We start from the raw sequence: 144,179 nt of genomic DNA on the forward strand, positions 1-144,179 counted from the left end.
AGTGTTGTGGGTTATGAGGGGATTGGAGGGAGTGTAGATGGGAGAGAGGGAGAGCACTTAAATATCATTGCCCCATTCCTTCCCCACAAAGAGGAAATTTGGATTTCTGGATTTAGAATTCAGCCATACCCTTTACACACCTTTGAGATTAAGGCCCTCTCAAGGAGCATCACTATTGTACCTTCATCAAAAGAAACAGTACGATATGATACTCACCAGTGAGCCTTCTCAGGCATAGCCCCCATGCACTGGAATTTATTTATTCTTTATTCTATGCATTTGTATCCCACATTTCCCCACCAATTGGTAGGTTCAATGTGGCTTACATGAATCTGGAGTAGATTGGTTACAATTTGTATAGAGCAAGGTTACAATTTATATGGAAAAATAAGAGTCTGTTGTAGATTTGTTGCAGTATGTATAGAACTAGGTTACAATTTAGGAAGATCAAAGACATTAACAGATGTCTTGATTATGACAGGTTTTATGTGTATACTAGTAAAAAAGGCCCGTTTCTGTATGTATTGAAACGGGCGCTAGCAAGATTATATTCAAATGTTGATTGTTGTTAAGCAAATAGTGCATTGAAAAGTGCAGTAATGAGAAGGAATAATTGTGAAGGGTGTATAACGAGGAAGATGGTCCATGAGTTTCTTCTATTTTTGTTTTTTCCCCTTTTTAAAATTGTAAATCACTTGTTGCCCTGTCCTATCCCCATGTGCACCAACCCTCTCCCCATGTTCACCAATTGTTTTTTTTTTTTTTGTGGTAACTTTGGAGGTAGGCTGTGGTCCACGTCAGTGGTTTTCGGGAGGGCTACTCCATACTTGAGCGCGATGCCCTGCACAGTGGTAATTTTGGAGGGACGCTGTGTTCCGCGTCAGTGGTAGTAAAAAAAGTGCCGTTTCTGTAAGAAATGAAACGGGAGCTAGCAAGGTTGTTCCTTGGAGTGTGTATGTTTGAGAGAGTGTGTGTGAGAGTGTGTGTTTGTTACAGAGAGACAGACTGTGTGCGAGAGTGTGTGTGGGAATGAGTGTGTGCCAGGGTGGCCCCCCTCCCCCAGGGTGCCCCCATTCCTCCCTGCCTGCCAGTGGCCCCCCTCCCTCTCTCCCTGCCAGGTGTGAGTGTGTGTTTGTGACAGAGTGTGCGAGCGTGTCTGTGAGAGTGTGTGTGTGGAAATGAGAGTGTGTGTGAGAATGAAAGTGTGCCAGGGTGGCCCCCCTCCCTCCCTGCCAGGTGCGAGTGTGTGTTTGTGACAGAGTGTGAGATTGTGTGCAAGTGTCTCTGTGAGAGAGAGTGTGAGTGTGTGGGGATGAGAGTGTGTGTGAGAATGAGAGTGTGTGCCAGGGTGGCCCCCCCTCCCTCAGGGTGCCCTCCCTTCCTCCCTCCCTGCCAATGTTCGACTGTGTGTTTGTGACAGAGAGAGAGAGACTGTGTGCAAGTGTGTCTGTGAGAGAGTGTGTGTGTGGGAATGAGAGTGTGAGTGAGAATGAGAGTGTGTGCCAGGGTGGCACCCTCCCCCAGGGTGCCCCCATTCCCTCCCTCCCTCCCTCTCTCCCTGCCAGGTGCAAGTGTGTGTTTGTGACAGAGAGAGAGAGACTGTGTGCGAGAGTATGTGTGGGAATGAGTGTGTGTGAGAATGAGAGTGTGTGCCAGGGTGGCCCCCCTCCCCCAGGGTGCCCCCCTCCCTCTCTCCCTGCCAGGTGCAAGTGTGTGTTTGTGACAGAGAGTGTGTGCGAGCGTGTCTGTGAGAGAGTGTGTGTGTGGGAATGAGAGTGTGTATGAGAATGAAAGTGTGTGCCAGGGTGCCCCCCTCCCCCAGGGTGTCCTCCCCTTCCTTCCCTCCCTCTCTCCCTGCCAGGTGCAAGTGTGTGTTTGTGACAGAGAGTGAGATTGTGTGCAAGAGTCTCTGTGAGAGAGAGAGAGAGAGAGAGAGAGAGAGAGAGAGAGAGTGTGTTGGAATGAGAGTGTGTGTGAGAATGAGAGTGTGAGCCAGGGTGGCCCCCCTCCCTCAGGGTGCCCTCCCTTCCTCCCTCCCTCCCTGCCAATGTTCGACTGTGTGTTTGTGACAGTGTGCGAGTGTGTCTGTGAGAGAGAGTGTGTGTGTGGGAATGAGAGTGTGTGTGAGAATGAGAGTGTGTGCCAGGGTGGCCCCCCTCCCTCCCTCCCTCTCTCCCTGCCAGGTGCGAGTGTGTGTTTGTGACAGAGTGTGTGTGAGTGTGTCTGTGAGAGAGAGAGTGTGTGTGAGAATGAGTATGTGCGCCAAGGTGGCCCCCCTCCCCCAGGGTGCCCTCCCTCCCTGCCAATGTGCAAGTGTGCGTTTGTGACAGAGAGTGAGACTGTGTGCGAGTGTGTCTGTGAGAGAGTGTGTGTGTGTGTGGGAATGAGAGTGTGAGAATGAGAGTGTGTGCCAGGGGGCCCCCCTCCCCCAGGGTCACCCTTCCCTCCCTCCCTCCAAGTTCCCTGGAACTTCCCCCCCCCCCCCTCCCTCCTGGTTCTAGGGTACCCTCTCTCTCCTTCCCTTCCTCTTAGTTCCAGGGTCGTCGTCCCCCCCCCCCCTCCCAGTTCCATCACTTCCCTCCCTCCCTCCCTCCCTCCTTCGTGATACCTTTTTTGATGAGCCAATGTAGTTTTTGTTGTTTCTGTTCAGTGACAGCTTGTTTCTGCTACACACCCACCTCCTCCTCCTCCGGCTCTCCCTGGCACTTGATCCGCGTTCGTCCCTACTCCTCCCCCTGCCTGCTAGCAGGCGCATGCGCCTCAACGCCGTTACCAGCGACGGAGGGAGAGCGGGCGGGCATTCTCTGACACTCCGCTAAAGCCCTTCTCCCAGCTCAGCGCAGAATGACTGCCAAAAGCCTCCTCTGCTCGCTCCCCGGGTGTGCGGTTTGAAGGTTTGCAGCGCGTGGAGCTCTGACAGGTAGTGCACGGGACAGCTGAGGGGCGTGCGCTGTATGTCTCTCTGTCTCATGCACTGTACTTGTGGTCCAATAGGTCGGCGGCCGTTGGTTTCTTCCTTTATTCTCCCCTGCACAGCAGTAACTTTGGAGGGAGGCTGTGGTCCGCGTCTGTGGTGGAGGGCGGGCGTTGAGCACGTCAGCAGTCGCGTGCCTTTTCTCTTGTTTTGTTTTTTTTGTTGCTGTCAAATTTGCGCGTGCCGGTTTCGGGGGGGGGGGGGTGGAATCAGCTGTGAGGGCTTATTTTTCACCGGGTGCGCGTCATATTGTCAACGGTGACGTCAGTCTGACTTCCGAGCCTAGCTCACCAACTCTGAAGGAGCCACAGTCCCAGGCAGCCAGATTAGAATGTTGGAGGTGTTTTTTATTATATAGGATATTTGTATCAGGTGAGCACATTAAGTGTTTGGGTTGAATAGGGCGAAGGAGGCTTAGTTCAGGTTCTGGACAATGTCATATTCTTGTGATGTTATTCGTTAACCTGGTTGGTTAAATTGGTTCAGTGGGGAGGAACTTTCCAAAAAAGTGGGCCTTCAGATGTTTTCAGAAGATTAGATACTTGTCCTCGAGTTTTAGGGCTTTCGGTAGTGTGTTTCAGAGCTTAGTGCAAACGTAGGAGAAGCTGGAGGCATATGTTGATTTGTATTTTAGGCCTTTACATCTAGGGAAGTGGAGGGTTATGTGTCACGGTTGTGCCCGTTTCATGCTCTCATTCATCTCGCCACCTGGTGGTCAGACCTGGTGGCTGCGATGGACTGTTTGCTGTTTCCCATGTTCCAGAAGTCAGGCTGGTCCGGATCTTCCAGCCTTCCAGACTGTCTTGGGACTTTTGGAACTTAGCAGCGCCCTTACCTGGTGAACTCCCTTGTTGGTTGCCTTTATGAACCACCTGGATACTTTCCACCTTGCCTTGGCAACAGAGGTAATCTGATGAGCTTCTCGTCGGTGAGAGTTGTGTCGTGTTCTCGAGGACTTTGGCATTCTGTCAGGCTTCTTCCCCGGGAACCCTGCGTACGTGAGTCCTTGGACCACGGCTGAGGAGCGACAGTGGCAGGCAAGATCACCTTCGGAGCAGAGAAGAGACAAGGCTGGACTGGAACCCTGGACTGGAGTCCTGCACTGGAACACTCGTGACTGGAACGCACCGGACCGGAACACACTGGAGTAGGCTTCACCTACGCTTAGCTGCCTTTCCCCGAGGGTTGAGCCCTCAGGTTCGAGCAGCCGGTAGGGCTTACAAGAAAACCAGAACTGGAACCAGCAACAGGAACAACCGGAGTCAGGATCCAGCGGTGCTCCCAGGTACCTAGGCTAAAGCAAGGCAGACAGGCAGGGAAGAGGACACAGGAGCTACATACAAGCTAAGCTCAAGAGAATGGGAATGACAGCTACGCTTGCCAGAGGAAGGGTTAGACTGGAGCTACAGTAGCTAACAGATAGAAAGGAGAGAAATGGCTGCAGCATTAACCGCTGACCAACCTCAGACAGGGGGCAGCACCACTGCACAGGGATAACAGAAAGGCTAGAAGCCCACAGAGAATAATAAACACAGAAAGGCTGAAAGCCCACAGAGCAATAAACACAGAAGGGCCAGAAGGCCCACAGAGCAATAAACACAGAAGGGCCAGAAGGCAAGGCCCACTTGTAACTCGCAAAGCAGAAGGGCTGGAAGCCCACAAGAAAAGACAAGGAAAGCTAACTGTGCAAACAGCACACTAACCTCGGGACCTAAGGCACTGCGGAGGCATTAGCAATGCAAAGGCAAAGGCTGCAGTCTCTAAGTGATTAATAAAGCCCTTCAACACCAGAGACCACTACTACTATTACTACTACTACTATTTAGCATTTCTATAGCGCTACAAGGCGTACGCAGCTGCAGCAATCTCTAAATAACTACGGAGGCTGTTCAGGCACAAACCACAGAGCAGGCAGAAAGCACAGTGAAACACAGAGAGGCTTCCCACACCCAGGTGTAGTGTAGTGAAGCAATTAGAGTCATGCTGGAAGCAGCCAGCACACACAGAGAGAGAGAGAGAGAGAGAGAGAGAGCTAACCCAGGCAACACCCACAGGTGCAGTATAGTGAGGCAATTAGTGTCATGCTGCTGGATGTAGCCAGCACAGAGAGCCAGAGCTAGCTCAGAAAGGACAGACAGAAGAAACAGGAGCCAGCTAGGAAGCTGACCCCCAGGAACAAGGTAAGTCTGACTGAGGGTGGTCACGGCCACAGATGTGACAGTTGTTGCAGTGCTTCCTGCTCTCCTTATCCTGTGGTGGACCGGCCCAGCTTGTTTCCCTGGTTTACTTCCCTGTTCGCTGCCTGCTCTGACTTCTGCTGGTATCCTGATTACTCTCTGCTCGCTGCCTGCCCTGACTTCTGCTGGTATCCTGACAACTCTCTGCTCGCTGCCTGCCCTGACTGCTGCTGGTATCCTGATTACTTCTCCGGCTTGCTGCCTGCCTAAGACTCTGTTTGGGTTCCTGGAAGCCTCTACTGTGTCTTGCCCTGCCTATTCCAGCGTGCTCTACTTCAGCTGCAGCTTCAGTCCGGCTGCTCCAGTCCTGGTTGTATCAGACTGTCTGTGTTCTGCCTTGTCTCTTGTTTTGGGGAGGGGGGGGGGTTCTCCTGCCATTGCCGCTCCTCGGCAGCGGCCCAAGGGCTCACGTGTCCTCACTAACATGACATTATGTAAGATCTTGCTGATTTATTTGTGTTCTGGCTTGGTAGGTCTATTAGATTGGTCATGTAACCCAGTGATAGGCCGAAAATTATTCTGTAGGCCAAAGAGCATATCCTGAAGGATATGCATGCCTTGATTGGTAGCCAGTGTAACTTTTGGTGGGGCTTAGTGATTTCAAACTGAGAATTTCTGAAAATGAGTCTAGCTGCTGTATTTTGTGCTGTTTGTAATTTCTTAAGGATTTGGTCTTTGCATCCTGCGTAAAATCCATTGTAATAATCCACATGAGCCAGAACCTTGGTTTGGCTCGTGTTGCGGAATACATCTCTTGGGAAATATTGTTTTATGCATTTGAGTTTCCACATTGTGTGGAATATTTTCTTTGTAGTGGCCTTAGCTTGGTTTTCGAGTGATAAGTCACAATCTATGGTTTTCAGGTTTTCTGAGATTAGGAGAGATGAATCCAAGGCATTGATAGTTATGAAGTGTATGGAGATGAGAGTATGGTTTTTTTCCTGTTTAGTTCCAGCATGAAGGCTGATGCCCAGGATTCCATGGTGTTCATGCTGTTTGCAATTTTGGAGGAGCTACTTCCAACTCACAACTACCTCTACTTCATGAAGCAGGTGAAAGCCTGGCTCTTCCCCCCCAGCTTTTAATACCTAGCATGACTGACTATACACCACTCTGCACCTGGACTAGCTTGCTACACACACTGTAACTTTGACCAGTTCCTTAACTGTACAAAGAACTTGCCTTGAATTGAGCCACCCATCTATTTATCCCAATTGACTCTCTACCACCCATCTTGTCCCTATATATATATATATATATATCTGCACTTGGCCCCTCGGCTACATGGTAAGCTGTATTGTAGAACATCATTAGCATCATATCTGTTATTTGAATGTTCTAATACGTGCTTATTACATGTTTCATTAGTATTATGCTGACATATTATTATATCTCTGTTATCTGAATTTCAGTGCTGTTAAATGTGTATATTTTTTATACTGTTTCATGGTAGTCCTATTGTTGCAGGAATTGAGATAGGAATTTGTGATACTTCAGGAGTCAGACAGCACACACCAGTATGAGAGAGAAATCTTCTTTATTTGCCAGCAAACAAAGCAGGACATCAGTTCTAGCTCTCTTCTCTTCTCTTAGCTCTTTGTGTCTTTCTCTCAGCTCTCTGTGTCTTTCTCTCAGCTGCTTCTCTTCTTATGCTGTCTTCTCCTTCTTCTGTCTGTTCCTTCTGTCCTTCTCTTTCTTCTGAGCTCCTTCTGACGTAAACTGCTTCTGCTCCCACTTAAATAGGGTCCTAAGCCCTCCTCCTAGCCTAGCCCCCTTTACTCCCAATTGGTTAAGAAATTGATTGGCTACCTTGCCTCAACCAATCATTACTTTTGAAATATCAGTTACATAGGTTCCAGACATCCTAAACTGACCTGTGACCTGGGGCCCCTCATGCCAGACATTTGGTCTCCAGTCTCTTACATTTCTCATTATGATTGATGTCTCATCTATAGCTTAAACTGGATTCCCTTAGAGACTAAGAGGCCCCATCTAACATTGGTTATTCTCATATTCCTAATCAGCTTCATACTACCTACTAACTAAACTCTGGCATTCATTAAAGAGGTCAAAAGTCAGTCTTACTTAATAGCATACATATCAGGCTATTACTTCCAGGAGGCCAGTCCTACACTTAGCTATAATTAATCAAGGAGAAGAGAGCTGACTAGCCCTGACCTCGTTCACCTTTCAGCTTCCTTCACAAAACTAGCTAAGACCACAGAAAACTCAAAACATATGTTGGCCTCTCCACAACAGACAAAGAGTAACATTAGATTTAAAAAGGTATTCTACATTTAACTACACAGAGTAAACATATTCTAAAATAAGCATTCTTATAAGACATATCTAAACATCAGGAATATCTAGAATTATTTAGAATCTAACTATTTCCTTATAACAAAATCTACATATCAAGAACTTCTGAAATAGTATTTCAGCCTTTTAAACTTCAGCATGTCTGGCTCATTCCTTTGTTCATTCATAATAGTTTACAGCTGTGCCAGCATTTAGCAATCCATCCCTCACAAGGGTCTTTCTGACCTTTCTGACCCAGCCCGGCAAGACTTTCAAATAATATGAACCATCTGGCATACCTTCACTTCAGTTGCAAAGTAAAAAGTTAGAATTCTAACTTCAAGCTTTTAACAGAATTAACCCTTCATATGATTTCTTATATATATATAATTATTCTTTGCTCATGGCTGCCTCACTATTAGGTTTTAATTTGCCATTCTCAAGTTTACCTCATTTATTGTATTTTTGTTTATATTTGATCATTTTTACTATTGTTATGCTACTAAAAAAACTGTAAGCTTTATGTTAATCTGTACCTGCTGTACACTGCCTTGGGTGAATCTCTTCATTATGGCAGTTAAATCCCAATAAATAAATAAAAAAATACCTCTTTTTCTAGTCATAGCTCAAGGCAAGTTATATTCAGTCCCCCCCTCCCCCAAAGAGGCTGAAGAGAACAGGCAGTGTAAGCCAATCTGCTCCATCCCTCCCCCCCCTCCCCCCTCCCCCCAATCAGAGGACAACCAGCTGATTCTGGCCCAGAGCGGAGCCCTGTGCCTCCCTAGCCAAGGAAGGAGAGGAGAAGAGTTGCAGAACAGGATAAGCTTCCAGGCAGGGGGAATTAATGATGAGCTGGTGGGGAGGTCAAGGGAGAACTCAAGGACCATGAGGAATTGGTGATGAGATTCAAGGTGTACAGAAGGGATGAGATCAACATGGAGAAATAATGAGGGAGCCTGGGTCATGCAGAATGATAAATAGCTTGGATCTTGGCCATACAAATGACTCAAAGATTAAGCAGGCAGTCTATTGCTACAGGTACAAAATAAGTACCTATATCCTATATAATAAAAAGCACCTCCAACATTCTGAAGCTGACTCTGTGGCACTGTGCATCTCTCTCTCTTACACTGTCTGTAAAACACAGTGTCACTCTCAGTCTCTCACATGGGCAACTGTATGTTGCATTCTCACGAGTAAGGAGCTCTTCTGACGTGATTGTTAAACTGATTGAAGGGCCTGAACAAGGAAAACTTTACCACATTGTAACACAGTTTACACAAAAAATATTGTACATAAAGAAATCTTACAAATGTAAACAACAATTATATTCAGAATACAACCATGGAAACATTAATGGCAGGAACTCATTACATTGCTAGCGCCCGTTTCATTGCGTTAAGAAACGGGCCTTTTTTTACTAGTATAATATGTAAACCGCTTTGATTGTAACTAAAGAAAGGTGGTATATATGAAATCCTATCCCTGTCCCCCTTAAACATGCTATGAAAGGGAATAGAAAGCCAGTGGAAGCTCCACAATACAGGTGTTATCTGTGCATGGTATTTGGCTCTTGAGATGACCTGAGCTGCCACAGTTTGACCTAATATGAGATGGGATTTCCTCTCCCCCTGCACTGGGAAGGTACGTTCCTTTCCCCTGTCAGAATATCTTGTTATTTGAGATAGTTACATGCTGTCAATCTGTATTACACCTTTGTTGCTGGCATTTGTGTTTGCCTGGAAAATAAATGTTCTATTAGATAGAAAGGGTTAGATTTAGGTAAAAAGTAACAGCTTTTCACATGTGACAGAGGGATAGAAACAACTTTATTTCAGCCACCTACACATTCTCAATCAAAGGTATAAAAAAACATGACAACACAAGGCATCACAGTTATCATAATAAAGAATAAATATGTATGTAATATGGAGAGAAAGCTGTTATTGTGCAAATGGTGTACATTCTCGGTACTTCACAATATTTCACAGCAATGTTCTTCAACTACTGAAGACCAGTGTATGCATTTGTATAGTCACTGTGACAATTTAAAACAGTCAACTGCTTAGATGTGCCTCCTAGACTGGGTTGGGAAACACTTTCAACAGACATGAGGTAGAGCTAGTTTTTTACCCTCCCCCCCCCCCCCCCCCCCCCCCCCCCCACAATAATCCACATTGTCCTTTGTAATGCTTAGAACAGGGCTTCCCAACTCTACTCTGGGGACCCCACAGCCAGACAACTTTGCAGATTACCCACAAATTGATCCCTTACGTATTCAGTCTAGATATCCTGAAAACTCAGCTGGCCTTAGGATCCCTAATACATGTTTGGGAAGCTCTGGCTTAGAACCTACCATATTAGTGTAAAAAAAAAAAAGTGAGGCCATGAGCAGGGTCAGGTTCATTGCTAATGATAGCCATGCACCATGCAGATCCAGGGTCTGGATGTCTAGCACCATAAGCTTTGCCATCAAACTCCATCCCCTCCCTCCCAATCTGCACTTGTATATTTGCATTTCCAATCTCTCCAAGCAATGCAGAGACTAAAGATTTCCAACCCTGTAAAGAAAATCAGGACCGACTCAGCCATCCCCAGCGCTCAGAGCCTCCAAGTATCCAATTTGGTGACCAGTGGCTAGTGCCGCTCTAAAGTTATAGGATCTTAACGCCCAGCTGTTTTGAGGTTCTGTAACCTTGCCTTTGATGCACAGATAAAGCCAGTCCCAGAATACCACTGCCAGGGCAATTAAAGATAAAACAAAACCAACAAACAAAAAGGGAAGACCCAATGACTTAGAAGGTAATAGAGAGGAGTGAAATAGGACGTGTAGTTTCCATCATCCCTGGAAAGATGGGATTTTCAACGTCATCTGATGGCTGCAGCCTCTCCCAGACCATGCTGCACTGCAGCCCATAAGGATCAGAGCTGGAACACTAGAAGCATTGTGTGTTTGGTGCCTCTTTTTTTTTTTTACAGGCCTGCTTTGATATCCCTGAGTGACTCAGAGAGGTTTTAATGTAGTTATCTTCAACATTTGGGGAACCACCCTTGCCTCATTCACATCCATTCCAGGCTGTTCCCTTGCCTCATTCACATCCATTCTAGGCCTATTCCTGTCAACAGATGGTTCTTGTATGGGCTACATTGATCGGACCACCCAGACTTCTTAAAGCTGTCCTGGAAATTTCACTGCTAGTCAGATTTTCAGAATATCCACAATTGATGAGCATGAGAAATTTGGCATACATTAAAAATATGGTATATGGAAATTTCTCTCATGCATTTATTTACTAGGAGTAGCCTGCAACACCAACTGACCGCAGAGCATCCAGGATAACTTTGCAAAACCCTGCTTTAGACAGAGTACAGGACAGTCTCAAATATTTGTGCACTGGGTTGGAAGCTTCCTACCCCCATTGCTCCAAGTTGCTTCTACCCTGCAAGAAGTTATCTTCTCTCTTACCCAACACTACAGAGCTTCAGAAGCAGTACCTATTAACATGCTGCTGGGGCAATTAGCTCCAATTTTACCCTACAGTGAGGGCCAGGAAATGCCTAACTCAGACCTTCACCTTTGATCAGGGGTTCTCAACCCAACCCTCAGGACTCACCTAGGCAATCAGATTTTCAGGATCTCCACAAAGAATAAGCATAGAATAGAAATAGTGCATGCAAATTTATCTCATGCATATTTACTGTAGAGATCCTGAGAACCTAACTGACTAGGTGCATCTCAAAGTCTAGGTTGAGAACCCCTACCTTACCACCCCGTTTACTAATGCCAACACAGCCCATTACCGTGCGGGTTAGTAAACAAGGGGGTTAAGCATTAGGCTGGACAAGACCAGTTTAAAAAAATGTTTAAAAAAAAATGCAGTGCTTAACAGCCCTTTGCCAGTCTGTCTTTCTTCTCCAAGCCATATCACCGCTCCCTCCAATGACACCAAACTCTTACTTTAGCAAATCATTTGAATAATGTATACTCATATTGTTTTACAGTTTTGAAATATATGTAGTGCAATTGCTGTAGTTTTACTGGTTCTAGATAAACAGAGTATGACAGATAAACTAATCTGCCCAATTTCATTCCTACTACCTGACTATTCCTTCACACTCCTTTTCCCCAACCATTAAAAATCCTCTGTGCTTATCCCAGACTTTATTGAGTACTGTTACTTACTTTTTTTTTTTTTTTTTTTCTTAGTGGAGGTGGTGGAGAAGAGGCTTATACTTTTAAATTGCTAACAAGAAAAATAGTAATGTATTTTTAAATGATCTGGAAATGGAAAAGAGAAGTGAGGTAATGAAAGATGCAGATGACACAAAGCTATTCAAAGCTGTTTAAATCACATGCAGGCTGTGAGACATTGCAAGAAGACCTTAGGAAATTGGAAGATAGGATATTCAAGTGGCAGGTAAAATTTAATGTAGACAAGTACAAAGTGATGCACATTGGGAAGAATAATCCAAATCATAGCTATTTGATGCTAAGTTAGGTGTCACCACCCAAGAAAAAGATCTAGGTGTCGTTATGGACAATATATTGAAACTTGCTCAGCGTGCAGTGGCAGCAGCCAAAAAAGCAAATGGAATGTTAGGAACTATTAAGAAAGGCACAGAAAATAAAGCAAAGAAATTTATAATGCTTCTTTACTGCTCCATGGTGAGACCTCGCCTTGAGTATTAGATGCAATTCTGGTCACCACATCTCAAAAGATATAGCAGAATTTTAAAGAGATACAAAGAAGGCCAACCAAAATGATTAAGAAGATGGAACTCCTCTCATTTGAGGAAAACCTTAAGAGGTTAGGGCTCTCCAGTTTGGAGAAGAGAAAGCTGAGGGGAGATACGATACAGATTTACAAAATCCTGAGTGGAGTAGAAAGGCTAAACGTCAATTGATTGTTTACTCTTTCAAAAAGTACAAAACTAGGGGACACTACATGGTAATACTTTTAAAACAAATAGAGGAAAATACTTTTTCAATCAGTGAATAGTTAAAGCTCTGGAACTTATCTGGGTTAACATATCTGGGTTTTAAAAAGGTTTAGACAAGTGTGGAGGAAAAGTCCATAAACTGCTATTAAGGTAGACATGGGGAAAGCCACTACTTATCCCTGGGTTCAGTAATCTGGAGTCTTGCTACTGAGGCCCCACTTGGAGTATTGTGTTCAGTTTTGGAGGCCATATCTTGCTAAGGATGTAAAAAGACTGGAAGTGATGCAAAGAAAAGCTATAAAAATGGTGTGGCATTTGCGTTGCAAACCGTATGAGGAGAGACTTGCCGACCTGAACATGTATACCTTGGAGGAAAGGAGAAACAGGGGTGACATGATACAGACGTTCAAATATTTGAAAGGTATTAATCCCGCTAACAAACCTTTTCCGGAGACGGGAAGGCAGTAGAACTAGAGGACATGAATTGAGGCTGAAGGGGGGCAGACTCAGGAGTAATATCAGGAAGTATTTTTTTCATGGAAAGGGTGGTAGATACATTGAGTGCCCTCCCATGGGAGATGATGGAGATGAAAACGATAATAGAATTCAAACATGCGTGGGATAAACACAAAGGAATCCTGATTAGAAGGAATGGATCCACGGAATCTTAGCAGAGATTGGGTGGCAACGCCGGTAATTGGGAAGCTAAACCAGTGTTGGGCAGACTTTTACGGTCTACATCCTGATCGTAACTGAATAGATATGGATGGGCTGGAGTGTAAATTTTAAGGGGCTTCGACATTAACTTCAGAACTTTTAGTACAAGAACAGTTGCTGGGCAGACTTTTACGGTCTGTGCCCTGAGAATAGCAAGGTCAAGTCAAACTCATATATAAAATTAGCTTTATCTTGTTTGGCAGACTAGATGGACTATTCAGATCTTTATCTGCTGTCATTTACTAGGTTACTATCTAGAAATCTGCCAGGTACTGTTGACCTGGATTGGCCGCTGTTGGAAGCAGGATACTGGCCTACATAGACCTTTGGTCTGACCCACTATAGCAATTCCTATGTTCTTTATCCTCAGTCCCCTACCACTGAGGATCCTCTGATTATCCTAGACTTTACCCCCACTCCTCCACTACTGAGGCTCCTCTGTACTTATACTAGGTTTTTTTGAATATTGTTACTGACTTTTTTCTCCACCACCTCCACTGGAAAAAAAAAGGAGGCTTTGGTCATTGTGGTAACTTTTAAATTGCCAACATGTAAGACGGAAAAAAGGAACTTGTAAGGTTTTAAAAGCTCATGTGCCTTACCAACAGCACAGGGGACAGTACCCAGTAATGAATCACAGGATTTTGGCTCTCACCTTCTTTCTTCTTTGAGGCAATCATAATTCTCCCTTCCCCTCCCCCCCCCCCCCCCCCCCCCCCCACAAAAAATTTCCTTGGCTCGTATTCCAGTCCATACTGGCTCAACAAAACGTTACAAGATCAGAACACATGCTTGTTAGCATTGTATGGAACCAGGGCTTGCCCCACGAACCATGGCTCCTGACAAACCATTCAGCTTGATGGTCTGTGTTCTGGCATCATGAAACACTGGGAGCATCCATACAGATATGGCGATATGAGGCAGAAGGGGTGTTGCAATGCAGCAACAGCACAGTAGTCTTACAGAAGAAGCTGAGAAATAGTTCATTACTTCCCCTTCAGCCCCAGCACCTCCTCCGGCCATAGTGGATTCTGTAGGAGGTCCAAGCAGAAGTCAGGGCAGCGTGGGACACAGATCATCTCATGCTCCCTCAGAACCTTGGTCAGCTGCTTCAGCTCCTGCTGCAGGGCATGGATCTCCTTCCGCAAGGTGTCATTCTCCCTTTCCAGCTGCTCGTGTTCCTGGACAAAAAAGAAAAAAAAAATCTTTGAAAATCTGCCTTGAGAAAAAAGAAACAGGGATGGAATAAGCCGTCCTGGCAGAGCTGCTGACCCAGTAAATCACAGCAAGAATAAGCTGAGCCAGTCTTGGCATTGCTCCCAGTGTATCTGTAGTGTCTCTGGAAAAAGAAGGACCTTAAAGTCCTCTACATGTATTTATTTATTTGCATTTATAGCCCACCTATACCCAAGTAGACTATAATAAAAAAACATTTATAAAGGCAGTTGCAAACAATAAACACAACAAAAACACACACCTCTACTGAACCAAATATGCTGTGCTATCCTTCGTTATCCTAATATCCAAATTACTAAAACATTAGGAAAAGCACATTAAAAAAATATTTCTTAAACTGTAACAAATTCACACACAAGCGCAAATATCTAGGCAACCGATTCCACATCAGTGGACCAGCCACTGAAAACATAGCCGCCTTTGTATCTGAACACAACACCGAGACTAACGGTTACTTTGCAGTTGATTCACTGCAAAATCCGAGGTAAATAATAAGGAATAGTCTGATGTATAAGTGTCAAAACCTTGTACTGAATACTATATTTCATTGGCAACCAATGCAGCTGTTTCAAGATTGGTGTAATATGTACAAACTTAACACCCCATATTCATCCTGGGCTTAATGGACCTTCAGTCTGTCCCAGTATGGCAACGCTTATGTTCTTATCATAGCTGCTGGATTTTGAATAACCTGCAAAGCCTAACAACAGGCGGTCACAGTGACCAAATACAATACATTATAATTGTCTACCTGACCAGACCCTGAAGACTCAAAACCAGCAGGTGACCCCTGCACAAACCCTGAGGGGGGCCTAAAATCCCAGTTTTGGTTTGCTTAGTAACGAGAATCAAGTACACAGGAGATGTATGGGGTGCTTCTATTGCTGAAGTGTTCTTCTAAGGTTGGATTTCTTTATGGAAATCAGGTGAGAAGAAAAAAAAGTGACAGTCATATGTATCTTCACTAACCCGTCTGTTGCTCCACGTACAAAATAAGTACAGGCATATAATATTTTATTTATTTATTTTATTGCATTTGTATCCCACATTTTCCCACCTCTTTGCAGACTCAATGTGGCTTACAATAGATCATGAGTAGTGGCAACATTTATGAAAGTATACATTTAGCTTACAGGAGGGTCTTGCTAACATGATAATGAAAAAAAACATACTAGTAACAAACACATATCGCAAGGCATATGTAAAAGGATATGTAAACTGCTTTGATTGTAACCACAGAAAGGCTGTATATCAAATCCCATCTTCTTTCCCTATATGAAAGAGTGATGTGGTAGCTGTGTTAGTCCACTTTTAAAGGTTATAAATAGAAATAAAACGAAATACAGAAAAGAAAATAAGATGATACCTTTTTTATTGGACTTACAATACATTTTTTGATTAGCTTTCAAAGGTAACCCTTCTTCTTCAGCTCATATGAACGGAAAAAGAAGGGTTACCTTTGAAAGCTAATCAAAAAATGTATTGTTAGACCAATAAAAAAGGTATCATCTTATTTTCTTTTCAGTTTTGTTTTGCTATATGAAAGGCAACTTGCATATGAAGGGAAAAGAGATGAACAGCCTCATGAGGGCGCTATAAGATAAGAGATGGGACAGTCAACAGAAAAAATCCATCACATGTCTGACACCAGACTTGCAGAGAACAGATCCCCTCTTCAATAGGTGCTCATGTCTTTGAAAAAGCTACCAAAGACAGCAGAAGAATCAGATTTTAAACCTTCTCTGGGGCAGGCAAAGCCCTACTGTAACACATCCTGAGCACAGGTTTGGAGAGGCAAGTAATTAAATCCAAAACCCAAATCCAACCTGTTCCTTACAGTCTAGGGCCAACAGGATGAACTGGTTGAAAATCCTCCTGCAATTTCTCTCTCTACTGGTCTATGCTCAATTATAATAACATGAAGAGAGTACAGCTGGTGAAAAATATGGCTGTAAAGCTTATTTCATATGCCAAGCATTTCAATCATGTGACTCCATTATTAATGAAAGAACACTGGTTGCCAGAGTCAAATATCAGAATCTTCTTTTGACAGTTCGCACTCTGCTCAGGACTGCCACTCTATCTGCACAATCTGATCATATCTTATATTCCTGCTGGCCCTCTCTGATCCCAAGCAAGTGTTTCTAACTCCAACCGGAGCTTGAGTGTACTTTACAATCAGCAATTTATGCCTGGCCCCTTTGCTGTAAAATAGTCTGTCTCGGCAGATTTGTCTGTTATCTTTATGGCTAAGCTTAAAACAGCATTGAAGACAATTTTCTATGCCCAGGCATTTGAAGCTTGTTAAGGAACTGTAGTTCCAGGGCTAGGGAGGGAGGGCAGGAAGGTAAAATTATGTATCATACCTGATAATTTTCTTTCCATTAATCATAGCTGATCAATCCATAGACTGGTGGGTTGTGTCCATCTACCAGCAGGTGGAGATAGAGAGCAATCCTTTTGCCTCCCTATATGTGGTCATGTGCTACCGGAAACTCCTCAGTATGTCGATATCAAAGCTCCATCCGCAGGACTCAGCACTTAGAGAATTACACCCACAAAGGGACACTCTGCCCAGCTCACCACCACCGAAACGGGGGAGGGGAATTAACCCAGCTCATCCCCACACAAGTGGGGGAGGGGAATCCGTCCAGCTCATCCCCGCGGAGTGGGGGAGGGACACCACCCCGCCGATGCGGGGGGATCTGGCTTATCCTGCAACCGCAACCGCGGGAGGAGCTGACTGACCCTAACACCGCCGAAGCGGGAGGGGTACAAAGCTGCCCTACAGCCGCACGAAGCGGGAGGGAGCGCCGGCAGAATTTAGGTCTCAATCCAGCCCCGTAAAACGGAGGGGAGAGGAATGCAGCAGCTCACTGTAACACAAAATCGTCTCAACTCCTGAAGAATCCAATTGAAAAAACTTGAACACTAAGTCCTCCTGAACAGGAACTGAAGACTAAACTTGAACCTGAAATGCAACCAGAATATAAACAGTACAGATATCTGGGAGGGGCTATGGATTGATCAGCTATGATTAACAGAAAGAAAATGATCAGGTATGATACATAATTTTACCTTCCATATCATCATGCTGATCAATCCATAGACTGGTGGGATGTACCGACGCAGTACTCATCCAGGGCGGGACATAGAAATCCCTGACCGCAACACTGAAGCTCCAAACCGGGCCTCCGCCCGAGCAGCCACAGTCAAGCGGTAATGCCTAGAGAAGGTATGAGCTGATGCCCAAGTTGCCGCCTTGCAAATCTCTTCCAAGGAGACGGACCTGGCCTCCGCCATCGAGGCCGCCTGAGCTCTAGTGGAGTGAGCCTTCAGCCGGATAGGCGGCACCTTCCCTGCGGCCACATAAGCCGCTGCAATGGCTTCCTTGACCCATCTTGCCACTGTAGGCTTAGCAGCCTGCAGACCCTTACGAGGACCTGCAAACAGGACAAACAGATGATCCGACTTCCGGAAATCATTGGTCACTTCCAAGTATCTGATAATGACTCGTCTCACATCTAGATATTTAAGAGCAGAGTACTCCTCTGGGTAGTCCTCCCTACGAAAGGATGGGAGACAGAGCTGCTGATTCACATGGAAGCGAGAAACAATCTTGGGCAGGAAGGAAGGCACTGTGCGAATAGACACTCCTGCCTCAGTGAACTGCAGAAAAGGCTCTCGACATGATAGGGCCTGGAGCTCGGAAACTCTTCTGGCTGAAGTGATAGCCACCAAAAAGACTGCTTTCAACGTCAGGTCTTTCAGAGATGCCCTCGACAAGGGTTCAAAAAGCGGCTTCTGCAAGGCTCTTAGCACCAGGTTGAGATTCCACGCAGGCACCACTGAGTGCAGAGGAGGGCGCAGGTGATTAACTCCCCTGAGAAAACGCACCACATCTGGCTGCGAAGCCAGGGAAGCACCCTTCAGGTGGCCCCTGAAGCAAGCCAGAGCCGCTACCTGGACTTTAAGGGAACTGAGCGACAGGCCTTTCTCCAGACCTTCTTGCAGGAACGCCAACACTGAAGAAATTGGAGCAGTGAAGGGAGAAAGTGAGCCTGCTTCACACCACGCTGCAAAGATACGCCAAACCCTGGCGTAAGCAGTAGAAGTAGAGCGCTTCCTCGCTCTCAGCATAGTGGCGATGACCTTGTCTGAGAAGCCCTTCTTCCTTAGACGCTGCCGCTCAATAGCCAGGCCGTAAGACCAAAGGGGGAGGGATCCTCCATCACCACGGGACCCTGATGCAACAGGCCCTGCTCCACAGGCAGCCGCAGAGGGTCGTCCACTGAGAGCCTGATCAAGTCCGCATACTAGGGACATCTGGGCCAGTCCGGACCCACCAGGATTATCCGGCCCGGATGCTTTGCCACCCGGTCTAATACCCTGCCCAACATGGGCCAGGGCGGGAACACATAGAGAAGCTCCTGTGTCGGCCACTGTTGGAGAAGAGCATCTACTCCCAGAGATCGAGGGTCCCGTCCTCTGCTGAAAAAGCGCGGCACTTGGCAATTGGCCGATGACGCCATCAGATCTAGGCTCGGCTGGCCCCAGCGCTTCGTGATGTCCAAGAACGCCTGAGCCGATAACTGCCACTCTCCAGGATCCAAGGTATGGCGACTGAGAAAGTCCTCCTTGACATTCATGACTCCGGCAATGTGGGCCGCTGACAGCTGTTCCAGGTTCGCTTCCGCCCACTGGCATAGATTCATGGCCTCCTTGGCTAGAGGGGCGCTCTTGGTACCTCCCTGGCGGTTGACATAGGCCACAGCCGTGGCATTGTCCGACAGGACCCGTACTGGCTTCAACGCCAGTACCGGGAGGAACTCCAAAAGCGCCAACCAAATGGCTCTGAGTTCCAGGAGGTTGATAGACCACTTTGCCTCTGCAGGAGACCAGAGCCCCTGCGCTGTCCTTCCCAAGCAGTGGGCTCCCCAGCCCGTCAAAGAGGCGTCCGTCGTGACGACAATCCACTCCGGGGTCACAAGAGGCATTCCTGCAGACAACTTGTCTGTCTTCAGCCACCAGCTCAGCGCCTTGCGCACTGCTGGGTCCAAGGGAAGGCGCACAGCATAATCCTCCGACACTGGAGTCCAGCGCTGCAGCAGAGAGTGTTGTAGTGGTCTCATATGAGCCCTGGCCCAGGGCACTACTTCCATCGTGGCCATCATAGAGCCCAACAGCTGCACATAGTCCCAAGCCCGAAGAGGAGAGGCTACTAGGAACTGGTCCACCTGAGCCTGAAGCTTGACAATCCGATTGTCTGGCAGGAACACTCTGCCCACTTGGGTGTCGAAACAGACTCCCAGATACTCCAGGGACTGAGTCAGGCGCAGCTGGCTTTTCTCCCAGTTGATGATCCACCCCAGGGAGCTCAAAAGAGCAATCACCCGGTCCACAGCTTTGCCGCACTCTGCATAAGAGGGGGCTCGGATCAACCAGTCGTCCAGATAAGGATGGACTTGTACTCCTTCCTTTCGCAGGAAGGCCGCGATGACCACCATTACTTTGGAGAAGGTCCGCGGAGCAGTAGCCAACCCGAATGGGAGGGCTCTGAACTGGAAGTGTCGGCCCAAGACTGCAAAACGCAGAAAGCGTTGATGAGGAGGCCAGATGGGAATATGCAAATACGCTTCCTTGATGTCCAAGGATGCCAGGAACTCCCCTGCCTTCACTGCCGCTATAACAGAGCGGAGAGTCTCCATGCGAAAGTGCCGAACTTTCAAGGTCCGATTGACCCCTTTGAGGTCGAGGATAGGCCGAACAGAACCTCCTTTCTTTGGTACCACAAAGTAAATGGAGTAACGTCCCTTGCCAAGCTGATTTTCTGGCACCAGAACGACCGCACCCAAGCGGATCAGATTGTCCAGAGTCTGCTGCACTGCCACAGCTTTGACCGGAGACTTGCAGGGAGAGAGTACAAACCCGTCTCTTAAGGGTCGGCAGAACTCTAGCTTGTAGCCGTCTCTGATGACTTCCAGCACCCAAGCGTCTGAAGTTACCCTGGTCCACTCGCCCAGAAACGAGGACAGGCGTCCTCCAATCTGCACTGGGCCATGGACCAGGGCCCCGTCATTGGGTACGAGACCCTGGGGGAGGACCGGAGGGCGCACCTCCGGGACGGCGGTCTCTGCGAAAGGAATGCTGCTTGGGGGAGAAGTTCCTTTTGAAGGAAGAGGGGGCAAAGGAACCCGACTTGCCCGGGCGGTACCGACGGGCTTCCTGAAACCGTCCTCTGGAGCTACCGGGACGAGCACTGGCCCGAGCCCTGACCTCTGGTAACCTCTTGCCCTTAGACGTGCCGAGATCGGTCACAATTTTGTCCAGCTCGACCCCAAAGAGCAGCTTGCCTTTAAAAAGCAACTTAGCCAGGCGGGACTTAGAGGCGTGGTCAGCAGACCAATGCTTCAGCCAAAGCCACCGCCGCGCAGAGACTGTCTGAGCCATACCTTTAGCCGAGGCTCTCAAGACATCATACAGCAAGACTGCCAAATAAGCCAAGCCCGATTCCAGGGCCGGCCAATCAGCCCTCAAAGAAGGATCCGAGGGGGAAGCCCGCTGCACAATCGTCAGGCACGCCCTGGCCACATAGGAGCCGCAAACTGAGGCCTGCAAACTTAAAGCAGCCGCCTCGAAGGACGACCTTAAGGCCGCCTCCAATCTTCTGTCTTGGGCATCCTTTAGGGCCGTGCCACCTTCCACCGGCAATGCCGTTTTCTTAGTCACCGCAGTGATTAAAGAATCCACGGTAGGCCAAAGAAAGGCCTCCCGTTCACTTTCAGGCAGAGGATAGAGGCGGGACATAGCCCTAGCCACTTTGAGGCTCGCTTCCGGGACATCCCATTGAGCCGAAATCAAGGTGTGCATGGCATCATGCATGTGGAAGGTTCTAGGCGGGCGCTTCATCCCCAGCATAATGGCGGAGCCAACAGGGGCTGAGGGAGAGACGTCCTCCGGAGAGGAAATCTTCAAAATGCTCATGGCCTGCACTAACAGGTTGGGCAAGTCCTCTGAGCGAAAAATCCGCACTGCAGAGGGGTCATCCGCTCCATCCGAGCGGGAATCCGTCTCCTCCAAGGAATCCCCAAAGGACCGTTGGGAGAACCCAGATACGCTGCCCTCATCTACATCAGAGGAGACAGAGTCCTCTAAGGCCTGGAAATCCACCTGAGGGCGTTTACTTCCGGGGGCCTCAACCCCTTTATCGGACAAGGGACCCGGGGCAGCGTTTTGCATAAGGAAGGCCTGATGCAGCAGCAAAATGAACTCGGGGGAGAAACCCCCCAGACTGTGCACTTCAGCAGCCTGGGCACAGCCCTAGACGCACCCTCAACCGGCGCTCGCAAGAGCGGGGGAGAAACATGCTGCGCATCCAAAATGGCGTCCGGCGCAACACTCCGCGAAGGAGCCGCGCGGGAAGAACGGCGCTTAACTTTGGCCGCTTTTTTGCCGTCGCCCAAATCAAGAGCGGCCATAGAATTAACGTCTCCCACCTCAAGGGCGGCCCAAGAAGAAGCCGTCCGAGCAGAGTGGCCGGCCAAGATGGCGGAGGCGAACAGCGGGGGATGGGCATTTATGGCGGGAAAACCCGCCGCACCGGAGGAAGAACCGGGACACTGACCGGCCTCCAAACTGACACCCAACAAGGGCGAATCAGACTTTAAGACCCCCGCATCCCCGCTAGAAGCGCACACACTGTCCGGGGAGCGATTCTTTGCGCCCTCGCCCTCCGACGCCATAGGCCACATGGAGACCGATCGAGGAACCCCCTGCCTGCTACAAAAAGGTAAAAATTACCTGCTTCTCGCTCCGAGCTGTAACGAACTGGTGTCTCAGTGAGTAGCTGCAATAAACGTTGAAATAAACGTTGAAATAAACGCCCTTAAGGACGTCCAAAATTTTTTTTTTTTTTTTAACGGAGCCAGCGGGAGGGGGGAGAAAAGGAGGGACCTGGCACCACCAGGTTTGCACTTGCTCAAGAAGAGCCCTCAACCCCAGGTACTCAACAAAACCTAAAAATTAGGCTTGGAGACCTAGCCAGAGCTGCTGCTGTGTGTGACCACCACCTGCTGAGATAGAGAACATACTGAGGAGTTTCCGGCAGCACATGACCACATATAGGGAGGCAAAAGTTTGCTCTCTATCTCCACCTGCTGGTAGATGGACACAACCCACCAGTCTATGGATTGATCAGCATGATGATATGGAAGTAAGTGGATCAGGAGGATGCTGCCTTTTTTCTTACTTTTAAGCTTTCATAAGAAGTAGGATACTGGGCTAGATGGACCCAGTATGGCTACATACTGGGTCCATCTAGCCCAGTATCCTGCTTCCATTCCAGGTCACAAGCACCTGGCAGAAACCCAATTAGTAGCAACATTCCATGCTACCAATCCCTGGGCAAGAATGGCTTCCCCATGTCTGTCTCAATAGCAGACTATGGACATTTCCTCCAGGAACCTGTCCAAACCTTTTTTTAAACTCAGATACGCTAACGTCATCCTCCAGCAGTGAGTTCCAGAGCTTAACTATTCTTTGAGTGAAAATTTTTTTTTCCGATTTCTTTTAAAGGTATCCTATATAATAATTCTCACCACCAACGTTCTAATGTCTTGCCTGTGTCCGTGGCTCCTTCGGCGTTGCTGAGCTAGGCTCTGTAGCCAGGCTGATGTCACTCACAGCTGATCCCCCACACACACACTGCCACGTGCAAATCTGGCATCAAACAACACAGCAAAAAAAAAAAACAGCCTCGTTCCCTTCAGCTATCGTGCTTCCCGTCAGAGCTGCACGCGCTACAAAACGGAGAACCGGCTTTAGTGCACTGTCGCAGACCGCCCGCTCGCTCTCCCTCCCTCCGTCCACAACTTGGCGACCGGCTGAAGCACAGCACAAGTAACGGACAGGGAGGGGGAGTAGGGAAACTCACGGAGCAAGTGGCAGGGAGCGGCGGCGGAGAAGGAGGAGGTGGGTGTGAAGGAGAAAAAAGCTGTCAGTGAACAGATATACAGTGTGCACCCCTCAGCTGTCCCGCGCCCAAACTGTCAGAGTTTTGCGCGCTACAAAACGGAGACCCAGAGAGCAGGACGAGCATTTTGGCAGCCCTTCCCCGCTGAGCTAGAAGAAAGGCTTCAGTGGACTGTCGGAGACCGCCCGCCCGCTCTCCCTCCGTACACAACTCAGCGACCGGCAGAAGCACAGCACAGGTAACGGGCAGGCAGGGGGATCTTGCATACAAACACACTACAAAAAAAAAACAAACATACACAATATCTCTGCCATACACACACTCTGACATACTCACACTCTCTCTGTGTCAGACACACACACTCTCTAACATACACACTATCTCTCTCTCTCTCACAGACGCTGTAGGTTAATCACTTTCTCTATAACATACACACTATCTCTCTCTGACACAGACACTGTAGGGGGCCTGCACCATGGATGGAAAGGGGGGCCTGCACTTCGAACGAAAGGGGAGGGGGGCCCTGCACCACAGACGGAAGGAGAGGGACGGAAGGAGGGGGTCATGGAACTTGGAGCCACACACACACACACAGTCAGACACACACACACACTCTCTCTCTCTCTCTCTCTCTGTAACATACACACTATCTCTCTCTCTCACAGACAATGTAGGTTAATCACTTTCTCTCTAACATACACACTATCTCTCTCTGTCACAGACACTGTAGGGGGCCTGCACCACGGACGGTAATGGAAAGGGACTGCACTTCGGACGGAAGGGGGGGGGGCGGGGGGCCTGCACCTTGGACGGAAGGGGGGGGGGGAGGAAAGGACGAGGTCATAAAAAATTGAAAATATAAGAAATATAATTTACAAGTTCTCACTAAACTGTTTGGTTAACAACAATCAACATTTGAATATAACCTTGCTAGCGCCCCTTTCGTTTCTTACAGAAACAGGCCTTTTTTACTAGTATCTCTATAATACGCCTCATTGTGTATTTCGGTTTTCAGAAGTCATTTGACAAAGTACCTCGTGAATGACTCCGGAGGAAATTAGAAAGTCACTAGATAGGAGGCATTGTCCTATTGTGGATTAAGAACTGGTTAAAAGATAGAAAACAGAGAGCAGGGTTAAATGGTCAGTATTCTCAATGGAGAAAGGTAGATAGTGGTGCTCCCTAGAGTCTGTGCTGGATCTGTTGCCTTTTAACATATAAATGATCTAGAAACAGGAATAACGAGTGAAGTTATTTACGCACACGATGTCACGATCTACATCCCATTCAAACATGACATAACAGAAATCACAAATGAAATCAAACACAGCCTCCAATTAATTAATTCATGAGCGGATGCATTCCAACTAAAGTTCAATGCAGAAAAAAACACAATGTCTCATCCTCTCCTCACAATATAACACGAACCACCACTATAAACACCCCAGACTACACCCTTCCGGTTTCGGACAACCTGAAAATTCTTGGAGTTACAATAGACCGAAATCTCACACTAGAAAACCATGCGAAAAACACAACAAAGAAAATGTTCCACTCAATGTGGAAACTCAAAAGAGTAAAACCTTTCTTCCCAAGGGAAATATTCCGCAGCCTGGTGCAATCAATGGTGTTAAGCCATCTAGATTACTGCAATGCCATCTATGCCGGATGCAAAGAACAAATCATTAAGAAACTCCAAACTACCCAAAACACAGCAGCCAGACTCATATTTGGAAAAACGAAATACGAAAGTGCCAAACCCCTAAGAGAAAAACTACATTGGCTCCCACTAAAAGAACGAATTGCGTTCAAAATCTGCACCCTAGTCCATAATATCGTTCATGGTGAAGCCCCGATCTATACGTCAGATCTCATAGACCTGCCAGCCCGGAACACAAAAAGGTCAGCACGCATGTTTTTGAATCTTCACTACCCCAGTTGCAAAGGACTTAAATACAAGTCAACATATACGTCCAGTTTCTCCTACATAAGCACGCAACTATGGAACGCCCTACCAAATGTTATAAAAATAAATGTACAACCTAGCAATCTTCCGAAAACTACTGAAAACCAACCTGATCAAAAAAAGCATACCACAATGATCCATCCTAAATAATAGAAAATGAAACTCCACCAAAACTAGACAAATCCGAACTCTCTACACCTGACTGCTTCATTTACGCAGCCACTAAGGAACGTTATGCACTACTCACTACCAATCTACTTCACATGCAGAATATGAACTTTCTATATTTGATTGTCTAACTTACTCTACAATCTACTCTATCATTTATGAACTTTAATGCAAAACTACTTTGTAATTTACCAATCATTTATGAACTCTAATGCAATATCACTTTGTATTTCTCAATTCGGCAACGGTGATCGTCACTCCGGCACAATGTAAGCCACACTGAGCCTGCAAACAGGTGGGAAAATGTGGGATACAAATGCAACAAATAATAATAATAATTTCATTGAGTCCCCCTGGACTTTGTACTTTCTGAAAGAGTAAAAAATTGATTCACTGTTACCTGTTCTACTCCACTCATGATTTTGTAGACCTCAATCATACCTCCTCCCCCCACCCCCAGCCGTCTCTTTTCCAAGCTGAAGAGCCCTAACATCTTTCCTCATGTGAGAGGAGTTCCATCCCCTTTGGTTGCTCTTCTTTGAACCTTTTCTAATTCTACTATATTTTTGCTGAGATACGGCGACCAGAACTCAAGATGAGGTTGCACCATGGAGTAATACTTTATTTGTTACATTTGTATCCCACATTTTCCCACCTATTTGTAGGCTCAATGTGGCTTACATAGTACCAGACAGGCGTTTGCAGACTCCGGTGAGAACAAATACAAAGTGATGTTGTGGTAAGATAAAGTTAATGTGGCACAGCCACATTTGGGAATCGTAGAACGGAAGGGTTGCGTTATGTCCATTACGTGCTTTAGTTTGGTTGTGTTGCAGAGATCAGGCATTTAAGTTGGATCGGTAGGGTATGCCTTTTTAAACAGGTTAGTTTTTAGTGATTTCCGGAAGTTTAGGTGGTCATACGTCGTTTTCAAGGCTTTTGGTAATGCTTTCCACAGTTGTGTGCTTATGTAGTAAAAACTAGATGCTTAAGTAGATTTGTATTTATGTCCTTTGCAGCTTAGGTAGTGCAGATTTAGATTCAGAGACATTATAATATTCTTGGTCTTATTTTGCATCCCTTTCCTAATAATTCCTAGCATCCTGGTTGCTTTTATGGCTACCGCCGTACACTGAACTGAAGACTTCCTTGACATTGAGCCTCTTGCTGTGTAACTAATATTCTTTTATTTTCCAAATTATTGATTAAACTGTAAGCTGATTTGACACTTTACAAAAGGCCACTACAGAAAGTTTATTATAAAGGGATTGTTGTTAGCATTGTTTAAACATGCAGGAAAGGCTCCTGCCTGCTTCAACCACGCTGAACTGGCCTTCTGCCGACATTCAGTGGAACTAAATGAAGTGCTCTGAATATTGTTTCTGACCACATCGGCACAATTCAGGCAATGCGCAGATGCTCCAGGAGCGGAGTCAGGGTGGAGTAGGAAGTTTTGCGAGTACTGGTAATAGTCAATGACATTGACAGTGATACCTAACTGGGCAGATAGGATCACACAGAAAGCCCTGCGTACATGTAGTAGCGCTATAGAAATGATAAGTAGTAGTAGTAGTAGTAATAGTAGAAAGCAGTCCTATCTTTGTCTGGTTAGGCATGCAAGTACCCACACTGAATACTATCTGGCACCCGCACACACCACCTTGAGTGAATTCCTTCAAAAATGAGGTAATAAAGCCTAATAAATAAAATAAATAAAAAATAAGTGCTAGGTCTGCAAAAGACCTAGATATTCACAGCTACTTCCTGGACATGGCCTAACACTGAATATCTGGGTAAGATTCAGCCCTTAGGGATCAGCACCTTTAAATTCACTGATCATCACAGGCTGAATATCAGAGGGCAACAAAGGAGGAAAGACTGCCTGGGATCTAAGCTAGAGAGCTGCATGGAAATGGGTTTCGTGGGAATCCCGCGGTTCCCGTAGGACTCCAGCGGGGATACCCTCCAGGTCCACAGGACTCTCACGGGGATGGAGGCAGGTCCTGTGGGGTTCCTGGGGAAGTGTAGTGACAGGCCTGCCTACCTATCCCTTCCTTGTGCCATGGCAATTATAACAGCACTAAAATAAATTAATGGATATGGTTGATAGCACTGAGATCCCCATAAGCACTGAGAGAGGAAGTTATCAACATGGGCTTCTGTTGAGTTATTTCAGTACAGGAGATGGGCGGGGATGGAGGAGATTCTATTGGGAATTGATGGGGATGGGTTAGATTTCAGCAGGGATGGGTGAAATTTCTGTCCCTGTGCAACTCTCTAATCTAAGTCATAAATCTTTTACTGTGTGGCCAAGGGGATGGGATTTGATATATTGCCTTTCTGTGGTTAAAATCAAAGCACTTTAAAGATTATACACAGATACTTATTTTGTACCTTGGGGCAATGGCTTAAGTGACTTGCCCAGAGTCATAAATTGCTGCAGTGGGAATCGATCCCTTCCACCTGGTTCTCAGGCTGCTGCACTAACCACTAGGCTACTCCTCCACTCCAATTCCTAAAAGTCAGGCAATAGAGCCATGTGCTTATGGCTGAGTACACGGCCTCTAACCTGAATGCAACATGAAAGTTTTGTTCTCCAGGGCAGAAAACTAAAAAGAGCACACACCACTGCAGCAGCATGTAGCCACTGGCTGCTGAAAAGCAAAAAAAGGTCTCCCTTCCTGTCAGTGCATGAGTAGTGATTGGCTCACACACTGACAGGAAGGAAGACAGTTCTTTTTTTTTTTTTTTTTTTTAAAGCCCACTGCCACATGAGGGGTCACCTCCACTCCCCAAAAAATCCCCTGATTCTCTCCCATCCCCATAAGAAAACACCCAATCCTCTGTTTACCCCACCACAGAAACTCCCCCCCCCCCCCCGACCCCTCAAAAATAAATCCCTGGTATTATAGAGGGCACCACCCATCCCTCTGATCTACTTCCTCCCCCCTGTGATCCAGCTCTTCAGACACCTGGGTACCTTGAAAAAGAGACAGAAGCGATGCCCACTCACTCCTGCTTCCACGCCAAATGATGGCACTTGACTCAGTGCAGGGTGACTCAGTGCAGGGTGAGTCTGCCAAACAAGGGACTGCCAGGGATTTATTCTTGGAGTGTTGAAGAGATCATGAGAATGGGAGCGTCATTTCATGGGGTCAGGAGTCCAGGGAAAGTTTGAGCAAAACAAAGCATTAAATCCTCATAGAAGGTACTGCAGAAGATCAAGTTAACCCTTCTACACCTCCTCTGAGTTGGCATTAAAGCTCCTGCCTTCACCTCAGCCTTGCATGCATTTCTCTGTATTAGGCTAAATAGCTAATTGCTTCATTAATATTCTTTATTTAATATGCTGGCCACTGGTATCCTACAAGCATTTTCCCATAGAGTTATCTTTTCTGAGACATACCGCTCTGCATCGCGTACTCATAACATTCTGTAGAAAAGTCATGCTAATGCTGCACTGTCTTCAGATGTTTTCTGAATCAGCCCTGTGTGTGACCATGGGGTAAGTCGCTATTTCCCAGTATCTCTGCTCCTTTCCCAGAACTGCTGCACAGTGGAAGCCACATGATGACAAACCTTCCTCCCACTTCACTGTCCACTGGACATCCCCCTCCCCCCCTCTGTCTCCTCAGGCATGATTAAGCTATGGTAACCACAGAAAGAGCTTCCTGTTGTCTTTGTTTGACAAAGTGAAGTTCATCTATAGTGTCAACCCTGTCACACAGGATAGGCTATGATGGAAAATACCTATGTTGATAGAATGAAGAAAGAAAAAAAAAAAGCCCTATCCACTCTCCTGAGAGCTCAGAGAACGGATTTATCTGCACCACAGAACATCATGGAAATGCTAAAGATTACGAAATGTAAACAGTTTCTTCTGTGAAGCTGCCCATCTTTGTGATTCACTGTTCTCAGCTCAGATCAGTTGAACTCCAGAAAAAAAGAACACACAGATTCAAAGAAAAACCTAACTCTCCACATGCTCTCTTTGGCTAAGCATCCTGTCAGAACTTGTTAAATGCAATCTACAAACAAAAATAAGTGTATCCAAACAATAGATTCAAAAGTGAGAGTTGGACCATCAAAAAACAGGCCATCACAAATCACATAAGCATTGCCATACTGGGACAGACTGAAGGTCCATCAAGCCCAGTATCCTGTTTCCAACAGTAGCCAATCTAGGTCAGAAATACCTGGCAGATCCCAGAACAGTAAAACAGATTTTATGCTGTATATTCTAGAAATAAGAAGGCTTTTCCCAAGTCCATTTTAATAATGGCTAATGGACTTTTCTTTTAGAAAATTATCCAAACCTTTTTTAAACCCTGCTGTTTTTACCACATTCTCTGGCAACAAATTCCAGAGTTTAATTACATGTTCAGTGAATAAATATCTTATCTGGTTTGTTTTAAATTTACTAGTAGCTTCATTGCGTGCCCCCTAGTCCTTGGACAAGTCATTTAACCCTCCATTGCCCCACGTATGAAAACTTAGATTGTGAGCCCTCTAGGGACAGAGACAGTACCTGCATATAATGTGTACAGTGCTGCGTACATCTAGTAGTGCTAAAGAAATGATTAGTTGTAATAGTAGGAATGTGATTATCTGGGCGAGGGCCTTTTTGCATTTAGCTAGCGTTTGGGGTCACCATGACCAGTCCCAGCATGGCCTATTAGCGTAGGCTGATTCAGTACTGGACTCTTATCAGTGCTTTTGGTGGGTGGGAGTGGCTCAACTATGACGAAGCCTTCCAGGACAAAATGGAGGAGAATCTCCATAGAAGTTGGGGAACATAGGATATCAAATCTGTGGCTTACCCATATGGCGCCGAAACTGGGGGGGGGGGGGGGGGGGGGGTAGGGTAGGGTAGCAGTGTAGTTGGCGCAGGTAGAGCATCTACAGGAATGCCTATGAGTAATCAGTCAATTTGGATTGAAGGATTGGGAACTGGGACAAGTGGGCCAGCAGACAGAGGGTCAGATGTCTGTTGGAGGTTTAATAAATCCGTGTGCCCTTTCCCTGATTTTAAGTTCAGACACGCCTGCTCTCAATGTGGGCAAGGGCACACAGCTGTAAAGTGTCTGAGAAAAAGTACAGGGGGTGATCCTGCCTGGTTAAATGAGGCTGAATAAATATCTACTGATTCATAATCTCTCTCACCCACCAGGCAGATCGGTTAATGATGGTATCCTGCCAGAGTTGTGTACAGTACAATATACTTCTTTCGATGAAGCCCTACTGATTATATGCTCATCTGGTAGGGAAGCCCTCATGGCTAAAGTGGACATTAAACTTTTGAACTGGTTTTTCCTGTACAAAAGTTTAGTGCTCTCAAACAGAAGTGAAATTTCTAGCATTTAGCTGAAAACAAAGCTATTTACAAAGGAATGATGCTAAATAAACATGCGGTAAAGTACAGCTTACTGACCCTCTGAATTCATTTGTGCCAACCTATGCTTTAAAAAAGTTCTCTGTTATTCTTAATTATAAATGCTGAAACAATAACAATTCTTTACCAATTGACACAGCTGCAACTGCCTACATCTATCTAAAATGAAATATATCCCTAGTTACAGTGCTTTAGAGCTATGAAAGCAAACAAACATTTAAAGAGACAAGGATCTAAAGAAGCCTCCTGTGACCATGAGAAGGAGGAATTCTCTTTAGTAGCCTTGTGCCATTTTTTTTTTATAAAGGACTGTAGCTTTAGTAATCAGAGGATTCTGAGCACAAACCATTTGTAAACAAGAGGCAGGCATAGTGAGTATCAAAGGAAAAATTCAAAGAATGTGAACTAAGATTTGAAAGAGAACTCAAATAAGATAAGAAAAGGACCTTGAAGCAATGTTCCGTTTATTGCCAGTTTATCCTGAGTCTTTCCTAGTGCTAGGGTTTAGCTTTGAAGGAGAGTACTATTTCGACCAGTACCTGCTGATGGGCCATGCGATCTCTTATTTTGAAATTGTATTTCTTTTGCTCATTAGGTAACAGCGCAGAAGGTGGGCCTTGACGGTATATGCATTATTTGGATGATTTTCTTTTTGTGGGCCCAGCAAGGGGACAATTATTCTAGCTTAATGGGTGCTGTTATGAATGTGGCCCAGTCTTTTGGAATCCCACTGGCTGTTAAGACAGAAGGGCCAGTATCAGTGGAGGAGTGGCCTAGTGGTTAGGGTGGTGGACTTTGGTCCTGAGGAACTGAGTTTGATTCCCGGCACAGTCAGCTCCTTGTGACTCTGGGCAAGTCACTTAACCCTCCATTGCCTGCCGCATTGAGCCTGCCATGAGTGGGAAAGCGCGGGGTACAAATGTAACACACAAAAAAAACCTTTTTAGGCATCAGATACCTTACATATGGTCACCAGGTTGCCTAAAGATAAAACAGTACAACTGGGTATGCTGATTCTGCAAGTACTGGCTGTCAAGAAATCAACATTGCGTAATGTTCAATCCCTCTTAGGTAGCCTGATTTTTGCCTATAGGGTTATTCCTATGGGTAGGGCCTTCTCCACACGTTTGGCAGCGACTACTGCAGGAATCAAGAAACCACATCATTTTGTGCTTGTGTCAGAAGGGATTTAAGGGTTTGGCTGTGTTTTCTCCACAATTTTAAGAACACAGTGGCCATCCAGAGTGAAGATATCTAATGCTGAGCTAGAATTGTTCTCAGATGCTGCAAGGGGTTTAGGGTCAGGGATCATGGTGTGTGGCACAGTGGCCAGAAACGTGGATTGAATAGGGCTTGAAAACATCACCTTTTTAGAAACTTTTCCCTTATGTGGTGGCATGTGAGATCTGGCCCAACTGGTTGAGGGATAAGAAAATAATCTTCTGGTGTGACAACAAAGGAGTGGTTGAGGTGGTGAATAAGAAGGCCGCTACGTGCTTGAAAGTCAATTCTGTTTATACAGGTGAGATGTGCCGGGAGCTGATAACTCGCTAGCTGGTGCCTCATCTCCTTTACAATTCGACCGATTCCGGGCACTGGCACCAAACGCTACAGCAGAAGGAACTCAGATACCAAACATATCTAGAACCTTGGCCAGATATGATAAAGTCAATGTTGCTGAATTCTGTGGTACATATGACTTGGACTGCTTACTTATCCGATTATTCAATGATGGCAGCATTTTTGCAGCGTAAGGGTTGGTCAGGGGACGGAGTTGGGGGTAGGCTTATGGCGGAATGTGTACTGTTTGGCAAGAACAGGGATAGTCTAAGGCTCTAAGAGAGTAGTGATGAGGCAGATAATGGGATTCACATTTTTCAGTAAGGCCAAAGGATGGGGGAATCCTGTGGTGGGCTTCTTGGTCTACAGGAAGGATGTGTAGGATTCACGATGCCCAATTACTCATGTCATGCTGATCTCCTTACTTCCGGCATTACCACGTCTGGTGTACTCAGACTACAAGTCTTCATTATTTAGTGTAACTTTTTCTTTGGCCTTTTTTGGGGCCCTGAGAGTGGGCAAGTTAGTGGCACAATTGAAGGGCACTGAAGAGAGTAGGGGCCTAAAGTTGGAGCATGTTATGTTGCAAGGTGACACTTTGAGCGTGCACATAGCAAGATCTAAAATGGACCAAAGAGAACAAGGTCAGACAGTGGTTTTAAAATGCAGTAGGCATTGTTACGTGCCTGGTATCACATGTGACACGCTATTTGGAAGTCCGTCCTCCAGCTGGATCCATGTTTTTAGTTCATGTGGATGGCTCGGTCCAAACCAGGTACTAATTTGCAGCGGTGTTGAGGAAAACCCTAGTCGTTATTGGTGAGACGAGTAACTCTTTTGGTACGCACTCTTTTTGCATTGGAATGGCAACCACTGCTGATGCCGTGGGACTAGGTGAGGAGGCTATTAAGCATATTGGGCGGTGGCCATCGAGAGTTTTCTGAGTTTACATGCGTCAGGACCAGAATCTATTTTTTTTTTTCGCTCCACCTACCCAGAGCTACCAGGTACTTCTTAGCCAGGATCAGGTGACCCTCAGGGGGAGGAATGCTGGCTTCGGCCTAACCCCTGGTAAGCCTTTTCTTGGTTGAGAGGTGCCCAGCTCTCCCACCGGTTGCCTTCTCAGGTGCCGTGGAGGCAGCTCATCTGCATATCCTCGGAGCCTTCGCCGGAGTGACTCCCAGGTCCGTTCCGATCCACTCGGGGCCTCTGCTCAAGGTGCCAAAGCTTTCCTTCTAATAAGTTCTGGGAGAAGAGGATATTTCTCTGGTAAGTGAACAAATTTTGCTTGTGCTTTCGGAACTTGAAGATTGGGGTTTAAAGGAGGAACTGTAAGTTAGTGATAGGCTGATATCCTTAATACTTTAGCAAGTTTTAAATTACGGAAAAACTCAAAAAACACTAAGATGGAGTCAGCAGTCCAGCAGCGAGAGGGGTGCTATCCAGTCTTTTGCATTGAGTGTCACATGTATGATTATCTCCCAATTGGTGAGGTGTCATATGTGTGTGCCCGATGCAAAGAGCTCCTAGCTCTCAGAGAACGTGTCCGTTCTCTAGAGGCTAGAGTAGCAGACTTGATGGAGCTGAGGGAGACAGAGAGGTACATAGAGGAGACCTACAGGGATGTTGTAGAGAAGTCCCACCTCCAGTCAGGTAGCCCCTGTGCTACCTTGGAGGAGGGAGGTCTCCTAGAAGGAGAGCATCACCCTGGTGAAGTAGGAAGTACTCCTGTAGCCAGGACCTGCCCACCAGGGGATGTATTATCCTTTCGCACCGAGGATATATCTCCAAATGTTGCCCGGGAAGAAAAGGTTAGGACAGCTGTTGTACTTGGTGATTCGATCATTAGGCATATAGATAGCTGGGTGGCTGGTGGACGTGAGGATCGCCTGGTGACTTGCCTGCCTGGTGCGAAGGTGGCGGACCTCACGCGTCACCTAGATAGGATTTTATATAGTGCTGGGGAGGAGACGGCTGTCTTGGTACATGTGGGTACTAATGACATAGGAAAATGTGGGAGAGAGGTTCTGGAAGCAAAATTTAGGCTCTTAGGTAGAAAGCTGAAATCCAGATCCTCCAGGGTAGCATTTTCTGAAATGCTACCTGTGCCACGCGCAGGGCCCAAGAGACAGGCAGAGCTCCAGAGTCTCAATGCGTGGATGAGACGATGGTGCAGGGAGGAGGGCTTTAGATTTGTTAGGAACTGGGCAACATTCTGGGGAAGGGGGAGCCTATTCCGAAAGGATGGGCTCCATCTTAACCAGAGTGGGACCAGGCTGCTGGCATCGGCGTTTAAGAAGGAGATAGAGCAGCTTTTAAACTAGAAATGGGGGGAAGGCCGACAGTCGCTCAAAAGAGCATGGTTCGGGATAAGGTATCTTTCAAAGATATCACCATAACAGGGAAGATAGAGTATCCTGATAGTGAGGTTGCAAAAGAGATTGTAGTAGATCGGGTATCTTTAAATAACAATAAAAATCAGACAAAAGATTGCCAATTAATACTGTCAAGTACTAAGCATGATGTACTTAGGAACAACAAACATAGTTTGAAATGTCTATATGCGAATGCCAGGAACCTAAGAAATAAGATGGGGGAGTTGGAATATATTGCACTAAATGAAAAATTAGATATAATAGGCATCTCTGAGACCTGGTGGAAGGAGGATAACCAGTGGGACACTGTCATACCGGGGTACAAATTATATCGTAGTGATAGGGTGAATCGGATTGGTGGAGGGGTAGCATTGTATATTAACGAGAGCCTTGAATCAAATAGATTGAAAATTCTGCAGGAAACAAAACACTCCTTGGAATCACTGTGGATTGAAATTCCATGTGCAAAGGGGAAAAGGATAGTGATAGGAGTGTACTACCGTCCGCCTGGCCAGGACGAACAGATGGATGCGGAAATGTTAAAGGAAATCAGGGACGCAAACAAACTGGGCAACACAATAATAATGGGGATTTCAATTACCCGCATATAGACTGGGTTAATGTAACATCTGTACACGCAAGGGACATAGGATTTCTTGATGAAATCAAGGACAGCTTCATGGAACAGCTAGTTCAGGAGCCGACAAGAGAAGGAAAAATACTAGACTTAGTCCTTAGTGGTGCTCATGATCTAGTGCAGGGGGTAACGATACGAGGGCCGCTTGATAACAGTGATCATAATATGATCGGTTTTGATATTGGCATTGAAGGAAGTGAAACTAGGAAATCAAGTACGCTAGCGTTTAACTATAGAAAAGGTGATTACGACAAAATGAGAAAAATGGTGAAAAAAAGACTGAAAGGAGCAGCTCGCAGAGTAAAAAACTTGCATCAGGCGTGGATGCTGTTTAAAAACACCATCCTGGAGGTTCAGGACAAATATATTCCACGTATTAGAAAAAAGGGAAAAAAGACTAAACGTCAGCCGGCGTGGCTAAACAGTAAGATAAAGGAAATCATTAGAGCCAAAAAACAATCCTTCAGAAAGTGGAGAAGAGAACCAACTGAAAGTAACAGGATAGATCATAAGGAATGCCAAGCCAAATGCAAAGCGGAGATAAGGAGGGCAAAAAAGGACTTTGAGAAGAAATTAGCGTTGGAAGCAAAAATACATAGTAAAAAATTTTTTAGATACATTAAAAGCAGGAAACCGGCCAAAGAGTCGGTTGGGCCGCTGGACGAAAATGGTGTTAAAGGGGCGATCAAGGAGGACAAAGCCGTAGCGGAGAAATTAAATGAATTCTTTGCTTCGGTCTTCACCGAGGAGGATTTGGGGGGGGACACCGGTGCCGGAAAGAATATTTGAAGCGGGGGAGTCGGAGAAACTAAACAAATTCTCTGTAACCTTGGAGGATGTAATGGGTCAGTTCAGCAAGCTGAAGAGTAGTAAATCACCGGGACCTGATGGTATTCATCCCAGAGTATTAATAGAACTAAAAAATGAACTTGCGGAGCTACTGTTAGAAATATGCAATCTGTCCCTAAAATCGAGTGTAGTACCGGAAGACTGGAGGGTAGCCAATGTTACTCCGATTTTTAAGAAGGGTTCCAGAGGAGATCCGGGAAATTATAGACCGGTGAGTCTGACGTCGGTGCCGGGCAAGATGGTGGAGGCTATTATTAAGAATAAAATTGCAGAGCATATACAAAAACATGGACTGATGAGACAAAGTCAGCACGGATTTAGTGAAGGGAAGTCTTGCCTCACCAATCTAATGCATTTTTTTGAGGGGGTAAGCAAACATGTGGACAATGGGGAGCCGGTTGATATTGTATATCTGGATTTTCAGAAGGCGTTTGACAAAGTGCCGCACGAAAGACTCCTGAAGAAATTGCAGAGTCATGGAATCGGAGGTAGGGTATTATTATGGATTAAGAACTGGTTGAAAGATAGGAAGCAGAGAGTAGGATTGCGTGGCCAGTATTCTCAGTGGAGGAGGGTAGTTAGTGGGGTCCCGCAGGGGTCTGTGCTGGGTCCGTTGCTTTTTAATGTATTTATAAATGACCTAGAGATGGGAATAACTAGTGAGGTAATTAAATTCGCCGATGACACAAAATTATTCAGGGTCGTCAAGTCGCAGGAGGAATGTGAACGATTACAGGAGGACCTTGCGAGACTGGGAGAATGGGCGTGCAAGTGGCAGATGAAGTTCAATGTTGACAAGTGCAAAGTGATGCATGTGGGTAAGAGGAACCCGAATTATAGCTACGTCTTGCAAGGTTCCTCGTTAGGAGTTACGGATCAAGAAAGGGATCTGGGTGTCGTCGTCGATGATACGCTGAAACCTTCTGCTCAGTGTGATGCGGCTAGGAAAGCGAATAGAATGTTGGGTGTTATTAGGAAGGGTATGGAGTCCAGGTGTGCGGATGTTATAATGCCGTTGTATCGCTCCATGGTGCGACCGCACCTGGAGTATTGTGTTCAGTACTGGTCTCCGTATCTCAAAAAAGATATAGTAGAATTGGAAAAGGTACAGCGAAGGGCGACGAAAATGATAGTGGGGATGGGACGACTTTCCTATGAAGAGAGGCTGAGAAGGCTAGGGCTTTTCAGCTTGGAGAAGAGACGGCTGAGGGGAGATATGATAGAAGTGTATAAAATAATGAGTGGAATGGATCGGGTGGATGTGAAGCGACTGTTCACGCTATCCAAAAATACTAGGACTAGAGGGCATGAGTTGAAGCTACAGTGTGGTAAATTTAAAACGAATCGGAGAAAATGTTTCTTCACCCAACGTGTAATTAGACTCTGGAATTCGTGGCCGGAGAACGTGGTACGGGCGGTTAGCTTGACGGAGTTTAAAAGGGGTTAGATAGATTCCTAAAGGACAAGTCCATAGACCGCTATTAAATGGACTTGGAAAAATTCCGCATTTTTAGGTATAACTTGTCTGGAATGTTTTTACGTTTGGGGAGCGTGCCAGGTGCCCTTGACCTGGATTGGCCACTGTCGGTGACAGGATGCTGGGCTAGATGGACCTTTGGTCTTTCCCAGTATGGCACTACTTATGTACTTATGTACCTTGATAATAAAAAGGACCAATGTCTACCTGCCGGACTGAGAAACCGGTGTATTGCCAGTGAAACAATCCCCCTCCTTGGAGTTAGAGAGTGGAGGAAGGGACTATTCTTTAGCTGTAATGATTTTCAGGTTTAAAAGTGCAAGACTGGAAGACTGCAGATGCTCGGACACCTGATACATAGGGGTGGGATATGCAAATTTATGATCTGGGCTGAAAAGTTAAGGCTGCATCCTATATAATAATTTGCTCCTCCCTCTGGCTGCCTGGGTTTGTAACATCTTTAAGAGGCTCCAGGGTTAAAGGGGAGGGGAAGTAGGTTTTGGTTTCTGAAGTTGAACAAGCAAAGGGGAGGAGGGGAAAATAACAGGTTTAACAGAGCTGTTCCAATAATAGAGATACTGAGAGCAAAGCTTTGATGGTGTCAGCATGGTCCGTTCCTGCTGTCAGCTACTGTATGAGGCACACACACACTCTCTCTCACACGCACTCACTCACTCTCTCTATCTATCACACACACTCTCTCTTTCTCTCTCTCTCACACACACTCGCACACAGACTCTCTGTCTCTCTCACACACTCTCTCTCCTAACGGTTCCCTTAAAAACATAATCGCTATTACATGATAACCTTGCTAGCGCCCATTTCATTTGTTTGAGAAACGGGTCTTTTTTTACTACTATTACTATATTGATAATTAGTAATGCAACCCTAAAGCTGAATGACAGAGCAAAAGAGAATGAGAGAGAGTTTAGGAAATGGATTCAGAATAGCATTCAGTGAGCAGGTCCTTCAGCAGTGACTCACAGTCTGCTTCTGTTTTAATAACTTTGAACATTTTTGTGTCATCTGCAAATTTGATCAATTCATATTCCAGAACATTAATTCATATACTAAACACCAATCCCAGCACAGATCCTTGAAGATCTCCACTATTACCTCTTTCTAACAGGAAAGCCAACCATTTAGTCTTCCTTTTGCTTCCTATCTTTTAGCCAGTTACCAATCCACAATAAGAAATGGCCTCCTATCCTATGACTAATTTTTCATGAGGGAGTTTAACACCTTCTTAAAATCCAAGCACACTAAGGCCATTATTTTAGACCCATATCCACATGTAAATAGCAGCTTTTATAAGTGTATATTGCACAAACATTTAAATACCAATTTCAGAAATTTACATGTGGACAAGGGCGGCCCAAGACAATTTGTCGCCTGAGGTGAGGAATGAGCTGCCACTCCAGCTCTGGCTCCTCTGCCACTGCCTGCCACCACCCTTCGCCACCCTGTCACAGTCCAACATCTCCCCCCTTCCCCAACCCCCTTCCCCAAATTTACCTTTTATTTTGTTTTTCAAAAGGTGGTGGCAGCAGCGATTCCCATAGGCTGCCCTGTAGCCAATCCCAGCCCCTTCTCTACTGTGGCCTGCCTCCGAGGAAACAGGAAATTACACCAGAGAGGTGGGCCGCCATAGAGAGAAGAAGCTGTGATTGGCTACAGGAAAACCTATAGGAATTGCTGCTGACACCACCTTTTGAAAAACAAGGTAAATTCAGGGAAGGGGATTGGGGAAGGAAGGACGGGGGGGGGGGGGGGCATTTCCATCTCAGAAGAGTGCTGCCTGAGGCCCGTGCCTCAGTTGGCCTAATGGTAGGACCGCCACTGCACGTGGAGGATCCATGCCATGCAGAGAAGGGGGTGTGGTTTGGGCATGGATTGGGTGGGACAAAAATCTACACCTGTATTCCTAATTTTAACAGGGAATACAAATGCATGAAGGAAAGCTTCCATATCAGGTACACACGGGATTTTTTTTTAAGTGCTCATTTTTGTCAGAGCTTTACACAAAGGATTAAAGGAGTCATTCTCCCTAATCCCAAATAGTTTATGTCCCCCTCTGAAATGAAGCCATGTTAAAATTGCAGCCTCACTACTTAAGTGGCAGCACTTACACATGTAGGCTTGTAAAATGGGGCAGCTCCATGTGAAAGTACCAACATCTCCATGTGGAAGCTACTGGGGTTGTGCCATTCATTTTCTCATAAAGTATATTTGAACCAAAGGATGCTCCCTTCGCACATGCTGACAAACATACGTGCACACCTGCAGGTATTTTAGAACAGGCTCGCATTGGCAGCAGTGGCGCAGTAAGGGAAGATGGTGCCCGGTTTGCGCCCCCCCCCCCCCCCCCCCCTACTGCTACTGAGGGAGAGAAATATGTGGAAGATAAGGAAAAGGCTGAACTGCTTAACAATTATTTTAGCTTGGTGTTCACAAATGAAAGACCGGGGGGTAGGGCTGCAGAAAACAAAGGCTAAAGGGGATGGATGTATGGTAGACCAAGCCCCGTTTACGGAGGATTGTGTTCGTGAGGAGCTTGCCAAACTAAAAGTAGACAGAGCGATGGGGCCTGATGGGATACACCCGAGGGTGCTTAAGGAACTCGGAGAAGTTCTGTCGGCTTTGCTGACGGACCTCTGCAATGCCTCCTTAGAAACTGGAGTGGTCCTGGTGGACTGGAGAAGGGCAGATGTGGTTCCTTTGCACAAGAGTGGAAGTAAGGAACAGGTTGGGAATTATAGACCTGTCAGTCTGACCTCGGTGGTAAGCTAATGGAAACACTTCTGAAAAGGAGGATTGTGACATTTCTTGAACTACATGAAATGCGAGACCCGAGGCAGCATGGCTTAACTAGTGGCAGGTCATGTCAGACAAATCTGACTGTCTTCTTCGACTGGGTGACCAAACAGTTGGATGTGGGAGGGGCGCTTGATGTGGTATACTTGGATTTCAGCAAAGCCTTTGACACGGTTCCGCACAGGCAACTGATAAATTGAATTCCCTCGGTGCGGGACCTAGAGTAACTGATTGGGTAAAAAATTGGTTGAATGGTAGGAGACAGAGGGTGGTGGTAAATGGAGCTTGCTCTGAAGAAAAGGAGGTCGTCAGTGGAGTACCGCAGGGATCGGTCCTAGGGCCGGCTCTTTTTAACATCTTTGTGAGCGATATTGCGGAAGGGCTGTCTGGTAAGGTTTGTCTCTTTGCGGATGATACTAAACTCTGCAACAGGGTGGACACCCTGGAGGGTGTGAATGACATGAGGAAGGACCTGGGAATGGACCGATATTTGGCAACTAAGGTTTAATCCCAAAAAAATGCAGGGTCATGCACTTGGGTCGCAAAACTCAGAGGGAACGGTACAGTATAGGGGGTGTAGTGCTTCAGTGTGCGAAGGAAGAGCAGGACTTGGGGGTGATTGTGTCTGATGACCTTAAAGCTTTCAAACAGGTAGAAAAAGCGACGGCCAAAGACAGAAGGATGCTTGGGTGCATAAAGAGAGGCATGACCAGCAGGAAAAAAAGAGGTGAGAGTGCCGTTGTATAAGCCTCTGGTGAGGCCTCATTTGGAGTACTGCACCTACGGAAAGATATAAACAGGATGGAGTCGGTTCAGAGGGCAGCTACGAAATTAGTAAGCGGTCTTGAATGCAAAAATTATAGGGACAGGCTTATGAACCTCAACATGTATACGCTGGAAGAGAGGAGGGAGAGAGGAGACATGATAGAAACGTTTAAACATCTCAAGGGCATTTAAGTACAGGAAGAGAGCCTTTTTCAAATGAAGGAGAGCTCTGGAATGAGGGGGCATACGACAAAGTTAAGAGGGAATAGGCTTAGGAGTAACCTAAGGAAGTATTATTTCACAGAAAGGGTGGTGGAGGCGTTGAATGGCCTCCCGGTGGAAGTGGTGGAGTCAAGGACTGTTCCAGAATTTAAAAAGGTATGGGATAAGCATGTGGGATTGCTTAGGAACAGGAAGAATTAGGGGTTACAGAGGATGGGCAGACTGGATGGGTCATATGGCCTTTATCTGCCGTCATGTTTCTATGTTTCTATATGTGTACAAAATCCGGCCTGTGCAACCTCCTATGTTCTTCAGATTTGAAATAAGGAGATTTTTTTCCTTCCTTCTAGAGTCTGGCAAGCTTTGCAGCCATCCTCTAGCCTCAGTTCCCCCTGCTGTATCAATGACATCCACACATCCCTTCCTAGAAAGGTTATTCTCACTCCCCTGTGTGTCAGACTATCCCACTCTCTCTCAAATGCGAAGACAGCAAACGGCACAGTTTTGCCCCTTTCACAGTACCCATTCGGCTGTCACATCTTACAAAAGAACTTCTGTTCAGAGTCTCTGGCCTTGGTCACTCACAGAGAACACAGATAGTTTGTATTTGGTGAGGGTCTAAGTGACCACAAACTAACAGAAATAGACAGACAAAAATTCAACTGACCCCCCCCCCCCCCCCCCACACACACACACACACTTTCTGGTGTCCTGCATGCAAAACAAAAAAGTGGAGGTCGTCAGTGGAGTACCGCAGGGATCGGTCCTAGGGAGTACCCTAATGGTTAGTGCAGCAGATTTTGATCCTGGGGAACTGGGTTCAATTCCCATTGTAGCTCCTTGTGACTCTGGGCAAGTCACTTAACCCTTCATGGCCACAGGTACAAATAATTACCTGTATATAATATGTAAACCGCTTTGAATGCAGTTGCAAAAACCATAGAAAGGCAGTATATCAAGTCCCATTCCCTTCCCTTCCCTACTGCTATAAAGACAGCAGATGTCAGGGCCAGCACTTGAGGTGGGGGAGGAGGAGTTGCAACCAGGGCAATTGCTCTTGGCCCCCTGGCCAGAGAGGGCCCCAAGCTTGCTGAAGTCAAAGGCAGAACAGCTTTTTAACAGGCTTTGGGGTCCCCTCTCAAATTTCTGCCTTGGGCCCTGGCCAACACCAGCTCTGTACATTCCAAAAAGAGCCATATTCCAATCACTAAATAGAAAATACAATTCTTCTTTCTACCTTTATTGTCTGGTCATTTATTTTTCTAATTACATTGTCCCAGGCTCTGGTTTATGCGTTCCTCGTCTTCTCTTAAATTTTTTCCAGTCTCCTGTCCATTTGACATTTCTTCTCTCTCAATGTCCACCATCCATCTCCCTTCTGTGTCCCTGTCTTCCTCTGTGTCCAGCATTTCACCTTTGTGACCCTGCTCTCATCTTTCCTCATGGTGTGTCCAGAATCTCTCATTCCTTCCCTCATGCTCAGCATCTCCTCTGTGTCCTGTCCCTCCGTGACCACATCCCATTTCTTCCCTCATCCCCATTCCTTCTCTCATGCCCTGTCCTGTCCCTCTCTGTGTCTGCGATCTACCCCTATTCCTTCCCTTATCCAACATCTCCCTCTCTGTGTGCAGTCTTTCCCTGTGTATACAGAATTTTCCATCATTCCTTCTCTCATGTCTAGCAGCATGCCCTGTGGCCTGTTCCTCCTTGCGTCCAGAATCTGATCCCCCACCCCAGCTTTTTGGGCACCTGCAGTTCTCTCCCCAGAGGCGTTCCTACCCTCGATGACACCCGGGGTGGATCACCGATGCGCCTCCCCCCCCCCCCCCCCCCCCCCCCCCCCCCCCCGCAAAATGACAACTCCCCCCCCCCCCGGCGAAATGACCCCTCCCCCAGGTGCACGCCGCTGGGGGGTGTGCCACGGCGCGCGCCTGTGGGCTCCAAGTTCGCTACGCTAACTTCGCTGGTTCGCTGCAGCTCCCTCCCTCTGCCCCGGAACAGGTTACTTCCTGTTCCGGGGCAGAGGGAGCTGCAGAGAACCAGCGAAGTTAGCGTAGCGAACTTGGAGCTCACAGGCGCGCGCCGCGGCACCACCCCAGCGGCGTGCACCCGGGGTGGACCGCCCCCACCGCCTCCCCCCTTGGTACGTCACTGCCTCTCCCCCCCTCCCCACCATCCAGCATCTCCTTTTTATTTCCCTGTCTTCCTCTGTGTCCTTATACCCCCTCCTATTCCCCTCCTTTGAGTGCCCTAGCATTTTTCATCTTGGTCTTTATTTCCCCAATTCCCACTGATGCACCACATCTAGCTCTCCTCCAAATCTTCCTGTCCCCTGCAGCAGTTCCCTTCCCTTAAGTTTTCTACAGTCTTACCAGTCCCGTACCTGCTGCTGTCACTATCATAAATGCTGCGGCGGGGAGTGCACCCTGCATCCGGTGGTCGTTATTAAAACTGGAATTTATTATAGCTATTTTTCTGTTCTGGGGAGCAGAGCCAGAATCAGAAGTGTGTCAGCTAAAATCAGCATCACTGGTACAGTCTGTCCCCCTTCTCTCTTTACTACACTACTGATTGACAGAACCTTTTCTAAGACAGCACCAGAACCGACCACGTTCTGTCCTGGACATCTCAAGTCTGATCTCTACGTTCTGAGTAGAAAGGTACTTCACATCAACTAGTTTACCTTTATCCAGATGTTTATTTACACTTTTCAATGAACTCCTAACAGATTAGACAGACAATCCTTTTTCTAAATCCATGCTGGCTCTTCCTTGTTAGGCCATATTTCTCCACAAATAACTAATAATTTTGTTTTTAATAGCTACCACTCTGTTTTATGTGCATGCCCGGGGGTGTCCATACTGAAGGTAAACAATGTTCATGAACAAACATTGTTTACCTTCAATATGGACACCCCCAGGTCCTCCGGACCCTATTATTGAAACTTTTTCCCAATTAGAGATGTAACAAGCATGGAACAGAATACATCTAATCTGATTGACAATCTCATAAAATCTCAGTGGGAGGCTTTATTAGATTTACATCAGGATACCTCAATAGTAATCTTGAGGGCAGATAAAAAGGGCGCCATAGTGGTCCAAGATAAGGATAAATATTTACAAGAGGCTCAGCATCAATTATCAGATCTTCAATATTATAGGTTACTAATCTCTGACCCTACATTAGAATTTCAGTCAGAAATTCGTAGTATATTATTAACAGCTAATCAGAAAGGTATTATCACATTAAGGGAATTCAAGTATTTATACAGGTCATACCCAGTAGTCCCACGTACATACTTTATTCCCAAGATCCAAGACGCTAAGGGACCCACCAGGGAGATCGATAGTTTCGGGTAAGAATTCTCTTTACGAGCCCCTGTCCCAATACCTGGATCATTTTTTACAACCGAGTCTAGAAGGCATCCCATCTTATCTAAAAGATTCCGTGCATTTACTTCAAATACTGGCATCTTGTCAGTTTCAAGATAATGAAAATTGTATCTTGGTCACTTTAGATATTCAAGCTCTATATTTGAATATACCTCAATTAGGAGCTTTAGATGTTATAGATACTTTTGTACACAAATTAGAAATATCAGCTGATAAGAAAAATTTTGACACAAATAGGACAATTGGTGTTACGTAGAAACTATTTTAGTTTTGAGCAGTCACATTTCTTGCAGATAAAAGGGGTAGCAATGGGAGCCACAGTAGCTCCCACCATAACTTGCCTTTTTATGGCTGAATATGAAAACACTTTTGTGTATCCTTCAACACACAATCAGCATATAAAAGTGTGACATCGGTTCTATATGCTCCTGTTTTAGAGTGGTAGTAGATCTGAACTTGAGAACTTTTTGACATACTTGAGCACATGTGATCCTAATATTCAGTTTTCCTCACACATAGGGGATCAAAGTGTAGATTTTTTGGATGTCCATATAACTCTAGAGCATGGGAAGTTCCATACTTCCCTTTTCAAAAAACCTACGGACAGGAACACTATATTACACTACAGAAGTTGTCACCCTCTACCTTTAAAAAACGGTATCCCTGTGGGACAATTTCTACGAGTGAAACGTTTATGCAGTAACCAGGATACTTTTAAGCAACAGGCACAGCAGATGATAGGCAGGTTCAAACAATGAGGATACCCCACTAGGGTAATAAGACGTGCATATAAAAGAGCCCAGAATGCACACAGGCAGTGGTTACTGGACCCACGATCTACTGGCAGGAGCACACAAAAGAACATTCAATGTGTTCTCCCTTACTCCTCTCTGGGAACTAAGGTGACAAAAATCATTCACAAACATTGGCCTATACTCCATTTACATCCACAATTAACAAATAGACCTCAAATGTCTTTTACAAGGGTGAAAAATATGGGAGAAATTTTATCTATCTTCCGTGACAACAAACTAGCTATTAGGGAAGATAATCATGGACATCAGCGTTGTACAAACTGTACATGTTGCCCATATGCCTTGGAGACAAAGTTTGCCATTAATCCTAAAACAGGCAAGAAATATTATTTACGACGAGGTCATACTGATTGCAATACGGCTCAGGTCATCTATGCGATTCAATGCCCGTGTGTTAAATGGTATATTGGACAATCCAAGCGCAAGGTAAAGCAGCGCATTGGGGAACACATAAGCAACCTACGTATTAAAAAGAGAGAAGCACCTTTGGTGGATCATTGGGAACAGCATAAACATTAATTATCTGACCTTAAATATGTAGTTTTGTCGCAGGTAAATCTACGTTGGGGAGGAGACATTTCAGCTACACTTGCACATATTGAACAGAGATTCATATTTCAATGGGACACTGTCCACCCTAATGGACTCAACAAAGAAACAGAATGGCTGCTTTAACAAAAGGGAGTAGCCCGATTCTTCTCAGCTGAAGGATGTGTATTTAATACCACAGACTAGAGAGCATGCGCTAAAGCTCGGATTGCAGGGAGGCACTTGCAATGATTCTACCCCCCCCGGTGAGACAGCCATTTTTGAATGTAGAAAGAATGATTTGCAAGGTAGAACTGATATTGAACAACTTAAGTATTATAGAATGAGTACTCACATTGTGTTACAAAACCTTTTTCTTACTTTATAGACTGGAACTTATGTTCCCCTGATGACGCCTTTAAGGTGAAACATGGCCCCACATTGGTAACGATACCAGCATGTACTGAATTGTTTTTAAAAGCACTGAAGCGCACAAACACAAAAGGTTGAAAGTCACAGCAACTGAGAGCACAGGATTCGCCCTAACAGGCTATACCAGATCTGCCTAAGATAAGTCAAGCGTTTTATTATTTCTCCACATTGAATGTTTATGAAAAGGAAACAGCTTGTTTAATAGCATTTAATGAAGGAGGCAAGGTTGGCAGGTCGAGTGCTATGATGGCTGGTAGTTGGTGTGTTACCAACAGTTACTGTGACTAATGGTGAACAGCACAGCAACACATACTGAGCACGGCATATAAAAAAACAAAAATATTTTCTTGTATAATTTTTGATTCTTTTTGATTTCTGGTATTAATTGAGGTTTACTGTTTAAGACATCAAAAACCAGTTTGTTATATAGTGGAACCCTAAAGTTTAACATTAAATTTTAACTGCCAGACCCTCGACCATTCTTCTAAGGTTCGGAGATCCCTTCTCATCGTTTCTACTCCCTCCAGGGTATCCACTCTATGGGCTATTTTCGTGTCATCAGCAAAAAGGCACACCTTTCCTTCCAACCCTTCAGCAATATCTCCCACAAATATATTAAACAGAATAGGCCCCAGCACCGACCCCTGAGGAACTCCTTTGCTCACCTTTCTTTCCTCCGAGCCGATTCCATTTACCACCACCCTCTGCCACTTGTCTCCATTTACCACCACCCTCTGCCACTTGTCAGTCAACCAGTTTCGGTCCTAAGTTCAACCCTTTCAGCTTATTCACGAGTCTTCTGTGGGGACCATATCAAAGGCTTTGCTGAAGTCCAAGTAGATTACATCTAGCGCACGTCCTTCATCCAGTTATTTGGTCACCCAGTCATGTCCGGGATACATGACAGACTTGATCGACTTACCAACTAGAAACAGATCTGAATCAACATGAACGTACCTAAATCTGCACTACCCAAGCTGCAAAGGACTCAAATACAAATCAACTTACGCGTCCAGTTTTTCTTACATAAGCACACAACTGTGGAACGCATTACCAAAAGCCTTGAAAACTATGAACTACCACCTAAACTTCCGGAAAACACTAAAAACTAACCTGTTTAAAAAGGCATACCCTACCGATCCAACATAAATGCCCGACCTCTGCAACACAACAAAACTAAAGAACGTAATGGACATAACACAACTCTTCCGTTGTACGATTCCCTAGTGTGGCTGTGCCACATAAACTTTATCTTACCACAACATCACTTTGTGTTTGTTTACACCGGAGTCTGTAATGCCTCTCCGGTACTATGTAAACCACATTGAGCCTACACATAGGTGGGAAATATGGGATATAAATGTAACAAATAAACTAAAGAAGAAGTCAGTAAGATTCGTTTGGCAGGATTTTCCTTTGGTAAAGCCATGTTGCCTCGGGTCCTGTAACCCATCGGCTTCTAGAAAGTTAACTATCCTTTCTTTCAGCAGCGACTCCATTATTCTTCCTACCACCGACATGAGACTTACCAGTCTGTAGTTTCCCACTTCTTCCCTGTCTCCGCTTTTGTGAAGAGGGACGAAGAAGGGCAACCTTCGAAAGCTAATCAAGAAATGTATTAAGTTATGTCCAATAAAAAAGGTATCATCTTATTTTCTTTTCCATGTTTTATTTTGTTTGATTTCTATTGATAACCTTAAGAGTGGACTAACACGGCTACCACACTCCTCTAGTGAAGAGGGACCAAATCCGCTTGTCTCCAATCTCACGGAACTTGTCTCTAAAGATCTATTAAATAAATCTTTAAGAGGTCCCGCCAGGACCTCCCTGAGCTCCCTCAGTATCCTGGGATGTATCCCATCCAGCCCCATAGCTTTGTCCACCTTCAGATTCTCCAGCTGTTTATAAACTGTATTTCCTGTTTGAAAATATATGTGAGATAGATGTCCATTTTGGATATTGTGACCTGAACATCCCTTTTCTGACTTCAACATCCTTTCGAAAATGCCCCTCTATGTTACTCTGAAGGAAGAGAGGGAGGGTATGCTGCAAATGGATGAAGTAGAAGGGAAAAGATGAAAAACTAAATATAATTTGGCTGGCTAACTTAGGGGCCTTTTTACTAAGCTGCGATAAAAAGGGCCCTGTGCTAGCGGTGGCGTCCGTTTTTGCTGTGCGCTGAGGCCCTTTTTACCGCAGCAGGTAAAAAGGCTGAAAAAAGAAATGGCCATGTGGTAAAACTGAACATACCGCCACCCACTGAGGTGGCAGTAAGGGCTTCTGTGCTACCCTGATGGTAACCGATACCACCAGGTAACCCCCTGCAGAAATATTTTTCAAATTTTTCCGCTACTAAATGGACTTGGGAAAAATCTCGGGAATAACATGTATAGAATGTTTGTACGTTTCGGGAACTGCCAGGTGCCCTTGACCTGGATTGACCGCTGTCGGGGCCAGGATGCTGGGCTTGATGGGTCTTTGGTCTTTTCCCAGTATGGCATTACTTATGTACTTATGTAACTACTGCCGGCGGTAGTTCTGGCATGGGTAAACCCACATTGGGCTTATCGCCGCTTAGTAAAAGGGCCCCTTAACCCATTAAGGGCGAAATATCGGCACTTAGCTGGTTAAGTGCCAACTCCACCCTGACACTGCCCTGGACTGCCCACTGCATAGTCGGTTTCAGCTTAGGCAGTTAGTGCTGGTATTCAGCAGCACTATCTGGTTAAGTGACGTTGAATATCAGTGGATAGCCCCACACAGGCGATGTAACCAATCAGGAGCCTCTCCTATCCAGATTAATTGCTTTGAATATTGACCCCTTAGTCTTGGTTATTTCTGTGGCCTTGAATAAGGCTATCTCCCTCTATTGTGGAGGCTATTTTGTTTATTTCCTAATATTTCTGACTCACAAATTAAAGTCTTACTTTACCTATGAAACTGGGCCTAAATTCACATTTGCAAACCTGAACGTGAAGCAAGAGGAGCAGGAGGTAAATGCCAAGACAAAAAGAGAAATAGAATTAATTCAATATAAAAGTATCACTTTCTTGTTCCTGTTTATTTTTGCACATTCAAGCAGACCAACATAGAAATCACACTGCTTTATCCAGTGAGTTAACAATTTGAAAAGGATGTTAGGCCTGAGGTAAGGATTAAGAAAACCAAACAAAGAGTTGAACTGTACTGGATAAGTGACTTGATCAGGATCAAAAAAGGGACAGCAACATCCTATATAATAAAAAGCAACTCCAACGTTCTGAAGCTGGCTCCATGGCAGTGAAGCCTTGAAGCATTCATGCTCTCTGTAAGGCTGTATCCATCTCCTGAATTGACGTCAGCGTACTTCCGGGTACATCACACGCAGCATTGACCAACCACAGGTGGAAAGGCGGGCGCACAGCAGCGGAGGTTGGGCGGTTGGCGGAAGGGAAGAGATTTGGGCGGTATCGTTAGACCCAAAACGCTGTGGCGGTTGGTGGGCAGGGCGCTGAGCAGTGTACATAGCACCGATTGGCCGGTTGACAGGTAGGCTGGTTCACTGTGCAGACTTTACTTCCAGAGAGGTCGATGGGTGGGACTGCTGTGTAATGCGCAGACCCAGCTACTAAGGTGGGTGTGTGCAGGCGCACTGTGGAAACCAACCACCGAGTAGGGTTGTGGCGCGGCCGTTGTTTGCGTGTGTTTTGTGGTGCTGTAAGAGGAAGGAGAATCGCTGGGTGGCTGAAGGGGGCAGGGGAGAAAGGAGAATCGCTGGGTGGCTAGAGGAGGGCAGGGGAGAGAGGAGAATCACTGGGTGGCTGGAGGGGGGCAGTGGAGAGGAGATTCGCTGGGTGGTTGGAGGGGGGGGCAAGGAAAAAAGGAGAATCGCTGTGTGGCTGGAGGGGGGGCAAGGGAAAAAGTAGAATCGCTGGGTGGCTGGAGGGGGAGCAGGGGAGAGAGGAGAATCACTGGGTGGCTGGAGGGGGGGGGCAGGGGACAGAGGAGACACTTGCACCCAGCAGTCTCACTCTCTCTCTCTGTCACACACACACACTCGCACATTCATTCACTCTCTCTCTCTCTCACACACACAGAGGCTCATTTTCAAAGCACTTAGCCTCCCAAAGTTCCATAGAAACCTATGGAACTTAGCCTCCCAAAGTGCTTTGAAAATATGCCTCACAGTCAATCTCACACACACTCTCTCAAACATACACACTCCGAGGAAAACCTTGCTAGTGCCCGTTTCATTTGTGTCAGAAACGGGCCTGTTTTACTAGTAGGAACTTAAGAACTGCTATACTGGGTCAGATCAAAGGTCCATTAAGTCCAATATCCCTTTTCTAATAGTGACCAACCTAGGTCACAAGTACCTGGTATGATCCCAAAAAGTAGCAAGATTTCATGCTACTTAGATCCAGGCATAAGCAGTGGCTTTTCCCAGGTCTACCTTAATAATGGTTTATGGACTTGCCTCTAGGAACCTGAAGGATCTCACCAAGTCATCTCCTACCCCCAGACCCCCAAATACCGTACCTGGTGTAGCTTATCAGCTTTTGCCATCTGTTTCTGACGACTACGCTGGGCTGCTGCTCTGTTCTTCTCTCTTCGATCCAGCTTGCTTGTGGTTCTACCAAGGTCCTGATAACCAAATACAGACATTTTCCTCAGTTACAAAACTGCCTAATTACAATGGGTGGCACAGACACCAGGTCTCTTGACCAAATAAAAACATGATCCCAGAACTTGCCAGAGAGGCTGGACCTTGATTTTACTCAAAGCTCAATTCTAACTCTTGTAGTTTGTATGGAAAAGGGTGGGGCATCAATAGCTGGATCTGCCATTAGGCAGTTGCCTGGGGAGCAGTAAAAACCTCCAGATGTCAGTCACCCTTCTTAAGGTGGAGAGCTGCAATCACTTAACTTGTGAGTTGGCACTTCCTGACTGCTGATTTTGTGTAACATAGCAGACCCTGCATTTTACAAATGCTTGTAATGCTAGCATGGAGCAATTCATCCCGCCAATGACTAAAGAGAAAAGGCAGCCCAGAGCTACTGCCAGTAGGACATGCAAGAAAGGAAGTGAAGTCATTGGAAATGAAGAACATGTGAAGAAGGGTGCTATACTCGGAATACGAGACAGATGATAAAGAAAAGTATCAACTCGCAAAGGTATCACATCAAACAGCACAAAGGAAGCAAAGGAGACAATCCTGTGGGTGAGCATTTTTCAGAATCCGGGCACTGCAACAATAATCTTCTAAATCCAGGAAAAAAGATCTTTGAAATTAAGATGATAAAATTGACACCCACCTGACAAGACATAACAAGCACATGGGCTTCCTATCACAATATAAACTAACTGTATCTGATATCATGAAATGACAATGTTAACAAATCTATGTAAGCCACATTGAGCCTGCAAATAGATGGGGGAATGTGGGATACAAATGCAATAAATAATAAACCATAAAATTACACTGGTTTGTCACCTTGTCACCTAATTACTTATCTACCTCTCCCTGTTTCTGATTCCTTCATCCCTCCCCCCCCCCCCCCCAAACACCCCTACTTGTCCCTTTAGACTGTCATTGGAATGCTTTTTATTTTTCACTTATATATAATTTTGATATTGTTACCTTTTGCTCCTGAAGAATGTTCTACCTTCAAAACATTGACAACAAATATATTAAGTTAGTCCAAGACTATGTGGGGGAGAACTGAGATAAGTGATTTGTACCCCTGAACCTTAGATTTTCTGCTTCAGACCGAAAGGACTTATTCGTGCATGCAACCATGAAAGAGGAAATGAGAATTAGCGGAACTGAGTGAATGGATGTATGTTTTTGCTAACCAGTGAGAAAAGGTTGGAGTATGTTGGGCAAATGGACTATAAGCTGAAGAATAGGAGTGAGTATGGACTGGGAAGGAAGGGGGTATAGATTGGGGGAATCTGATTTGTAAGGGGAGGTGCTAGTTGGGATCGCATGTTGATTTCAGTGGAATGCAGGACTGTGTGGGACAATAAGGAGCTCAGTGGCTTGAGTATCAGGCAAGAAGAAAGAGAAAAGGGATGGAATTATTTAGAAGACAAGGGATGGGATTATTTCTGACATGAGGAGGGGCAGCAGAAGGAGAATGAAATTACTGGTGGGAGCCTCAATGCACAGCGAACATGAGTAAAGTTGCTCCACATTCCCTCCGCTCTACTCCCTTGGTTTCACACTGCTTTTGGCCCTTGGTCTGCGCCAGGAGACAGGATTTAATGTAGGATCTCCGATTCTTGAAAAGATATGCTGTGGGTGCTCAAGACATAAAAGACATGTATGTGAGTAAGGCCTCTAAACTGGGTCTGTGGGAGGAAAAAGCCCCACCGGAAGTGCCTCCCCAGCAGAGGCAACAATACCACCACAGCCTGGTGAGAAGAATTCAGATAATGCACTTTCAAATTGTATTTCAAGAGCTTCGGTCGGCCAAGTTGGAGATTGTGTACATGATGGTAAATTAGAGGTTAAATTGGCTGTGTTGACTGAAAGACATGAACAGATTGAGGGATGCCTGCATTCTGTGAAGGTAACTCAGGAGAAGGACATGGAATCTGCGGCGACTACCTATAAGCAGGTACAATTTTTGACTGCTAAGGTGAAAGATCTGGAAAATAGGCACAGAGGTCTAATTTACGAATTTATGGTATTCCTGAGGGAATGGAGGGCTCTCACCTTATTCACTATGCAAATGTTTTCCAGATTCCCCTGCGCAGCCTAGTTATGAGTTGGAAAGGGCCCACAGAGAGTTTCACCCCAGGCCAGACTCGAATCTCCTTCCACAAACGTTTATAATTAAACTATTGCACTATCTGGAGGTGGAGTACATTTTGAAGGCTACATGATAGCAGAAATGTTATAAATTTAAGAATTGTGACCTGTGCATCTACCCAGATTTGACTATGCGAAGACACAGAGAGCTCTGGAATTACAAACAGGTGATGGTGGCTCATGGGATCCAAGCGGAAGTGGCATCTCACCACACTAGTAATTTTTCAGAATGGCAAAAGGCGCTTCTTTGATTCTATTAAAGATATTGTAATCCAGAGATTTAATAAAGCAGAGCAGGATCCCATAAGGAACCTGAAAAGTACAAAGCAAACCATTTTGGAGAGACCTCTGCTTAAAAAGAGGCTTAAATTTGGACCCTCTTCCGTAGGGATTCTTCAAGGCTAAGTCTAAGTCTACACAATTACTGCAGCAAGCCAGAGTCAAGGCCCTCAAGATGAAAACCACTGCAATGAAGGAATCTACTCCTAAGCACAGGCAGACCTAGGCTCTACACAATCTATGGACACTGCCTCACAGATGGAATGCATCATGAATGATGCAGAGTCATGCCATTAATATCTAATCCTTTGGAGGTGGTGTTGCCAGACCTAGAAATTCAAGAGGGGGACTAAATATGTTCAGTTCTCCTCAAGACCCATTAGGGTAGCCGACTCATTTTGGTGATCTTGTTTAAACCAGGCTCTTCATCACACTTTACTGTACTATACATATAATGCAGCACATTGAGTGATATCTATTTGAAACTGTGTTCTGATAGGGGGAAGGGGAGGGGGTATGAAGTCGAACATTCTGTTTGGGAAGGATTTTGTACCCTTATCAGGTGGGTGGGAGTGGGATGGAAGCAATGGCGGTTTACTGGGTTGTTTGAGGGATGGGGATGTATATTTTGGATCTATGTGGCTAGGTTTTCTCAGCTTAGGATAGTGATCAAAAGAGTACAGTTATGCAATTCCTATAGTAGGTAAAGGGGTTGAATTTGATACTTGAAATGTAGGAAGGATCAATCATCCAATTAAAAGGAAACTATCTTAAAGCATCTGAAAGATTGGGCTGATATAGCATTGTTACAAGAACTGTAATGGGCTACTGCTGAAATGCAAAAGCTTAAGAGGCAGGTATTGGAGTAAGGTCTATCACTCTTCCAGGGGGACAAAATCTAGAGGGTTTGTAATATTACTTAGCAAACATGTTCCACTTACTGAGTATGGGTCAGGAGGATATGCACTGGGTCAATATATCTGGCTGTTGGGGCACATAGATAGATGAGAATTCTCTCCATAATGTTTATGTTCCTGTAGGTCCTAAAAGGGTTGTTCTCAGATTTATTTACTTTTATCTGAACAAAATGTACAGGGGATTTAATTATTGGGGGAGACATGAACATCACAGTAGGGAAACTAGATAGAACTACAAACACAAGCAGGAAGAGATACGGGAGGGAAATGCTCTTCGAAGGGGACTTTTTAATCATACTTTGGAAGACGTGTGGAGGAATTACAACCCCTCTGAAAAACAGGCAATACACATTCTACTCAGGGAGGCACAAGTCATATTCTAGAATAGATTTTTGTCCACCCAAAAATAGCGATTTGTTTGTGGAGGGAGCTGACAATACACCCAATAAGTATTTCAGATTATGCACCAGTAACAGGAATAATAGAAGCTCATAACGGGGGTAAAAAAGAAGAGTCTTGGAGAGATAATATGGAATTGTTGAGTAAAGCTAAAACTCAAAAACTTATGCTGGAAAAATGGAGGGATTATTTATCCACATGGATAGTTTGGGAAGCGGGAAAGGCTTACATGAGAAGTATACTTATCCAAGTGGCGGCTAGGGTACGAAGAGCACAAACTCATAAGAGACAATTATTAGTAGAAATTCTGACTTACCTTCAAAAAGCACATGAAAGGCATCCCTCCTCATTGATGAGGGAGAGGGTCAGAAAGCTTAAGACCCAACTTGCTGAATTTGATACTGGACACATTGAACATTTGATGAGGATGGTAAAGAGGGATTATCTGAAATATGGAAATAGGTCGGGCAAGTTGTTAGCATGGCAACTTAAGAAACAGCAAAATGAAAAATGAGTGAAAAAAATGATCACATTGTCTGGGGAGAGCAAGTTTTCACATGAGCATATAGTTTACGAATTTAAACTTTTATAAATTATCTATATACTGTTGAACTTCTGTGCTCGGGCGAGGATATTAAGCAATACATTCAGGGTCTGAGCCTCCCCAAAATTGATGAGAAAGACTATGCCACCCTAAATTCTCCTATCACCGCTTCAGAGGTATGCCGAATAATTGCTAATCTCCCATCAGGTAAATCTCCAGGGGAAGATGGATTCCTTATAGAAAATTACAAAGCTATGAAATTCAGAGTCCTCTATTCTTGCCCGGCTGTTTAATAAGATTGAAGAAGGGGCGCCACTCCCTGGCTCAATGTATAAGGCCAATGTGGAGGTTCTCCTGAAATCTGGAAAGGACACCTCACGTTGTGCTAGCTATAGACCTATAACTTTGTTAAATTAAGCTATGAAATTTTCACTAAGATATTGGTCAATAGATTGGACTACATGCTCCCTAAACTAATTCACTATGATCAAACTGGCTTCATACAAAGCAGACGGGGATAACGTACACAGAGCCATAAATCTGACTGACATCATTGAGAGAAGAAAAGAGAAAGCTCTGTGCATTGCTATTGATGCAGAAAAAACGTCTGAGACGGTGGAGTGGCCCTATCTATTCAAAGTTATGGATCATATGGAGTTGGGGGCAATTATGGCCAGTGGGTGCTGCCTTTGTATGCAGAGCCTAAGACTGCAATTTTAGTTAATGATATCAAGTCTGAAGAGTTTTGCTTTACGAAGGGAACTAGACAAGGGTGCCCTATGACCATTTGCTTCTTGAATTATAGCGTCATCTGCTATCACTCTTATTAGTGTGGGGAGAACAGCAAAAAACTCTACTTTATGCAGACAATACTCTTATTTGTATGTCTAACCCACAATACTCTATCATTTTTGTTGGCTGAACTTGAGCAATTTGGCAGGGTTTCAGGATTTAAAACTAACATAGACAAAACAGAAACGTTGCTGTTCAATGTTACTCCTTCCGACTTTCAAGATTTCCCTGTTAAAGTGGCAGATAAGGGCATCTTAATTTGTAACCAAATTTCAGAGTTATATAGGTTTAACTAGGACAGTCTTAAGAAGCAGATACAAACTGATCTGGAATCCTGGAAATCACTTTGGTTAACACAATGGGGCAGAGTTGTAACTTTACAAACGATGATTCTTCTATATTTGTATTCTTATTTGCTCAGTTGCCAATAGCAATGCCCTAATAAGCAGTACTCAGAGCAATTACAGAACATCACATTGACTACCCCTCTGTGAGCTGGGTTCAGTTTGAAAAGTCTATATTTATCCACAATCTATTTTTTGAGATAGGGGTGGGAAATGTGATGATGCTCTGATGTCCAAAGATTGTGTGCCTTCAAAACATGTATTTATTACTCCTCTTTTGGCAACCTGGCGAGCTGTGAAGGAGGTTTGCCAATTGAGGGGTAGTACTCACTTGAACAGCCTTCTTAAGGGTTACCAGCCATGGTCAGAAGTGGGAGGACTGGTTGGGAGAATCATTGGGGGGAGAACATTGGAAGATCGTGTACCACTCAATGTGGAAACTCAAACACGTGAAACCATTTTTCCTGAGGGCAACATTCCGCAACCTGATACAATCAATGGTACTAAGCCATGCTGACTACTGCAATGGAATTCGTGCGAGATGCAAAGTGCAACTCATAAAGAAACTACAGACCGCTCAAAACACAGCAGCAAGGCTTATATTTGGAAAATCGCGATTCGAAAGTGCCAAACCCCTCCAAGAAAAACTGCATTGGCTCCCAATCAAAGAACGTATTGTTTTCAAAATCTGCACCCTGGTCCACAAAATTATCTATGGCGAAACCCCGGGACACATGACTAACCTCATAGACCTGCCAACCAGAAACACAATCAGATCATCACGAACATACTTAAATCTTCACTACCCTAGCTGCAAAGGTCTCAAGTACAAATCAATTTATGCAACCAGCTTCTCCTATATAAGCACGCAACTGTGGAATGCACTACCAAAAGCCGTGACCAACCTGTTCGAAAAGGCATACCTTACTGACCCAACTTAAGTGTGTGAACCCTGCAACACAACGAAACCAAAGCAAGTAATGAACACTATATAACTCTTCTTCCTTACGATTCTCTAATGTGTCTGTAACACATGAATCTCATTCGACCATAACATCACTTTGTATTTGTTTCATCACCGGAGGTGGCTAACGCCTCACAGTACTATGTAAGCCACATTGAGCCTGCAAACAGGTGGGAAAATGTGGGGTACAAATGTAACAAATAAATAAATAAATGTACTGCTATTACCCAATATAACCAACTCCAATTTCAAATTTTAAAAGGACAGGATCATGGTACAATCAATGTTGGAGGAATTGTGGAATGAGAGAGTCCTTAAAACACTTATGGCAGGATTGTCCAGTTGCCCAGAAGTACTGGAAATGGGTATGGATAAAAGGTTCCACCTTTGGATGGTGGAGGACTGGGCTCAAAACAAAAAGGCTTGTATGTTAGGCCTTATACCGAATTGAACACCGGAGGATTGACCCCCCCCCCCCCCCCCCCCCCCAAAGGAGTCTCCCACCTTCTGATTTCAGCTACAAATATGGGTATAGCTAGATGTTTGAGAGATTAATTGGGCCCTTCCCTGTCCACCTGGTGGTCTATCATTAGAGAACTTAGCATATTTGATAAGATCACTAACGAGTTGCATGGAAAGGGACAAGATCACATTCAGTTATGACAGTCTGTTGAAGTATAAGGTCACTTATTCCCCTGCTCATTAACCGCTTCCACTAAATGAATTGTTCAATCAGAGGTTTTCCTTTGATGGATTACTGCAATGGCCTGTTTATAGGACTTGCAAGTAGCTTGTTGAAGGTGTTAGAAGTTACTCAGAGCTCTACAGCAAGAGTTATTACAGGGAGGTCTTATAATGATCATATTACTCCCATTTTGAAGTCTTTACATTGGCTTCCTGTGAAGTTTCGCATTGAGTTCAAAATTTTATTAGATTTTAAAGTACTGAATGGCTTTATTTCTCCAACACTCAATTCCACTCTAAGATGTTATCAACCTTCTCAATCTCTGGGATCTTCTCAAAAACAGTTGCTTGAAGTTCCATTATTCTGGCAGGTTTATTTGGAGGAATATAAATCTTCCATCTTTTATGTGAAAGGCCCTCAGTTGTGGAACACCTTACCCACTGAACTTTGATCTGTGCAGAACACTACCCAGTTCAGGAAAGAATTAAAAACTCATATGTTTGTTCAAGCTTATGGGTCGTTAGACTAATGGTATAGTCTTGTTTTGCTGCAATGTACGATTCTGTACAAGTGTTGTGAAAATGTAAGATTTTGTTTTACAGATGTATTTATTTTTTGTTGTATTGGTATATTTTATTCTGTATGTTTTGTTGTTCCCTGCTTAGGATGTTTCAGATATAGTGGGTAAGTAATAAAGTTTTTCTTATTATTCTTATTAATGTCAATCTCAACAGTCTATCTTAGTTGCAGGTTATTACCTCACCTCATTTTTTTTCTTTTCTGTTTCTATTTCTACACAACTCCAAGGACACAAAGGTCCTCCCAAGGGAGTATCCCTAACCATAGCCTCTCCAAAGACATTAGACGATGTGATACCCGCAAGCGAGCCTTCTTCAGAGTAGCCCCCACACTGAATTCCCTGAAAGGGTCCACTTAACACAAGACTATCTCTACTTCAGGAAGCAGGTGAAAGCTTGGCTCTTCAACCAGGTGTTTAATGGAAGAAGTAACTAACCCGTTAGTCTTACACACACACACAAGGAATGACATGGGCTGCACATACTGCAGCAGGACATGTTTATCCACTCCTACCCTAGCTGAGATAATATTTAATTATCTCTGTGACCTCATGTGTAATGTTCCTTAAATCAATCCCTTATTTTCTAACTCCTCTTACTTTCTTACCCATCTGTATGTTCCACCTTTGCTTATACCCTATGCTGTCTATTAAAATGTTTTATTACATATTGTGTTGACAGTGTACTACGCCATACTTTGTATTGTTATTTGAATATTCTTCAGCAATTCTGAGTGCTTGCAGGCCAAGCAGAGGAAGGAATATACAATTGTTACCGTATACTGCCTTGAGTGAATTCCTTCAAAAAGGCAGTAAATAAATCCAAATAAATAAAGGTAATATCTGCTTGGAAATTAAGGCCATGCAGAAGGGTAAGACTGGGAGATTCAGTTGTATAAAGGGAAAGTTCTATGGGAAGAAATTCACAATGGCAAATGTGTATGCATGCAATCATGAGCAACATAAATTTTGACAAAGTGATTTAAAATGTAAAACTCTGTTAAAAGCTTTTTACTTTAAGCAAGCATTTGGTTATTCATTAGACCCTCCTCCCATTAGGACAAGTGGACCTGTTTTACTGCAATAGTCAGGTTGTGGGTTAAGGTAACTGGGCTCTTGTATGATTGTTGTATGTCTGTTTTATACTGTCTTATTTGAAAGGCATTAATCCGCAAACCTTTTCCGAAGAGGAGAAGGCGGTAGTACTATAGGACATGAATTGAGGTTGAAGGAGGGCAGACTCAGGAGTAATAGGAAGTATCTTTTCATGGAAAGGGTGGTAGATACATGGAGTGCCCTCCCGCGGGAGGTGGTGAAGATGAAAACGGTAATGGAATTCAAAAATGCGTTGGATCAACACAAAGGAATCCTGTTTAGAAGGAATGGATCCACGGGATTTTAGCGGGGATTGGGTGGCAACGCCGGTAATTGAGAAGCAAAACCAGTGCTGGACAGACTGGGCAGACTTCTACAGTCTATGCCCTGATCATGACTAAATAGATATGGATGGGCTAGAATGTAAATTTTAAGGGGCTTCGATGTTAGCTTCAGAACTTTTAGTATGGGAACAATGCCGGACAGACTTCCACATTCAGTGCCCTGAAAATGGCAAGGACAAACTTGGGTATACATATAAAGTATCGCATACCATGTAAAATGAGTTTATCTTGTTAGGCAGACTAGATGGACCATATAGGTCTTTATCTGCCATCATTTACTATGTTACTATGTATTCCTTTCTAACAATTCGGTTGTTTTTACTTTTCATTGTGACAACCCACATGACACAATTCTCCCTCTCTCTTCCCCCCACCCCATGAATCTCTCCTTCCCTCCCCACATCCAATAATTCTCCTTCTCTCTTCCCCTTCCCTGTGCATTTCTTTCCTTCCCTCCCCTCCACCCCCATGTCCAACAATTCTTCCCCTATCTTCCATTCCTCCTTCCTATTGCCCAGCACTTCTCTGCATCTTCCTCCTCCCCCTCCAATCTACCTTAACAAGCATCTCTCTTGGGAGTCACTGGCAGTGGCAATGATTCCCATACGCTGCCTCCTCTCTGCTGCGTTGCACCCAGGCAGAAGCTACATCAGAGGGAGCAGGACAAGGAAGGTAGAGGATCTGCAACATGTGGGAATCACTGCCACTGCTGGCAACCCTTTCAAGAGAGAGATGCTTACTAAGGCAGGAACGGAGATGCTGTCAAGAGTGCACCACTGCTGAGTGCGCCTGAGTCCAAAGTGGGTGGCTACACCTCTGGGGTATCATCAAGGAACTGGGTGTTTCCAAATGTGTTCTCTTCATCTAAATGTCCTCTCCTTCATGCATGCAACTCTTCTTCCTATCCACTTCCCCCTTTCTGACCTTAGCTTGGATAGAGAGGGAGAGAGTAATGGGGGAAAAACAGAATGACAATGGGAGTTGCCCCAAAGGTCTCCAGGGGCTGTAATTGTCTCCCCCCCCCCCCCCCCAATCATGCATTGGAGAACACTGTGCTAGGTGAACTCAGGTTATTGGCCCCCAAATTCTGCCACCTAGTGGCAGGGCTGGCCCTGGAAATGCAGCATCTGGGACCAGACTATATGCCCTCTACCTAGAACTTTGGTCCTCATGAAACAGATTTGCATACAAATATAATGGAGGAAGTAGGCATGCAAATATTCCTCATGCATGATCATCTGGGATAGCCTGAAAGCTGATTACCGCCCCTCAGCCCCATTCTATTTTTTCTAGGTTTTAAGCCCTTCCTGTTGCTACTCACAGGATCCTCCAGGAAAAATCTGTCCAGGGAGTCGTCAGAGATTCACCGCCCCTCACCCCCATTCTATTTTTTTCTAGGTTTTAAGCCCTTCCTGTTGCTACTCACAGGATCCTCCAGGAAAAATCTGTCCAGGGAGTCGTCAGAGATTCTGCTGCAGGTCTTACTGCTGGTTCTGACACAGAAATTCATCATCAGAAAAAAACGATATAAAATAATACATCACATATGAAGAGCAGAGAAGCCGCGAATATAGTAATGAAACCAGCTGCCTTTTAGACACAGATAAGATTTGATTTAAGATTAGACTTAATTTAACCTTGGGAATAAAGCACGAGCCTTCCCTCCCTTCTGCTCTCACTCAGCTGATTGGCCAGTGAGTTGAAAACCGTAGAATCAGAGCTTGGAGGCTTGCGAACGGGCCCTTCCCTCTTTTATTTAAAGCCTTCCCTTCCTGGAACCAACCACCTGTCGTGGAACTAAGCAGCAGTTTCGCTTTACATTAAATACTCTGAGGCTGCTAGAAATCACGTGATGGGAGATTCCGAAGGCTCTTGCTCCTTTTCCCATAATTCCTTTTCGTGACGTAGACAATGGGGGCTTCGGCTTAAGTAAAAATGTTTCGCAAATTGCATTTGCAACTTGTTGGTATCTTTATTTTATTTTTTAAGCTATTGGTGGGTGGTGATGTGGTCAACCTCTGAGCAGATCACGACTGGCTACCCCTATCAAAAGGCCGGGAGTTCCGCTCTTCAATTTGTTTGCCAGCTGGTGTGGGAGCAGGACAGAGCATTATATACATATAACTACTGTAAAAAAAAAAAAGTCGTGGTAAAGCTTATTTGTGCTATTTTTTTCTGTAGAATTGGATTAGTTTATTTATGTTATTCCTGGGTAAATTCTGCACAAAAATTGAATAGATTTTATGCACATTTTACAGCTCTGCAAAATTCTGCATATTATTTTGTCAAAATATCACAATATAATCTCTGAGAAAAAAATTTAAATGCAGCACAGATAAAAGTTATAATTCACATTTTCATTTATTATTCACAATGCCCCTAAGAAGCTGGAAAAGGCAGTGGTGATCACCTGCTTGTCCAAGAAGGTGAGCACAGCAATGCAAAAGTAGTGATGTGGTGGTGAGCAGCAGCATACCTTCTCAAACTCTTTCTATATACATTTCACAATCATCTGCCAGATTCTATATAGCGTGCCTAGAGATCTGTGCCGAAATCCAGGCATATTCTATAACAACCAGGGCCGGTCTTAGGCAGAGGCGACCAAGGCGGCCGCATAGGGCGCCGCGCTTAAGGGGGCCCCGTGCCTCAACTCTGCCTCTCCGACCGACCCCCGCTCGGACCGCATCATGATTTGATCTCGCTCGGCCACTCTGCTCCCGCCACCGGTCCGGTGCCCACCCCCCACTGAGCCCGCCATCAGCTCCCGCCTCCCCGGACCCCGACAGTTAACTTGCAGTGACGGCCCGGCCCCCGACACACAGTTGCAGGCTTGCAGCGACGGCCCCAGCCCCCGACATACTTTTGCATCGACGGCTCACCCCAGCTTTTCACTTCCCGCTCAATGTCCCGCCTTCTGATGATGAGGTATTTCCCTGTTTCCGCGAGGGCGGGCGGGAGTCACTGAGCGGGAAGGGAAAAGCCTGGTCGGAGGTGAGCCATCGCCACTGCTGGTGTGAATGCGATGCAAAATAAAGTGAAGTAAGTGGAGGAAATCAGCCTTTTATTTTTTAGCACCTTCTTTGTTGAATAACCTGCCCTTGGAACTTAGATCTGAGCTCTTGCTTCCATGTTTTAAAATCCTGTTGAAGACCAAGACCTATTACTTTCAACTGACTTTCAGTTGTCCTCCGGATTGAGCATTTTGTTGTCCCCCCTGCAATATAGAGCAATTGAAGCTTTGCTACTTATAATTTTAACTTATTGTATGATTGAATCACTTGTTGAATTTGTCTTTCCTATCCTAAAATGGAGTTCTTTTCCTTGCTATATTCTTGTTATTATTGTTATTGTAAACCGCTTTGACCTTCTTAGACAAGTTGGTATATCACATACCAATTAAACATTGTGGTCCCACAGGGAACTCAGCTAGATTAGTGGGTCTCTGTAGAAAGGTTAAGCTAAGCAGATCAGGGTGCACCCTTGTGCTACAGCTTCATTTGTCTTTATTTGAAATTTCATAAATAAATTTTCTAAAAATGGAATAATCTTTTCAATGGGGTGGAGCTAGGATGGGGCAGGGCTAGGGTGGGGTGGGGCTAGGATGGGGAGGGGTTAGGATGGGGCCCCACCAAATTGGTCTGCATAGGGCCCCGCACTTGCTAAGACCGGCCCTGATAACAACACACGTAACATCTATAATATGGCCGCCGACTAAGGGTCACAGAGCCAACGCTGCTCCAGTGACCCTGGTCGGAACGTGGCTAGGAAAGAGACAGAATCTGCAGGCCTTCGGGCCATCGGAATATCGAACCCACATGCTGAGGACGCCGCTGGACCAGGGACTTCTCCATCGTGCCGGCCAACCCCTTGGACGGGTCGGCGCTGGAGGCCTGCTGGCGATCCCTCCCTGCCTCATTGCCCAGTTGAATCTAACATTGGAGGTCCAAGAACGGTAGTGACCAGGGCCGAGCATCGGTGATTCTCCGGCGACGGTCCTCGTGGCCGGTGCAAGCAGATGGAAATTGACCAGCGGATGCAAGGTCAGTGTCTGCGTCGGAAGGCCCCCACCCGTGGCGGCGCTCCGCTGCTGACCCGGAGTGTAAACAGTGCCGAGCCTGGCGCTGGAGGCTACGAGCAGCGTGGGTCAGCATGCATTAATTCCACCGTTGAACACAGCAGAATTCGAGTGAGGACCGGTGCTGGAGGTCGTGTTCAGCGCTGCTGAGCGCCCACCAGAACCCCATCTATGAAGCAGAACATGGCAGCATCCCTGCGAGACGTTGCAGGCCAGCAATCTTCCAGTTCCTCCCAGACACCACTCCCTATCAGCAGCTTCTGCGTCCCAGGACATCACAATTGACCTTTCAGTGCTCATATTTTATTTTTGACGTTCTACAGCCTTGTATATGCGCAGAGCTGTGGTCCTGCGCCTCCATCTAGGTGGTAAACACTGAACCAACAATGTTCCTCACTACATCAAGAAGTTTGAACCTACCCGACTGAAGTCCTTAACCCCCACTGAGGCCATCCCACCAGGAACGCCACCTCAGCCCAATGACCCGAACCACAAATTTAAGGAATCTCAGCGATACCCCCAACCATCGACACAACCAAGGAGCCTTTGCACCCCAGGGCAATCCCCCGAACATCTAACTGTGAGTACCCATATAATCATGGCACATCAGCAGTCCTGAGCGAACTGACCCCAAATTGAACACTGGCAAACTGCTCCTGACAATCTACTCCCTATCCTTGATTCACCTAACACCAGGGCTTTTTTTGAGGGGGTACTTGGGGGTACTGAGTACCGGCACCTTTTCCACTGTCTGCTAAACTTGACCCACGGTTCTCGTAGTTTAATGAAAGAGCTCAGGTTCTACATACAAATTCTGCCTTGTCATAGATTCTAAGACTGGTTGCAGGGATCCTGGCTATTGTGGGGTGAGTCCCTCAATGATCACTCCACCCCTGAAGGGTGGCCTGGCATTTGAGTACCGGCACCTTTTTTTGCTAGACAAAATGCACTGCCTAACACTAACCATCCCTCTTGCTGAATACAACATCATACCCATACTAAATAACCACCAAAGTATGACCAGACACCACACCTCACCAAACTGACTACCACCAAAACAAGGGAGGCACACCTACAGACGGACAATCTCAACATAAAGGAAGGAAAGCTCACAGCAAGCCCTCACCAACAAAAAATCGACAACTGACAAAAATCCACATAACACAGTTGATAAATGACCCCTACCAAAAAATTCCAGTGGGCTACATCAATGCCAGATCAGCAGTAAATAAAGCAGCAATAGTAACAGACTGGATCACGTCAGAAAATCTCGACCTGCTTTTCATCAATGAAACCTGGATCCATGACCAAAAGGACCTTATAATCCTAGACCTTTGCCCCCAGGGTTACAAAATCACTCACTGGCCAGAAAGGAAAATTGAGGCGGAGGTATAGCAATGATCCACCAATCACACTTTGCTACCGAAACCACTGCCGAGTCCATATCACCGCAACTTGAAATTGCCTCCATCAGAATCAACCACACTACCCTGCAGGACCACCTAAACTGTGTCTTGTTTTACAGACCACCAGGCAACTGGAACGAATGCCAATCAAACTTCATGGACTTCATATCAAACATCTGTGTTGCCCATCCCAACATACTAATAATGGGAGACATCAACCTCCACCTAGAAGACCCAAACTCTACCAACGCACGCAAATGCAAGGAATTCCTACATCAATGGGACCTCAAATGCCCACAAACTCAGGTAACCCATATCAAAGGGCACACACTAAACCTTATCTCCCACAAACTATCCTCAGACCAGAATCTAATAATATCAGAGATCAAATGGACAAACACACCATGGTCAGACCACTATAAACTAAACCTATCCCTACTAGGAAGAAAAAAGGGCTCACACCATCCAAAAGAACGCACAACTTACAGCACAAGAGGCCAAATAGATCCGGAAACATTCTGGCAACAGATGTACAACAGTGAAAGGACAGCACAAACGGACTCCACACACTATCTCTCAGACTGGGATATAAGATGTAAAAATATACTAGATGAAGTAGCATCCTTACAAACAAAAACCTCACATAGGCACAACTCAATGCCATGGTGCAATGAAGAACTGAAAAAAACTAAAAACTCAATCCAGGAAACTTGAGCGAGCATGGAAAAAAGCAAAAGATACACAAACAACGCATGGAAACAAACAAAGAAAATACAAATACGCAACAAGACAAGCCAAAAGGTTATACTACAAAACCAAAATAGGGCCTGACTACAAAGACACGAAAAAACTATACCAACTCGTGAACAAACTATTAGACACCACCTTGGTCACCGCAATCAACGCAGACATCCCACCTGCAGACAAACTCGCCAAATACTTCAATGAAAAAATTGTAAGCACTACCTCAAAACATCACTGACATTGAAAACTTCATTGAATGTCTAGACCCAACCCCCGGCCAATACCCAGCAGACAGACTTTGGACAAGCTTCGCCCCCCTTATTGTCAAAACAGTCAATCAAGTGCTTAATAGGTTCTCTAAGACTCACTTTAAATTGGATACTTGCCCTAGTTACCTATTAAAATCTGCTCCCCACCTCACATCCCACTTAAACTACATGCTTCAACATGGGCTTTTCCCCAAGGAAAAAGGCAACATCCTACTCACCCCAATACCGAAAGATACCAAGAAAAAACAGACGATATCACCAACTACTTACTGCCCAGTAGCTTCAATCCCACTGGTAGTCAAACTGATGGAAAGCGTGGTTACCAAACAACTCACTGACTACATAAACAACTTCACAATACTACACGAATCACAATCAGGATTCCGCTCCAACCACAGCACCGAAACAGTACTAACTACCCTCCTAGCCAAATTCAAACAAGAAATTGCAACAGGCAAAAGCATACTTCTCCTACAATTCGACATGTCTAGCGCATTTGACATGGTGAACCATAACATACTACTAAACATACTAAAATATGTACTTCGGGATTGGTGGAAGTGTACTTAATTGGATTAAGGGCTTCCTAACGACTAGAACCTATCAAGTGAAATCGAAATCGACCATATCATCACCATGGAAAGCAAACTGCGGGGTACCTAAAGGATCGCCACTATCACTGCTCCTTTTCAACCTAATGATGACCCCACTAGCCAAGTCCCTATCCAATCAAGGCCTTAACCCTTTCATATACGCGGACGACGTCACATTGTACATCCCTTACAAAAATGATCTAACGGAAATCACCGAAGAAATCAAACTCAGCTTGAACATCATGAACTCTTGGGTGAATACATTTCAACTAAAACTCAACACAGAAAAAACACACTGTCTCATCCTCACATCCCAATATAACACAATCAAACCCACCAACATAACCACCCCAAATCACACCCTCCCTATCTCAGACAGCCTGAAAATTCTCAGAGTTACAATCGACCGAAATCTCACACTGGAGAGCCAAGTGAAAGCCACAACAAAGAAAATATTTAACTCAATGTGGAAGCTCAAACGAGTGAAACCTTTCTTCCCGAGGGAAATATTTTGCAACTTAGTACAATCCATGGTACTAAGCCATCTAGATTACTGCAACAGAATCTATGCAGGATGTAAAGAACAAATAATAAAGAAACTGCAAACTGCTCAAAACACAGCAGCCAGGCTTAAATTTGGAAAAACAAGATTCGAAAGTGCCAAACGTCTACGAGAAAAATTACAATGGCTCCCAATCAAAGAACGTATTGCATTCAAAATCTGCACCCTGGCTCACAAGATCATCTACGGCAATGCCCCAGGATACATGTTAGACCTCATAGACTTACCAACCAGAAACACAACAAAATCAACACGAACATGCCTAAATCTCCACTACCCAAGCAGCAAAGGACTTAAATACAAATCAACCTATGCATCCAGCTTCTCTTATATAAGCACACAACTTTGGAACGCGCTTCTGACTGCTGTGAAAACAACATGCGACCACCTAATCTTCCAGAAACTCCTAAAGACTTATCTGTTCAAAAAGGCATACTCAAACGACTCAACCTAAATGCCTAACCCCGCAACACAACAATATAAATGTTTATATTGGACATAACCTACTCTTCCCCTTGACCCCTAATATGTCTATCAATTCTGTCTTAACCTCACTTTGTATTTGTTCATGCCGGTATTGGCGACTGCCACTACTGCACTACTGCACTATTGAGCCTACAAATAGGTGGGAAAATGTGGGATACAAATGCAACAAATAAATAAATAAAATAAACTTAATTGGCTTAACAAGCTAATCAGCAATGATAATAGCACTTAACAAGCAATAATGAGCACTAATTGGCAATAATTAGAATTTATGCGCACAACTCACTATGCGTATGTAATGAACTGCATCTAAATTGTAATGCACACAGTTCAAATGGGGTGTGGCTATAAGCAGGGAAATGGGCATTCCCAAATTTATGCGAGTAGTTATAGAATACGGCCCAGTGCGCATAAATCTACGCACAGGGATTTACGCTATGTTTTCATTGGTGTAAATGGAGGCGCATAGTTTTAGGCACTGGGATATCAACTAAGCGTATTCTATATACTGTGTCTAAATCTAGGCGCTGCTTATAGAATACACAGGCGGAAATGTTTACCGCATGGATTTTTTAGGCGCCTTATTTAGAATCTGGCCCTTTGCGTGTAGCTGTACTGGCTGACTGAAAACCAGAGCTGGCATCAAATTAGAGGCCATAAGTGCACATGGCATAACTCACATTGACTGTTTCTGACCACACTTGACCAAGATTACAGTGCCCAGCCATAGTTTTAAGTCTGGGGTGATTTCCAGTTGTGAGACCTCAAGCTAGTTAGAACATGAACTTGAGCCTTTTCCTGTATGGCTTCAGTCCTTTGAAATTCTCTTCCAAAGGAAATCCGTGTAGACTCTAGAAGGAATTTTAGGTCAAGGTACCTTCCTTGTGTTAGCATTATTTCATATTTAAATGATATAGTAGAATTGGAAAAGGTGCAGCGAAGGGAAACTAAAATGATAGCAGCTTCATTCTATGCCAAGATTGACTCCTTATTGATTCAGTTTCTTTGGAGACACAAACCTCCTCGCATTGCACTCAAAAAAACTTAAATTGCCAAAGCATTTGGGAGGTCTTAATGTTCCTGACTTCAAACTTTATCACATGGCCTTTCGTCTTGCGCAGTCTTTAATGTGGTTTCAAAAGGATTTCACTCACCTTACGCCCAGGTGGCAGGTATTTGAGGCTGCCTTGGTGCATCCTTGCCCTTTATATCTCCTTCCATAAGCTGATTTGTATCCATATACAAAACACCTTAGGCTCCTGAAGGCCTCTGCCTTTGATATCCGTACGTTTAGAGCTGGTCTTGGAATTCGCGCCGCATCGCTGGAGGAAGTTTCTCTCTGGTATACCTTTGGTTTTCAGTCAGTTCTCCTGCAGTCTCAAAAAGTGGTGTGGATGGGAAAGGGTATATGGTTGCTGTCTCATTTGTACATTGCTGGTAATCTGTTATCTCCTGATGCTTTGTCTGTTTTATATGATGTTCCAGTAATAGATTCTGATTCATGGAGGGGCATCTCTAACTATATTTTGTCTTTTCAAGTCTCCGCTTCTATTACAACTGCCCCTTCGGATTTTATCTCTTCCTGCCTCGCCATTGCTTCCGGTAGTAAGAAGGCATCCCTATTATATAAAAAACTTCAGAATCTATACGTGGACACTGTCGCTAGGCTGCGGCAGTCCTGGGAACAAGATTTACATTTTGATGCATCAGAATTTGACTGGTGCACCTTTTGGATTGACTCCATGCGCCCAACTAGGTCGGCGGTGATATCCCAGTCCTCATATTTTGTATTTCACCGAGCCTACTGGACCCCTGCTCGAGTAGCAAGGATTACTAGGACTACTACCTTCAAATGTTGGTCTTGTCAGGAGACAGATGGATCCTTCGCGCATATGGTTTTTTTCTGCAAAAACGTTAGAGCATACTGGGGACTTATTTGGGCGAAATTGTGTATTATTTTTCATCTGCCTGAGACTGCAGCAATCTCCTATGAGGTTGTGATACTGCGTGCCTCTTCCCCTACTATTTCCCTTCTTGAGTCAGATAAGAAACTGTTTAATATTCTGTTAGCTGTCGCTTTGCATTTAATTGTTACACATTGGAAAAATAATGTGCATCTGAATTATAACGAATGGTGGAGTTACGTATGTGTGATCCGAAAATATGAAGCACTTCTTGCCCATAAGCATCACAGAGTGCAGTCTGTCTTGAAGACCTGGGCTCGCCTAGACTTATTTTGTCAGGCATCTCATAGCACTACTTGATCTTGGCCTCTAGGTATTGTCCTGGAACGTATATGTATTTGCACTTGGAAGCCATGTTGTTGTTTTTTTTCATTCTTTTTGTTATGTGTTGTTTGCTTTTGTGTATACTTTTCTGTTGTATTTTGAAAACCTTTAATAAAATATGTTAAAAAAAATGATAGCAGGGATGGGACAACTTCCCTATGAAGAAAGACTAAGGAGGCTAGGGCTTTTCAGCTTGGAGAAGAGACGGCTGAGGGGAGACATGATAGAGGTATATAAAATAATGAGTGGAATGGAACAGGTGGATGTGAAGCATCTGTTCATGCTTTCCAAAAATACTAGGACTAGGAGGCATGTGATGAAACTACAGTGTAGTAAATTTAAAACAAATCGGAGAAAATATTTCTTCACCCAACGCATAATTAAACTCTGGAATTCGTTGCCAGAGAACGTGGTGAAGGCAGTTAGCTTAGCAGAGTTTAAAAAGGGGTTAGACAGTTTCCTAAAGGACAAGTCCATAAACCACTACTAAATGGACTTGGGAAAAAATCCACAATTCCAGGAATAACATGTATAGAATGTTTGTACGTTTGGGAAGCTTGCCAGGTGCCCTTGGCCTGGATTGGCCGCTGTCAAGGACAGGATGCTGGGCTCGATGGACCCTTGGTCTTTCCCAGTGTGGCATTACTTATGATATTACTTTTGCTGTATGCTGTTACAGGAAGATAGGTGTTCAACTTGATACATGATACAAGCAAAAACCAACAGGGGTGAAAGTGAAGAAAATTCCAAATGACCAAGGCAAACAAGCAGTATGAGTGTCCTGCACGTACAACGTGCTGGGACGTCAGACTCCGAACTGGATTGAACAGTCAACTACAGCACGGCCACGGAGGCAGAAGAAGAACTTTAAAGACGTCGGGTCGGCTGGCGGGGGTTGGGGTCCCCTGCCAGCTGAAGAAATATCTTTAAAGGCGGCAAGCAGACCTCGGCTGGTGGGGGGTTGGGGTCCCCCGCCAGCAAAGGTAAAACGGCAGCGGGGAGGGTTGACAGCGGTAGGGGGGTCCAGGGCAACATCTGCGGGGGCCCAGGCCCCTGTGGTCCCACGCAGATACGCCCCTGCTTTACACTGGCTTTCCTGTAAAGTTTCGCTTTGAGTTCAAAATTTTCCTACTGGTTTTTAACGTATTGAATGGCTGTATTTCTCCAACACTTAGTTCCACTCTAAGATGTTACCAACCGTGACACATTCTAAGATCATCTAGAGTAGAGTGACGTGGTAGTCATGTTAGTCCACACTTGAAGAAGTGTTACCTTCGAAAGCTAATCTAAAACTGTATTTAGTCCAATAAAAAAGGTATCATCTTATTTTCTTTTTTCTGTTTTATTTTATTTCTATTGATTACCTCTAAGATCGTCTCAAAAGCAGCTGCTTGAAGTTCCATCTTTCAGGCAGGTTCATTTAGAAGAGTGTAGATCCTCTATGTTTTATGTTAAAGGCCCTAAATTATGAAACAACCTTCCTATTGAACTTCATTCTTTGCAGAAAATTGACCACTTTAAGAGAGAATTAAAAATCCATATGTTTGTTGAAGCATATGGATAATTAGATTAATGAGATTGTTGTTTTTACTGCATACTTTTATAGAGTTGTAGCAATGGATAGTTTTGTATTAGTGTTATGTCATGTATTTTTTGTTGTACTAGTGTATTTTAGTTTGTATGTAATTTGTTCAGATGTAGCAGGTTAGAAATAAAGTTTTATTATTATTATTATTATGATGATGATGATGATGATGATGTTATTTTTGTCCTGGTATTGTTAGAAGTGTTGCTGACGAGGGGTGATCCAAGATGGCCGCATGCATTTAGGAGCGTGGAACTCCTCGCTTTCCTAAACCATTCTAAATGCCGAAAAGAAGAGGAAAGGCAGCAGGTCGGGCTTCCCCAATGCCGTCCTCCTTACCTTCTGGTCCTATCGATCGCTTTCTGAGGACTCCAATCCAAGGACAAATATTCGGGAGCGGTTCCATACGAGACGCCGGCATAGTGGAGGAGCTTTCGGCGTCTCCCAGACTCGAAACCACCCTGAGCCCCGAAGTAAGAGCTCCGCCCCCGCAACCAGTTCGGACTAGTTCCCCCTCTGAAGCGAGCAGTCTGTTCCCGAAGAGTGGACCTGAGCCTGCTTCGAGTCAAGCCCAAAGTGAACAGCGCCAGAGGGAGCCAGTGGAACAATTGTTTCCCCTTTTTGGAAGGACGCCAACGATATCTGGTGCGGGTCAAATGGATACAGGTACTGGGTCAAAAATAGACTTATTAGAACTGCATTTGCCAGTATTAGAGAAACCCTCAGTGGTGACTCTTGAATCCTTATGGGACCTGGTCTCCCAGACGACTCAGTCACAATTTTTGCAAATGAAGACTTTAAGTCAAAAAATAAATGAGGTTGAAAAGAAAGTTGATAATTTGGATGTCGCAAACAAATTGGGAGCTGCGAAGGCTGATAAAGTAGAAGAAAAGGTTTTGAAACTAGAGACTACTCAGACTGTTATGCTGAAGGATATTATTAATATTAAGAATAAAATGGAAAACTATGAAAATTATATGCGAAGTCATAACATAAGATTCATTAATTTCCCAAAAATTAAAATGATAAAGCCTTTGGAAATGATACATCGCTACTTCAGAGAAATTTTGGAGATACCAGAAACTAATTTTCCTCCACTAACTCAAGCATATTATATACCACCTAGAATGCAAGAACAATCGCAGCAACAACAAGATCAACTGAATCTTACAGATTTCCTAGAAACATCAGAATCTGAACAAGCAACTGCCGCAACTTTGGTTGCCTCAGTTGCTTTGCTTCCTGACAAACAATGGTTGTTTAAATTATTTTATAAACATAAGGATAAAATGTTTTTGGGATATAAGACATCTTTATTTCCTGATGTTTCAAAGGAAACACAAAGAAAACGAAAGCAATTTTTGTTACTGAAGTCTGAAGTGTTGAGATTGGGTGCAACCTTTTTTCTTCGTTTTCCCTTGCAAATGCATAATTTGTTATAATTCTGTTAAATATGTTTTTGTTGACCCAATACAATTAACAACATTTGTAACATCTAGAAGACTTGAAGGAGCGAAATAGAATTAACCTTGGTGAAAATACTTCTAAATGCTATTATTTCCTTAACAATTTTTCTTCTTTTACTCCTCTAATTGATCTGGATCACCCCATTTAAAGTGGACTTGAGTGTAAATTATATGATTTGTTTTATTGGTTATGCTAATTTGTATCTTAAAACACTTTTCTTTCTTCAAGTGTATTCTTGAAACAATTGTAGTTTCCAATTTAAAAAAAAAAGAAGAGTTGCTGACATTGGTGTTGTTATCTCAACGTGGCTATTTTCAATGATGTTTTCATACTTAATATACATGGAGGGGCATTTCTGATATTTTTTTCTTCTAATTCATACATGATGTTTAGGAGAAAGGTTAAGACTTTATTGTTCCAAAAATTTGTTTTAAAATAATTTGATTTTACTATAATTCCCAGAGGTTTGCTCTGTTTTTGTTGTTACCCACTTTGAACTGTGAGGTATTAGTGGAATATAAGTTTGTGTATGGTATGTTTGTTAGAAAATGTTTAAAAACTGAAGTCCATAATGGAAGAAAAAAATTAAATGTTTTCCGATATTGGAAAATACAAAAAACAATGTTTTGAAAAAGGACGTACCAAAAACGTTATAGACATCCAGAGATAAATGTTTCCACCAGTTGAAAATACACTATGCAAAACGTGCAATGGCAATAGGCCCTGTGTCGAAAAAAAAACATTTGCAGCAAAGGCAGGATGTTCCCTCCATGTGCAAAACATGCATATATACCTCTGCACATGGAGGGGCATTCCTCAGTGGGCACAGCCATGTCTATGAGAAGGGAGCCTAAGTTCTCCATGTAGGAGTCAAAGGCAAATCATGAAGCACTACCACCACCTGCCCCCTTACAATGCAGGGGCAGACTGACCCTTCGGGCAACTAGGCAGTGCCCGAGGGCCCAGAGGCTCCAGGGGGCCAGAGGCTCTGCCCGGTTGCCCTTCCCTGCTGCTACCACTGCCTCCGCACACTGCCACTGCCTGTGTCCTGTGCCGGCTCTGCAGTTTAAAATGGTGGCTAGCTACGTACTCTTGCGAGACTACAATGAGAGGTCGCAGACGCCATTTTAAACTGTGGAGCCACTGCGGGCAGCAGCAGCAGCAGGGATGGAAGAAGGTGGGAAAAGGGAGATTGGAGGATATGCTGCTGGACATGGAGGAAGGTAAGGGCTGCGGGAACGGCAGTAGCATGTGGGGAAGCAGCAGTAGCGTATGTGGGGGCAGGAGTGACAGGGGCGGCAGGGGGCAGGAGGGGTGGCGGCAGTGGGGGGAGGGCCCAGAGTACTGTCAGTGCCTGGGGGTCCAGAGTACTCTCAGTCCACCCCTGTTACAATGTCTCTATGAGGGCATGGAGATCAATAAGGAGTAGCTTGGAAACGTGATTGTGAAGCATTGCCCCCCCTCCCCCCAGGATCACAGTACCACTCATGTGCAAGCACCATACATAGGCAGGATCACCTGCACTGAGGTCCCTTTGTTGTTGCAATACATGCTATTGCTTTTTCATAAGAAAGAAAAAAAACATTGCCGAAAATCAGAATGTACAGAATATGCAATGACGACTAATTATGGGGCACACCTCCACTAAGCATGCAATGCCAAAATGAGGGGCTGCACATATCTGGGCCCCCTCTCCCTCCTTGCATCCTGACCCATGCCTACATACTGTCACAGGTTATGTGAGGAGCATTGCATAACATGTCCAAAATAATAATGTATGTGACACCAAGAAGCAGTGGCATACCAAGGGGGGCGGTCCACCCCAGGTGCAGATCAAAAGAGGGTGCTCCGCTCCCGCTGCTTCTTCTCTGGCCAGTCCCGTGCCTTCCTCAAGCCTTCACCCCTGCTGGGCTACCGCTGCTGCCCTCTTCTGGCAGGTTCCGCACCTTCGTCCAGCCACTGCCGCTGCTATGTCTCCTCCAGCAGGAAGGTTGTGGGTTCTGCACTACCCGTGGCTTCTGATCCCGCCCCTTTGATGTCACTTCCAATTCCATTCCGGAGCAGAGCTAGCAACCATGGGTAGGTAAGGCCCCACAATCTTTTTGACATTTTTTGCCTTTTTTTAGCCTTTTTTTGAAAGGCCTGAAGCGCGAACCGAATGGCCCGAGTTTCCAAACAATTGATGGACCACTGAGCTTCTATCCGAGTCCACTGACCTTGAGCTACCTGCCCGAAACAATGAGCTCCCCAGCCTTGGAGACTGGCATCTGTGAAGAGGACCACCCACTGCGGGGGCTCCAACGGCATACCCTTTTCCAGATTGCATGGGTCTAGCCACCACCGGAGACTGAGGCGCGGGATTACTGACAACTGAAGACGAAAGTCCAACTCCTGATACAGAGGTGACCAATGACTGAGAAGAGCTAACTGCAACTGCCGCATGTGCGCCCGGGCCCATGGAACTACCTCTATGGTGGCCACCATCAACCCCAGGACTTGCAGATACTCCCGGGCCGTCGGTGCCGATTCCACCAGAAACCGATGAATCTGACCCTGCAACTTGAGAATCCGGGGACTCGGCAAAAATACTCGACCCTTCCTGGTATCGAAAAGGACCCCCAGATATTCCAGAGACGGCGACGGCACCAGATGACTCTTGCCGAAGTTCACTACCCAGCCCAGAGACTGAAAAAACTGTACCACTCGAGCAGTAGCCATCTCGCTCTCCGTCCGGGACTTGGCCCGAATCAGCCAATCGTCCAGGTACGGGTGCACCAGAATACCTTGCCTCCACAAGGCCACCGCCACTACAACAATAACCTTGGAAAAGGTTCGGGGAGCCATCGCTAATCCGAAAGGCAGAGCACAAAACTGAAAATGTTTCCCTAATACCGCAAAGCGAAGAAATCGCTGATGAGTGGCACGAATGGGAATGTTGAGATAAGCTTCCATCAAATCCAAAGACGTTAGAAACTCTCCTTCCTGAACCGCGACAATGACCGACCGCAACGTTTCCATGCGAAAAGAGGGAACCTTGAGGGCTGCATTGACTCTCTTTAGATCTAAGATAGGCCGAAAGACAACCTCCTTCTTTGGGACCACAAAATAGATCGAATAGCAGCCCAAGCGGTACTATGTGGGGGGAACAGGTACCACTGCCCCAGACTGATTAGACGAGCCAAAGTGTCCCGCACTGCTGCCCGCTTGAGCCTTGAATGGCAAGGGGACTCTAGGAACCTTTCGGGAGGCGAACTGTTGAACTCCAGTGCATATCCGTCTTGCACCACTTCGAGAACTGACTGATCTGAAGTGATTTGGGCCCAGTTCTGGTAAAATAGACTCAGTCGAGCCCCTACCTGAACCAGAGCCTGGGCCCACACACCTTCATTGTGAATTACGCCCCGAAACCTGTCCTCCTGCGGAAAAGTCACGCCCTCCACGATGATTCCCATGAAAGGACTGGGTGCGCTGGAAGAACCGACCTCTAGAAGTCCCACTAGACCTCCCTGACCTATACCGTCGAGCCTCCTTAAACCGACCTCGGGAGGAAGTACCCCTGGTAGCCGCCTTGGGACGAAAATCCGGAAGACGAGGGGCCTTGGCATCACTGAGACCTCGCACCAATTTATCCAAATCCTCACCAAAAAGCATGGACCCCTTGAAGGGAAGAGAACACAGCTTAGCCTTAGAGGCCGCGTCCGCGACCCAACCGCATAACCAGAGGGCCCTACGCGCCCCCACTATCATAGCCATATTTTTTGCCGAAGCACGCAATAAATCATAAAGAGCATCCGACAAAAAGGACGATCCCATCTCCAGCTTGGCTAACTCCTGGACCCCCAAGGAACCAACCTCCACCGAATCATCCAGAAGCTTCTCGGCCCAGCGAAAACACGCCCGAGCTACTCGGCCCCCACACACCGAGGCCTGCAAGGCGAGAGCCGACAGATTGAAACTACGCTTGAGAAATGATTCCAGCCTCCTATCTTGGGGGTCACGGAAGGCGGTACCTCCATCTACCGGGATTGCCGTGGCTTTAGTAACTGCCGTCACCACGGCATCCACTGTGGGGGCCTTAAAGGAATCTCTATCCTCCTGCGGAAGAGGATAAAGCCTCGCCATAGCTTTCGCGACTTTACATGGCGCATCCGGTGCATTCCACTCCTGAAAAGCCATATCCCGGAGATCCTTGTTCATGGGGAAGGACCGGGCTTTCCGCTGGATACCTTTAACTAAGGGATCCACCTGTCTAGCCTCCCCCAAGGCTACCTCTGGCTGATCAAACTTAAGGGTGGCCGTCACCTGATCTATGAGCTCAGACAGCTCATCCCTGTGGAAAATACGAACCACCGAGGGATCCTCACCAGGAATCAAGCACTCCGCATCCTGAGAGCCTTCAAATCCCTCTGGGTCCCCAAACTCACTAAGCGCTCCGTCAGAACCACCTGCAGAAAAATACTCCCCGTCATCTGACCAATTCACCCGTGGTCTTTTTGCCAGAGAGGTACTAGCCCCCTCCTCCAATTGGGGGGGGTCCCGTCCTCCATGCCTGGTAGAGGGTCCACACGAAATCAGGGGGGAAACCAACCCCTCCAGGAGCCTCAGCCGGGGCTTTTGTAAGTGAAACGGGAGCAGCGGGCCCAAAAACAGCTGATTTCACGGCGCACGCCGTGGACAAAATGGCGAACATTCCCGCCAAAACTGGAACCGCCGACGTTGTCCCGAGCTGAGCCCCCGCTGTCCCAGCAACTCACGAAACTGCCGGGACCTCCGCAATTAACTCGGGGGGAGCCGCCACCGTCGCCTGCTTTGGTTCACCACAAAGACGACACTGAGCTCCCGGGGATTCAACACCGTGGCACGTGCACGTGTGACACCGGAGAACTTTGCCCGCCATCTAAACACGAGGGCAACACAACAATGCTGCGCGAGACGGACCCAAAATGCTCTCACTCACACAACACACTCGCGCTGCTCTCACGCTCTAAACAAAGAACTGAAACTCCGTTCATTCCAAGCAGGAGAAATTCACTGTTGCTCTTAAAGAAACAGGAACATAAATTGGCAGCTGAGAATTGTGAGGCACTCAAGGCTACAGTACAAGGAAAGCAGCCGAGGCACAAAGCTGCCAGAATCTCAAAACAGAGAGCAGCACAGGGGGAGGGACCCAAAATAGGTGTGACACCCCAAGGGGAAAACACTGGGCCCCACCGGACCCAGGGCCCCGAAGCACTTATTTATTTATTTATTTATTTTCTTTTTAAACACACGTACAGGGTATGCCAATAAAAAGAAAGTGGTCAGGAAACCAAAAATTCCCCATGACCTAGTATCCAAACTACCTCACCAGTCTATTGAAGACTGCATAGGCTGTCCTTCTACCTCTGCTGAGACTGAGAAAATACTGGCTAGTGGATGTACTGCACAGGTTATATATACAGTATTCAAAAGCTCAGTGTTTCTCAGTCTCCCTCTGCTGGTAGGAGGACATAACCCACGCGTCTTGACCGGTCTGGAGGGTCGTGGAGGAAGTAAAGAAAGAAAGAAAGAAAGAAAGAAAGAAAGATTTGTTTACCAGAACAAACACAGAACACTAATATTAATAAACAAAAGTGAAGATAGATAGATAGATAGAAAGGGTTTTTCTTTATTAAGCTATTTACAGATAGGGAGTAGGAACTGGAGAAGAAGAAAAGAAGATACCTACCCAGAAGAGAGGTCCAGTCTGTCATCAACTGGTCTATGCTAGCTCACACAAGACAGATTTTCCTGGAAAAGACAAGAATTGAGATAAGCAACTGGGTTAAAGGACAATAGTACTACAGACTAGAGAAGTCTAAAGAAAGACCAGAGAAAAGCTAGGGAATTTTAGAGCTCACCAAAAAAAATAAAAAAAAAATTTAGATAAAAATAATACTTGACTGAGGGATCCTTTTACTAAGGTGCACTGAAAAATGGCCTGCGGTATTGTAGGCACGGGTTTTGGGCGTGTGCAGAATCATTTTCAGCTCACCTGTAAAAAAGGCCTTTTTTTATTTTTGCCAAAAATGGATGTGTGGTAAAATGAACATTGCCACTCGTCCATTTTGGGTCTGAGACCTTACTGCCAGCTATTGACCTAGAGGTAAAGTCTCACATGATAACCGGGTGGTAATGACCTAAGCGTGCCAAATGCCACTTGGCGCGTATCTGGTACGCATGTCAGATAATAAAAATTATTTTTTGGCCGCGCATATCGGACATGCAGCAAAAATGAAATTACCGCAAGAGCCGAGTGGTAGCCGTGTGGTAACTCCATTTTGGTGCGCGTTGGGCACTCATTGACGCTTACATGGCTTAGTAAAAGGGCCCCTGAATTAATAGATTGCCAAGATGTTCCTCATGGAAATTTTGTGTTGATGAGTTGGTTTCTGGAAAGAAAAAACATCTTGTAAAGAATCATACTTAGTAGTAAACCTTTTGAAATACAATTAGAACACAATCAAACATATAAACGGCAAGTGACCGTACTCACTTGCAAATGCACAGTACAGACTTCCCTCTCTGTCCCGCCTTCGTGTCAAAACGTCATGACGTCAGAGGGTGGAACAGAGAGGGAAACAGAGTTGACTTGTCGGACACCGCCGCTGCCGCCTGGAAAGGAACATTGCGTGAAACAACCTCCACCCTCCCCCCCATCCCCGCCACCACCGCCGCTCCCGCCCCCCTCCGTATCGGGCCCCCTGCACTGACCTGACAGTGCCTCTCACCTCCGTGTGGAAGCACTGCAGGCAGCAGCAGAGTGATCTGCTGCTGCCTGTAGCGCTTTCACACGGGGGCCCGGCACGGAGGGAGGAGGGAGCGGCGGTGATGAGGGTAGCTGGACATGGGGGGAGGGCAGGGGGAGAGGCCATGGTTGCTGGATTTGGGGTGAGAGCAGGGCACAGAGGGTTGCTGGACATGGGGGGAGGGGGGGAGACCAAGGGAAAGAGGCGGGTCGCTGGATATGGGGGGGAGGATCGGTGGACGGGGTGAGGCCAGGGGAGAGAGGAGGGTTGCAATACTCGCCCGTTTTTACGGGCTTAACGGCTAGCAGTTTTATATATTTAGCTAAAACAGGTGCTTATCTGAAGTTTTGTGAAACTGAAGCCTTGTGAAGTGGGAGTCCAGTGAAATGTTTTGTGCTTAATTGCTTGGTAGTCTCTGTGAAGTACTGATTGCAAGTTCTGAAAGAGAAAGTAACTATGAATTACAGTGGATTCTGGATAATCAGGACACTGGTTAATTGGGACAGTCACTTATTTGGTCCAAACTCTGGAGAACAAAAAGAAATCAAGATTATAGCCAGGAAAAGTTTTACTTATTTGACACCCTGCTGGTCTTTATCAGACCACTTAGCTATGCAGATACTCACACGGAATATTGACAGTGCTCGCAAAACTTCTGAGTCCACCCTGGCACTGCCCAGATTGTGCTGGGTCGGTCAGAATCAATGTTCAGCAGCACTGCTCAGTTAAGAGCTGCAGAATATTGGTAGTTAGCCTGCTCAATATGGTTTAAGTGAGCCTCTCCTGCTTATTTAAACCACACTGAACATGGACTCCTCAGCATTCCCAACTCGTTCCCTTCTCTAATCACTAGTTTGACAGACCTCCTCTAAAACAAACCAACGAAAAAAGGCAAGAATGTACTGATGACTGAAAAACGAAAGGTTTATAAACTGCTGAAGTCTTGTGTTTTCTAGGAAGATGTGGGCATTGTGCCCAGCATCACTACAATATGACTCTTCTTTTTCACCTTATAACAGCAATTTATTGTATTTGGAAACCTGTAGATAACAAATATCAACAATGAGTTCTTCTTATCAGAGTTTCAGAGGCATTTCTGGTACACATTAAACTTTAATAACTTTTGACTGGAAACTTAGAGCCAGGACCTTTGTTAATTTGTACCCTGTAATTAAGTAAGGACGACCTGATTATATAATGGTCCCTCTGTGCTGTACAGCAGTGTTTCCCAAATTGGTTCTGGAGTACCCCCTTGACAGTCAGGTTTCAGGATATCTACAGTGAATATGAATGAGATTGATTTTAGGGCTGCATTTTGATTAAAACTTTAATTGCGATTAATTGAGCAATTAAATGTGTGTATGCCTTGTAGCGCTATAGAAATGATAAGTAGTAGTAGTAGTTATTTATTTAGTTGTGTTCTCACTGCAGCTCCTTGTGACTCTGGGAAAGTTACTTAACCCTCCCTTGCCCAGAGTCAGAAGGAGCTAAGATGGGAACAAAAATAAATAAATAACAAACTGTTAATTGTGAGAGGAGTGGCCTAGTGGTTAGGGTGGTGGACTTTGGTCCTGAGGAACTGAGTTCAATTCCCACTTCAGGCACAGGCAGCTCCTTGTGACTCTGGGCAAGTCACTTAACCCTCCATTGCCCCAGGTACAAATAAGTACCTGTATACAATATGCAGCGCTGCGTATGCCTTGTAGCGCTATAGAAATGCTAAATAGTAGTAGTAGTAGTAATGTAAGCTGCATTGAGCTTGCCATGAGTGGGAAAGCGTGGGGTACAAATGTAACAAAAAAAAAATCAAGATTACAAATTTTCATCAAAATGTAGCCCTAAAAAAATTAAAGAATATAAAGATAAGAAATACAGAATACAAACTGAAAAATTACAAATGAAAGAAAGCATACAGAATAGCTATAAACAACCTTACAGTTTTCACAGCCTACTTCAGAAATGCAGCCCTAATTGATTTATATACACTGCCTCCATTGTATGCAAATCTATTTCACAGTGACAGAGCCAGACTGCCAATTTTGGGTGGGTGCAAAAATTTCTCTGCCTTGCCTTACCCCACCTCAAAATATAAATACATTAGTTAATGAGGATCCCCAAGTTCTGTCAGCTTAACAAGCTTGGCAGGCAATAGCAACATCCCTAAGCCAATGAGTATTGCTTTCAGTTCTTGTCACCGTATTTCAAAAAAGATATAGCTGAATTAGAAAAGGTTCAAAGAAGAGCGACCAAAATGATAAAGGGGATGGAACTCCTCTTGTATGAGGAAAGGCTAAAGAGGTTAGGGCTCTTCAGCTTGGAAAAGAGATGGATAAGGGGAGATATGATTGAGGTCTACAAAATCCTGAGTGGTGTAGAACAAGTAGAAGTAAATCGATTTTTTACTCGTTCCGAAAGTACAAAGACTAGGGGACACTCGAGGAAGTTACATGGAAATAGTTTTAAAACAGATAGGAGAAAATATTTTTTCACTCAACGAATAGTTAAGCTCTGGAACTCTTTGCTGGAGGATGTGGTAACAGCGGTTATCATATCTGGGTTTTAAAAAGGTTTGGACAAATTCCTGGAGGAAAAGTCCATAGACTGCTATTGAGACAGACATGGGAAGCAACTGCTGGCCCTGGGATTTGTAGTATGGAATGTTGCCACGATTTGGGTTTCTGCCAGGTACTTGTGATCTGGCTTGGCCACTGTTGGAAAACAGGATACTGGGCTAGATGGACCATTGGTCTGACCCAGTATGGCTACTCTTATGTTCTTATGTTAATGGTGCCAGCACCCCACTCATGCTTAGTTGTCGGTGGTTGGAGGATGCTGTTGCCAACTGCAGAGCTTGGTAGAAGGGATTTTTGGCTGTCTTTGGAGGAGGTCCGCAGCTGGGGATGCTTGGGGGTCCTCAGCAAGGGTCAGGACAGGTGATAGGCATGCTAGAGCCCAGATCAGAAAATAAAGGAGGGCTTCCCTCCCATCTGATTTCCCCACCTGCCATTATTACTGATAGACCCTCACCAAATACAGAACAAGGAATCACAAATTAGAAATAAAAATATTTAGACAAGAATTGAACAGGGAACCCCAATAAGTTAAACTCAGCATGTACTGCAACACTGGAGAAATAGAAATGCATTTCTTTTTCTACTGAACACAGCATTTGCTATGCACAGTTCCCAAAGATATCATATTCCATTTTAAAACATTCAAAATAAAATGCTTTTTTTCTACCTTTGTGATCTGGACATTTTATTTTTCCATCATGTTAGTTCCAGTTTCTCTTTTTTTTTTTTGCTTTGTGTCTGTTGTCTGCTAATTCTCTTTGAAGCAGCTGCTGTCCATTTGTCTTTTGTCCTCTCTCCTGTTTATTTCCTCACTACACCTGCCTCTGACATTTTTATTGTTCTTTTTTAGTTCTTTCCGCTCTTTTTTTTCATTTCTGCCTCTGTCAACTCAAATTTCAACCTCTCTCACTCTTCTCTTCATTTTTACTTTTCAGCTACTTATCAAATTTCCATCTTTTTCTCTCACCCACTAGCTCTCCCATGCCCCATCTCACTCCTACCCCAGCCCTCCATTCCCTTTCATCTTTAATCTACTCTCCATTACCATATTTTTACTCTCTGTAATCACTATCCTCTCATTCATTTCCTTGCTACCCCTCCTGGCCTCTCCCACATGGTTCCACCATTCCCAGCCATTCCCACCATTCCTTCCACCCTTCTAGCCTAGCATCTGCTCCCTCTTTCTCCCCTCCCCACTCGAGTAGCCTGACAGCTCCCTGTCCCTTTTATCTTCCCTCCTGCCCTCTCTCCCATGGTCCAGCCATTTCTCCCTCTTTCTTTCCTCACTCCTATTGTCCGGCATCTCTCCATCCGATCACTCCCTTCTGCTCCTGGATACATCTCCCTCTTTCTCCCCTCTCCACCTCCTGTGTATCTCTCCCTCCCTCTTATCTACCCCCATATCCAACATCTCTCCCTCTCTTCCATTGTCCACCATTTTCTCTCTCCCTCCTTCCTTCCCTTGTGCCCCGGGTCCAACATTTCTCTTCACCCACCCTTCATGCAGCATTCTCTCCCTTCCTCCCTTCCACTGCCATGTCTAACATTTTGGCCTCTCTCCCTCCCTTGTGCCCCGTGTCCAACATCTCTTCTCCCCCACTGAAGCAGCACCTCTCCCTTCCTCCTCTCTACCATCATATCCAACATTTCTTCCTCTCTTCTCATGTACCATCTCTCCCTCGCCTTCACCCCATGTCCAACATTTCCCCCCTCTCTCGCCCCTCTCCATGCAGCATCTCTCCCTCCCTCCCATCCCATATGTAAGATTTCTCCCTCTCACCCTCTCCACCAGCTGCATCTTTCTCTTCTTTCCCGCTATCTCATGTCCAACAACTCTCCCTTTCTCTCATCCCTTCCCCCTCCCATCTCTCCTTCCCTCTCCCACCCCATCATATCCAACATTTCTCCCTCTTCCAATGCACCATCTCTTCTTCCCCTCCACCCCATATCCAACATGTCTCCCTCTGTCGCCCCTCTCCCCTCTCCATGCAGCATTTCCCCCTCCCATCCACCCCCACATGCAAGATTTCTCTTTCTCACCCCTTTCCACCCCTTTGCTGCATCTTTCCCTTCTTCTCTTTCCACCCTATGTCCAGCAATTCTCCCTCTCTCTCATCCCTTCCACCCCCTGTGCAGTATGTTTCCTTTCCTCCCCACCCTACTCCATCCCACCCCATAACACTCCTTATTGCTGCTCTTGCTTCAATGGGTCCCAGCAGTGGTAGTGATTCCCACATGCTGCTTTCCACTGACCCGGAAGCCTCCCCTCTGCTGCATCCTGCCCAAACAGAAACAGGAAGTTGTGACAGAGGGGGGCAGGATGTGTCAGAGGGAAGGCTTCCGGGTCAGTGGCAGGGAGTGTGTGGGAATCACTGCTGCTGCTGGAACCCATTGAAGCAAGAACAATCTTAAGAGAGGGAGATGCAGGATCGTAGGAGTCTAGTCTGCTCCCATGACGCCGGCGCTGGTAAGGGTGCACTGCTGTGGCTAGCCACTGCTATTTCATGCATATTCATTGTGGATATCCTGAAAACTTGACTGGCAAAAGGGTACTCCAGGACTGACTTGGGAAATACTGCTGTATAGCACAATTTGGGTAGTGTTACTGTACATGCAGTGTCCTGAGGAAGAGCAGTTAATTCTGCAGGACTAGTCACAAACGTATTCAAAAGCTTCTCTTTCTATATAATTGCTCACATGTGTGCTGGTCACTCTGTAAGTCATGCCCCATAAATCATATTTGTAGTGAGGTTTTTTTGTGAAATTTAGGGCCTTTTTACTATGCTGTGTTGGGTGCTAACGCACACCTACTACAGCTTAATGGCATACTGCAGTAACTGCCAAATTAACATGTACTAACCATGCGGTAAAAAAATATTTTTTAGTTATTTTGAGGGGGTGTATGTCAGGGGGTGGAGAGTGAGCATTCCTGTGCTAATCAGTTAGCGCGGCTACATTACTGTGCGCTAACTGGTTAGTGCAGAAATACCATGTGAGCCCTTGCCACCTACATAATGGGTGGTGGTAAGTGTTCATGTGGTAAAGGTTTTTAATGGCCACGTGCTAATGGCAACATTAACACATGGACATTAATTTTAAAAAAATACAAAAAGGCCATTTTTACAGCAGCGGTAAAAATGGCCTTAGTGCACAGGGAAAATTCCCACATTACACGATGTGACACCTACAAGCGAGCCTTCTCCAGAGTAGCCCCCACACTCTAGAATGAACTGCCTGAAAGGCTCCGCTTAACACAAGACTACCTCTACTTCAGGAAGCAGGTGAAAGCATGGCTCTTCAACCAGGCCTTTAATGGAAGAAGTAACTAATGAGGAGTGACAAAGGTTGCACATACTGCAGGGGGACATGTTTATCCACACTACCCTAGCTGAGATAATATTTAACCATCTCTCTGACCTCATGTGCAACTTCCTTTAACTCAGTCACCTTACTTTCTAACTTTCCCTACTTTCTTACCCATCTATATGTTACAACTTTGCCTTACCTTTGTTCAAATTTTAGGGTATCCCCATTCTTCCTAGTATAGTGGTTTAGCCACTGATCAACTAGAAATGAACAGGATATCCTAGGCTGCAACTATGTTTACCCAATTTATCTAGACTCCGTCAGTGCTCAGAGCAGTGCACTTACTCTGAATAAATAAGAAGACCGTAAACAGGGAATAATTAAGAATATGAGAAAGTAGCTCTTTTTATTCAACACTCACCAAAGCAGATTATCAAGTATTTGTACAATTAACAGATCAGTGATATTTCAGTGAGAGTACAGTATATTGCTATATGAAATTACCTCTATATCTGAGACTCCCAAGAATATACAAGCAACATGTACAATCAATTGGTTATGGGAATATAGTATCCCAGCTACACCTAGGTGTTTTCTGGGTCATAGTAACATAGTAGATGATGGCAGAAAAAGACCTGCACTGTCCATCCAGTCTGCCCAACAAGATATGCTCTTATGTGCTACTTTTTGTGTATACCCTACCTTGATTTGTACCTGTCCTCTTCAGGGCACAAACCATATAAGTCTGCCCAGCACTATCCCCGCCTCTCAACCACCAGCCCCGCCTCCCACCACCGGCTCTGCCACCCAATCTTTGCTAAGCTCCTGAGGATCCATTCCTTCTGAACAGGATTCCTTTATGTTTATCCCACGCAAGTTTGAATTCCATTACTGTTTTCATTTCCACCACCTCCTGTGGGAGGGCATTCCAAGCATCCACAACTCTCTCCATGAAAAAATACTTCCTGACATTTTTCTTGAGTCTGCCCCCCTTCAATCTCATTTCATGTCCTCTCATTCTACCGCCTTCCCATTACCGGAAAAGGTTCGTTTGCGGATTTATACCTTTCAAATATTTGAACATCTGTATCATATCACCCCTGTTTCTCCTTTCCTCCAGAGTATACATGTTTAGGTCAGCAAGTCTCTCCTCATACATCTTGTAACGCAAATCCCATACCATTCTCGTAGCTTTTCTTTGCACCTCTTCAATTCTTTTTACATCCTTAGCAAGATACGGCCTCCAAAACTGAATACAATACTCCAGGTGGGGCCTCACCAATGACTTATATAGGGGCATCAACACCCCCTTTCTTCTGCTGGTCACACCTCTCTCTATACAGCCTAACAACCTTCTAGCTATGGCCACCGCCTATAGGTGTTTTCTGGGTCTGAGTCTTTAATGTTATATTTTACCACTCAAAGCCAATTAGTAGATATAAAAGACTCAAAGTTACTCATGAGAAAGCAATTGGGTTACTTGCCATTTAAGATGCAATAGATTGGTTTCTCATGGAGAGAGCAGTCATGACCGTCTCTCTGGCTTGAAGTAGGAAGTACACTCATTTTTATATGTCCCTTCAGAATATGGATAATATGACAGTAATCACACCTTATGGGATCTATGTTAATGTCATAGTTAACACTGATTGGCTATGGTAATGAGTTTGGTTAGTATTTTACTGGAAAAGCTAGCAATAGACCACCCCTTACTGGAAGACAAAGTCATGTTCTTGCAAGACCAGTCATTTCTACATTTTTGACCATATCTTCCTCAAAACACTTTTTGTGACACCTGGTCATCTTCCTGTGAAGCCATCTTTTGTTCTGTTTTTCAAGAACATCTGTTACCACCATATTGCCACATTATTATTATTATTATTATTATTATTACATTTGTATCCCACATTATCCCACCTTTTTGCAGGCTCAATGTGGCTTACAATTCATCGTGGATACTGGAAATAGAAGAGAATGTACATTTGGTTTTACAGCGAGTTTTGGGTATATGATGGTGAAATACATAATATTAGAAATAGAAAAGAGTATACATTTGTTTTAGTAGAAGTTTTGGCTACATGATGGTAAAATACATAATAGTGTTAAAGCCATAGACATTAGGTGCATGATAGTGTGAAAGCAGAAGACATTAAAGAACATTCCTGGGTAACTTAAAGAAAGTAGAGTTACGCGTGTTGTTCTTTATGATATATTTTGTCGAAGAGATAAGTTTTCAGGAGTTTGCGGAAATTGGTCATTTCGTAGATCGATTTCAGGTTACGTGGCAGTGAATTCCAGAGCTGTGTGCTTGTATAGGAAAAGGTTGATGAATGCACTGATTTGTATTTCAAGCCTTTACATTTAGGAGGATGAAGATTGAGGAATGTGCGGGAGGATTTTTTTGCATTTCTGGGTGGTAGTTCATTCATGCAACTTTGTCAGTTAGACCCCCACCCTTGCAGTTTTCTGTTTGCTCTGCAGTGTTTCAACACTGGAGTTCAAGTCAGAGATATAGGCCTGTAAATTTTTCTCATTTTAGATCTTGAACCAACGTCTCAGGCCTTGAACCAAATAATAACATTATTCACCCTTCACTATCTAGTATAATCATTTGTACCGTCAATGTTCCATGGCTGGCTGAGTTCGTAATATCCTGATATCAGCAAGCCTCCAGCTTAATGTAATTATAATATTGTGGTAATTATATTCTCTGTAAGTTCCTGGATTTTTTTCTTTGTATCTGGTCATCTTGAATTTGTAATCCACATTGAACTATGGGGTCCTTTCAGTGGTGTGCTGGTAAATGTTTAACAACAGGCTCTCTCCCACGTCCATCTCTGTGCCCCCCCCAAAAAAAAAAAATCGCAGAGCTGGCTATAGCTGGGGAGAGAGCCTGGGGGGGGCAATGCATTACTCTCTCCAGGAAAAAAAAATTAAATGCTCCCAGGGTCCAATCTAATTCATGTTTAATGTGGGATAAAATGCCATAAATAAGTAAATAAATATAAACTTTTAACGTTGAACACCTGATTCTCAAAGTGGACATATTCTAAACACTATAATGAAAATAAAATTATTTTTTCTACCTTTGTTGTCTGGTGACTTTGTTTTTCTGATCATGCTGGCCCCGTATCTGATTCTGCTGCTATCTGTCCTCTTAACTCCATTTCCAGGGCTTCCTTTCCATTTATTTCTTTACTTTCCTCCTTTCTTCTTCATTTCTTGCCTTACATCCATAAGTAAAAGCTGGGTCCTCCGCAGACTTGATTACAGGAGGTATAGAGTGGATCCAGCTTCTGCCTATTTTCTCCATCCATGTGCAGTTTTTCTCATCTCATCTCCTTCCTCTGTCTTCCCTCCCCTCCATCCATGTCCAGAATTTCTTCTCTCTTCCCTCCATCCATGTGCATCTCCTTCCTGTCTTCCCTTCCCTCCCCTCCATCCATGTCCAACAATTCTCCTCTCTCCCTGCCCTCCCCTCCATCCATCCATTACCAGCAATTCTCCTCTCTCCCCTGCCCTTCCCTCCATCCATCCATGCCCAGCAACCCTCCTCTCTCCCCTGCCCTCTCCTCCATCCACCCGTCCAGCAACCCTCCTCTCTCCTCCATCCACCTATGTTCAGCAACCCTCCTCTCTTCCCTGCCCTCCCCTCCATCCACCCATGTCCAGCAACCCTCCTCTCCCCTCCCCTCCATTCACCCATGTCCAGCAACTCTCCTCTCCCCTCCCCTCCATTCACCCGTGTCCAGCAACTCTCCTCCCCTGCCCTCCCCTCCATTCACCCATGTCCAGCATCTCTCCTCTCCCCTGCCCTCCATCCATCTATCCATCCATATCCAGCAATTCTCCTCTCTCCCCTCCATATCCAGCAATTCTCCTCTCCCCCCTCCATATCCAGCAATTCTCTTCTCTCCCCTGCCCCCCTCCATCCATCCATACCCAGCAATTTTCTTCTCTCCCCTGCCCCTCTCCATCCATCCATCCATCCATCCATCCATACCCAGCGATTCTCCTCTTTCCCCTGCCCGTCCCTCCTGCTCCCATCCATGTCCAGCGATTCTCCTTCGCCCCCATCCACCCCTCCCATTCATGTCCACCTGCCTGCCCTCTTCTCCCCCCAACATCCCCCTTTTTCTTCCTGCCACAGTGCCACCCTGCATGGTTTAAATCTTTTTTATTACCTCCATCGCAGCGGCCGCATCATTGAAAGCCCTGCCCATCTCTAGCCTTCCCTTCGTGAGTTAGTTCCCTCAGAGTTCCGCCCTCGCAGAAAGAGGAAATGGCATCAGAAGAAGGTGGGACTCTGAGGGAACGAACTCACGAAGGGAAGGCTAGAATCGGGCAGGGCTTTCAATGACGTGGCCGCTGCGATGGAGGTAAGTAAAAGATTTAAACCCCCAGGGCGGCGCGGGGTGGGCGCAGGCAAACAGCTGTTGGAGGTGAGGTAAGCGGGGTAAGCATGGCTTGTAGCACCCTCCTACCATGCTTACCTCGTTTACTGGAGCTGGCTCGCCGAGCCAGAACAACCGGCTCGCAAGATCTTTAAAAATGTAACAACCGGCTCTTGCGAGCCGGCTCCAGCACACTACTGAAAAATGGCTTGCGGTAGTGTAGGCACAGGTTTTGGGCGTGCGCCAATCCATATTTTAGTGTGCTTTGTAACCAGGTACCTCTAGGTGCAGCCAAGGATAGAACAATCTCCTCCAGCCACGGGCTCCCGGTACAGTCAAGAAATAAATGTCCACCAGCAACTTCAATCTTAAGGACTTTATTCCATTCAGGTTTCTAGTACACCTGATACACAGTTCCAACAGCAGCATTCACCTTCAATCTTAAGCACATATAAGCCACCTGAAAGTGTGTGGCAAATAGTCCCCTTTAAGCAGTAGGCTATCAGCACATATCAGGATTCAATACAGGCTCACAGTCAGCTCCAATCTGGGCTCTTTATCCAGGGCACAGTAACAGTAGTTCAATTCCAAATAGAAGCAGTTCATTCAGTTCATCATCACCGTTAAATCACAAAGCAGCAGTTCCTACCTTCTACTCTCTTTACCTTCAGGAGGGGTTCCATACTTTAGGGATTTGTCCTACCCCAAGGGATTCCCCTTTACATCGGCTTCACTTGTAGATTCAATACTTTAGGGACCTCTATTACCCAAGGGTTTTCAGCCTGCAAATACTTTTGGGACTTTCTCACACCCAGGGGATTTCACCCTGCATCTGCTTCACTCTACCCTCTTCTCTCCTTCTGCTTCTCTCTTCCCTAGGACTCCTTCCCACCTGCCTAATCAATCCCTGGCTTCTGCTCTCACAACCAATCATTCTCCTTCCATTAGCTTCCCTCACACCCATACCAGCTGAGTTGAGCATTAGACTAATGATGAGCTCCTGCACACAGGGTTTCCTATCTCTCTTTCCCCCTAGTGGCAGCCAATCTACATGTCCTGCCAGCTTACACCCATGTCTTCCCCTATTGCAGCTACGAGTCCAGTCCAGGTTCTTCATCTCACCCCCTGGCTCCTTGCCTGCAATGCCTTCTGGGACTTGTATTTCAGACTGAAACTGCCTTAACCCAACTATCCTGGATGTGACTCTATCACAGCTTGTAAAAAAGGCCTTTTTTGCCGAAAATGGACATACGGCAAAATCAAAATTGCCACACGTCCATTTTGGGTCTGAGACCTTACCACCAGCCATTGACCTAGTGGTAAAGAATCCGGGAGGTAATGACCTACGCGCATCAAATGCCACTTGGCGCACGTCCGTTACATGCGGCCGAAAATAAAAAATATTTTTAAGATGTGTGTATTGGACGCATGCCAAAAATGAAATTACTGCAAGAGCCATGCAGTAGTTGGGCGTTAACTCCATTTTGGTGCACGTTGGGTGCATGTAGACGCTTACGTGGCTTAGTAAAAGGGCCCCTATATTTGGTATTGAAGAACAGAAGAACTGTGTAGCATAACACAGTAAGAAACATTTTCTCTGGTTTGTTTTAAATTTACTACTTAGCAGCTTCATTGCATCATATAAGAAGTCATAATCATGCAGAAGTAGCCACTTACATATGTACATGACTATAATACTAACATTTCTCCACATTCTTGGGGCCTAAAACCAGGCAGCATTTTATAAAAATACCCCTTTTATAGCGACTGCAGATCCTGCAACTTCTTGTGACTCCTAGAAATAGCCTGAAATATTAGGATTTGGCATACATGAAATACAAACAACATGTACTAAGAGAAACAGCTCAAGAAAGACTTGATCCTACCAGGGAAGGTACAGCAGGAGAATCAGTAGCAAGGGGAATAGGGAATGAGCAGTAAAGAGAAAAGCAATGGGTGAGGAACAGATTAAAAGGATAGAGAAGTGGCAAGAGAGGAGAGGAGAATGGTGGGAGAGAAATATAAAAGAAGAAATGAAGAGATGGAAAGAGAATAGAAAAGAATGGCAAGAAGGAGAGTGAAAGTATAATAGGAAAAATGTAGCCTAATGCATGTGTTGTCAGTCTGCAGTAGAAAAAAGGGGTGCTCCGAGGGCAGAGGAAATTAGGGATGTGAACTTTAAGCATAAATATGCCATTATGTCCCTATCATTTTTGATGGGTTGCTCTTGTTCCACTAGTCTAATATAATAATTTGCTCCTGCAACGTTCCAATTTCTCTCACTGCATTCGTAACCATCTCCTGACGTCACCCTCCCGCAGTAGGAACCTGCTTGCCTGACTTAAGGAGATGTTACTGTTGCCTGGGAAACCACGACGCGTCTTCACCTCCCAGTTCAGCAGTCCCCCCCCCCCCCCATACGTCTCCTCCAATGTCCGCACCACCCCTCTCCTTCCATGTCCGCCGGCCAGCGCCTCCCTCCCTCTGTCTCCTCTGTCTCCTCTGTCTCCATGGCCTCCAACAGCAAGGAGGACGTGTGCGGGTGCCCCAGCACTTTGTAAGTGGCAGTTTCTGTTTAAAAAGTTTTACCTCCTGCTCGGCCGCCAACACTGAAGTCCAGCAAGTACAGACGCCGCTTCAGACAGGCTGTGGTTTCGCTTCTGTTTCTGCAGTTCCTGTGGTCCCGCCCTTCTGCAAACAGGAAATGAGGGCGGGACCAGAGGAACAGCTGAAACAAGCGGCATCTGTACTTGCTGCACTTCAGTGTTGCCGGACGAGCAGGAGGAAAAACATTTTAAACAGAAGCTGCCACGTATGAAGGGCTGGGGCACACATACATGTCCTTTTTGCTGTTGGAGGCCACAGAGACAGAGGGAGGGAGGTGCTGGCTGGCGGAAATGGGAGGAGGGGGGCGCGGACTTCGGAGGAGAGGGGAGCCCGGATAAGGGGGTCGTGAGACGAGGGGGGAGGGGGGTCCTGCGATGACAGGGGGGGTCCTGAGACAAGGGGGGAGGGGTAGAGGGGGGAGGGGGTAGAGGAGGGGCGGACGAGCAGGAGGTAAAACTTTTTAAACAGCAGCTGCCACGTACGAAGGGCTGGGGCTCCCACACACGTCCTCCTTGCTGTCGGAGGCCACAGAGACAGAGGGAGGGAGGTGCTGGCCGGCGGAAATGGGAGGAGAGGGGGCGCGGACATTGGAGGAGAGGGGGGTCCTGAGACAAGGGGGGGTCCTGAGACGAGGGGGTCCTGAGACAAGAGAGAGGGGGGAGGGGGGATTCTGAGAGGACAGGGGGGGTCCTGAGACAAGGGGGGAGGGGGTAGAGGAGGAGGGGGTTGAGAGGGGGGAGGATGAGTGAGGGAGGAGGAGGGGAGAAGGGGAGGAGGAGGAGGGGGTGGGGGAGGGAGGAGGGGGAGGGGAGATGGGATGGGGAAGGAGGAGGGGGGGGAGGAGGGAGTAGGAGGGGGGAGGGGGAGAGTAGGAGGGGGTGATGAGGGGGGAGGAGGGGGTGATGAGGAGGGGGAGGGGCCCTGTAACCTTGCTAGTGCCCGTTTCCTTTCTGTTCGAAACAGGCCTCTTTTACTAGTTAGTAATAAAAGCTTTTACCTGCATCTCCTTTACTGGCCTTTATTCCTACCTATAGAAATGTCATCAAATTATGAACAGCAAAGCAAAGAGTAGGGGTGAACCAAGAAATCTTCACAGCCAGGGATCATAAAAGCAACTTTTATTCGGCACCACGTAAGTCACAGAATGAACACTGTGCAAGGAGAATGGTCTGGGATTTTTAGTGTCTTTGGGCCACATATACTAAACGTTTTTCCTGTATATACGAAATAGGGAAGGCATTTTGCTAAAAGCAACTTGAAATGAGAATGATGAATAAACCTAGGAGATTATTAAACATGTTTCACAGCAGTTCAGCACCATGGTTTCAACAGCTCCTGTGACAAACAGATGGTTGATCAACTGTAATAACATATTTTATTGAAATTTTTGTACAAGAGTACATCATCCATTATTAACATTCAAAAGACAGGAAAAAAAGGCCAAAGAGAAAATCTTAGGAGAACAATGGCACTAGTAATCCTGTCTCTCATCCTCTCCCATTCAGAAGACCCTATTCCCATATTCCATGCTTCCTATTCATAACCAGCTACAAGAATCCCCACCCAAACAAGCCCAAAATGCATTCCATTCTCTAAAATGTGGTCTCTGACTCATATATGCTGTTAATTTCTCCATATTATAAACATCCCATACCATCATGGAGGGTTTGGAGGCAAAACAATTGGAGGATTATTTGGATCGACATAATGTACTTTTGCCAACACAATCTGGTTTTAGACTGGGGTTTAGCACGGAAACGTTCAGCTCACTATTGGCACAAGCTAGGACTTTCATATCTCAAGGTTACCAAGTTATTTTGTTACAATTTGACTTGTCCGCTTTTGATCTGATGGACCACACTCTTTTGTTGGATGTATTGGGTAAATTAGGAATTGTGGGAGATGTGATAAAGTGGTTTAGAGAGGTTTTTTTTACAAATAGGGTTTATAGGGTAATTAACGAGCAAATTGAATCTGAACCTTGGAACTCTGTGGTGAGAATACCACAAGGGTCCCCTTTATTTCCTACTTTGATGTTTTGATGACAACATTGGGAGATTTTTTTGATGTTTCAAAAATACTATACCTGTATACAGATGATATAACATAGAAACATAGAAACATGATGGCAGATAAGGGCCATATGGCCCATCCAGTTTGCCCATCCTCAGTAACCACAAACTCCTACTTTTCCTAAGATGTCTGTCCCTTGCTATTTTAAATTCTGACGCAGTCCTCGTCTCCATGACCTTCACCGGGAGGCCATTCCATACATCCACCACCCTTTCCATCAAAGAGTATTTCCTCAGATTCGTCCTAAGCCTATTTCCTCTTAACTTCATCTTATGCCCTCTCACAGTTTTACTGCCACTAACAGAAGCAGTTGACGATAGCATCAATGAAATAGCTATTTACTTAGAAATTATGAAACAATGGGCATCACGTTATAAGCTTAAACTAAATACTGAAAAAAACCTAAACTGTGTGACTATCTCGTCCCACTAATGTTCCAGCTAGTTCACATTCGAACATCTTGGGTTCAGATTTCCTTTAGAACCTTCACAATCTCATCACATACTAATTCTCAGAACAGTCCCTTCCAGAATAGATTTGAGCTGGATGGGAATAGATGCTTCAGTTTAGTAGATGCAAAATACCAGCGAGTGTACTTTATATCCATTATCCAGTATTCTTGTACAGATAGAGGCTTTCACAGTGTTTTAAAAGATCTCTTCCCATGTTTCCTTCAGCCACATTGTTCCCAGCTTCTTTTAAGTGTTTTTTTCTCTTTTTTTCTCTTTAATTTTTATTACACGCATTATCCAACCACAATACACACACCTCCATCCACCAATTAATCCTTGCAATTGACAAAATTGAGCAGCATTTTAGACTCAATTTCATCTCTAATATTTGGTGCCACCCCGCCCCTTCCCCTCCAGTTTGAGCCACCCTATCGTTGTGATATAATTTGTACCAGGTAGCACAGTGTCCAATTGGTTATCCTCCTTCCACTGGGTCTGAGATGCCTGTCACATCTACCTCTTCATTTACTCTAATTGTATTTTTAGGCTTCTACCATTTGTATTCAGACATTCCAAAGTGTGATTTTTGTTTCTATCTGCAAGCTGCTTAGCAGTTGACAGGGATAATTTGTAATCTTTATTCTGCTCTCCGCTTAAAGGCTCTTGACTGACTTTTGCCTTTGTTGCAACCCCTCTGTCGGGATGTCCTAACTTCCCTGTTTCAATAGTATCCTTCAGAGATACCTCACTCTGAACTATGCACTCCTGAGCAACTGTCAGCTTTCACCCAGATTCTAATTTAAAAGCTGCTTTATCTCCTTTTTATACATTAGCCCCAACAGTCTGGTTCCATTCCAGTTGAGGTGCAGCCCTTCTTTTCGGAATAGGCCCCACCCTTCCAACAGTATGTTGCCCAGTTCTTAAGAAATCTAAATCCTTCATCCCTGCACCATCATATCATCCACACATTGAGACTAGGGGGCTCTGTCTGCCTCTGCATGTAGAACAGGGAGCGCTTCTGAAAATGCAACCCTGGAGGTTCTGGATTTCAACTTTAACCTAAGAACCTTGATTTCCAGAACCTCCATCCCACATTTTCCTACATCATTGGTACCCACATGTAGCAAAACATCACCCCAGCACTGTCTACAATCTTATCCAGTTGACATGTGAGGTCCACCACCTTCGCACCTGGTAGGCAAGTGACCAAGCAATCCTCACGTCCATCAGCCACCCAGTTATGTATATGCCTAATAACTGAATCCCGAACTAAAATGGCCATCCTAACTCCTCCCTCCTGGTAGACGCCCCTAGAGACATATCCTCTGTGCAAGAGGAAGACATCCTTGATGTGACAAGAATGGATCATACCTTCATGAGTGAGTGTCAAGTGTCTTGTACTGTCAGTTCAGTTTTCTTTAGAGTGAAAACACTACATAGTTTAAGGTCATTTTTGCCAGTTTTGGCTGGTAATCCGGCTGTATGTTCTTCCATAAGAACATAAGAGTAGCCATACTGGGTCAGACCAATGGTCCATCTAGCCCAGTATCCTGTTTTCCAAATAGTGGCCAAGCCAGGTCACAAGTACCTGGCAGAAACCCAAATTGTGGCAACATTCCATACTACAAATCCCAGGGCAAGCAGTTGCTTCGCATGTCTGTCTCAATAGCAGACTATGGACTTTTCCTCCAGGAATTTGTCCAACCCATTTTAAACCCAGATACGCTAATCACCGTTACCACCTCCTCCAGCAAAGAGCTCCAGAGCTTAACTATTCGTTGAGTGAAAAAATATTTCCTCCTATTTGTTTTAAAAGTACTATAATACTCTATCTTGGACTTCCTAGATGATTATTGAGCCATCTCCATTTGGCCCATAATGCAGCAGCATGTCTTATTTTTAAGATTCCTTGATGGTTTTCTGCTTACCCTTTATTGGAGAAGGTACATTGTCTCCCAATGAAATCAAGGGTTCAATTTAGTGTCTGATTTTTCAGGTGTTACATAATAAGGGTTTTTTATATCTGTCCCAAAAGTTGGTCCATTATTCTCCTACTTGCCCCCTCTGTTCCAGTCAAGGTTCACTGATAGTAGTTCCACCTCTAGAGCATATTAGAAGTACCTTTCTGAGAGATAGAGCCTCCTCCATAGCTGCCCCTGTGTTGTGAAATAAATTGCCCCCAAGCTCCACAAATTAGATTATAGGGTTTTAGGAAAACTTTAAAAACCTGTTTATTTGTTTGTTTTTTTTCATTTAGCATATCAGAGGGATCACTGGATATCTGTTCCCCACCTGGAGCCAGCTGAGGGTCAATATTACGGTCAAGAAATGACTTTACTATATAGTGTTAGGGTATACCCTAGTAATTTGGACTCTGTTTGCTGCCTTGTATAGGTAGGAAGGGAGTGGGGGGAGAGTAATGGTCTTTAATATTTTTTGGAAAGGTTTGGGGGTACATAAGAAGGGATAGAATGATTTTAACTATACACCACTTAGATAGTTTTTTTTTTGTTAACTTGAAAGCAGTATGTAAAACATATAAATAAATAGAGCCAATTGGACAAGATGCAAATCTCTCTCTCCCCTCCCCCTCCCCAATCAGTCCTAGCAGATAGCATTTTGGGTCTTTATTCATTGTAGTCCTCATTATTTCCCATATCTGTGAAATTACTTCCTCCCAAAACCTTAAAGAACACTGAATTCCCTTCATATATGAAAAAAGGATCCTATTAATTCCCCACATCCTGTCAACACAACACAGATCCCCCTCCTGTACAGCACTGAATGTGCTATATACAACTGACATAGTATTATATAGTGAATTACGTATAATTAGTAGCAAAGGAACACCTATGAACATGTCTATGGACTCGTCCATTTTTCTTCCACTAATGGAAAACCATCTATCCCAAGCTGCCATATGTGGAGGCTTAGTTATACCATATTCCTCTGAAATAGCTCCATACAATCTAGATAGGAGGGACTTATACCTCTTCTTCTGGTACAGGCATTGTTCTAATATACGAGCCTTTCTTCAGAATCCCTTATTATTTGCCACATTTCGGACTCTGCCAGCAACTCAACTCGACTTGGTGGGCTCAGACATGCTTCACTCCTCCTGTGCTCCTGTGGTGGCCACCTTTGGTGCACTCTGACACAGTAGGATCATCGGTGGTTTCTGGGGTCATTGAGCCAGTTGCTCTTGCGGCTGGATTTGCAGGTAAGAACTTGCCCGAGTGGCATACCAAGGGCGGGGCAGTGGGGGCGGTCCACCCCAGGTGAATACTGTAAGGGGGTGCAGGGAGCAGCTGTGTGGCTGTCAGCTCTGCTGGTTCCTTGCTCCCTCTGACGTTACTTCCTGTTTCTTGGCAGGGAACCAGCGGCGCCAACAGCCACATGACTGCTCCATGCACCCCCAGGAGGTGATGTGCCGGGGGGTGTGGATGTGATGGGCCAGGGGGAGAGATGTGCTGAGGGGGTGATGCACCAGGGGGGTGATGAACCGGGGGGGGGGATGCACAGGGGGGATCCGCCCCTGGTGGCAGTCAAGATAAGAACGCCACTGGAGCCCACTGTCTGGGTTGGATGGCTCAGGGCCTTTGGTCCTAGGTGGAAGCATTGCTGCCTATCAACCATCTGGAGTTGAGATGCCTTGCAGCAGTTTTTGCCCCGGTACAAGGCAGGGCAGTGTGAGTGTTTTTGGACAATGCATCTGCAGTGGTGTATATCAAACAGGCAAGGAGGCACAAGGAGTGTTGCATTGGCACTAGAAACTTGCTGTCAGTGGTGCACATTGAGGGAGAGCTGAATGTTCAGGTGGATTTTGATCCAGGAGAATGGTTGCTATCCCTGGAGGCCTTTCAGGTGATCTCAGCTCATTGGGGACTTCCCGGGCTGGATCTCATGGCCACGAGGGACAATGCCAAGGTTCCTTGATTCTTCAGGAGACAGAAAGAGCTCAATTCATAGGCCATCAATGCACTTCTGCAACCGTAGCCAGTCGAAGTGCTCCTGTATGTGTTTCCTCTGTGGCTGATGGTCAGCAGGGTGCTCAGGCGTATTGCACGGCATCCAGGACTGGTGATCCTGGTGGAGCCAGATTGGTCCAGGTGGCCATGGTATGTTGACCTGGTCAGACTACTGGTCGACAAGCCAGTGCGGTTGCCAAGTCAGCGGGGTCTCTTGTCTCAGGGGCCAGTGCTCATGGAGGATCTCTCCCCCTTTGGTCTTACGGCCTGGGTCTTGAGATGTTGCGACTGAGAAAGAAGGTGTATCTGGAGGAGGTGATTAAAATGCTGCTTCAAGCCAGGAAGCGATCCACCTTGATTTCCTATACCAGAGTGTTGTGCACCTTTGATTCTTGGTGCTCCTCTAGAGGTGCCATTGTGGCTCAGGCATCCTTGGCATATATTTTGTCATTCTTGCAGGATGGTTTAGTGAAGGGCTTATCTTTGAGTTCCTTGAAGGTTCAGGTCACAACGCTGACGTGTTTTCGGGGCTGCATTCAGCAGTTGTCATTAGCAGCACATCTGGATACAGTCCGGTTCCTTCATGGGGTCAGTCATTTGTGTCCTCCTCGGCAGTGTGCCCAGCATGGAGTCTGAGCCTGGTTCTCTGGGCCCTACAGAGGCCTTTGTTTGAGCCCCTGAGTGCTCTCTCAGTCAAGGATCTCACCCTGAAGGCGGTCTTTTTTGTGGTGATTACCTCGATGTGCCAGATTTCAGAATTGCAGGCCTTTTGTGCAGGGACTCGTTCCTGCACTTTACTGAAGCAGGGGTCTCTGTCCGGACAGTTCCTTCCTTCTTGCCTAAGGTGGTATCCACCTTCCATTTGAACCAGCCCATTTCGTTGCCGTCACACTGCAGGGAGGAACACCCAGAGGAGTTTAGTTCCCTGCAGTGCCTTGATGTTTGTCGAATTCTTGACTGGTATCTGGAGGTCACTAATGAGTTTTGGCATTCGGATAAGCTTTTTGTTCTGTTTGCCAGTTGCAGGAAAGGCAATCAGGTGTTGAAGGCTACCATTGCAAAGTAGCTGAAAGAGGCCATCTCCTCAGCATACATGTTGGCAAGCCTCTGCCATTGGACCTTAGGGCTCATTCCGCTAGGGCACAGTTCACTTCATTTGCGGAGTTGAAGTCAGTCTCTACTGATGAGATCTGTAAGTCGGTGACTTGGGATTTGGCTTAAAACTTTCTGAAGCATTATAGGTTGAATGTGTTTTCCCATGGCAATTCAGCCTTCGGTGCCTCAGTCCTGGTGGCAGGGATCGCCAGTTCCTGCCCTATTGAGAACTGCTTTGTTACATCCCACGAGTCTCTGGATTGATCTGTGGGAGTCTGAGTCCGGTGAGCCTGACGTCAGTGCCGGGGAAAATGGTAGAGGCTATTATCAAAAACAAAATTACAGAGTACATCCAAGGACATGGATTACTGAGACCAAGTCAGCACGGCTTTTGTGTGGGGAAATCTTGCCTGACCAATTTACTTCAATTCTTTAAAGGAGTGAACAAACATGTGGACAAAGGGGAGCCGGTTGATATTGTGTATCTGGATTTTCAAAAGGCGTTTGACAAGGTACCTCATGAAAGGCTACAGAGGAAATTGGAGGGTCATGGGATAGGAGGAAATGTCCTATTGTGGATTAAAAACTGGTTGAAGGATAGGAAACAGAGAGTGGGGTTAAATGGGCAGTATTCACAATGGAGAAGGGTAGTTAGTGCGGTTTCTCAGGGGTAGGTGCTAGGACCGCTGTTTTTTAATATATTTATAAATGATTTAGAGATGGGAGTAACTAGCGAGGTAATTAAATTTGCTGATGACACAAAGTTATTCAAAGTCGTTAACTCGTGACAGGATTGTGAAAAATTACAGAAGGACCTTACGAGACTGGGAGACTGGGCGGCTAAATGGCAGATGACGTTTAAATTGAGCAAGTGCAAGGTGATGCATGTGGGAAAAAAGAACCCGAATTACAGCTATGTCATGCAAGGTTCCACGCTAGGAGTTACAGACCAAGAAAGGGATCTAGGTGTCGTCGTCGATAATACACTGAAACCTTCTGCTCAGTGTGCTGCTGCGGCTAGGAAAGCGAATAGAATGTTGGGTATTATTAGGAAAGGTATGGAAAACAGGTGTGAGGATGTTATAATGCCGTTGTATCGCTCCATGGTGCGACCGCACCTTGAGTATTGTGTTCAATTCTGGTCGCCGCATCTCAAGAAAGATATAGTAGAATTGGAAAAGGTGCAGCGAAGGGCGACTAAAATGATAGCGGAAATGGGACGACTTCCCTATGAAGAAAGACTAAAGAGGCTAGGGCTTTTCAGTTTGGAGAAGAGACAGCTGAGGGGAGACATGATAGAGGTATATAAAATAATGAGTGGAGTAGAACAGGTTGATGTGAAGCGTCTGTTCACACGTTCCAAAAATACTAGGACTAGGGGTCATGCGATGAAACTACAGTGTAGTAAATTTAAAACAAATCGGAGAAAATTTTTCTTCACCAAACGCATAATTAAACTCTGGAATTCGTTGCCGCGGTTAGCTTAGCAGAGTTTAAAAAGGGGTTAGACGGTTTCCTAAAGGACAAGTCCATAAACCACTACTAAATGGACTTGGGAAAAATCCACAATTCCAGGAATAACATGTATAGAATGTACGTTTGGGAACTCGCCAGGTGCCCTTGGCCTGGATTGGCCGCTGTCATGGATAGGATGCTGGGCTCGATGGACCCTTGGTCTTTTCCCAGTGTGGCATTACTTATGTACTTATGTACTAAGTGCTATTGCAAATTTCCCTTATGTCCAAAGCGGAAACAGGAGAAAACCCCTACAGGAATCCAAAGAGAGCCAAAAAAAAGTAGAGGATGACACAGCAACTACCAAACAGGGAGTAGAAACTTTAAAATTCTTTATTGAGGCACCAGAATAAGACCTGATAAGGGGCCGTGTTTCGGTGGACACAGCCACCTGCTTCAGGGACACAACAAATACTGTACACAAAAAGAATACATATCAATCAACTTACCAAGCAACATATAGATATATAGATATAAAAGAACATATAGAACCAATGAGCAAACAAATTAAAATAACTATATATATACAAACCATGGTATATAAATAAAAAAAATACTGTAAAAGTTAAAACAAATTCAGTCTGCATTACAAAGGGATGGACTACTTTATAAGAATGATAGAAGAAGGGGAATCTCTATCTCACAGTATGTGTAAAAGACATAATGATGACTCACATTTATTAAAAAAACAAAACAAAACTGATAATTCTCATCTGTGTTAGAAACATTCTGTTTGAAAAAGCCCAATGACTATAGTAACAATAGTATAGAATGTCATTGTAGTTGATAGGAGTACTGAACGGAAAACTAGCACCACATAACCTACCTTTGATAGCTACAATGCTGTGTGTAGTTTCTGGTGCAGTGAATGAGTGGTTATTAGAAAAACAGAATGTTGAAAATGGCACCAAAAATGTCCCCTAACCCTATGGTTTTCGGTCCTTTGGCATTGGGCTTCGGTAGATAGTTGGATATTCCTGTTTCCCTACCTGCTTCCACTATCTCTCCCTTTTCTGACTTTTTCTGACTATTTCCCCTGCTCTTCTGATATTGGCATTCTTTTTCCATCTCCTTATCTTAATTGTTTGTAAACCACTTTGATTTGTTGTGACAGGTGCTATATCAAGTCCCCCAATAAACATAAACATTAAAGGCACCCAATGTATGATACTAAAAAAAAGGTATCATGGACATAAGAACTAAAAAACCTTAAAATACCAGAGTGAGAATAAAAATTCCAGAGTGAGAATAAGAATAGATGTAAAACCATGAATCTAAGATACTAAAAAGTACTACTGTGGCATCTAGAAGAGAAAAATGTTAGGGTCTAAAAACCATATAAACCTTTTAAAAAACGGTTATCTATGCGCTTACGCGGTGTGTCAGTAATCAAAGAAAGAATCTTACCAACCTTGCAGTGTATAAAGTTAATGCAAATGCCAAAATCACTACCGCAGCTGGGTGAAAAGGGAGAAACATATCATAACATCAGCGTATTTAAATGTACGATAATGAATCATGTATGAGATGAATAATGCATATGAAGACCGGCTAAAACATGACCAGTTAATACAGTATAGAAACCGGCTAAAACATGACCGGTTAGGTACAATATCGGGTCCGATTAAAGAAGTAACCGGTTAGAAAAATTACACTAACTGAAAACAAAAACATACAATATGGGCATGAAAAAAAATGATGTGTGGTGGGGGCTGGGGAAGAGCTAAAAGAAACTGAAAATAATAAAAAATAAAAAAATGTGACTAAAATGTAAAAATAAATTTGTGAATAAAATGTAAAAAAAAAAAAGTGAATACAATGTAACAATAGTAACATAGTAAGTGAAGGCAGATAAAGACCTGAATGGTCCAGCAGATATCCACTTTGATTGCCCTTTGCGTCCTTTTGAGAAATGTGAAGACCAAGATGAACTCTGGGACAAAAAAACATGTCAGCAATGAAAAATGATGTCATGTCCTGATGTAAACCAACAGAAGATTGAATGAACTCTGTAATAAAATGTTTTGTTTGTTTGTTTTATTTTTAATCACATACTTTTATCCCAGAGATCATTCATGCTTCCTTCACTATTTGTTCCTCATTTATCCATATAAACACTGGTCAATAAAAATTTTTCAGCTTTTTATAACCTGTTAGTTAGTTTACGTCTGGACATGACATTATATTTAACAGCATTCGACCTAGTTGATCATTCCCTTCTTCTTCAGTGACTGTGGGACAATTGTCTCACAGGAACAGGTTAGTTCAACTCTTTTCTGTCTAGTCACTGCCACTTCTACTTCTGATACCTACCCGCTTTCCTGTGGGGTTCCCCGGGGCTCTGTTCTTACTTCCCTACTTTTTAATATCTTTTGAGTCTGCTCGCTCTACTCATTCAGGAATTAAAGCTTTCTGCTTATTTCTATGCAGATGATATTCTCCTAGTTTATCTCACTGACCCCCTGTCTCCTGATGTCTCTGCTCTTGAATAATCATTACTCCAGATTTCAAAATGGCTTTCTGGCAATCTCTTAATACTTAACCATTCCAAAGCAGTCAGTTGTTGACAGTGGTGTGCTGGTAAATGTTTAACAATGGGCTCTCTTTTTATTTTGCAATTTAGAACGTAAGAACATTACAATGGACATAGATAATACCAAAGTCCAAAATTACCAGTACTTAAAGAAATAAAGAGCAAAGAAGGCTCATCAACCTAAATTCTTTTAACTCCTATAGCTTCTAACACTGAAAGTATCTAGCTATTGTTTTGGCTAAAATATTTTATGTTCCAAGAGGGACTCAAGTTTTCAAAAGTTGTAATAACTTCACAATGTCGCTTGTAGTCATCGATACATGTTTTTAAATCCTTCAAACAGTTGGTACCAGAAACCCCGGTTCCACCTCTGGTAGTGATACTAACGAGCGTGATTTAACTACAAAATCAGTAATAGGTGCAAACAAAATGAAATAAAATGGCCCTTAAGTCCAGTTTTATATTAGCAATTTTGTAATGATTTTGGGAGTGTCCACAAGTGTACTTAAGGAGCTACAGAAATACAGTTTAATACTCATATCATTCACTTTCCTCCAGTTATTGACTGCACTAATAAAACTGGACTAGTTCTCCCATCTGCCTCTGATCTGGCTGTCTACTTTAAGGAGAAGGTGTATGTTCTATCTGAAATACCTACCTGACACAAGATGTTGCACCTTATTTGCATACTAGGGATACATCTATACCATCTGATCGGTTATGGGACGTTTTTGAACCAATAACGGCTACAGATATCACTGGGCTACTAAAAAGGTTTGCATCATCTCATTGTTTCTTGGATAGTTGCCCTTCTAATCATGAGGTCTTCTAGTCCTAGTTTTGTTTGTTTTTTTACTAACTGGTTAAATATACAGTTTCAACTTGGTAGATTTCCTCTTTCACGTGGTGGTATTGTTCTGACCTCAGTATTAAAGAACTCTAAGGGTAATGCATTAAATCTGACAAATTATAAACCAGTACCACGGGCCTTTAAAAATGGAACACAGTTCTTTAATGAATGAGCCTTGACAAAAAGACCCGACACGGGCCGTGTTTCGGTGACTAGCACCTGCGTCAGGGGTCACAGTGATGACGTGGAAAACTTGGGGAATAACTCGAATATATTCCTCTACAATATATTATTCCTTACCCCACGTCTCATGTAGTAAAAGCTACAAAGCACCAAGGCACTTTCACTTTCTGATACAGAAAGTGAAAGTGCCTTGGTGCTTTGTAGCTTTTACTACATGAGACGTGGGGTAAGGAATAATATATTGTAGAGGAATATATTCGAGTTATTCCCCAAGTTTTCCACGTCATCACTGTGACCCCTGACGCAGGTGCTAGTCACCGAAACACGGCCCGTGTCGGGTCTTTTTGTCAAGGCTCATTCATTAAAGAACTGTGTTCCATTTTTAAAGGCCCGTGGTGCTGTTTTTTTGTTTGGACTTTAGTTTGTACTTTGTTCCCTCTCTTTTGTTACAAATTATAAACCAGTGGCATCCATTCTTTTGTTCATTAAGGTGATTGAGGGATGGATAACTGAAAAGCTGAACTTTTTTGGATAAATTTCAGTTATTACATAGTTCTCAATCAGGATTTCACCAAGGCTTTAGCACCGAGACTGTGGTTTGCTCTTTGGTGACATCCAGTCAGAAGCTACTGAGCCAAGGTCATAGTTCAATTTGACCTGTCCAGTGCTTTTGACCTAGTTCATCACACTGTTTTGCTTTTGCTCCTTGATTCATTAGGGATTCAGGGTTTTATTTTATCCTGGTTCCAAGGTTTTTTAATCAGATCACATAGGGTGAAGATGCAAAGTGAACTTTCTGACTCTTGGGACATGGTGTGTGTGGGGTGCCTCAGGGGTCCCCTCTTTTGCCTTCAATATTTTCATGCAACTCTTAGCAGATTATTTAGACTCACTTCAGCTGCAATTTTATATATATGCTAATGATACAGTGCTTTTTTTTGTGCCGGTATGCACCAGTACGGCGTACCGGCACCTTTTTTGTGAGGTCCGTCCGGTGGTGTGCTGGAGCCGGAAGGAGGGAAGAGAGGTTAGACATTGGGGCGGAGGAGAGGGAGGGAGAGATATGCACTAGAGGGGGAAGAGAAAAAGAGGGAGATTGTAGATCCAGGGACAGAAGGGAATGAGGGAGAGATGCTGGACAATTGGAGGGAGGGAAGAGAGAGGAAGAAATACTGGACCACAGGGAAAGGGGGCTGGAAGATGCTAGGGTGTGTGTGTGAAAGGGACAGGGAGACAGGCTACAAGAGTGGGGAGAAAGAGGGAGCAGGCACTGAACTAAAAGGCTGGAAGGAGGAAGATGCTGCAAATGGTGGGATAGGCCAAAGGGGAGGTGCCAAGAAAACAAATGAGGAAGATAGTGATTATGGGGGGGGGGCAGAAATATGATAATGGAAAGTTGATTAAAGATGAAAGGGAATGGAAGGATGGGGGAAGGACTGAGATGAGGAATGGAACAGCTAGTGGGTGAGAGAAGGAAATGGAATTTGATAGGTAACTGAAAAGTAAAAAGGCGAAGGATGAGAACGAGGGTGAAATTTGAGTGAACAGAGAGACAGTAAAGAAACAAAAGAGAGAGGAAAGAGCTAAAAAAGAAATATCAATGTGTCAAAGGTAGGTGTAATGAAGAAATGGAATAAGACGGGAGAAAAGAAAAGACAAATGGGCAGCAGCCACTTGAAAGAAAATTAACAGAAGACAGGAAAAAAGAAACTGGAAGCTGCATGATTGAAAAGTAAAATGTCCAGACAACAAAGGTACAAAAAAAGCATTTTATTTTGAATCTATTAAATGGAATATGTTTTAGCTTTGGGAAATGTGCATAGTGCATATCTGTTTTTGTTTCTCTAGTGTTGCAGTACATTCCAAGTTTAACTTCTTGGGGTTCCCAGTTCTATTTTTGTGATCCCTTGTTTTGTATTTGGTGAGGGTCCGTTGGTATGATAGTAATTGCAGGTGGGGAGATTGGAGGGGAGGCAGGGATTGGGAGAGCCCCCTCCTTTATTTTCTGACCTGGCTCCAGCATGTCTAACACCAGCTCTGACCCTTGCTATAGTGGGGATCTCCAAGCATGGCCACCTGAGGACCTCCTCCAAAGGCAACCAGAACTCCCTTCTACAAAGCTCTGCAGAGTGCAGCACCATCCTTGAGTCACTGACAACTACGCATGCATAGCATGCCAACATCGGTGGCTAAGGGACGTTACTGCTGCCCGCCAAACTTGGTAAAATGGAATTTTGGCCACCTTCAGAAGAAGTTTTACACCAATAAAGTTTGGGGATCCTTATGAGTTAAACTATTTATATTTGAGTTGTGAGGTGCTGGGGAAGGGGTGAAATGTGGGACCTTACCGCTAAGTCAATGGGTGGCGGTAAGGTCTCAGGACAAAAATGGATGCGCACTTGTTTTTATTTTGCCGCATATCCATTTTCCAGCCCCTTAAAAAAAGGCCCTTTTTCTAGGATGTGGTAAAAACTGGCCCAACAAACACCCAAAAGACGCATTTGCACTGCCACAGACCACTTTTTGCCATGGCTTAGTAAAAGGGTCCCATAGATTACTATCCTGAGTTTAGGAAATTGTTGAAGACTTTTCTTTTTAGAAAACACATCTACTAACTTATAGATGTTGCTATCAAGTTTTAGATTGGGATTATTCTGTATAATTATCTGGAGTATGTTCTTTCTCTTGATGTTATCCACTTAGAACTTGTTCGTTGTAGCAGGTTAAAAGATCATAATGTAATGTAATGTAATCATGGGACTCTCAGGCTTCGCTGCACTTCCACTGGTGTTGCTTTAATCCAAGGGTTCTCAATCCAGTCCTTGGGACACACTAAGCCAGTCAGGTTTTTGAGATACCCACAATGAATATGCATGAGATCGTCGTCCTCTTACAAACTAAGCATGATATAATGAGCTTCCTGAAAGATAATTTCTACCATCTGGTGATCTGAATATTTTAGCAGCCAGCTGCTTTATTAGTATTTCAGTGTGCTGTGCCAGATGATATCTGAATAAGTAAGCATTCCATTATAAGACCTAGTGCACTGGTTCATTCCTTCTCTCAGCTTAAATAAACTGCACTGGAAGCACCAGGAAAATGAATTTTGCTCCCTTTTTCTCATTGCTCTCCACCCCCCCCCCCCCCTTGATGACCAGTACAGCATGTCTTTCTCTCCTTCTCCCCCAACCCCTGCAGTGACCAAGATTCTTCTTACCAGTATGCCTGCACCCTGCCTCTGAAGCTACCAATGACACAGAAGTATAGTAACTGCAAGCTGGACCAGTGAGGAGCCTTGAGCATATCTGCATGCTCAAGGCCTGTCTAATCCTGCAGGCCTTGAACATGCATAGATGCTCAAGGCCCCACACCGGCCCAGCTTGCAGTTACCATACTTCTGTGTCAGCAGAAGCTTCAGAGGCAGCAGTGCAGGCATACTGGCATGAAGAATCATGGTCACTGCAGGGGGGAGGAAGAGAGAAAGGCGGGCTGGTCATTACAGGGGGAGCAAGAAATGGTGTGCCGACTCGATTATAAGCCAAGATCCCAATTTTTGTGCCTTTTTTAGCCCCAAAAGGTCAGCTTATAGTCGAGTATATACGGTAACAACCAGCTCGCAAAATTGTTTGCGAGCTAGTGCAAACCGGATCCAGCACACAGGGCCACCGAGGGGGGGGGGGCAGGGGGGACAAAATCCCCCGGGCCTGGGCCTTCAAGGGGGGCCTGGCGCCGGGGTCAGGCCGCCGGCGCTGCAGTCCCCGGTCTCACTTGCCTGCCCTCGGCTCCATCCGCCACCGGGCCCCCTGCATTAAAACCGCCAGCTCCTCAGCTCCGTTTGGAAAGGCAGATGATATCGCCTCCCTTCAGGCCCTCCCTGTGTCCCACCCTCGCGGAAACCGGAAGTTACATCAGACGAGGGCGGGACACAGTGAGGGAAGGCCCAAAGGGAGGCGATCTGCCTTTCCAAATGGAGCTGAGGCGCTGCTGATTTTAATGCAGGGGGCCTGGTGGCAGACGGAGCCGAGGGCAGGCAGGTGAGACCGGGAACTGCAGCGGCAGCGGCAGGAGAGGGCGGCGGGGGAGGGCGGCGGTGGGGGGGCAGCCTTGCCCTGGGCCCGGCTTAGTCTCTTGGCGGCCCTGCCAGCACATCACTGGTTATTGAATAACAGGTCATTTTCCTTTCCCAAATCTGTCCCTGTGTCTTTCTGGTACTCCCCTTGCATTGGTACCTCATTTCAAATATCTCGGGATAATACTTGGAGACATATTTTCAAAGCACTTAGACTTACGAAATTCCATAGCAACCTTGGCATCTTTCTTTTGAAATTCCCTCCCCAAGGATTTGTGACTGGAATTGTCCTATCCCAAATTCAGTTCAAAAACAGACCCCCCAATGTAACTTATGAATACAAAATCTATGTCCATGTGCATAAATTAAACATCATCAATTATGAAACAAGGACCTACAGTAATGACTTCAGTGATGACTTTTTTTCACATAAGGAACTCACCCCATGATTCATCTCACTCTTCATTGGTCCATACTTCCTATATAGCGAACGGTAAGCCCACGTTAGGCTTACTGCGCTTAGTTAAAGGAACCCTAAGTGAATTCTAATATACCATATTCGTTCTTACACAGGGGGCATGTCCTTGAAACAGCCGTTAGTTGGCAAAACATGTTGCATGTTGGATAGAAGAACCCTCAACAGCTGACTCAATTTATAAAGCTAAGCTGACTACTATAAAGTAACAGCTATCATTCAAACACAGTAGTTTTGAAAGACTTTAGATGAAAGCTTTTTTCAAATATGAACACCATCATCAATGGTATGAAATCATTAAAACTTAATATTTTTATTTATTTATAACATTTGTATCCCACATTTTCACACCTATTTGCAGGCTCAATGTGGCTCACATAATTCCATAAGTGGTATTACCAGTTCCGGATAGGAGAAATACCTAGTTGGGGTAAAGGGACAAATTAGGTTAGGTTACAAGAGGAAGTTCGTCCTATGATAAGAGCTAAAGGTAATAGGTTAAACTTCATTCATGACAAAAAAAAAGCTTGAATAATTAGGATCATTAAACTGGAAATCAAGATAATTAGCAAAAACAGTTGATATATATATTAAGGACCAGTGACGATTCTGGGTGCTCAAATACGGCATTGAAGTTTATTAGCCACTTGATCCCCATGCTGAGGTCCGCAAAAAATTTAAAAAATATAATTTGGTGTGTTTATATACAAGCTCAGACTGTTCATTGAATAAAAGACAGCTAAGGCATGTATTATCTTCAGCCTTGTGAAAGACTAGGCATGATTCTGCTTTTCATACATCTCTGCACCTTTTAATGATTTCAGCAGCTAAAGAAAATGTATGTGTCAAGGTTAAGACATTGAGCTTCACTGAGAATCTTTACCTTCTGTACAGCAATACCATTCTTAAACTCTTCTAATGTTTTCAACTGCCCCAAAACTACAACAGATAGTTCCAATTCAACTATTTAACAAACTTTCGAACATCACTGAAGACTCATCTTTTTAAAAAGGCATACCATACAGAATAACAATTACAAATGTATACATCTCCCACATCTTTACTCAGATCTATTTTTATATATCTGCTTGCTTTAAACTCTAATACGTTATTCAACATCTCTATGTAACAATAAGTGATTACGTTCTAATCTATCACCACCAAGAACGATTTATTGTAAGCCACATTGAGCCTGCAAAGAGGTGGGATAATGTGGGATACAAATGCAATACATAAATAAACTGCTGCTCCCCAGTACCTCTCCACCAGGGGCGTAGCTATGTGGGGCAAGGCCCCCGTAGATTTGGGCCTGGACCCCCCTGCCAACAACCCTCTCAACCCCCCCCCCTGCTGCCAATCCTCCCCTGTCGTGGGCTACCTTTGCTGGCGGGGGACCCCAACCCCCACCAGCCGAGGTCCTCTTGCTTCCCGCGGAAGGCTTCGTTCTGTTTCTGACGTCCTGCGCGGGAAGCAAGAGGACCTCGGCTGGCGGGGATTGGGGTCCCTCGCCAGCAAAGTTAGGCGACGACGGCGGCAGTGGGGGAGGGTTGGTGACGGGAGGGGGGTTGAGAGGGTCGTGGGCAGAGGGGGGGCTAAAATTTGCTCCCTCACTTGGGCTCTGGACCCCCCTCCCGCCGAAGTGTGACTACGCGTCTGCTCTCCACTCTTGTCTCTCCCTACACTCCCCTTCGGGCACTCTGTTCTGTTGACAAATCTCTCTTGTCTGTCCCCTTCTCCTCTACTGCTAATTCTAGACTCCGTTCCTTCTATCTTGCTGCACCACACGCCTGGAATAGACTTCCCGAGCATGTACATTTAGCCCCGTCTTTGGCCGTTTTAAAGTCCAAGCTAAAAGCCCACCTCTTTGACGCCGCTTTTGAGTCCTAACCACTGCTCACTTGCCTGTACCTTTTATCCCCTCCTCTTTAATTCCCCATACCCCTTAGTTGTTCTGTCCGTTACCTGTCTTATTTAGATTGTGAGCTCTTTGAGCAGGGACTGTCTTTATGTGTATGGTGTACAGCGCTGCATATGCCTTGTAGCACTATAGAAGTGTTAAGTAGTAGTAGTAGTACTTTTATGGCATGTTGCCCTCACATCTTAAAATTCATGAGCTAAGAAGAGCAGAAGCAATGGTAGTGTGCGCAGGATGAAATGCACCCTAGAAGAAATAGCACCATAGTAACATAGTAAATGATGGCAGTCCATCCAGTCTGCTCAAGAAGATAAACTCATTTTATATGGTATGCGATACTTTATGTGTATACCCGAGTTTGGTTTGTCCTTTCCTTTCTCAGGGCACAGACCATAGAAGTCTGCCCAGCACTGTTCTTGTACTAAAAGTTCTGAAGCTAACGTCAAAGCCCTTAAAATTTACACTCAAGCCATCCATATCTATTCAGTCATGATCAGGCACAGACCGTAGAAGTCTGCCCAGCACCGGTTTTCCTTCCCAATTACCAGTGTTACCACCCAATCTCCACTATGATTCCGTGGATCCATTCCTTTTAAACAGGATTCCTTTGTGTCTATCCCATGCATGTTTGAATTCCATTACCGTTTTCATCTCCACCACCTCCCGCGGGAGAGCACTCCACGTATCTACCACCCTATCTGTGAAAAAATACTTCCTGACATTAGTTCTGAGTCTGCCCCCCTTCAGCCTCAATTCATGTCCCCTAGTTCTACCACCTTCCCGTCTCCAGAAAAGGTTTGTTTGCAGATTAATACCTTTCAAATATTTGAACGTCTGTATCATATTACCCCTGTTTCTCCTTTCCTCCAAGGTATACATATTCAGGTCGGCAAGTCCAGTCTGTACAAGCTACTGCTGAGATCTCATCTGATGTGGGTACTGTGTCAATTTTTGAGGATGTACCTCTGCATGGATATTGTGTCGAGTTATGTCCTTTTGTCTCTGACTGTTGAGCTTTAAGTGACTCTACCTACTGATATCTTGCAGAGGTACATCCACAAAAATTGAAACAGTACCGACCTCAGATGAGGTCTCAGCATTGTAGAAAGACCATTGTGTAAATTCTAACATTGCTTAGACTCCAAAGGCAAGGTTTTAAATATCCCCAAAGCAAATGCAATTCTAAGCACTAAAGTGAACAAGCTGACACACCAATAAAGCAGGGGCGTAGCTAGGTGGGGCCATGGGGGCATGGGCCCCCACAGATTTAGTCTGGGCCCCCTCCACTTTTGACCTCCCACCAACCCTCCCCCACCACTTTCAACCCCTCCGCCCCTCCGCTTTTGCAAGGTACCTTTGCTGGCAGGGGTCCCATGCAGGACGTGATGAACGTCAGGACTCACAGCACAGATCAGCGAAGTGAGCGAGCGAGCCGGAGACCGGCGCTGAAGAAGACTAAGGCTGGCAGGGGTTGGGGACCCTGCCAGCAAAGGTACCTTGCGGCGGTGGCAGGGGGGGTGTCAAAAGTGGCGGGGGAGGGGTGACAGTGGCAGTAGGGTCGAAAGTGGCTGGGGGGTCGGTGGCTGAGAGAAGCAGGCTAAAGTGTGCCTCCACCACCTTGGGCTCTGGACCCTCCTCCCGCCGAGGTCTGGCTACACTGCTGCAATAAAGCTGTTGTGTTAGCAAAGTCACTACATTGGAGGGGAGGGGGAGTAGTTTGGGGGGGGGGGGAACTACTAATAATAATAAAAATACAAAATGTGAAGATATGCCAACTGCTGTTCTGGAACTTACTTGTGTAATGTGAAATGTTCCAGCTGATTATGTCAACTTAATAAAAATGATTGAAACATATTACAGTAGAAATTTGGTTTAGCTTACTGTAGGTTAAAAAAAATGGGATATATAAAAATCTTGGCCCGAGTTTTGGCAGACAGGCTTGCCCAGCATTTACCATCCTTAATTGGGAAGTACCAGGTGGGTTTTGTTAGGGGTCGGCAAGTAACGGTAAATGTACGAAAAGTGCTGATGTCTATTGCACATAGTCATGCCACGGGAGAGCGGCTGATGTTGGTAAGCCTGGATGCTGAAAAAGCATTTGACAAGGTGCAGTGGGCCTACCTGTTTCAAGTCATGGATTATGTTGGTGTAGGGGGCTGGTTCATGGAGGCGGTTTCAACACTATATAATAACCCCTCTGCTCGAGTAGTCGCGAATCGACATCAGTCTGCTCCATTTCAGTTACAGAGGGGTACTAGGCAGGGCTATCCCTTATCCCCATTACTGTTTTTATTATACTTAGAGCCACTGCTTAGAACGATCATGAGGGACCCGGATGTTGTGGGGATAAGCATGCCATCGCTGGAGGTCAAAGTGTTGGCTTTTGCTGATGACATCCTTCTGACATTGACTAATCCTGCCTCATCGGTGCGGCACTTAATGGCGAATCTAGATGAGTTTCGTTTTTTGACAGGGTTTACCTTAAATTATCATAAGTCCGTGGCCCTCCCTATTCAATCGGACGTTAGAATGCAGTGGGAGGGAAAATTCCCCTTTCAATGGGCAAACTCTAGTATTAAATATTTGGGGGTACATAGTCCCGCAGATTTAGTGGAACTTTATGAACTTAATATGGGGCCGATAAAGGAACGAGCGGTGGAATCTTTGCAGAGGTGGCAGGCACTTCTGATTACTTTACTGGGACGTATAGCGCTTTACAATATGGCCCTTTTCCCCAAGTGGACTTACATATTTCAAATGTTGCCATTTCATTTGAGGCCCCGAGATGAAAAGTGGCTGCGGAAAAAATTGACACATTTTTTATGGCAGGGAAAGAGGGCCCGTCTGCCATTTTGTAAAGTGCTGTTACCACGCATAAAGGGGGGTTTGGGACTCCTAGACTTAAAATTGTTTTCCCTGGCTAGCAGTATGAGACATCTGTCCGACTGGTTCCGTTCTACAAATTTTTTCTCTTGTACGGAGGCAGAGGTGGCAATTCTGGGAAAAATGCAATTTTCTTATTGGCTCCATGCGCCCTCCAGAGAATTGCCGGGGTTGGGCCCCTACAGGCCGATCCTTTTGCCCTTCAGAGCCGCATGGAGATGGATGGGCAGGATCCTGCGGGTAAATACCAGGATTTCAGCTTTATTGCCCATAAAGGGTAATTTGGCTTTTCCGGCAGGTGGTTCTTTGGTCCCTTTCCAGAGGTGAGCTAAAATGGGAATTAGGTACTTATTCCATGTGGTAACTGAACAAGGGACATTAAAACCATTTGAGGAATTGAAGAAAGAGTATGGTTTGAGTGTGAATGACTGGTTAGCATATACACAATTACGACACTATGTAAATTCTTTACCAGCAGAATCATTAACTAATGTTTCCTGGGAAAAACTTAATGAAATACTGGGTCTTGAGGCACAGTCACGAGTGCCCCTGAGTTATTTTCATCGTGGTTTGAGGGACTCTTTGCAACAAATTGACTGTCACCGGGTGGCACAAGCATGGAATGAGGAATTGCAGAGTAATCTATATCCTGAGCAGATTGAAAAATGTCTTAAGTCTATCACTACAGTTACAGACAATGCTACCTGGTGGGAGCTACAATATAAATTTCTGCTTCGGTTACACGTCTCCCCGCACAGAGCATATAAAGCTACGCTTCAAAAATTGGACAATTGCCCAAAATGTAATGATATTACGGCTCACTTGGGGCACATGTATTGGACATGTGTGCCGGTTAAAGCCTTTTGGACTGAACTGAGCAAACACGTCTCCCAAATTTGGAACCATACATGGAAACTAACTTCTAAACAACTGTTTGATCTTTTTGAAATACAGCGGCCTGCGCCGGCAGGATTCACAGCATTCTTGAAAAGGACAATATTAATGGCAAAGCGTGTCATATTGCAACTGTGGTTGGTAACAGATCATCCGAGTATAGCACACTGGAGGTCCGCAATGATTCAAGCTTGTGCCATAGAAAAGAAAGGTATAAGAGACTTAGCCTCCAAGAGAGGTGATCAGTTTTGTCACATTTGGTCTCCATTTTGGGACACTCTCACTCCAGTGGCAAGAAGCAAAATCTTGAACTCTTGAAGTGACTTGGGGAGGGGGGGGGGGGGATAGGGATAGAGGGTAGGAGGGGAGGAGGGGGGGAAGAGCTGTGTTCAAAAATGTTAAAATATTCAGGCAGACCAAATATGTTGTATTGTCTTTTACATTGTGTGAAGTTGTTGAATTGTCTGAATAAAAAGGATGATTTAAAAAAAAAAAAAAAACGAGATAATAAAAAAGGAGTGCAACAACCATTATGTATCCAATACTGTTTATTATAAGCCACATTGAACTCAAACTTGTTTGGGATAATGTGGGATATAAATGTCACAAATAAATAAATAAATTAGATCCAAACACAGAGTCTGAAATTCTGCAACAGTTTGCAAAGTACCAAGTTCTGGAATGCACTTTGCTATTCAGTAACATCATTTTCTGCCAGTGCCTTTGCAATCTTCAAAACAAGAGAAACTGCTGGCAGGCAAGAACAGCATGACTCAGAACTTGTTTTAAAAAAATAAAACAAAAAACCTGTTTTCCCATCTACACAACGACATAACTGTCCTCTCCATGAAAGAAAACCAGACCAGTCACTGGAGCATGACATCTTTCCCTTTTATTAACCATGAAAATCATTAACTCTGCTTGCTATCATATCCTCCCTATTTTATAATCCTCTTTACATAAGATCACCAAAGCTTGGGATACTGGAAAGTGGAAATTAGAGAGTCATCACCCACACACTTTATCTGCCTCACCTTCCCTTTATCCATATTAGCAAAGTTATCATAGTAGATGACGGCAGAAAAAGACCTGCACGGTCCATCCAGTCTGCCCAACAAGATAAACTCACATGTGCTACTTTTTGTGTATACCTTACCTTGATTTGTACCTGTCCTTTTGAGGGCACAGACCGTATAAGTCTGCCCAGCACTATCCCCGCCTCCCAACCACCAGTCCCGCCTCCCACCCTGGCTCTGGCACAGACCGTATAAATCTGGCCAGCACCATCTCCACCTCCCGCCACCGGTTCTGCCACCCAATCTCGGCTAAGCTCCTTAGGATCCATTCCTTCTGAACAGGATTCCTTTCCGGAAACAGGAAATGAGGACGGGACCAGAGCTGGGAGAGAAGGGAAGGCTGAAGCGCCGAGCCTGCTCGCCTTTCACTGCTACCGGGACCCGAGGTAAGATGAGTTTTAAATTCTGGGCGGCAGGAAGGCGAGGACGGAGGACTGTTGAGGGAGAAGAGGTCGGGCTGGCTGGGGTTGGAACCGGAACTTCCGGTGGGTTAAAATATTGGGGGTGCTCGAGCACCCACAGCACCCACAGAGTCAGCACCTATGTCCTCTGAGAGAGGACCATTGTGAGAACGTGTAAAAAAAATCACGATTACCAGCTTTTTATGCTTAACCAAACTGTGCACAAGTAACAAGAGAAAGTAGTATTGAGATGTTTCCCATTTTATATTTAATTATAAAACTGATTAAGCACAAGCATGATGTGGAGGCGTAATTTCAAAGCTCTTAGACTTACAAAGTAGCTTTGAAAATGAGCCCTATAGATTCTTATTAAAATAGGGTAAAGGTGTCCAGACAGTGGTCTACACTGTGGACATTATACAAGCCTGATGCACAATCCAGAATAAAAAAGTACACTGATTTTACTGAAAGTGAGGACTACATGCTCTGAAAAATTATAATTAAGAGCATTACATTTCTCAAATTATTTTCTAATATATAAATGTAATTTCATTGTAATATCATTTTCCTACTAATACTATAAGCTGACCAATACATGTGCTTGAGCACAATCATTGCAGGTTCCTTTCTACAGAATCAAGTTTGATTAAAACACTGCATCTTCATCATACCCAACAGAGCTTGGAATTTCTTTAGAATCACCCAAATAGTATCCAAACCAGAATATATATATATGATAATTTAAATAATGAAAGACCATTTTTGACCTCCAAGCAAAATAGTCTCCACACACATCAGTGGCGTAGCCAGGCCTGACATTTTGGGTGGGCCCAGAGCGAATATGGGTGGGCACTATGTATGAGTCCTGGGCATTATTAAAATTTATTGTTTGTGAATTTCTAGGTGGGAATGGGCTTTTCATTGCCTAAGGCAAAAGGGATATATATTTAATGATTAAATATACTTTCTTCCCCCTAGGCAGTAAAGAGTCCACCCCCCACCCAAAAAAACCCCACCAGAGCCATCATTTTGATTACAAGAGTAATCAAAATGCTGGCTGGTGCCTGGTGGTGGGCTTCTGGGAGTGAGTGGGCTCTTCACTGCCTAGGGCAAAAAAAAAGGGTATATGTAACCATTAAATATACCTTTTTTGCCCTGTAGGCAGTGAAGTGCTTACCCCACCCAGAAGCCCACCACCACCAGCCAGAATTTTGAGTACAATTACATGACACGTTAAAAAAAATTAAAACATGTTACCTGCTGGGCAGCTGCTGCTTGCAGTTGCACATGGCTCCTGTACCTGTGTTGTGTGGGCCACGGGGAGTGCTACTGCTGCTGCTGTGATGATGATGATCGAAAGAGTCCCTCCAAAGGAGCGAGCGCTGAAGTCAAACAGGAGTGATTGTGGAGGGTAGACCCTTCCAAGGAAGTCTTCGTCCTTGGCCGGGCCCGCCCCGCGCCACAGATTTCAAAGTGCCGGTTGGGAAGTACTGCGTCTGAGCGGTACAAGAGACCTCAGAGCGGCGTGTCGGATCTACAGACTGAAGCCGGCATGTTGTTCCGCTTTGGGCCGCACTTCATCAAGCCCTCAGTGGTTTTCCTGCGGACAGACAGAGCTCTCGTTCGCACTGGTAAACCGGTGCCCAGCTCCTCGTTTCCGCGACCTCAGCCCAGACCCACAGGAAGTAGCGGATGTTCAGCACCGCGCAGTGCGTGGCTTGCGTCATGGAACGTCACCGCTCACTACAACTACCAGTGCCGCCCGAGAGACTAAAAAGCAGGTGGGAGGTGGCTGAGCAGGCCGGCGCTGCTGTGAGACAGAAAGGCAGTGGCTGCTCAGCTGTGCACTTTTCAGCGCTTAAACTGGATGGGCCTGAGCCGAGATTGGGTAGGCCTAGGCCCACCCAGGCCCACCTGTAGCTAAGCCCCTGACACACATGGACCTCAACTAATGAAAACTGAAACTAAAAGCCACAGTGCTTTCACAATAGCTGCGCCACATTTGCAGACATGTGACGTCACACGCATTGGGCCACCAACTCTGGCTCATACGCCAAAGCCTCCTCCTCTCACGCATTGAGAAGAGGTGACTTTGGTGTCCGGTCAGGCAGCAGTGATCTCCTAATCACTGCTTCCTATGCTGGCTCTTCGGTTTAAAATGGTGGCCGCGAACTCTTGCGAGACTGCCACAAGAGGTTGCAGCCACCATTTTAAACTGTGGAGCTGCCACAGGTAGTAGTGGCTAAGGATCGCTGCTACGCAACACACATTGCAGCTCAGCAGCAGCAAGGAAGGTGGGAAGGGGAGATTGGAGGGACACGGTGGGCATGAGGAGGGTAGAAGAGGAGATCAGAGGACATGCTGGGCATGAAGGAAGGTGGGAAAGGAAATCAAAGGGATACACTAGGCAAGGAGGAAGGAGGGAAAGGGAGATCAAGGTGATATTCTGGACACAGAGAAAGGAGGGAGGGAATATTGGGGAACATGCTGGATATGGTGGAAGGGGAGATTAGGGGTATACTCGGCACAGAGGAAGGAGGAAGGTGGAAAAAGTACACCTGAGAATGGAATGGATATAGCACCGTTCATGGAAGAGAGTGTGTATCAACAACTTGGAAAGCTAAAGGTGGACAAAGCCATGGGACCGGACGGGATCCACCCCAGAATATTGAGGGAGCTCAGAGAGGTTCTGGCGGGTCCTCTTAAAGATTTGTTTAATAAATCCTTGGAGACGGGAGAGGTTCCGAGGGACTGGAGAACGGCGGAGGTGGTCCCTCTTCACAAAAGTGGTGATAGGGAAGAAGCTGGAAACTACAGGCCGGTAAGCCTCACTTCGGTTATTGGAAAAGTAATGGAAGCCATGCTGAAGGAAAGGATAGTGAATTTCCTAGAAGCCAATAAGTTGCAAGATCCGAGACAACATGGTTTTACCTGAGGGAAATCGTGCCAAACGAATCTCATTGAATTCTTTGATTGGGTAACTGGAGAACTGAATCATCGACGTGCTATAGACGTAATCTACTTAGATTTTAGCAAAGCTTTTGACACGGTTCCCCACAGGAGGCTCTTAAATAAACTAGATGAGCTGAAGATAGGTCCCGAAGTGGTGAACTGGATTAGGAACTGGTTGACGGACAGACGACAGAGGGTGGTGGTAAATGGAGTTCGCTCGGAGGAGGGAAAGGTGAGTAGTGGAGTGCCTCAGGGATCGGTGCTGGGGCCGATTCTGTTCAATATATTTGTGAGTGACATTGCCGAAGGGTTAGAAGGTAAAGTTTGCCTATTTGCGGATGATACTAAGATTTGCAACAGAGTGGACACCCGGGAGGGAGTGGAAAGCATGAAAAGGGATCTAAGGAAGCTAGAAGAATGGTCTAAGGTTTGGCAATTAAAATTCAATGCAAAGAAATGCAAAGTGATGCATTTAGGGAGTAGAAACCCATGAGAGACTTATGTGTTAGGCGGGGAGAGTCTGATAGGTACTGAGGGGGAGAGGGATCTTGGGGTGATAGTATCCGAGGATCTGAAGGCGACGAAACAGTGTGACAAGGCGGTGGCCGTAGCGAGAAGGTTGCTAGGCTGTATAGAGAGAGGTGTGATCAGCAGAAGAAAGGAAGTGTTGATGCCCCTGTACAAGTCGTTGGTGAGGCCCCACCTGGAGTACTGTGTTCAGTTTTGGAGGCCGTACCTTGCGAAGGATGTTCAACAAATGGAAGCGGTGCAAAGAAAAGCTACAAGAATGGTATGGGATTTGCATGGTATACCCTGGAGGAAAGGAGGAACAGGGGTGATATGATACAGATGTTCAAATACTTGAAAGGTATTAATCCGCAAAAAATTCTTTTCCAGAGATGGGAAGGCAGTAGAATGAGAGGACATGAAATGAGATTGAAGGGGGGCAGACTCAAAAAAGATGTCAGGAAGTATTTTTTCACGGAGAGGGTGGTGGATGCTTGGAATGCCCTCCTGCGGGAGGTGCTGGAGATGAAAACGGTAACGGAATTCAAACATGCGTGGAATGTGCATAAAGGAATCCTGTGCAGTAGGAATGGATCCTCAGAAGCTTAGCCAAAATTGGGTGGCGGAGCTGGTGGGGAAAGAGTGTTTGGTAGTTGGGAGGCGAGGATAGTGGAGGGCAGACTTATACGGTCTGTGCCAGAGCCGGAGATGGGAGGCGGGACTGGTGGTTGGGAGGCGGGAAATACTGCTGGGCAGACTTGTACGGTCTGTGCCCTGAAAAGGCAGGTACAAATCAAGGTAAGGTATACACATATGAGTTTATCTTGTTGGGCAGACTGGATGGACCATGCAGGTCTTTTTCTGCCGTCATGTTACTATGAGAGATTGGGGAACATTCTGGGTATGGAGGGTAGAAAGGGAGATTGGGGGACATAGTGGAAGGGGAGATCAGGGGACGTGCTGGGCATGGAGTTATATGGGAAGGATTATGGGGGGTTCATGCTGGGCATGGAGGAGGGTGGAAATGGAGATTGGGGTGACATGCTGGGCACAGAGGAGTGAAAGTGGAAGGAAAAATCAGGAGGAGGTGCTGGAGAGGAAGGAAGGTAGAACTGGAGACCAGGGGGAGATACTTGACAGGAGGGAAGGGAAGACAGGCGAGATGCCTGGCATCGATGGAAAGAATAGGGAAAAGAGGGGATATGTTAGAAATGGGTGGGGGAAAGAGATGGAGAGCTAGATAGAAGCAGTAAAAAGAGGGAGCTGGAAGACTGGAGGAAGAGAAAGAGAGAGAAAGTTTGAGAGGCAAAAAAATGTATTGGAGGAAGCTGAGCATGAAAAAAAAAAATCAATGCCAGAGAGGAAGAAATTAGGAAGACAGAAGGAGAGAAAAACATGGAAATGGACAGGAGGCCTTGGACAGCAATCTAAGAGATAAGGAGCAGAGATTGGGACCACTATGCTTAAAAAAATAAAATCACCAGGCATAAAGCTTACATTCAGGTACACTGAATACAACTCTGGGACGAATATAAAGTAGCAATAGCATATAGAGAGAAGTAATTCCAATGAGGCTGATAAGTCTCCGGGGATGGGACTACAGCTTCTAGTGAGCAATACAGAGTAGGATAAGGGTAGAAGTACACTTAATTATAACTGGAGTGGTAAAATTCGTACAGTTTGAAGTAATATGATTATGTGGAAGGGGTATTGTTCATTTCTTAGATTGAAAGATATGATGCATTGTTCATGAATTAGTTTGGGTCTGCTGGGTAGGCTTTCCGGAAGAGGTGAGTCTTGAGGTCTTTTTGACATTTTAGATGGGTGTTCGCAGTTCTAATGTTTCTAGGTAAAGCGTTCCAGAGCTGGGTGGAAATGTAGGAAAAGCTGGAAGCATATGTTGATTTGTATTTTAGTCCTTTAATGCAGGTTTAGAAACGTTCTTGATGATTCGATGATGTTTCTAGTTGGTAAGTCGATAAGTTCGGTCATATCGGTTGGGGCCAGACCATGGATTATTTTGTGGACCAGAGTGCAAATTTTGAGGGCTATTCGTTCCTTGATTGGTAGCCAGTGCAGTATTTTGTGTAGGGGTTTAGCACTTTCGAATCTTGTCTTTCCAAAAATGAGTCCAGCTGCCGTGTTCTGCGCGGTCTGGAGTTTCCTTAAGATCTGTTCTTTGCATCCCGCATATACGGCTTTACAGTAGTCAACATGTGATAGTACCATTGTTTGAATTATGTTACGGAAAGTTTCCCTTGGAAAGAATTGTTTGATCTGTTTGAGTTTCCACATTGCATGGGAACATTTTCTTCATGGTGGCAGAGACTTGGCTCTCCAGGGTTAGGTTGGTGTCAATAGTAATTCCAAGGATCTTCAGTTTGTCTGATATTGGGAGAGTATGTTCCGGGGTTTTTATGGATGAAGGGAGGTTTGTTTTGTGTTGAGAATAAGGCAGTGAGTTTTTTCCTTGTTGAGTTTGAGTTTGAATGCCGATGCCCGGGCATCCGTTAAGCTTAAACTAGTCTTTATTGCAACAGTGATTTCTGTTGGATTAGAGTTGAACGGTATTTAAATGGTGACATCATCCGCATACAGAAAAGGATTAAGATTATGCTTGTATAGGGCATGAGCAAGGGGGATCATCATCAGATTAAATAATATTGGTGAGAGAGGTGAACCCTGGGGTACTCCGCAATCGGTACTCCATGGTGGTAATATGTTTGAGTTTGCTTTTACTTGATAAGATCTCGTGGTTAGGAAACCCTTGATCCATTTGAGTATATTCCCTCCTATGCCTATCTTGTCGAGTATTCTTAATAGTATATAGTAGTCAACCATATCGAATGCACTTGACAAGTCGAATTGCAAGAGGAGTATGTTTTTACCTAATGCGATTTCCTTTTTGAATTTGGCTAGGAGAGTTACCAGGACGGTTTCTGTACTGTGGAGAGATCTGAAGCCCGACTGTGATTCATGAAGGATTGAGAAATTGTCGATGTATTCAGTAAGTAAATATAATGGGCATCGCAGCGTTTAGCACCAACTGATTTTTAGCGTGAGCTAAAATCGCTAGCGTACCTTAGTAAAAGATGCCCAAAAGTAGGAAAAAATTATTTTCTATTTATTGATTAGAATATGTCAGTTTTTGGAATGTACATACGCTAGAGCTGGTTTAAGACTTGGCAAGGACCCGTCAGAGAAATCTCACTCATTGGCCTTTAAATCTCCAGCACTGCGGTGGTAAATCTCCAGCTTTGGGATGGGCCACTTTTGGCATCTCTGCATTTGGAGTGACAGCTGATGCCATTTCTCCTCAAAAAAGCAAATTCCTAAGGAGCTTATCATCCCAAATTTACAGACTTAGGGCCGTGTTTACCAAGCAGCGTTATAGGCACATTACATTTTTAACGCATGTTAATCATGTACTTGCTTACAATATTCCTATAGGCATTTACATGGTTAGCGTGCGCACTAAGTGTAGACATGATAAAAACACCAATGCGCCTTAGTAAACAGGGCCCTTAATTCCTTCTAAACTTTTGTTGTATCACTTTTGCAGCACTCTATTACCATATAAACTATTATACAAGATCATAACTGCATTACTTTGCCACTAGAGGTCATGGCAGCCACCTTGAGAGCACAGCATGGGCAGGAGCAACTGGGGATCACTCCTACCCTGACTACACCCCTAGACCACCAAGGATTGTACAATAGGCCCAAGGGGAGCACATATAGATGGGCAGAGGAGAAAGGCACCTCCTGTTTGGAGGGGAGGGGGGAGACAAATAGGTCAAAGCACAATTTTCGACTTCCACCAAAAACACAAGGTCAGTTTCAGCTGAAACCAAAATCATGGCCGTAGCCTTTTGACCAAAACCGAAACCAGGCAGATAAAGGATTTTGGGGCAGTTTTGGCACAGTAACTGAAACTAAAACCCAAATTCCGTCAGCTTCTAACCTATACCTTGTAGCTTTCAGTGTGCTGCCCCAAATCCTACTCTGTTCTCACAAGACTGAGGGCCTGATGCACAAAGCTTACCATGCTTGCAATGTTTGCTTTAGACCAGTAGCAGTGGCGTAGCTAGGGTAGTTGACACCCGGGGCCGGTCATTTTTTAACACCCCCCCTCCCAAATCCAGTACTAGGCATACCAAGAATACAAAACACTCAGGATCTCTAGAGCAATTCTACCATACCATAAGCAGTAATTTCTACGAGTCACATAAGGAAAAGGAGAGCATTTTAAACACTACAGTGAGCACTACAACATCAATTCACCTATTGTAAAATGAAACCAGACAGAATAGTACAGATCGTCGATCCTGCAAAGTGAATGGCAACTGAGAGCCATGTCTTTTTCACAAACACAGATACACCCTAAACCACTATAGAATAAGTAATCATAAACTTTCTATTTATACAAACATTAAACTGAAACCCCAAGAGGGCAGACTGAGCATACAATGCAACACCACAGAAACAGAAAATATCCCCAAGTACTGTGCGAAATATAAAGCAGCAGATGTAAATTTGAAAAAACTAACAAATACCAATCACTTTACAAATTAACAAATAGAAATAAAACAAAAATAGAAAATAAAATAATATCATTTTATTGGACTAATACATTTAGCTTTCAGAGGCCAAAACCTCCTTCCTCAGATCAATACAGTATAGTGCTGTTACAGTATCCTATCCTGACCAGAGGAAGGAGGTTTTGTTCTCCGAAAGTTAGTCAAAATGTATTAAAATTAGTCCAATAAAGCTTACCTTATTTCCATGTTCTATTTATAAGCATTTATTAACACAGCTACAATACTACTTTATCCTAAAGCAAAAAAAAATAAAAATATATATTTTATTTACATTTTGTTGTCTCTGGTTTCTGCTTTCCTCATCTTCTTTTCACTGTCTTCCTTCCATCCAGCATCTGCCTTCTCTCTCTCCCTGCCATCCTGTGTCTGCTCTCTCTCTCCTGTCCCCTCCATAAAATGTCTTCCCTCTCTCCCTCCCCCTTCCATCCACTGTCTGCCCGCTCTCTCTCTCTCTCCTTTCCTTCTAGCATCTGCCCTCTCTCTCTCCTTTCCATCTAGCATCTGCCCTCTATCTCTGCCCCCTTCCATCCACTGTCTGCTCTTTGACTCCCTTCTATCCACTGTCTGCCCTTTCTCTCTGCTCCTTCGATCCACCATTTGCCCTCCCTCTCCCTCTCCCATCCATTCAGGGTCTGCCCTCCCTCTCACTCCCCCTTCCATCCAGGATCTATTCCCCCTCTCTCACTGCCCCCTCTTTTCGGCTCCCAGTTTCAGCCCCATTATCCCACCTGCGGCTGCCCCTAGTTCCAGATCCATTGATTCTCTCACCTACCCCTGCCCCAGGCATGACCCCATTCTCCTTCCTGCCCACTTTTCAGACCCCAGTTCCAGCTCCATGCCCCTTCTCCCATCTGTCCCCCACCCAGTCCCTTCTGCCATCTGAGTCCCTCTCACCCCATCTGTCCCCCACCCAGTCCCTTCTGCCATCCGAGTCCCTCTCACCCCATCTGTCCCCCACCCAGTCCCTTCTGCCATCCGAGTCCCCCCACCCTATCTGTCCCCCACCCAGTCCCTTTTGCCATCCAAGTCCCTCTCACCCCATCTGTCCCCCCCCCCAGTCCCTTCTGCCATCTGAGTCCCTCTCACCCCATCTGTCCCCCACCCGGTCCCTTCTGCCATCTGAGCCTCTCACCCCATCTGTCCCCCACTCAGTCCCTTCTGCCATCCGAGTCCCTCTCACCCCATCTGTCCCCCACCCAGTCCCTTCTGCCATCCGAGTCCCTCTCACCCCATCTGTCCCCCACCCGGTCCCTTCTGCCATCCGAGTCCCTCTCACCCCATCTGTCCCCCACCCAGTCCCTTCTGCCATCTGAATAACTCTCACCCCATCTGTCCCCCTTCTACCATCCGAGTCCCTCCCACCCTCACCCTGCCTCATCCGCAGCTGCCATAGTTAACAGCGACCTTTGTGCATTGGCCCCTGAGAGAGCACCATTCAGTTCAAACTCACAATGAGCTATGTGGTGCTGGAAGGAAACAGAATAGCTGTTCAAAAAGTGGCACCACACACAAGCCTCCACGTAAAGTATAGGGGGAGATTAAAAATTGGAGAGGGAGGAGAGGCAGTTAGCTTTAAGAGAATGACATGAGACACCTATGTGCATTTATAAAATAGACAACCAGAGCCAGCCCCAATAGCAAGCAAATGCCGATGAAGACATTTACACCTGCATCAAAGCTAGATATGCATGCAATGCCTCAGTTGTAAAAAACAAACAAAAAAGGCAACAGTCTCCTTACTATGATAGAATAATAGTAAAAAAAGGTAGACTAATAGAAAACATAAACATATGAAATAATTTATTGGTGTGAATCACACCAATAAATTATTTCATATGTTTATGTTTTCTATTAGTCTACCTTTTTTACTATTATTATATTATGCCTCAGTTGTATGCAAATCTAACTTATGAATATTCATTGTGGTTATCCTGAAAACCCAATGGGTTAGGCATGGCTGTTCTAATGAGAAGGTAACAAGTCCCTGCAAAGTGAACTCAAAAGAGAGACCTGCTTGAAAATCTGGAACAGACATACCTTTAGTGCCCTGAGGACTGGGTTCAGAATGGCTGCATTAGTCTATCTGGACTGCAGTAGCCAAATTAGGAAGAGCTCTATCAGTACAATTTGCTGTTATGAAAAGGGATATACAATCAAATGCGGCTGGAATTAAATCTTTAGAACAAAAAATGGACTAGATCAACCAAAGAAGATCATAGTTTACAAATAAAAAAAACCTTCAAGAAGTAAATTCTAGTTTAATAAAGGACAATACAATGTTAAGGGGAACGATAGTGCAGCGGCCTTAGAACCAAGGGATCTGGGTTTGATTCCCACTGCAGCTCCTTGTGATTGGGCAAGTCACTTATCCCTCCATGGCCCCAGGTACAAAATAAGTACCTGTATATAATATGTCAACCACTTTGATTGTAACCACAGAAAGATGGCATATCAAGTCCAATCCCCTTTCCCACCATTAGATTCTCCTCATGAAATGTTTAAGCATTATTTAAAAGAGATTCTCCAAAGCAAAACTAGCAAAGAGCTAACACGCAGCTTATCAAGGGAGAACTGCACAGAGAACTGCACAGAGGCTGCTTGGGAATAACCCTTGTGTGTATTCTTGAATATCTGTGGAGGTAAGACATGGACACGACCTATATATTGGCTACATTAGACCGTCTGTCGAGCGCTGTGGAGGCTATATGCCATTGAGAGTCACAGGGACTCAGAGCCAGGGACCGGAGCAACTCCTCCCCTCCCACTGACCCCCCCCCCCCCCCCTCCCGGAGGCAGGCATTTGGAGTCCTGGGGCACATGAGAGAGAGAGAGCTTGAAAGGTGCCCAGTGCCCAGTTTGTCCTGCTCAGATCTTTATTTCCCAGTTTGACTGGAGACGCATAGCTTCTTTTTACTACATCTGAAATTCCCAAAATGCCAAAACAGCTAAAACCTAAAGCACCAATCTCTTCAATAAGGGACCATTGCACAGTTTGCATCCCCAAGGGGACAGCTGGTGGGCAGCCAACAAGGAGTAACCCCCCCCCCCACACACACACACACACACCTGGATCTTCGTCACTTCTGGAACCTAAAGCACCCATGCACTCACCAGAACCCATCTGGGACATGGTCTTCAAAGAAATACGAGTGGCTAAATCAGAGATAGTTGATCTTGTCGTGGCTAGTTTGGAGGATCATTTTGATTCCTTAATCAGCCGCATAAAAACCCTTGAGGGAAAGGTGCTGGAGGTGGAAGAGGAGCGGGCACAAGACTGCAGCGAATGGTCAGTCACACCTGGAGGCTCTCTAAGACAGGCTAGAAGACCAGGAAAATCATAGAAGGAGAGCGAACTTGCGGATTGTTGGCATACCAGAGAGACAAGAGGGCTCTGATCCCGTCAGATTTGTATGATCCATTTTATGCCACTGTTTTCCAGATACAACTGCTCAACCCCCTTATGAGATCAACAGAGTGCACAGGGAACTGAGACCTAAGTTACATGTAAATCTGCCGCCCAGAGAGCTGGTGGTTAAATTGCTGTGATATCAAGAAACTGAGCTGGTGCTTAGAAAGATGCAACAGATCAGATCCTGCAAATTTGATGGCCTGGATGTCAGGATGTTTCCAGACCTTAGCATGGAGATCCTATGGAGATGCAATGAGCTCTTACCTTTCAAGAAAGAACTTCAAGATAAAGGGTACAGAATGGGCATTTGGTTCCCTGCTAAGCTGGTGCTTACAGTCAATGGCAGACATAAATTTTTGTCCTCCCCCAGGGAGACCAGGACCTTCCTTCAAGAACTTTCTAGATCTACAGATCAGAAGTCCTTGCAGCCAATAAGTGCCTTGCCTGAAAGGAACTCCAAACTTTCCCTCATAAACTGCCAGAGACCACTTGGGCGATGAAGGAGCCAAACCCCTCTTCCAGCAGTGGGGGGGGGGGGGGGGGGGGAGATGGGGGAACCATTTCTTCAGTACGAGACGACAGTCCATCTAGACGAGTGGGCTCAACACCGGATGCTGGGGACTCGGATACATCAGGAGAGGAAGTCTGGCCAAGTGATCAGCTGGCCCCAGAATTGGAGAGCCCGCACGAAGCCTTGATGGGCATTCCCACTCCTGCAGACTCATGAGATTCAGAACTGTCAGAGGAGGACTAGGATGTCCCTTCAGAGGGGCACCTATCAATACCTTGAGATGTTGGTTTCTGTGAGCCTCATTGAATATGGGTGTTTGGGGTATTGTTGAGGATGCTCCCAGTGCCTTACTGTTTTTCCTTGAAGGGAAATATTGCCAAATTTCATCTGGCTCTTTTTAAGCCCTATATGGTAGCTGTCTCTGGGTTGGTGTTCCGCTATCTTATTTTCTTGACTGGGCTGTTGGGGAGAGAGAAGGGGGATAGAGGAGAGGATGATCCAGGGTGGCTAGGGAAGTTTTGCTAAAGTAATGGGGTTTGTAGTGTGGGGGAGGTTATTGGTTGGCAGGTGAGTTAAAGGGGGGGGGGGTGTTTGGGTAGGAGGACATGCATGGGTTTTGGGATTGACAACAGCGGGAGTGTGTGGGGGGTTCTTTTTTTATTGTTGTAACCATATTGCACTATTTGGACTTGTTTGGTTTCAGCTTCTTTCAATAAAAATATTTAATAATAAAAGGCAAAAATACTGCAGGCTCTTAATAGGCAGAAAGTTAATATTGCCTGTTTACAAGAAACTCACCTAACATCTCAAGAACACTCCAGACTTCAAAGGTGGTGGGTGGCTAGTTACCTTAGATAGGACTTACCAATTACAATCAGAGCACACTGATCACACCAAGGGCATTCCTCTGTTATGCGATGTTCTGGGTGTTTTGGATGTCTAGAAAGTTCTACATCCATCAGAACATGACTTCACTCACCTCTCGAGGGCCCATTCGACTCACTGTAGCATAGAACACCTATTGATTTTGACAAACCTTTTCACTATAATGGTGGAGGTGGAGATTGGTCCCACAGAAATATCTGACCATGTGTAGACCATGTGTAGACCATAAGGTAGGTTGGGATCCCAAGCCATTATGGTGCTTCCCCCCAGAGCTTTTCTATTTATTTAATTATTTAATTCTTTATTGTATTTATGCATTCTTGTATCCCTCTGTTATCTAAAAACAGGTTTAGGTTCAAAGTGGCTCACAATTTACATTTTGGTGGAATTACAATGCTGCTTTACAATTACGACGGGGAGAGGGCATTGTTATCTTTCGTAGTTATTTATAAAAAATTTTGAAAAGGTAAGTTTTCAGTTCTTTTCTGAACTGAAGTTAGTTTGTGATGCTTCTTGTGGTTTTTGGTAGTGAGTTTCACCACTTGGAACCTAGGTAACTGAATCCTGCTGTGTAGATGATCTTGTGGTTTGTGTTTCTGCAGTTGGGTAGATGAAGAAGTAAGTAACCTCTGGTTTCTGGGCTTGTATTTATTGGGGAAAGATTAATCATGTCTAGCATATATTCAGGTGCCATTCCAAATAGTATTTTGAAAATAAGGATGCTTGTTTTGAAGAATACTCTTGCTTTGATAGATAACCAGTGTAGTTTTTCAAGCAGTGAGGTAGCTCTTTCGTATTTCAACTTCTTGAAGATCAGTCTTGCTGCTGTGGTTTGGACGGTTTGTAGTGATTTTAGTGTGTTTTCCTGGCATCCTATGAATGCTGCACTGCAGTAGTCTATTTGTGATAATATCATCGACTACTATTATCCAGAAAGATTGTCTGGGAAAATAGTCACTATCTGAAGCATTTTGATGTTAGTGCTGATACTTGACTGTCCAGTAATAGATGTTTGTCAAGAATGATTCCCAATATTTTTATTTGTGTGTGAGATGTTGAGGTGTGTGGGCTGGATAGAACCAGGAATTTGGTTTGTATCTGTTTAGTTTGTTTGAATGTTGTTGCCCAGTTTTCCATTAGGTACAAGCTTTTTTTGACTTTGTCCAGTATTTCTGAGATACTGTTATTAAAAGGTATGTAGATGGTGACATCATCTGCGTATATGAATGGGTTGAAACCCATTAATTCCAGTTCTGTGCCCAGTGGTGCCATCATTACATTGAACAGCATTGGTGATATTGGAGAGCCCTGTGGTACTCCACATTCAGGGATCTAGGAGGCTGATATCTGGGAAGACATTTTTACAATGTAGGATCTAAGCCTTAGGAAACCATTGAACCATGCTACTACTGCTCCTCTGATTCCCATGTTGTCTAGTAGTATCATATGTGTTGTGTGGTCTACTAGGTCGAACGCACTTGACATATCAAATTGTAGTAGTAGTATGTTTTGTCCTTGGCTTATTAGGTTTCTGAACTTCGTTATCAGGGTTGCTATGACCGTCTCTGTGCTGTATTGTGGAGGATTGAAAATTGTGTCAAGTATTCCATTAGTTGCTGTGGTGCAAGACCCTCCATTGTTTTGGTCATTAGTGGTATTGAAGCCACTGGTCTCTAGTTGGTGATGTCACTAATCTTGATTATTGTGTTTTGGGGATTGGGATGAGTACGATCTTGCCCTTGTCAGCTGGGAATTGTTTGGGTTGGGTGGTTTGAAATAGGACCAGGTTCTGTCTGCCATGGTGTGGGTTTCTTTGGTTTTACATTCTTGTAGGAAATCTGTGATAGATGTTTATGATTTTGCATGGTTTGATCTTGTGTTTATTATTTTATATTTAAAATATTGTGCAAGCTCGTCTGCAGTTGCTGGTGTTTCAGTTGATCCCAGTACATCCTGGGTTTTCAGTAGTTTGTTTATAAATTCAAATATTTTTTTTGTATTAACCTGTTCTGGGTTACCATTCTGCTTATTTTTGAAGGAGAAGGCCGGCCATCTTCCGACACAAATCTGGAGATGGCCAGCCATCTCCTAATGGCAGCCAAATCGGTATAATCGAAAGCCGATTTTGGCCGCCTTCAACTGCTTTCCGTCGCGGGGCTGGCTAAAGTTCAAGGGGCGTGTCAGCAGTGTACCGAAGGCGGGACGGGGGCGTAGTTAAGAGATGGCCACCCTCGGCCGATAATGAAAAAAAAAAGGCCGGCCCTGACGAGCATTTGGCCGACTTGGTCCATTTATTTATAGGACCAAGCCTCAAAAAGGTGCACCAACTCACCAGATGACCACCAGAGGGAATCGGGGTTGACCTCCCCATACTCCCCCAGTGGTCACCAACCCCCTCCCACCCAAAAAAAAATTTAAGAACATTTTTTTGCCAGCCTCTATGCCAGCCTCAAATGTCATACTCAGCTCCATGACAGCAGTATGCAGGTCCCTGGAGCAGTTGTAGTGGGTGCAGTGCACTTCAGGCAGGTGGACCCAGGTCCACCCCCCCTACCTGTTACACTTGTGGTGGTAAGTGTTGAGCCCTCCAAAAAAACCCAAAACCCACTGTACCCACATGTAGGTGCCCCCCTTCACCCATAAGGGCTATTGTAGTGGTGTACAATTGTGGGGAGTGGGTTTTGGGGGGGGGTGTGGAGGGCTCAGCATCCAAGGGAAAGGAGCTATGTACCTGGGAACAATTAATAAAGTCCACTGCTGTGCCCCCTAGGGTGCCCGGTTGGTGTCCTGGCATGTGAGGGGGACCAGTGCATTACAAATGCTGGCTCCTCCCATGACCAAATGCCTTGGATTTGGCCGGGTTTGAGATGGCTGGCTTCGGTTTCCATTATTGACGAAAACCGAAGCCGGCCATCTCTAAGTCCGGCGATCTCAACATTTAGGTTGGCCTAAATGTTGAGATTTGGCCAGCCCAAACCGTATTATCGAAATGGAAGATGGCTGCCTGTCTTGTTCGATAATACGGTTGGCTCTGCCCCTTCCCGGGGCCGTCCCCAAGATGGCCGCCCTTATAGATGGGCAACCCCATTTGATTATGCCCCTCCATATGTGCTATAATATTCTGCTTTAGCTTTCTTTATGTTGTTTGTGAATGCTCTTATTGCTTTTCTCCATGTGGTTTTGGTTTTGTCTGTTTTGTTTTTAGCCCATGTTCTTTCAAGTTTCCTGCATAGTTTTTTCCATTTGCAGTAGCTCATCATTAAACCAGGGATGTGGTTGTTTTTTAAATTCTTATCATTTTGAGTGGTGCTATTTTATTTAGTGTGTTTTTGCTTGCTTCTTCTCAATTTTTCATGAAGTGTGTTTCCATGGGTGTGATGTTTCTGTGTTCATTCATCACCATTGTCCAGAAAGTATTGTTGTCCACCTTCCCTTTGGTGGTGATTGTGTGTGATGTTTTCTTTAATCACACAGGGAAATCCAAACTTAATTAATAAATACTCAACCATTCACGGAAGTTTGAAAATTTAGTTTGTGGGTGTCTCCCCGAGGTTTACTAAACATTCCAATAAAGAAATCTATATTGACCAATTACATAAATGGGAACCTCAAAGCCCCAGATAGGGAAAATACAATCGTATTAACAAAACCACTATCAGCTTAGGAGTCCATTACTATCATTGGTTCCCGTAAGGAGCAAATGAGAAAAAAAATAATCAAGCGCAAAAAACTCACTCTACATGAGAAAAGCGAATGATTTTTAAAAACTCCTTTGCTCCTTCCTTTTCACCTAGTGAGAGACACCAAACACCAAACTAAAACAGACTGTACCCGACTCAAATGATAACTGCACAGACAACCCCCCGTATACACAAACAAGCCAATCTATCTAAACTTGGAAACTACAGGCCGGTAAGCCTCACTTCGGTTATTGGAAAAGAAATGGAAGCGATGCTGAAGGAAAGGATAGTGAACTTCCTGGAAGCCAATAAGTTGCAAGATCCGAGACAACATGGATTTACCAAAGGGAAATCGTGCCAAACGAACCTCATTGAGTTCTTTGATTGGGTGACAGGAGAATTGAATCAGGGACGAGCTATGGACGTAATCTACTTAGATTTCAGCAAAGCTTTTGACACGGTTCCCCACAGGAGGCTCTTAAATAAACTGGATGGGCTGAAGATAGGACCCGAAGTGGTGAACTGGATTATGAACTGGTTGACGGACAGACGCCAGAGGGTGGTGGTGAATGGAATTCGCTCGGAGGAGCGAAAGGTAAGTAGTGGAGTGCCTCAAGGATCGGTGCTGGGGCCGATTCTGTTCAATATATTTGTGAGTGACATTGCCGAAGGGTTAGAAGGTAAAGTTTGCCTATTTGCGGATGATACTAAGATCTGTAACAGAGTGGACACCCCGGAGGGAGTGGAAAACATGAAAAAGGACCTACGGAAGCTAGAAGAATGGTCTAAGGTTTGGCAATTAAATTCAATGCGAAGAAATGCAAAGTGATGCACTTAGGAAGTAGAAATCCACGGGAGACGTATGTGTTAGGCGGGGAGAGTCTGATAGGTACGGACGGAGAGAGGGATCTTGGGGTGATAGTATCTGAGGATTTGAAGGCGACGAAACAGTGTGACAAGGCGGTGGCCGTAGCTAGAAGGTTGTTAGGCTGTATAAAGAGAGGTGTGACCAGCAGAAGAAAGGGGGTGTTGATGCCCCTGTATAAGTCGTTGGTGAGGCCCCACCTGGAGTATTGTGTTCAGTTTTGGAGGCCGTATCTTGTTAAGGATGTAAAAAGAATTGAAGCAGTGCAAAGAAAAGCTACAAGAATGGTATGGGATTTGCGTTACAAGACGTATGAGGAGAGACTTGCTGAACTAAACATGTATACTCTGGAGGAAAGGAGAAACAGGGGTGATATGATACAGACGTTCAAATATTTGAAAGGTATTAATCCACAAACGAACCTTTTCCGGAGATGGGAAGGTGGTAGAACGAGAGGACATGAAATGAGATTGAAGGGGGGCAGACTCAAGAAAAATGTCAGGAAGTATTTTTTCACGGAGAGAGTAGTGGATGCTTGGAATGCCCTCCCGCAGGAGGTGGTGGAAATGAAAACGGTAACGGAATTCAAACATACGTGGGATAAGCATAAAGGAATCCTGTGCCGAAGGAATGGATCCTCAGGAGCTTAGTCAAGATCGGGAGGCGGGGCTGGTGGTTGGGAGGCGGGGATAGGGCTGGGCAGACTTATACGGTCTGTGCCAGAGCCGGTGGTGGGAAGCGGGACTGGTGGTTGGGAGGCGGGGATAGTGCTGGACAGACTTGTACGGTCTGTGCCAGAGCCAGTGGTTGGGAGGCAGGGCTGGTGGTGGGGAGGTGAGGATAGTGCTGGGCAGACTTATACGGTCTGTGCCTGTGCCAGAGCCGGTGGTTGGGAGGTGGGGCTGGTGGTTGGGAGGCGGGGATAGTGCGGGGCAGACTTATACAGTCTGTGCCCTGAAGAGCACAGGTACAAATCAAAGTAGGGTATACACAAAAAGCAGCAAATATGAGTTATCTTGTTGGGCAGACTGGATGGACCATGCAGGTCTTTTTCTGCCGTCATCTACTATGTTACTATGTTACTATGTTACTATGTTAAAACCCCAGGACCTTCTATACTAAATCTGAAATAATAACAGTATTTAACTACAGGTTGTGCTGGATGCTGAGGATGATAACGGCTTGATCAGAGAGGCGAACCGGCAATCCTTCTTTGCTTCTTATTTTCTTGGCTACAGCCTACAACGTAATCAATCTAACCCTTCAACAAGTGCGCGTTGTTTCGCCATATCCTTGGCTGCTTCAGGAAGGGCGCTGTAATAACTCCAAATGCTCAAAACGACAGAAAAATCTGAGTCCCAGTTGCTGGTTTCACAAAAATGATGCAGAGAAAATCCATGACGCCCCCACATTTAAATCATTAGACATGATGGACTGGCCAATCACGATGTAGGGAGGCTCCCCCTATCGGGGAGGCCACTTCTCTAAAGGTGGTCTGTGTCAGATCAATAATAAGCGTTCCATTCAATGTTTTTGTTAAGACCTTTCGGTTCAACTGTATTCAAAAGGTATATCCAATGTTGTTCCTTTCACCATAGAATGTTTTTAATGTCCCCCCCTCTCTTACCCACTGAAACTTGGTCAATGACCATACATTACAGTTAGTCAAATTGGTGTTGAGCCTGAAAGCAGTGGCGTATCATCGGTGCTTCTAATTTCAAATGTGTTACACAGTGCCGATTCTCAATAACTCTAGTCTTGAATTGACGTGTAGTGTGTCCCACATACAACAAATCACAAGGACAAAGAAAAATGTATATCACATTTTTAGAGTCACATGACGAATTAGACCTTAAACTGTATAGCTTGCCAGAGGAAGATCTGAAACTGGAGCCGTCCACAGAAATCGGACAAATAGAACAGTGACCACACCTTTGATAATGTCCTTCAGTGTGTCAACTTGTGGACCACACATCAGCATAACTTAATTGATCCTGTAAATTATGATTACAGGCAAAGGACAACATGAGATGATGATCACGGAACGTCTGTTGAGTAAGCATGATATTCCAATGTTTTCTTAGGATGGCAGCAATCTGTGGAGATCTATCTGAAAATTTCAGGACACAAGAGGTGACTTTAGCCTCACTCTTGTCTACCTTTTGCTGATCCTGTTGTAATAAAAATTCCCAGTGGTTAAACAGAGCTCTTTTATATGATTGCTTAACCAGCTTGTACGGATAGCCTCTTTCCTTGAATTTGCTTTTTAACTCAACTGCTGATTCTTGGTACTGTTGAGAAATATCGCAGATCCTGCGATATCGAAGAAATTGAGAATAGGGCAGGCTGCGTTTTAAATGGTAAGGATGCATGCTATCATACCTCAACAATGAATTTCTATCCATGGGTTTGACAAATTCTGAGAATGCCTTCTTCTTTTTTAACCAATACATCCAGAAAGTTAATGTGCCTAGAATGAGAATTACATTCAAACTTGATGGTCGCATGGCAGCTATTCAAGCCCTGCACAAATTCAAGAAGTTCATCTCTCGTGCCTTGCCATAACATAAAGACATCATCTATATAACGCCCCCAGAACACAGCCTTAGAGAACCCCAAAGAGGTGTATACATACTGCTCTTCAAACTGGCCCATGAAGATGTTAGCTATGGAAGGGGCAAACGAAGCCCACATAGCAATACCTGAAATCTGAAGGTACAGTTCATCATCAAAAATAAAGTAGTTGTTATATAAAGCCAATTCAATCAAACTGCATAGGAATTCCGTAGGAACTACATGGGGATGAGGTTGCTTATTGTCAGGTTCTCAAGGGTAGTCTGGAATCGTGAGGCCTTGGGCTGCTGACGAGGAGCGACAGCAGCAGGCAAAACCCTCCAACCAGGACTGGAGTAGAAGCTGTAGGCAGGCAAGGCAGGAATAAGCAGAACCGGAATGGACTTGGTTTGGCAGGGACCAGAATCAGGAAACACAAGCAGGAATCAGGAACTAGTGTGACTGGAACAGGACTTCACCTGTGCTTGACCGCAGTTCCTAGGGGTTGAGCCCCTATGTGCGGGCAGCCGGCAGGACTTACTGGACTGGGAGGAGAAACAAGCTAGACTAGACAGGGTTCAAGATATAGGGTCTTAAATAGACAGAAATACATACTGTGAAGGGGTGGAGCAGATGGAAGTGGAAGGGGAAGGGGAAGGAGTGAGGAGGCTCAAGAGCAAAAGGAGACAGAACAGAGCCTTGCCTTTATTACTTCCCCAGAGAGAGAGAAGAGAAAGGTTAGTGCCCCATGAAAAATGGAGGGGAGAAAAAGACTACACTACCCAGCAGCCCCGGCGCAAGCCCTGGTACAGAGATTACCTTCCCCAGCAGTCACAGGGGAGAGCTCTGACAAGGCAAGGGAGGGGCCTCTGGAGGGTAATCAAGTGAAAGAGGAACAGCTGAAAAGTGGGTGGGACGAGGAACCCATGGAGTGGCAAGAGGCTGAGGAGAGAGAGAGAGAGAGAGGAGAACCCAAAGGAGCCGATGGACCTCACAGCCTGGGCTCATTCCTTAGAAAAAAAGCTGAAAAAGCAGGTGAACTCGTGGTATGGCAGCTGGGTTGTAAGGTGAAAGAGAAAGGGTCATGCGGGAGAAGGGCCAGTGCATTGATAGAGTGACCCATAAAGGGTGGGATCTTTTCCTTTCCCCCAACAAGAGTTCAGTCTGTGTTTGAACTGTGTGTAAAGGAGTGATAGTGTGTGGAGGAGGGGAGTGTTCCCTCCCCCAAAGTGACCTGCTCCCAGACTAAAGGAAACTGGGTGCTTTGAACTGAGTGCTAAGGCATGAAGAAGTGTTTGTTTGAACTGTTTTCAAAAGCCGGGAGGGAGCAAGTTGCAGAGTTTTTTTTTTAAGCTGTGGACTGGACGCTCACCTCCCTCCCAAAGAGGTGGGAGGTGGTGAGCAGGAGAGCCGGACTGTTGGGACTGTTTAAGGTGGCTCCCCCTGGTTCTAAAAACAGCAGGGATTGAGTTGTTTTCTTTTTGCTTTTTACCCCTGCCGGGCTTGTGCCCTGAGAGGAAAACAGGAGAAGACTGTTTTGAAGGGCTGCTGTATTTCTTTTGAACTTGCTGAACTGTGAATCCCTGAAAATAAAAGGAACTTATTGATTTTTACTTTTTTGAGTTTGATTTCTTTAAGCCTGCCCTGAGGACTCCCGTGGACTACAAGGTTGGGCCAGGAATCCTGTGGGCATAACAGCCGGTCCCAGGCAGGCAAGATCCTCCGGACCCCGAAAGGCTGGTGGGAGTCTTTCACAATACACAAGCTTGGCTAGAACAGGATTCAAGATACAGGGTCTCAAACAGACAGGGATACATACATAAGCTTGGCTAGAACAGGATTCAAGATACAGGGTCTCAAACAGACAGGAATACAAGGTTCACAACCAAAAGGGGAAGGAAACCAAAAGCAGACAGGGAAGGAGCAATCAGGGCTGGATTCAATACAGGATTCAGGAGACTCAAACAGGCAAGAAATACAGACTAGGAACACTAACTAAAAAACAAGGCAAGACAAGGCAGAAGTGCTAACTGCACAAACACCAACCTGGACCTTTGGCATTGCAAAGGCCAAGCAGAGAGTTTCCAGATGGTTAATAAAGCCCATCAGCAGCTGAGGCTCACTGCAGCAATCTCAAGGCAGCTAAGGGTGAGGCTAGCTGCCAAACTTCAAACCAAGTCTGGAGGCATAGGTGTAGTTTGACTGTTTCATTTGGGGGGGGCAAAGGATGGGGCGGAGCATATTAGCATATTCATTTGCATATATACATATGCAAATGAATATGCTAATATGGAGGAAGGAATTGAAATTTACAGGCAAAATATCACAGATGCACATTTCAAAAAGCTGACATATTTCAATTAATATATTCTGAATAAAATACTTTTTCTACCTTTGTTGATCATTTAGTTTTTCTATTCGCTTTGGTCCCAGTGTCTTCTGTTTTATGCAGTGTCTTCTTTCCAGTAGGCTTCCCTCTGCTCCCCACCCTCCCAGTCCCATCCATCTCCTGCTCCTTCCCTCTGCTCACCTCCTTTCCCAGTCCAATCCAATTCCTGGTCCTTCCCTCTGCTCCCCACCCACCCCTCCCAGTCCCATCCATCTCTTACTCTTTCCCTCTGCTCCCCATCCCTCCCAGTCCCATCCATCTTCCCTCTGCTCCCCACCCCTCCCAGTCCCATCCATCTCCTGCTCCTTCCCTCTGCTCACCTCCTTTCCCAGTCCAATCCAATTCCTGGTCCTTCCCTCTGCTCCCCACCCACCCCTCCCAGTCCCATCCATCTCTTGCTCCTTCCCTCTGCTTCCCACCCCTCCCAGTCCCATCCATCTCCTGCTCCTTCCCTCTGCTTCCCACCCTCCCAGTCCCATCCATCCCCTGCTCCTTCCCTCTGCTCCCCACCCTCTGCACTGAGAGGCAGTTACTACCCTAAAGACAAAAGGGGGGTTAACCTGCACTGAGAGGCAGTTACTATCAGGACGTATGTATCATATTTGATGTTTGTGTGTTTAACAGTTTGTAGTGGTCTGTGTGGTTTAACTGTTTTGCGGTTGTGGACTTGTTGTTAGTTTGGTCTCTGTTTTGTTGTGGGGGTCGTGCTTTGGTTCTTCCAGTTGTTGATATGAGAGTTGTTTGGTGGTGATGCAAATAAGGATACTGTTCCATTCTGTGGGTGAGATAGCTGGTATCCCTATTATCCATATTATTATTATGTAGTAAAAAACCCATGTTCTTAGATTGGCCATATAGTGGGTGCTTACTACATAAGTAGGGGGTCTTCCTGTATTTGTTCTACTGGTCCACATATCTCCCAATCAGGTTTGGCTTCTTTTGCTGAGGGTTTTTTTTTTTTTTTTTTGAGCGTGTGCTTTTGTGTGTGTTTGTGTGTGGATGTGACCTCTTGCATTAGAAGGCGCCGCTTAGTGGTATCTGTAGGCCTCCGCCTCAGATGTTCCTCCACAGCTCTGGGCCCTCAGAGTCACTCCTGTTGGCAACCGTTGTCCTGGGTTCGCTGGGACAGTCATATTCAATTCCTACCGGTGTGCCGGTGTTCGTCAGCCGGGTGTGATGTCCTCCAGCTGTGCTGGCCTTGGGGGCGGGCTGTTTTGTTCGTGATCCTGCTTTATGATGGGGAATCCCTCCCACAATTTTGCCTTGGCTCCATTCCCTATCCACTCAGTGACCTGGTTCAAGGAAGCTCACACTGCTGGATCCCACTCCCCCACACAAGGCACTGCTGAGAAGAGTCTCTCACTGCTGAGACCTCTCAGGGAAAATGCACAAAGGGGTAACACAGGGGAAACTGGGAAGACTCCAAAGGAGGGGGAGTTCAGGGCAGGTCCAGCTTACACTGTGTCTTGATTCCTGGAGGTTTGTGATGGCTCAACGCTTGTTCGTTCCGGCGCTGGGTGCTCTCCACCATGCGGTGCTTGGCTCATAGCTCTCTGCCACACAGTGGACTCCCTTTGGGATACGGATGGACGATGGGGAATCTCGTGTCTCAGCACCAGGTGGGTTTTCCTTCCATCCCCTCGTGGGTTCAGCGACCTCTGTTCTCTTAGTCCTCAGGCACTGGTGTGCACCTTCCATGAATACCTGTATAGCTGTATAGGTTTGGAAATAAATCTAGCAAATTATTGGCTCACTTGGTCAAAAGGTGGAAAGGCCCACACACAAGGTTTTAATGTTAAAAGTAATGCTGGAAATATGGTTCGCTCCGGGAGAGACGTGGAGGGGCATAATCGAAAAGGACGTCCTCATTTCGATTTGGACGTCCTCACAAAACGTCCCCATCCAGGGGCAGGGAAACCCATATTTTCGAAACAAGATAGACATCCATCTTTCGTTTCAATAATACGGTCAGGGACGCCCAAATCCTGCAATTTGGTCATCCTTAGACATGGGCGTCCCTACACTTGGTCATTTCTGATTTTCTGCGATAATGGAAACCAAGGTCGTCCATCTCAGAAACGACCAAATGCAAGCCATTTAGTTGTGGGAGGAGCCAGCATTTCTAGTGCACTGGTCCCTCTGACATGCCAGGACACCAACCGAGCACCCTAGAGGGCACTGCAGTGGGCTTCATAAATTGCTCCCAGGTACATAGCTCCCTTACCTTGTGTGCTGAGCCCCCCAAACCCACTACCCACAACTGTACACCACTACAATAGCCCTTACGGGTGAAAGGGGGCACCTAGATGTGGGTACAGTGGGTTTGTGGTGGGTTTTGGAGGGCTCGCTGTTTCCTCCACAAACATAACAGGCAGGGGGGGATGGGCCTGGGTCCGCCTGCCTGAAGTGCACTGCACCCACTAAAACTGCCCCAGGTACCTGCATACTACTGTGATGGACCTGAGTATGACATCTGAGGCTTGCATAGAGGCTGGCACAAAATATTTTCAAAGATGTTTTTTGAGGGTGGGAGGGGGTTAGTGACCACTGGGGGATACTAAGGGGAGGTCATCCCCGATTCCATCAGGTGGTCATCTGGTCATTTCGGGCACCTTTTTGTACCTTGGTCGTAAGAAAAACACGACCAGGTAAAGTCGTCCAAGTGTTCGTCAGGGACATCCTTGTTTCTTTAAATTATGGGTCGAGGACGTCCTAGTGTTAGGCACGCCAAGTCCCGCCTTCGCTACACCTCCGATACACCCCTTTGAACTTTGGCCGTCCCTGCGATGGAGTGCAGTTGGGGACGTCCAAAATCGGCTTTCGATTATACCGATTTGGACGACCCTGTGAGGACGCCCATCTTCCGATTTATGTTGAAAGATGGGCGTCCTTCTCTTTCAAAAATTAGCCCAATAGTGAACTTGTTTCACCATTTTTTGCCTCTTTATATGAGAAGGATACTACTAATGAGTTGGAAAGTGAAAGCTCTCTCTCCGGTTGAGCCCTCTCATCTTTGATGGAGCCCCATAACGCAGGATGAGATCTTGGTGGTGATCCAGCAAAGTGTGCTAGGGAAGGACCCCAGACCTGATGGTTTCTAAGCCGCATTTTATATGTTGCTGAAAACAGAAATTTTAGATGCACTAATCTCTCATTTTAATGCCCTACTAGGTCAGCAGACATTAACTGATGTTTTGAACCAAGCCCAGATTATAATATTGCTAAAACCAGGGAAGGATTTGATAGCCCTAGAATCCTATAGGCCCATCTCCCTCTGTTGTGACACCAAAATATTAGCAAAAGGACCCTTTGTCAATCTCTGATGGCCTTTGTAGTAGCAAACGGGATTTGCAGTAAGTCCTTCCTGATTCAGCGGGGAACTCATCAGGATGCCCCATTTCCCTTTCTCTTTGTGCTAATGTTAGACCCTCTTATCAGGGAGATAGGAGCCAACCCAGAAATTCAGGGGGTATATTTGAGACCTCATGAATTTAAGATCGCTGTGTTGGCAGATGACCTCTTCTTATATCTTGTGGAACCGAAGAACTTCCTCCCAACCCTTTTGGAGTCATTGAAAGAATTTGGTGATTTCTCGGGCTTTAAGTTAAACAAACACAAATCGGAGGCTTTGCCTAAAGATGCCTCCTTGATTGCCGCTCAGGAGGGCACGTTTCCCCTCCTCTGGGCCACAGATCATTTTCATTATCTGGGAATCCAGCTTTTGGCAGATCTCCAGAACTTGTATCACCATAATATTCCAGTGCTTATACGTTTTACTAGACGTAGGTTGGACGGCTGAAGGGCCTTGCCCCTATGACTTA

At 45.2% G+C, this 144,179-nt stretch overlaps 1 protein-coding gene across 1 annotated transcript; it reads right to left on the reverse strand.

Moving 5' to 3' along the window:
• Positions 1–13,903: 13,903 nt before the first annotated feature.
• BATF2 (basic leucine zipper ATF-like transcription factor 2) lies at positions 13,904–62,012 on the reverse strand. Its single transcript, XM_030219022.1, is given in 5 exon segments — positions 13,904–14,213; positions 14,216–14,348; positions 51,285–51,389; positions 55,474–55,602; positions 61,929–62,012. Coding segments are annotated over 4 exon segments (513 nt in total). The 5' UTR covers positions 55,498–55,602; positions 61,929–62,012; the 3' UTR covers positions 13,904–13,962.
• Between the last annotated feature and the right edge of the window lie 82,167 nt (positions 62,013–144,179).

This window comes from Microcaecilia unicolor, chromosome 11 (assembly GCF_901765095.1).
Source record: "Microcaecilia unicolor chromosome 11, aMicUni1.1, whole genome shotgun sequence".
In the NCBI taxonomy this organism is placed as follows: Eukaryota; Metazoa; Chordata; class Amphibia; order Gymnophiona; family Siphonopidae; genus Microcaecilia; species Microcaecilia unicolor.